Source organism: Procambarus clarkii, unplaced genomic scaffold, assembly GCF_040958095.1.
Source record: "Procambarus clarkii isolate CNS0578487 unplaced genomic scaffold, FALCON_Pclarkii_2.0 HiC_scaffold_400, whole genome shotgun sequence".
Classification (NCBI taxonomy): Eukaryota; Metazoa; Arthropoda; class Malacostraca; order Decapoda; family Cambaridae; genus Procambarus; species Procambarus clarkii.
In genome coordinates this window covers 51176-195354 of record NW_027189433.1, presented here as the reverse complement: position 1 = coordinate 195354, position 144179 = coordinate 51176, and positions in this window count along the sequence as shown.

The window sequence follows — 144179 nt, the reverse complement described above, 5'->3', positions numbered from 1 at the left end:
TGCTGCCACACTCCACCACCATAACCACCACCTGCTTCCACACTCCACCACCATAATTACCACTTGCTGCCACACTCCACCACCGTAACTACCACCTGCTGCTACACTCCACCACCATAACCACCACCTGCTGCCACACTCCCCTAGTATAAACACCACCTGCTGCCACACTCCACCACCAAAACCACCACCTGCTGCCACACTCCACCACTATAACCACCACCTGCTGCCACACTCCACCACCATAACCACCACCTGCTGCAACACTTCACCACCATAACCACCACCTGCTTCCACATTCCACCACCTGCTGCCACACTCCACCACAACAAAAACTACCTGCTTCCACACTCTACCACCTGCTGCCATACTCCACCACAATAACCACCCCCTGCGGCCACACTCCACCACCATAACCACCACCTGCTGCCACACTCCACCACCATAACTACCACCTCCTGCCACACTCCACCACCATAACCACCACCTGCAGCCATACTCCACCACTATAACCACCACCTGCTGCCACACTCCACCACCAAAACAACCACCTGCTGCCTCACTCCACCACCATAACCACCACCTGCTGCCACACTCCACCACCATAACCACCACCTACTGCCACACTCCACCACCATAACAACCACCTGCTGCCACACTCCACCACCATAACCACCACCTGCTGCCACACTCCACCACTATAAACACCACCTGCTGCCACACTCCACCACTAAAACCACCCCCTGCTGCCACACTCCACCACTATAACCATCACCTGCTGCCGCACTCCACCATGATAACCACCACCTGCTGCCACACTCCACCACCATAACCACCACCTGCTGCCACACTCCACCACAATAAACACCACCTGCTGCCACACTCCACCACCAAAACCACCACCTGCTGCCACACTCCACCACCATAACCTCCACCTGCTGCCGCACTCCACTATGATAACCACCACCTGCTGCCACATTCCACCACCAAAACCACCACCTGTTTCACACTCCACCACCATAACCACCACTTGCTGCCACACTCCACCACCATAACCACCACCTGCTGCCGCACTCCACCGTGATAACCACCACCTGCTGCCACATTCCACCACCAAAACCACCACTTGTTACACACTCCACCACCATAACCACCACCTGTTTCACACTCCACCACCATAACCACCACCTGCTGCCACACTCCACCACCACCACCTGCTGCCACACTTCACCACCATAACCACCACCTGCTGCCACACTCCACCACCATGAACACCACCTACTGCCACACTCGACCACCATAGCCACCACTTGCAGCCACACTCCACCACCATAACCACCACCTGCTGCCGCACTCCACCATGATAACCACCAGCTGCTGCCACATTCCACCACCAAAACCACCACCTGTTTCACACTCCACCACCATAACCACCACCTGCTGCCACACTCCACCACCATAACCACCACCTGCTGCCACACTCCCCTAGTATAAACACCACCTGCTGCCACACTCCACCACCAAAACCACCACCTGCTGCCACACTCCACCACTATAACCACCACCTGCTGCCACACTCCACCACCATAACCACCACCTGCTGCAACACTTCACCACCATAACCACCACCTGCTTCCACATTCCACCACCTGCTGCCACACTCCACCACAACAAAAACTACCTGCTTCCACACTCTACCACCTGCTGCCACACTCCACCACAGTAACCACCCCCTGCGGCCACACTCCACCACCATAACCACCACCTGCTGCCACACTCCACCACCATAACTACCACCTCCTGCCACACTGCACCACCATAACAACCACCTGCAGCCATACTCCACCACTATAACCACCACCTGCTGCCACACTCCACCACCAAAACAACCACCTGCTGCCTCACTCCACCACCATAACCACCACCTGCTGCCACACTCCACCACCATAACCACCACCTGCTGCCACACTCCACCACCATAACAACCACCTGCTGCCACACTCCACCACCATAACCACCACCTGCTGCCACACTCCACCACTATAAACACCACCTGCTGCCACACTCCACCACCAAAACCACCCCCTGCTGCCACACTCCACCACCATAACCATCACCTGCTGCCGCACTCCACCATGATAACCACCACCTGCTGCCACACTCCACCACCATAACCACCACCTGCTGCCACACTCCACCACTATAAACACCACCTGCTCCCACACTCCACCACCAAAACCACCACCTGCTGCCACACTCCACCACCATAACCACCACCTGCTGCCGCACTCCACCATGATAACCACCACCTGCTGCCACATTCCACCACCAAAACCACCACCTGTTTCACACTCCACCACCATAACCACCACTTGCTGCCACACTCCACCACCATAACCACCACCTGCTGCCGCACTCCACCGTGATAACCACCACCTGCTGCCACATTCCACCACCAAAACCACCACTTGTTTCACACCCCACCACCATAACCACCACCTGTTTCACACTCCACCACCATAACCACCACCTGCTGCCACACTCCACCACCACCACCTGCTGCCACACTTCACCACCATAACCACCACCTGCTGCCACACTCCACCACCATGAACACCACCTACTGCCACACTCGACCACCATAACCACCACCTGCAGCCATACTCCACCACTATAACCACCACCTGCTGCCACACTCCACCATGAAAACCACCACGTGCAGCCACATTCCACCACCAAAACCACCACCTGTTTCACACTCCACCACCATAACCACCACCTGCTGCCACACTCCACCACCATAGCCCCCACTTGCAGCCACACTCCACCACCATAACCACCACCTGCTGCCACGCTCCACCACCATAACCACCACCTGCTGCCACACTCCACCACCATAACCACCCCCAGTAGCCACACTCCAACACCATAACCACCACCTGCTGCCACACTCCACCACCATAACCACCACCTGCTGCCACACTCCACCACAATAACCACCACCTGCTGCCACACTCCACCACCATAACCACCACCTGCTGCCACACTCCACCACCATAACCACCACCTGCTGCCACACTCCCCTAGTATAAACACCACCTGCTGCCACACTCCACCCCCATAACCACCACCTGCTGCCACACTCCCCTAGTATAAACACCACCTGCTGCAACACTCCACCACCAAAACCACCACCTGCTGCCACACTCCACCACCATAACCACCACCTGCTGCCACACTCCACCACCATAACCACCACCTGCTGCCACACTCCACCACCATAACCACCACCTGTTGCCACACTCCACCACCATAACCATCACCTGCTGCCACACACCACCACCATAACCACCACCTGCTGCTAAACTCCACCACCATAACCACCACATGCTGCCACACTCCACCATCATAACCACCACATGCTGCCAAACTCCACCACCAAAACTACCACCTGCTACCACACTCCACCACCATAACCACCACCTGTTGCCGCACTCCACGACCATAACCACCATCTGCTGCCACACTCAACCACCATAACCACCATCTGCTGCCGCACTCCACCACCATAACCACCATCTGCTGCCACACTCAACCATCATAACCACCACCTGCTGCCACACTCCACCACCATAACCACCACCTGCTGCCACACTCCACCACCATAATCACCACCTGCTGCCACACTCCCCTAGTATAAACACCACCTGCTGCCACACTTCCACCACCAAAACTACCACCTGCTGCCACACTCCACCACCATAACCACCACCTGCTGCAACACTTCACCACCATAACCACTACCTGCTTCCACACTCCACCACCTGCTGCCACACTCCACCACAATAAAAACCACCTGCTTCCACACTCTACCACCTGCTGCCACACTCCACCACAATAACCACCCCCTGCGGCCACACTCCACCACCATAACCACCACCTGCTGCCACACTCCACCACCATAACTACCACCTTCTGCCACACTCCACCACCATAACCACCACCTGCAGCCATACTCCACCACTATAACCACCACCTGCTGCCACACTCCACCACCAAAACCACCACCAGCTGCCTCACTCCACCACCATAACAACCACCTGCTGCCACACTCCACCACCATAACCACCACCTGCTGCCACACTCCACCACCATAACCACCACCTGTTGCCACACTCCACCACCATAACCATCACCTGCTGCAACACACCACCACCATAACCACCACCTGCTGCCACACTCCACCACTATAAACACCACCTGCTGCCACACTCCACCACCAAAACCACCACCTGCTGCCACACTCCACCACCATAACCACCACCTGCTGCCGCACTCCACCATGATAACCACCACGTGCTGCCACATTCCACCACCAAAACCACCACCTGTTTCACACTCCACCACCATAACCACCACCTGCTGCCACACTCCACCACCATAGCCCCCACTTGCAGCCACACTCCACCACCATAACCACCACCTGCTGCCACACTCCACCACCATAACCACCACCAGTAGCCACACTCCAACACCATAACCACCACCTGCTGCCACACTCCACCACCATAACCACCACCTGCTGCCACACTCCACCACCATAACCACCACCTGCTGCCACACTCCCCTAGTATAAACACCACCTGCTGCAACACTCCACCACCAAAACCACCACCTGCTGCCACACTCCACCACCATAACCACCACCTGCTCCCACACTCCACCACCATAACCACCACCTGCTGCCACACTCCACCACCATAACCACCACCTGCTGCCACACTCCCCTAGTATAAACACCACCTGCTGCCACACTCCACCCCCATAACCACCACCTGCTGCCACACTCCCCTAGTATAAACACCACCTGCTGCAACACTCCACCACCAAAACCACCACCTGCTGCCACACTCCACCACCATAACCACCACCTGCTGCCACACTCCACCACCATAACCACCACCTGCTGCCACACTCCACCACCATAACCACCACCTGCTGCCACACTCCACCACCATAACCACCACCTGTTGCCACACTCCACCACCATAACCATCACCTGCTGCCACACACCACCACCATAACCACCACCTGCTGCTAAACTCCACCACCATAACCACCACATGCTGCCACACTCCACCATCATAACCACCACATGCTGCCAAACTCCACCACCAAAACTACCACCTGCTACCACACTCCACCACCATAACCACCACCTGTTGCCGCACTCCACCACCATAACCACCATCTGCTGCCACACTCAACCACCATAACCACCACCTGCTGCCGCACTCCACCACCATAACCACCATCTGCTGCCACACTCAACCATCATAACCACCACCTGCTGCCACACTCCACCACCATAACAACCACCTGCTGCCACACTCCACCACCATAACCACCACCTGCTGCCACACTCCCCTAGTATAAACACCACCTGCTGCCACACTTCCACCACCAAAACCACCACCTGCTGCCACACTCCACCACCATAACCACCACCTGCTGCAACACTTCACCACCATAACCACTACCTGTTTCCACACTCCACCACCTGCTGCCACACTCCACCACAATAAAAACCACCTGCTTCCACACTCTACCACCTGCTGCCACACTCCACCACAATAACCACCCCCTGCGGCCACACTCCACCACCATAACCACCACCTGCTGCCACACTCCACCACCATAACTACCACCTTCTGCCACACTCCATCACCATAACCACCACCTGCAGCCATACTCCACCACTATAACCACCACCTGCTGCCACACTCCACCACCAAAACCACCACCAGCTGCCTCACTCCACCACCATAACAACCACCTGCTGCCACACTCCACCACCATAACCACCACCTGCTGCCACGCTCCACCACCATAACCACCACCTGCTGCCACACTCCACCACCATAACCACCCCCAGTAGCCACACTCCAACACCATAACCACCACCTGCTGCCACACTCCACCACCATAACCACCACCTGCTGCCACACTCCACCACAATAACCACCACCTGCTGCCACACTCCACCACTATAACCACCACCTGCTGCCACACTCCACCACCATAACCACCACCTGCTGCCACACTCCCCTAGTATAAACACCACCTGCTGCCACACTCCACCCCCATAACCACCACCTGCTGCCACACTCCCCTAGTATAAACACCACCTGCTGCAACACTCCACCACCAAAACCACCACCTGCTGCCACACTCCACCACCATAACCACCACCTGCTGCCACACTCCACCACCATAACCACCACCTGCTGCCACACTCCACCACCATAACCACCACCTGTTGCCACACTCCACCACCATAACCATCACCTGCTGCCACACACCACCACCATAACCACCACCTGCTGCTAAACTCCACCACCATAACCACCACATGCTGCCACACTCCACCATCATAACCACCACATGCTGCCAAACTCCACCACCAAAACTACCACCTGCTACCACACTCCACCACCATAACCACCACCTGTTGCCGCACTCCACGACCATAACCACCATCTGCTGCCACACTCAACCACCATAACCACCATCTGCTGCCGCACTCCACCACCATAACCACCATCTGCTGCCACACTCAACCATCATAACCACCACCTGCTGCCACACTCCACCACCATAACCACCACCTGCTGCCACACTCCACCACCATAATCACCACCTGCTGCCACACTCCCCTAGTTAAACACCACCTGCTGCCACACTTCCACCACCAAAACCACCACCTGCTGCCACACTCCACCACCATAACCACCACCTGCTGCAACACTTCACCACCATAACCACTACCTGCTTCCACACTCCACCACCTGCTGCCACACTCCACCACAGTAAAAACCACCTGCTTCCACACTCTACCACCTGCTGCCACACTCCACCACAATAACCACCCCCTGCGGCCACACTCCACCACCATAACCACCACCTGCTGCCACACTCCACCACCATAACTACCACCTTCTGCCACACTCCACCACCATAACCACCACCTGCAGCCATACTCCACCACTATAACCACCACCTGCTGCCACACTCCACCACCAAAACCACCACCAGCTGCCTCACTCCACCACCATAACAACCACCTGCTGCCACACTCCACCACCATAACCACCACCTGCTGCCACACTCCACCACCATAACCACCACCTGTTGCCACACTCCACCACCATAACCATCACCTGCTGCAACACACCACCACCATAACCACCACCTGCTGCCACACTTCACCACTATAAACACCACCTGCTGCCACACTCCACCACCAAAACCACCACCTGCTGCCACACTCCACCACCATAACCACCACCTGCTGCCGCACTCCACCATGATAACCACCACGTGCTGCCACATTCCACCACCAAAACCACCACCTGTTTCACACTCCACCACCATAACCACCACCTGCTGCCACACTCCACCACCATAGCCCCCACTTGCAGCCACACTCCACCACCATAACCACCACCTGCTGCCACGCTCCACCACCATAACCACCACCTGCTGCCACACTCCACCACCATAACCACCACCAGTAGCCACACTCCAACACCATAACCACCACCTGCTGCCACACTCCACCACCATAACCACCACCTGCTGCCACACTCCACCACCATAACCACCACCTGCTGCCTCACTCCACCACCATAACCACCACCTGCTGCCACTCTCCACCACCATAACCACCACCTGCTGCCACACTCCACCACCATAACCACCACCTGCTGCCACACTCCACCACCATAACCACCACCTGCGGCCACACCCCAAAACCACCACCACCACCTGCTGCCCCACTCCACCACCATAACCACCACCTGCTGCCATACTCCATCACAATAACCACCACCTGCTGCCACACTCCACCACTTTAACCACCGCCTGATGCCACACTCCACCACCATAACTACCACCTGCTGCCACACTCCACCACCATAACCACCACCTGCTGCCACACTCCACCACCAAAACCACCACCTGCTGCCTCACTCCACCACCATAACCACCACCTGCTGCTACACTCCACCACCATAACCACCACCTGCTGCTACACTCCACCACCATAACCACCAACTGCTGCCACACTCCACCACCATAATCCCCACCTGCTTCCACACTCCACCACTGTAACCACCACCTGCTGCCACACTCCACCACCAAAACCACCACCTGCTGCTTTACTCCACCACCATAACCACCACCTGCTGCCACACTCCACCACTATAACCACCACCTGCTGCCACACTCCACCACCATAACCACCACCTGCTGCCAAACTCCACCACCAAAACCACCACCTGCGGCCACACCCCACCACCACCACCACCACCTGCTGCCCCACTCCACCACCATAACCACCACCTGCTGCCATACTCCATCACAATAACCACCACCTGCTGCCATACTCCATCACAATAACCACCACATGCTGCCTAACTCCACCACCAAAACCACCACTTGCTGCCACACTCCATCACCACCACCACCACCATTTGCTGCCACACTCCAAAACCATAACCACCACCTGCTGCCACACTCCACCACCACCACCTGCTGCCACACTCCACAACCACCACCTGCTACCACACTCCACCACCATAACCACAACCTGCTGCCACACTCCACCACCATAACCAACAACTGCTGCCACACTCCACCACCACCACCTGCTGCTAAACTTCACCACCATAACCACCACCTGCTACTAAACTCCACCACCACCACCACCTGCTGCCCCACTCCACCACCATAACCACCACCTGCTGCCATACTCCACCACAATAACCACCACCTGCTGCCACACTCCACCACGTTAACCACCACCTGATGCCACACTCCACCACCATAACCACCACCTACTGCCACACTCCATCACCACCACCACGACCACCTGCTGCCTCACTCCACCACCATAACCACCACCTGCTGCCACACTCCACCACCACCACCTGCTGCCACACGCCACCACAACCACCACCACCTGCTACCACACTCCACCACCATAACCACAACCTGTTGCCACACTCCACCACCATAACCACCACCTGCTGCCACACCCCACCACCACCACCACCTGCTGCCCCACTCCACCACCTTAACCACCACCTGCTTCCAAACTCCACCACAATAACCACCACCTGCTGCCACACTCAATTTCCTTAACCACTACCTGCTGCAACACTCCACCACCATAACCTCCACCTGCTGCCACACTCCACCACCATTACCACCACCTGCTGCCACACTCCACCACCAAAACCACCACCAGCTGCCTCACTCCACCACCATAACCACCACCTGCTGCCACACTCCACCACCATAACCACAACCTGCTGCCACACTCCACCACCATAATCACCACTTGCTTCCATACTCCACCACTGTAACCACCACCTGCTGTCACACTCCACCACCATAACCACCACCTGCTGCCACATTCCACCACCATAGCCACCACTAGCAGCCACACTCCACTACCATAACCACCACCTGCTGCCACACTCCACCACCATAACCACCACATGCAGCCACACTCCACCACTGTAACCACCATCTGCTGCCACACTCAACCACCATAACCACCACCTGCCGCCACACTCCACCACCATAACCACCAACGGCTGCCAAACTCCACCACCTGCTGCAAAACCCCACCAATATAACCACCACCTGCTGCTACTCTCCACCACCATACCCACAACCTGCTGCCACACTCCACCACCAAAACCACCACCTGCTGCCACACTCCACCACCATTACCACCACCTGCTGCCACACCCCACCACCACCACTTGCTGCCACACTCCACCACCACCACCTGCTAACACACACCACCACCATCCCCACAACCTGCTGCCACACTCCACCAGCATAACCAACACCTGCTGCCACACTCCACCACCACCACCACCAACTGCTGCCCCACTCCCCCACTATAACCACCACCTGCTCCTAAACTCCACCACCATAACCACCACCTGCTGCTTCACTACACCACCATAACCACCACCTGCTGCCACATTCCACCACCTGCTGCCACAGTCCACCACCATACCCACCACCTGCGGTCACACTCCACCACTATAACACCCACTTGCTGCCACACTCCACCACCAAAACTACCACCTGCTGCCACACTCCACCACCATAAACACCACCTGCTGCCAGACTCGACCACCATAGCCACCACTTGTAGCCACACTCCACCACCATAACCACCACTTGCTGCCACACTCCACCACCATAACCACCACCTGCTGCCACACTCCACCACCATAACCACCACCTGCTGCCACACTCCACCACCATAACCACCACCTGCTGCCACACTTCACCACCATAGCCACCACTTGCAGCCAACCTCCATTACCATAACCACCACCTGCTGCCACACTCCACCACCATAACCATCACCTGCTGCCACACCCCACCACCATAACCACCACCTGCTGCTAAACTCTACCACCATAACCACCACCTGCTGCCACATTCCACCACCATAACCACCACATGCAGCCACACTCCACCACTGAAACCACCATCTGCTGCCACACTCAACCACCATAACCACCACCTGCCGCCACACTCCACCACCATAACCACCAACTGCTGCCACACTCCACCACCATAACCACCACCTGCTGCAAAACCCCACCACCATAACCACCATCTGCTGCTAAACTCCACCACCATACCCACCACCTGCTGCCACACTCCACCACCATACCCACCACCTACTGCCACACTCCACCGCCATAACCGCCACCTGCTGCCACACTCCACCACCACCACCTGCTGCCACACTCCACCACCACCACCTGCTAACACACACCACCACCATAACCACCACCTGCTGCCACACTCCACCATTACCACCTGCTGCCACACTCCACCACCACCACCTGCTGCCACACTCCACCACCACCACCTGCTGCCCCACTCCCCCACCATAACCACCACCTGCTGCTAAAGTCCACCACCATAACCACCACCTGCTGCTTCACTCCACCACCATAACCACCACCTGCTGCCACACTCCACCACCACCACATGCTGCCACACGCCACCACCACCATCACCACATGCTACCACACTACACCACCACAACCACAACCTGCTACCACACTCCACCACCATAACCACCACCTGCTGCCACACTCCACCACCACCACCTGCTGCCCCACTCCACCACCATAACCATCACCTGCTGCCATACTCCACCACAATAACCACCACCTGCTGCCACACTTCACCACCACCACCTGCTGCCACACGCCACCACCACCACCACCACCACCACCTGCTACCACACTCCACCACCATAACCACAACCTGCTGCCACACTCCAACACCATAACCACCACCTGCTGCCACACTCCACCGCCATAACCAACACCTGCTGCCATACTCCACCACAATAACCACCACCTGCTGCCACACTCCACCACGTTAACCACCACCTGATGCCACACTCCACCATTATAACCACCACCTGCTGCCACACTCCACCACCATAATTACCACCTGCTGCCACACTCCACCACCAAAACCACCACCTGCTGCCTCACTCCACCACCATAACCACCACCTGCTGCCACACTCCACCACCATAACCACCACCTGCTGCCACACTCCACCACCATAACCACCACCTGCTGCCACACTCCACCACCACCACCTGCTGCCCCACTCCACCACCATAACCACCACCTGCTGCCATACACCACAATAACCACCACCTGCTGCCACACTCCACCACGTTAACCACCACCTGAGTAGTAGGGATGGCGCCGCACAGACGAATTTTTTTTTCTGGGTGAAAATTCGTTTCTGTGAGCCAGGGTTTTCAGGTAAATTTAGAAATTCGTGTCTGTGAGCCAGGGTTTTCAGGTAAATTTAGAAATTCGTGTTTGTGAGCCAGGGTTTTTCAGGCAAATTTGGGCAGTCACATATTTGGAATTAGGGAATTCTTATGAGAAAGATAGTTTCCGAGAATTTAGAAGTTTGTTAAAAGTTCTTGTGCTGAAAATAAGTTCATACAACTTTGTTAAAGTTCTTATGGGAGAAATTCAAATTCGTGTTTAAGAGCCAGCATTTCAAGGAGAACTCTACGGACATATTTTACCTGTTTTCAACTTACAAAAATCGTCTATGTAAGCCATAGTTTTTCAGGTAAATTTAGAAAATCACCTGTGCGGGCCGGGGTTTTCAGGTCGCGTACCTCACACCCCCTCCCTCCTCCCTTACCTCGCAATCTCTCGCGTCACCTGTATTTACCTTAGGCCCTGCCAGCCAGACGCTTCTTGTAGGTCGCCTCTTATCATATCTTATCTTATCTTCTCCATAATAATATCTGGACCGTCCCTCTCTCTCTCTCTCTCTCTCCTCCTATTTCCTTACAGCTATTTTCAGAGTTTCAAATAATCATAGAAGTTTATTTATATGTTTATGACCGAATTTGTAAAAAGACCATTTACAGAGAATATTGTCTTAGATGTTTTGTTAAGGAAAACAGACAACTTAGCCATAACATTTAGTTTTATATCCATTTACGGCTATTTCACCTGTAAAGACCAAAATTGAACAGAGCCCAGTTTTTAGCTCATATTTCATCAGAGTCCAATTATCAGCAGAAATTCGCCAGAGTCTACTTTGAGAGCAAAATTAGTCAGAGACAGTTTTTAGCTCAAATTTCATCAGAGTCCAATTATCAACAGAAATTCGCCAGAGTCTACTTTGAGAGCAAAATTCGTCAGAGACAGTTTTAAGCTCATTTTTCATCAGAGTCCAATTATCAACATAAATTCGCCAGAGTCTACTTTGCTAGCAAAATTAGTCAGAGACAGTTTTTAGCTCATATTTCATCAGAGTCCAATTATCAACAGAAATTCGCCAGAGTCTACTTTGAGAGCAAAATTAGTCAGAGACAGTTTTAAGCCCAAATTTCATCAGAGTCCAATTATTAACAGAAATTCGCCAGAGTATACTTTGAGAGCAAATTTCATCAGTGTCCTGTAATCTGTGAAAATTTGACAGAGTCCATTTTATACCCAATTTTCGTCAGAGTCTAGTTTATACTCAAATTCGCCAGAGTCTACTTTAATAGCAAAATTCATCAGAGTCCAGTTTTCTAGCAAAATTCATCAGAGTCCAGTTATACCAAAAATTCGCCAGAGTCTACTTTGTGATAAATATTCAGAGTCCAGTTCATGATCGAAATTCATCAGAGTTCCAATTGAAGACCCAAATTTGGCAAAGACCACATTTTCGCTACTAGCAGTCCAATCCCCCTGAAATTTTAAACAGTCATATTTCAGACATAGTAAATAGGATCCAAACAATTATCGAGCTCCAGCTCTCGTCCTCCACCTTAGTTCATTTATATAAGATCGTTAGTAACAGACCAATTTTCCCGAAATTTAAAGCAGACATACTTCAAAGTTAGTAAATAAAATCAAGTAAGTTATCGAGCTCCAGCTCTCGTCCCCACCTTAGTTCTCTTTCGTATCTTTGTAAATAACCCATCAATTTCCCTGAAATTTTTACCCTCTGTATTTCAGACATAGTAAATATGAAGGAACAATTATAAAACTCTAGCTCTTGTCCTCTGTCCAAGCTCACTTTTGTAAATTCATTAATCTCAGTCCAAATCCCCCTGAGATTTAAACACCCAACTACATTTTCAGACATAGTAAATAAAAACCAGTTCAGTTATCAAGTTTCAACTCTTGTCCCTCCCAGCTTAGTTCATTTTGTACAAGTTCTTTATTTTCCAACTAAATCACCCTGAGATTTAAGATCACCTTATTTCTAACGTAGTAAAATTAATCTGGACATTAGCCAAGCTCCATTTCCTCAGCCTTAGATCATCAGACATAAATATATTCGATCAAGTCCGTCTCCAGCCTAACTCTTATCCGAGTACACACATAACCCCAACCTGTGTAATTATCTATCACCCCCTCCCACCTTCCTCCATCTCATCTCACCTTACCCTTTCCCTCCCTTACCTTCTCATCCCCAACTTATCCAAACCTTCAATAATCGTACTGTATTTGCATATTTTCTCTTTATTCACTGTGTTCTTCGTATTCTCATCCGTGTTCACTCCATGTTCTTCAAATGTTCACAGTCCCATTCAGTTCATATTTTCACAAGTATCTCCATTTTTTCTGTAATCTTTCTCTTAGTCTCATTATGTTCTCTACAAATTCTAGTCATATTTTCTATGTTTTCATGTTCATCACATGTTCTCTTTACAACTTTCATACTCAATATTCATGCTAACCTCCAGATTTTTGTGTTCTTTGTCAATATTCATGTTCCTCTACAAGTTCATGTTCCTCACAAGATAACTTCGTTTTTCACCTTCACTTACATGTTTTCTACATTCTTTGTCATATTCTCCATGTTCTTCACAAGTCCATTGTTCATTCTTTGTATTCCCTATTCTCCTTATCATGTCTTCATGTTCTCTGTAAGTTCATATTCCCTGCATGTTCACTCTATTCATCAACTTTTCTTACATGTGTTCTTTGCCATGTTCCCCTTACATGTTATTTAACGTTCCTTAACTAAAAAAATCTTTCGCCAATCAACTAAAAACATAGTCACTTTCGTCATTTCTCAACTAAACTTATTATCCAGTCAACTAAAAATAGTCAGAAATAGCCTCGTTCAACACTGTTCTTAACTAAAACAACCTTTCTCTTAGCTAAAAATTGTCAAAGGAATCTTTCCAACACTGTTCATAACTAGCTTTTATCCATCGTCAATCAACTAAAAATAATAACTTTCATCATTTCTTAACTAAACTTATTCCCCCAGTCATCAGAAAATAACCGTGTTCTTCATGTTTCATTGTCATTTCATAACTAAAATTATCCATCAATCAACAGAAAAAGCCATGTTCATCATGTTTTTGTCTTTTTGCTTAACTAAAATTATGTTTTGTCAAGTAAGAAAAAATAACCAAAGATATCTTTCATCGCTGTTCTTAACTGACATTATACTTTGGGGAGCACAAAAATAGTCTCCCTCGTCATGTTTTATCTTTTTCCTTAACTAAAGTATTCATCAGTCAACTAAAAAATAGTTACTTCATCATGTTTCCTTGTCATTTCTTAACTGAAATATCACTTCTCTCATTTAAAATAGTCATGTGTAGCCTCTTTCCAACACTGTTCTTAACTAAAGTAACCTTTCACTTCGCTAAAATAGTCATATTCATCATTGTTCCTAACTAAATTATATGTCGTTAAGTAAGAAATATAGTCAAAGACACTCTTCGAGACATCAAGAACTTACTGAAAGACATCAAAGTTGCACTCAAAGACATCCTTTGAGACATCAAAGACATCCTTTAAGACTTCAATGGGACTCTTCGAGATATCAAAAGACACTCTCAAACACTCAAAAATTTACTTGCATCCTCAAAGTTATTCTCAGAGGCATAAAAGTTTTCTCAGAGCTATCAAACTTGTTCTCAAAGTCATCAAAGTTATTCACAGAGTCATCAAAGTTAATCTAAGACATCATTTGTCATCAAAGATATTCTCTCTAAACCATCAATGTTCTTCTCTAAGACATAAAAGTTATTCTCAGAGTCACCTTCGTTCTTCAGAGAAAGTTTCCAAAACATCTTTGTTCATCAAGTTATTCTCGGAGTCATCAAAAGGTATTCTCTAACTCACTTTTGGTCATTAAAGTTAATTTCTATGTTATAAAAGTTTGTCTCAGAGACATCTAAAGTTAATCTTAGAGTTATCAAATGTAATCTCTAACTCACTTTTGTTCATCAAAGTTGATCTCAGAGTTAACAAAGGTAATCTCTAACTCACTTTCGTTCATCAAAGTTGTTTCAAAGACATCAAAGTTAATCTCAGAGTTATCCAAAGATATTCTCATGTCCACAAAAGTTAATCCAAGAGACGTCAAAGTTAATCTCAGACATCTTCGTTCATAAAAGTTATTCTCAGAGACATCTAAAGTTATTCTTTAAGACAACAAAGTCTTTCTCAGAGTCATCAAAGTTATTCTCAGAGTCACCTTTGTTATTCAAAGAAGCCTTCTGAGACATCCTCGTTCAACAAAAACTGTCCTCAGAGCCATCAAAAAGTTAAATACAGTCGTCAAAGTTATTCTCTAAATATCTTTTCGTTCATCAGAGAAGCTTTCTAAGACATCTTTGTTCATCAAAGTTGTTCTCTAAGACATCAATCTTGTTCTCTAAGACATCAAAGATGTTCTCTAAATCATAAAAGTTAATCTCTAAGTCACCTTCGTTCGTCAGAGAAACTTTCCAAAACATCTTTGTTCATCAAACTTGTTTTCAAAGTCATCAAAAGTTAATCTAAGACATCTTTTTTCATCAAAGTTATTTTCAGAGACATCTAAAGTTATTATGTAAGACATAAAAGTTATTCTCAGAGTCATCAAATGTTATTCTCGAAGTCATCAAAGATATTTTCAGAGACATCTAAAGTTAATTTCTATGTTATAAAAGTTATTCTCAGAGACATCTAAAGTTAATCTTGGTCATCAAAGTTGTTCTCTAAACATCAATGTTGTTCTCCAAGACATCAAAGATGTTCTCAAAATCATAAAAAGTTATTCCCAGAGCTATCAAAGTTATTCTCAAAGTCATCAAAGTTATTCAAAGAGCTAACAAAAGTTATTCTCTAAGAAACCTTTCGATCATCAGAGAAGCTTTCTAAGACATCTTCGTTCATCAATGTTGATCTCTAAGTCACCTTGGTTCATCAAAGAAACTCTCCTTCTTCCATCAAGTTATACTTTAAGACAACATTGTTGTTCTCTAAGACATCTTCAGGCATAAAATTTCTCTCCAAATACAACTAGTTCAGCTTTTCATATCAAACTTACACTTCTGTTAAAATATATTTTCTTAGACATTTTACCTTTTAAACTGTTCTCTGTACAACACTGCTTAAACCTACGTAACCTATCCTCTCCACCCAATGTTACTTAGTTAACGTAACGTTCCTAAACCTAACTTTACCTATCCTAACATAACTTACCTTACCTTACCTATCTTACCTAACTTTACCTAACTTTACCTATCTTACCTAACTTACCTAACTTAACTTAACCTACCCTAACTTAACTTACCTACATTACCTAACTTAACCTGCATAACTTAGCCTGCTTAACTTAACTTACCTATCTTACCTAACTTACATAATTAACCTAACTTACCTTACCTTACCTAACTTAACCTGCTTAACCTAACTTATTTAACTTATATTACCTATCCTAACCTAACTTGCTTTACCTAACTTAATCTTACATTCCCAAACTGATGTATCCTAACTTATCTAGTCAAACCAGACATGATCTAACTTACATAAGTATTCCTTCTTGTCTTTTGTGTTTCGTCAATCATTGTCTCATATTCATTTACTCATTTCATTAGTTAATTTCTCAAATGGTCACTTATGGATTTCAAGTGCTATTTGTTAGAGATTGGATATTTAAGCATTTCAAAGAATTTTTGTTATATATGGGCATTTACTCATTTCAAGGGATAATTTCTCAAATGGACGTTTTTGCATTTCAAGTGTTATTTGTTTAAGATTTGGTGTTTAACCATTTCAAAGGATTTTTGTTATATATGGGAACTTACTCGTTTCAAGGGCTAATTTCTCAAATGGTCATTTTTGCAGATCAAGGGTTATTTGTTAAAGTTCATCAAGTTGCTCATAAGTTGTATTTATTATGTTTGTTATCATATGTTCTTATTCCCCAACCCCTTAACCTAACCTCTTGTAATCTTAGTGTATTTGGTAGGTTCTATCATATGTTCTTATTCCCCAACCCCTTAACCTAACCTCTTGTAATCTTAGTGTATTTGGTAGGTTCTATCATATGTTCTTATTCCCCAACCCCTTAACCTAACCTCTTGTAATCTTAGTGTATTTTGTAGGTTCTATCATATGTTCTTATTCCCCAACCCTTTAACCTAACCTTTCAGATGTAGTTTATTGTGTTTTTTTGACGTATTTGTTGAATATATTATCCTTTTCCTAACCTTTCAGATGTAGTTTTGTTTCTCCTTTGTATATTTTTACCCAAACCTTCTTTCCTTCTTTTACTTTGATTCTCCTACTCCTTCTAACCCTCCTTTTCTATCTCTCTCCCTTATTCTCTCTCTTCCTCCCCCGCTCTCTCCCTCATTTGCTCAAATGCTCTCTTCTTTCTCAAATTCAAGTCTTAATGCCCCCATTCTCACACCCTCACTCTCATTCACTTAGTTTTTCTTTTTCTCAAATTCAAGTCTTAGAGCTCCCATGCTCTTCCTCCCCCCTCTCTCTTCTTTGGTCCCATTTTCTTCCGCCCCCTCTCTCTTACTCCTTGCTCTTCTTTCACGCTCTCACTCCCTTGAGCTCTTGTTTCTCAATTTCAAGTCTTAGTAGATCTGATTCTTTACTATTGTAATTTTTATTATTACTATGATAAAGAATGAACTTATATGTGAAAACAAAGTAAAAGAAGGAAAGAAGGTTTGGGTAAAAATATACAAAGGAGAAACAAAACTACATCTGAAAGGTTAGGAAAAGGATAATATATTCAACAAATACGTCAAAAAACACAATAAACTACATCTGAAAGGTTAGGAAAAGGATAATATATTCAACAAATACATCAAAAACACCATAAACTACATCTGAAAGGTTAGGTTAAAGGGTTGGGGAATAAGAACATATGATGGAACCTACAAAATACACTAAGATTACAAGAGGTTAGGTTAAGGGGTTGGGGAATAAGAACATATGATAGAACCTACCAAATACACTAAGATTACAAGAGGTTAGGTTAAGGGGTTGGGGAATAAGAACATATGATAGAACCTACCAAATACACTAAGATTATAAGAGGTTAGGTTAAGGGGTTGGGGAATAAGAACATATGATAACGAACATAATAAATACAACTTATGAGCAACTTGATGAACTTTAACAAATAACCCTTGATCTGCAAAAATGACCATTTGAGAAATTAGCCCTTGAAACGAGTAAGTTCCCATATATAACAAAAATCCTTTGAAATGGTTAAACACCAAATCTTAAGCAAATAACACTTGAAATGCAAAAACGTCCATTTGAGAAATTATCCCTTGAAATGAGTAAATGCCCATATATAACAAAAATTCTTTGAAATCCTTAAATATCCAATCTCTAACAAATAGCACTTGAAATCCATAAGTGACCATTTGAGAAATTAACTAAAGAAGTGAGTAAATGAATATGAGACAATGATTGACGAAACACAAAAGACAAGAAGGAATACTTATGTAAGTTAGATCATGTCTGGTTTGACTAGATAAGTTAGGATACATCAGTTTGGGAATGTAAGATTAAGTTAGGTAAAGCAAGTTAGGTTAGGATAGGTAATATAAGTTAAATAAGTTAGGTTAAGCAGGTTAAGTTAGGTAAGGTAAGGTAAGTTAGGTTAATTATGTAAGTTAGGTAAGATAGGTAAGTTAAGTTAAGCAGGCTAAGTTATGCAGGTTAAGTTAGGTAATGTAGGTAAGTTAAGTTAGGGTAGGTTAAGTTAAGTTAGGTAAGTTAGGTAAGATAGGTAAAGTTAGGTAAAGTTAGGTAAGATAGGTAAGGTAAGGTAAGTTATGTTAGGATAGGTAAAGTTAGGTTTAGGAACGTTACGTTAACTAAGTAACATTGGGTGGAGAGGATAGGTTACGTAGGTTTAAGCAGTGTTGTACAGAGAACAGTTTAAAAGGTAAAATGTCTAAGAAAATATATTTTAACAGAAGTGTAAGTTTGATATGAAAAGCTGAACTAGTTGTATTTGGAGAGAAATTTTATGCCTGAAGATGTCTTAGAGAACAACAATGTTGTCTTAAAGTATAACTTGATGGAAGAAGGAGAGTTTCTTTGATGAACCAAGGTGACTTAGAGATCAACATTGATGAACGAAGATGTCTTAGAAAGCTTCTCTGATGAACGAAAGGTTACTTAGAGAATAACTTTTGTTAGCTCTTTGAATAACTTTGATGACTTTGAGAATAACTTTGATAGCTCTGGGAATAACTTTTATGATTTTGAGAACATCTTTGATGTCTTGGAGAACAACATTGATGTTTAGAGAACAACGTTGATGACCAAGATTAACTTTAGATGTCTCTGAGAGTAACTTTTATAACATAGAAATTAACTTTAGATTCTGAAAATATCTTTGATGACTTCGAGAATAACATTTGATGACTCTGAGAATAACTTTTATTTCTTACATAATAACTTTAGATGTCTCTGAAAATAACTTTGATGAAAAAAGATGTCTTAGATTAACTTTTGATGTTAATTAACTTGATTAACCATTGTCTTTGCCAGGCAATGGGCCAATCTTACTCCCACTAGCAATGCAGTCAACTCCATCTGAGGTAAGGATCTCTTCTTGATGGGAGCAACTCTTGCTTTAGATGTGAGTAAAATTGACTGAGCACTGTTAACTAAATAGGCTACTGCGCCATATGCTTTGCCAGAGGCATCGCAAAAAACGTGCAAATTGGTGGGTAAGTTTGGTCCTGAAGCATTACGAGGAAATTTCAAAACGCCTAACTGATTAAAATCCGTTGAGAGTATTTGCCATTTGGCTTGTAACTCACTTGATAACGGATCATCCCATCCCATATGTTTCTGCCAGCACTCCTGCATTAGGAGTTTGCCCCTTATTAATATAGGACTAAGTAGGCCTAAAGGGTCAAATGGTTGACTGACAAATGAGAGCAATGTTCTCATGGTAAGGGTTGAATTATCAGTTTACACTGACTTGACATTCATCTCGTCAGTGCTGGTGTTCCATTCCATGCCTAGAACGTTTAATTTACTGGGTACCTGATAATCTGGAAATTCTTTCTCGATTAACTGGTTAAGCAGTGTATTATTTGAGGCCCATGACTGTAGAGGCATATTGGCTCCTAACAGTTCTCGGTTAGCCTCATGGTAGATTTCTACCAGATCAGTTTGATCATTAGTTGTCCCCTGGAGATTGTCGACATACAAGTTGTCGCTAATGGTTGCCTTATAAGGGCTATTTGATTTCCTCAAATGAGTGTCTAATGTTGCTTGCAAAAGAAACGGTGAGGACGTAGCACCAAATAATACGGAGGCAAACCGATAGGTGATTAATTCACTATTAGGATCCAGTGGATCCTTGAACCAGAGGAATTTTGTGTAGTCACGATCTTCCTCCTGTAATCCTACTCGGAGAAAGGCTTTGCTGATGTCAGCTGTATAGGCAAAAATGCCTGTGCGAAATCGTAACAACACGTCATGTAGCCTTTGTGTTAGGCTAGGTCCCGTTTGGAGACATTCATTTAAAGACACACTGCTCGGCTTTACTTTAGCACTGCAGTTAAAGACAATACGAATAGGTGTTGTCAATGAGTCTTTCACCACAGCATGGTGAGGTAAATAATGACCTGTTTTTCGGTCATCGTGTTCAACAACTTCAATGAACTTATTGTTAATTGTTGTTGGATAAGTTGGTGATACATGGTTAGTTTGTCTGGCTGCTTCTGTAGTCGTGTTAATTGAGACTGCAATTGTGAGGCTGCCATAAAATAATTTACTGGAAGTCGGGGATGATCTAACTTCCATGGGAGTCTTACCCAGTATTGTTTATTTGAGTAGACAACTGTATCCAGATATTGCTGGTAAGTCCACGTATCATCAGGACTTGGTTGCTCAGGGATGATGCCTAACGTATCTAAATCCCACAAACGATGTATTGGTGGGTCAGACTCAATGTCCTCGGCTATTTCCCTGAAGCGTAGGGGTGACTGCTCTAAGCCTAGTCACGCCACAATTACATTATTGGTTTGTTGGTTTGTGGACGCTGGACCTTGTCTGAAAAGCACGGGTCCTGTGAGCAATTTGCCCCCTGCGGACGACAACAAATTCATACCATGTTGTCTAGTGCATCCAGTTATAAACTTGTAATAATGATCCGCGTCTATTAATATTCCAATATCTGTGAGGCAATCGGAATTTATTTTATGATCCGCTAGCCTCATGCGGTTTCGCTTAAGGTGTCTCGCAGTGCGAGCTAATCCTGTGACCTGCAGGTCCGTAGGAATCTTATCCACTACCACCGCATGGATTGGGCTAGTAGAGGATCCTAATCTAACAAGTAATTTGACTACCTTGTAGTCACGAGGTCCACTATTTGATAGGAAACCAGAAATGTTTAACTTCACACTTTTGGTAGGTTTTAAATTTAACTCATCTACCAACTGTTGTGTAATGAAGGTTTTTTGTGAACCTTGGTCAAAAAGACCCCTAGTGTTAATTCTAGATCTTCGGTTTATTAATTTAAGTTGAGCGGTAGGCAAAGTAGTATTATTGCCTGACTCAGTAGCAAGTACATTCACTTCGTGATGTACTTTACAATATTGCACTGTAGTAGAATTAGTAAAATTCTCTCCAGTGGTCATGGTTGGTGTAGAAGATTTTCTACATAAGGCGTAGTGGTGTACACCTTGGTTACAACGGTTGCAGGTACGTAGTGGTACTACACATTTCTTGGGATCATGAGAACCCATGCATTTGGTGCAATTCCTGTAACCTTTTAACTCTAGCATTATACGTAGGATAAGAAGAGCATTGGTAAGTGGTGTGTTCCTGATTGCAGAACAGACACTTTCTCTGGTTAATAGACTTAGTCTCTTTAATAGACAAGTCATTGGTTATCTCTGAAGGAGATACTGAATTTGTACCTACATTTCCACTTCTTTTCTTAGTGGATGGAGTAGGTTTGGATTTATATTTATTAGACTTACTTGGAGTCTGTTTAGGTTTGACTGAAATATCAGTATTAATTGGTTTAGACTCAGGTTTAATTTTGTCATGAGTCTTTAACCTATTAACTGTGATCCTCAACCCCTCGAAAATCTGATCGAGAGTAAGAAACTCAGTATTATAATGTGAGCAGAGCTCTGTCAAGACATTTCGAGGTAATTTCCTCTGTAACAATAGCTTGATAGACCATTCAGAACTAGGTATATTAACCTTGGTACCTAAGGCCTTTACTAGAGACTCTACTTCTAGTCTGAAGCTTTGAAGTGACTCTGGTCTACTGTTTGGTGCATTCAGATCTAGTAATTGATAATAAAGGGTGCTATACTTAACTCTTTGTTGCAATAGTTCAACTTCAGGAGTTTTATAGCTTCCTCATAATTACTCTCATCAAGAGTAAGGTTATGTATGACCTTTTTAGCCTCTCCTGTGAGAAGACTGAGTAGGTATGAAAATTTAGAAACTTTGTCTAGAGAGTGTTTCTTATGGATGTGAACTTCAAAGGAAGTCCAAAAATTGTCCCAATTTTCTGTATCTAATCCTGAAAAGGTGGGCAAGTCTAGAGTAGGTAAACGAACCTCGGGTAAGTGATTATTGAAGTGAGACCTAGTGTTGCTGGTATTGGATCAAGACTGTTTGGCTAATTTAGATAGCCTGAAAATTTTATCATGAGTCTCCTCTTCATATTGGGAGATGTCGTTTACAATTTGGCTTGCTTCATCAGGATCAGTTTCTACAGTATTTAGTAGATCAAAATAAGATTGACCTGCAGATCTGACTTGATCAAATTTCAGATCAGCCAATCTAACTAATGACTCTAAGTGATAAGAGTCAATGGGATTATCTTTAGTTAAGCCCTCAGCCTTATTAATTAATCTGGTCAAGTGACCTTTAAGGCCAATGTAGGTTCTCCTCAATTGTTCAGGAGTAGCCATGTTGGGCTTAGGTTCTAACTTCACAGTGTTAGTATATGTATTACTAATGAAGCTTGGGTACTTGTTCATAAGTGAACAAGTAACATTAATTGTAGCCTAATTTAAGGTGACTACTTTATATTTTACCTCACTTGAGGTTGAATGTACCTACCTACCTAACAACAAATAGCTAGATATTTTGTGCACTGTCTGAACTTCACCATTAGTTCTCGTCCGGTTAGCTCATCCATATCACCATCAGAGTTAATGGAGAGAATCCAGCAATACACAAAATAGATACACAAAATAATGCATACAAGAGAAATATTATGGAGACACTCCAATCAGAGTTATCTCAAAAATTAATCCCACCCTATATAGGGTCAGCACAAATAATATAATACATACAACACTGACTAGTTTAGATCTAGTCGTAATAATTCCTAACTAAGAACTATAAAATTATTTAGTCTGGGCTTGTACCAAATTCAGCACAATCTCAGCCTAAATTCTACCTAATAACATGGGTAAAGATTATTGTGGTGCAATAAGTGAATATAGTTGTGCTGTATTTTTGGGTTTTTTGTTTTATAAGAGTGCTCTTGCACACACAGGTGAACAATTATGTACAGTTAAGTTTGGCTTGCTAGCCACAGCCTTTTGTGATGGTTGATGGTGTTAATTAACTTGTCAACCACATGCAACCTAGATTCCCCTGACAAATGTACCCCCATCTCTGGTCAGGTTCTGTCTGTAAGGTCTGGCTGTAAATTGGATATATGTGGCATCCAATCTCACTCGCTTTTTCAGCCTGAAATTTATGTACTTAGCAGCTCTCAGGTAGTATTCCGGAGTTACTCCCCAACGATTATCTTGACTTGGTTGGCGAGGTTCCACTAATGTGAATACTACTGATTCACTGATGAGCTTGAAAGAAGAAATTATGGCTTTGAGGTGTTTGATCACCTCGGCTGGATGACGAGTGGGGTGGATGTCATTACCACCTAAGTATATAATGGTTAGATGGTGAGGCCACTCTAACGCAGGTGTTAGGGTGGGGTTATTATAAAAGTTATGAGCTGTTGCTCCTGGTGACCTAAAGATTCTCACCTCGGTGTGAAGTATAGGTCTAAGTGTTGTGGGTAATTGGCTATGACCCACTAAAGCTACCTTATAAATGAGGTGAAAGTAGCAATAAGTTTGTGTGATCTAGGCTAACTGATGTGTTACAATGTTAGTTGACACAATTAATTAAATAGTTAGTCTAGCTTCTATCACACAAGGATTAGTTATTAATGGTTAATAATTTAATTATAAATTTAAAGCCTATCCGGTTCGATAAGGACCATAATGTGGGATATTTGGGGCTTGAACATGATTATTTAAATATTAATGTAGTAAATTAAATTACGAAGGACCACCCGCTTTTATAGTAAAGAGGGAAACTGATAATTTCTGATCATTAGATAATTACTAGATGAAACCAGTAACTATGGATAAAAACTAGAAAATATGATCATAGAAATAATTAATGGGCTGTATTATTAAATGAAACAAACCTCAAACACCTACATTGGGGGGGTTATTACTGGAGGTAAGTACGTCCAGGAATTAGTGTGGTTCGTTCACTAATTCAATTAATAATAATCTAATCTTATAAAATAATATTGAAACTGATATCATTACCATAAAGGGGAACATAGATTATGAGCATAGTAATGAATTACAGTAAACCACATATTAATCCCAAAGAATTCTGCACACAAGAAATTGCAATAGAATCATAAAAGGAAATAAATCTTAGCTTAATGAAGATTCCTTTAGAAAGCCATGGAAGTTCCTCTTATTCTCTGGACTCGGTTGACTGATGAGTGGAACGGGTTAACATGGGAGAAGGCAGCATGGAGAATTCTTCTCTCGTGCTGCAAGACAAATATTTTACAGTAGCAACTGATTTACCTACTGAATCTATATATTCAAGAAAATTAAGAGTTACAGGTGACAAATTTTAATCACCTGTTATTAGATGTTATCGTGCGTCATAACGGACAATCACCCTGCTACTATTAAACCTTTTACCCGATGCATCACATAAAAGAATATACTTAGCTGTGGGCACTGTATAAGTATTAAGATTGCCGTGCTTCGCGTCTCAGGCTCTGGTTAACCCTATCCTGGATAGTGACGCGCTTCGCTGGCCGGTCAAGTGTCGTCAAGAACCAAGTCAAAGGGCTCCTTATTCGACACCAGCACCAGCTGAAGATACTATCTGCAAGGTTATTCACGCCTCACAGGGGAGACTTTCATCTGAGGATGGATAACGCCTACCCTAGTTGCTGGGCAATGGCGTCTTCTTATGAGTACAGTAAGCGCAGGTCTGCCTCTGAACGGCTCTCCACGTGTACTGAGCTGGCCTTCCTCTACCCACGCCGAGTCCGCGTTCATAAAACAAATTATGTCTCGAACATTAATATTTCTCGCATTTACGCTTGAAACGTTGAAGACTGGAAGGGTTTATTATTTAGAGGAAGAAAATATTGTTATTTACCAATTTAAGAATAGTAAATATATAAGGGAGAGGAATTAATGTCTCCCCATGGCATTCTCTGGTGACGTTAACTTTATCACGAGATAGACGCTATGATTCCAACGCTCTATTCGGCTTTTAGTTAGAGATCAATTCGTCTGCAATTAGTTATCATACAGAATGCTTTAATTATGGAGAATCGAATTTAATTCTCACATACATTGGATATAATGTGTTTACTGTAAGGAAATCTAACGCAATACTGGCGTCAGGTGACGTGAGAATTCTAGCCTACTGCACAGATGAAATTATTAGTACATGAGAATTCTACGTGTTGTTAATTTTACTTACTACAATAATTAGTATGGTTAGTAATAAGTAATGAGAATACAACAATGTTGTATTCGGTGTTGGAAATATCAAACACCACCACCTGCTGCCACACTCCACCACCACCACCTGCTGCCACACTCCACAACCACCAACACAACCTGCTCCCACACTCCACTACCATAACCACAACCTGCTGCCACACTCCACCACCACCACCACCTGCTGCCCCACTCCACCACCTGCTGCCATACTCCACCACAATAACCACCACCTGCTGCCACACTCCACCACATTAACCACCACCTGCTGCCACACTCCACCACCATAATCACCACGTGCTGCAACACTCCAACACTGTAACCACCACCTGCTGCTACACTCCACCACCATAACCACCACCTGCTGCCACACTCCACCACCTGCTGCCACACTCCACCACCATAACCACCACCTGCGGTCACACTCCACCACCATAATTCCCACCTGCTGCCACACTCCACCACCGTAACCACCACCTGCTGCCATACTCCACCACCATAACCACCACCTGCTGCCACACTCCACCACTATAAACACCACCTGCTGCCACACTCCACCACTATAAACACCACCTGCTGCCACACTCCACCACTATAACCACCACCTGCTGCCACACTCCACCACCATAACCACCACCTGCTGCCACACTCCACCACCATAACCCCCACCTGCGGCCACACTCCACCACCATAACAACCACCTGCTGCCACACTCCACCATTACCACTACCTGCTGCCACATTCCACCACCATAACCACCACCTGCTGCCACACTCCACCACCGTAAACACCACCTGCTGCCACACTCCACCACCACCACTTGCTGCCACACTCCATCACCATAACCACCACCTGCTACCACACTCCACCACGATAAACACCACCTGCTGCCACGCTCGATCACCATAGCCACCACTTGCAGCCACACTCCACCACCTGCTGCCACACTCCACCACCATAACCACCACCTGCTGCCACACTCCACCACCATAACCAACATCTGCTGCCACACTACACCACAATAACCACCACCTACTGCCACACTCCACCACCATAACCACCACCTGCTGCTACACTCCACTACCATAACCACCACCTGCTGCCACACTCCACCACCACCACCTCCACGACCTGCTGCCACACTCCACCACCACAACCACCACCTGCGGCCACACTCCAGCACCATAACCACCACCTACTGCCACACTCCACTACCATAACCACCACCTGCAGCCATACTCCACCACAATAACACCAACTTGCTGCCACACTCCACCACTGTTACCACCACCTGCTGTCACACTCCACCACTATAACCACCACCTGCTGCCACACTCCACCACCATAACCACCACCTGCTGCCACACTCCACCACCACAACCACCACCTGCTGCCACACTCCACCACCATAACCACCACATGATGCCACACTCCATTTCCTTAACCACAACCTGCTGCCACACTTCACCACCATTACCAGCACCTGCTGCCACACTCCACTACCATAACCACCACCTGCTGCCACACTCCACCACCACCACTACCACCACCTGCTGCCACACTCAACCACCATAAACACCACCTGCTGCCACATTCCACAACCACGACAGTAACCAGCCCCTCCTGCCAAACTCTACCACCACCACCTCCACGACCTGCTGCCACACTCCACAACCATAACCACCACCTGCGGCAACACTCCACCACCATAACATCCACCTGCTGACACACTCCACCTCCACCACCTGCTGCCACACTCCATCACCATAACCACCACCTGCTGCCAAACTCCACCACCACCACCTGCTGCCTCACTCCACCATTATAACCACCACCTGCTGCCACACTCCACCATGATAACCACCACCTGCTGCCACACTCCACCACCATAACCACCACCTGCTGCCACACTCCACCACCATAACCACAACCTGCTGCCACACTCCACCACCATAATCACCACCTGCTGCCACACTCCACCACTGTAACCACCACCTGCTGTCACACTCCACCACCATAACCACCACCTGCTGCCAAACTCCAACACCTGCTGCCACACTCCACCACCATAACCACCATCTGCGGCGACACTCTACCACCATAACCAACACCTGCTGCCACACTCCACCACCAAAACTACCACCTGCTGCCACACTCCATCAACATAACCACCACCTGCAGCCATACTCCATTACTATAACACCCACCTGCTGCCACACTCCACCACCAAAACTTCCACCTGCTGCCACACTCCACCACCATAACCACCCCCTGCTGACACACACCATCACCATAACCACCACCTGCTGCCACACTCCACCACCATAACCACCACCTGCGGCCACACTCCACCACAACCACCTGCTGCCACTCCACCACCATAACCACCACCTGCTGCCACACTCCACCACCATAGCCACCACTTGCAGCCACACTCCACCACCATAACCACCACCTGCTGCCACACTCCACCACCATAACCACCACATGCTGCCACACTCCACCACGATAACCACCACCTGGTGCCACACTCCACCACCATAGCCACCACTTGCATCCACACTCCACCAACATAACCACCACCTGCTGCCACACTCCACCACCATAACCACCACCTGCTGCCATACCCCACCACCATAACCACCATCTGCTGCTAAACTCCACCACCATAACCACAACCTGCTGCCACACTCCACCACCATAACCACCACATGCTGCCACACTCCACCACGATAACCACCACCTGGTGCCACACTCCACCACCATAGCCACCACTTGCATCCACACTCCACCACCATAACCACCACCTGCTGCCACACTCCACCACCATAACCACCACCTGCTGCCATACCCCACCACCATAACCACCATCTGCTGCTAAACTCCACCACCATATCCACAACCTGCTGCCACACTCCACCACCATAACCACCACATGCTGCCAAACTCCACCACCAAAACCACCACCTGCTGCCACACTCAATCACCACCACCACCTGCTGCCCCATTCCACCACCTGCTGCTATACTCCACCACATTAACCACCACCTGCTGCCACACTTCACTACCATAATCACCACCTGCTGCCACACTCCACCACTGTAACCACCACCTGCTGCTACACTTTACCACCATAAACACCACCACCTGCCACATTCCACCACCATAACCACCTCCTGCTGCCACACTCCACCACCAAAACCACCACCTGCTGCCTCACTCCTCCACCATAACCACCACCTGCTGCCGCACTCCACCACCATAACCACCATCTGCTGCCTCACTCAACCACCAAAACCACCACCTGCTGCCACACTTTGCCACCATAACCACCACCTGCTGCCACACTCAACCACCATAACCTCCACCTGCTGCCACACTCCATCACCATAACCACCACCTTCTGCCACACTCCACCACCCTAACCACCACCTGCTGCCACATTCCACCACCAAAAAAACCACCAGCTGCCACACTCCACCACCATAACCACCACCTGCTGCCACACTCCACCATAAATAACCACCACCTGCTGCCTCACTCCACCACCATAACCACCATCTGCTGCCACACTCAACCACCATAACCTCCACCTGCTGCCACACTCCATCACCATAACCACCACCTTCTGCCACACTCCACCACCATAACCACCACCTGCTGCCACACTCCACCATAACAACCACCACCTGCTGCCAAACTTCACCACCATAACCACCACATGATGCTACACTCCATTTCCTTAACCACAACCTGCTGCCACACTTCACCACCATAACCACCACCTGCTGCCACACTCCACTACCATAACCACCACCTGATGCCACACTCCACCACCACCACTACCACCACCTGCTGCCACACTCCACCACCATAAACACCACCTGCTGCAACATTCCACAACCACGACAGTAACCAGCCCCTCCTGCCACACTCTACCACCACCACCTCCACGACCTGCTGCCACACTCCTCAACCATAACCACCACCTGCGGCAACACTCCACCACGATAACCACCACCTGGTGCCACACTCCACCACCATAGCCACCACTTGCATCCACACTCCACCACCATAACCACCACCTGCTGCCACACTCCACCACCATAACCACCACCTGCTGCCATACCCCACCACCATAACCACCATCTGCTGCTAAACTCCACCACCATAACCACAACCTGCTGCCACACTCCACCACCATAACCACCACATGCTGCCACACTCCACCACGATAACCACCACCTGGTGCCACACTCCACCACCATAGCCACCACTTGCATCCACACTCCACCACCATAACCACCACCTGCTGCCACACTCCACCACCATAACCACCACCTGCTGCCATACCCCACCACCATAACCACCATCTGCTGCTAAACTCCACCACCATATCCACAACCTGCTGCCACACTCCACCACCATAACCACCACATGCTGCCAAACTCCACCACCAAAACCACCACCTGCTGCCACACTCAATCACCACCTGCTGCCCCATTCCACCACCTGCTGCTATACTCCACCACATTAACCACCACCTGCTGCCACACTCCACTACCATAATCACCACCTGCTGCCACACACCACCACTGTAACCACCACCTGCTGCTACACTTTACCACCATAAACACCACCACCTGCCACATTCCACCACCATAACCACCTCCTGCTGCCACACTCCACCACCAAAACCACCACCTGCTGCCTCACTCCTCCACCATAACCACCACCTGCTGCCGCACTCCACCACCATAACCACCATCTGCTGCCTCACTCAACCACCAAAACCACCACCTGCTGCCACACTTTGCCACCATAACCACCACCTGCTGCCACACTCAACCTCCATAACCTCCACCTGCTGCCACACTCTATCACCATAACCACCACCTTCTGCCACACTCCACCACCCTAACCACCACCTGCTGCCACATTCCACCACCAAAAAAAACACCAGCTGCCACACTCCACCACCATAACCACCACCTGCTGCCACACTCCACCATAAATAACCACCACCTGCTGCCTCACTCCACCACCATAACCACCATCTGCTGCCACACTCAACCACCATAACCTCCACCTGCTGCCACACTCCATCACCATAACCACCACCTTCTGCCACACTCCACCACCATAACCACCACCTGCTGCCACACTCCACCATAACAACCACCACCTGCTGCCACACTCCACCACGATAACCACCACATGATGCTACACTCCATTTCCTTAACCACAACCTGCTGCCACACTTCACCACCATAACCACCACCTGCTGCCACACTCCACTACCATAACCACCACCTGATGCCACACTCCACCACCACCACTACCACCACCTGCTGCCACACTCAACCACCATAAACACCACCTGCTGCAACATTCCACAACCACGGCAGTAACCAGCCCCTCCTGCCACACTCTACCACCACCACCTCCACGACCTGCTGCCACACTCGACCACCATAACCACCACATGATGCCACACTCCATTTCCTTAACCACAACCTGCTGCCACACTTCACCACCATTACCAGCACCTGCTGCCACACTCCACTACCATAACCACCACCTGCTGCCACACTCCACCACCACCACTACCACCACCTGCTGCCACACTCAACCACCATAAACACCACCTGCTGCCACATTCCACAACCACGACGGTAACCAGCCCCTCCTGCCAAACTCTACCACCACCACCTCCACGACCTGCTGCCACACTCCACAACCATAACCACCACCTGCGGCAACACTCCATCACCATAACATCCACCTGCTGACACACTCCACCTCCACCACCTGCTGCCACACTCCATCACCATAACCACCACCTGCTGCCAAACTCCACCACCACCACCTGGTGCCTCACTCCACCATTATAACCACCACCTGCTGCCACACTCCACCATGATAACCACCACCTGCTGCCACACTCCACCACTATAACCACCACCTGCTGCCACACTCCACCACCATAACCACAACCTGCTGCCACACTCCACCACCATAATCACCACCTGCTGCCACACTCCACCACTGTAACCACCACCTGCTGTCACACTCCACCACCATAACCACCACCTGCTGCCAAATTCCAACACCTGCTGCCACACTCCACCACCATAACCACCATCTGCGGCGACACTCTACCACCATAACCAACACCTGCTGCCACACTCCACCACCAAAACTACCACCTGCTGCCACACTCCATCAACATAACCACCACCTGCAGCCATACTCCATTACTATAACACCCACCTGCTGCCACACTCCACCACCAAAACTTCCACCTGCTGCCACACTCCACCACCATAACCACCACCTGCTGACACACACCATCACCATAACCACCACCTGCTGCCACACTCCACCACCATAACCACCACCTGCGGCCACACTCCACCACAACCACCTGCTGCCACTCCACCACCATAACCACCACCTGCTGCCACACTCCACCACCATAGCCACCACTTGCAGCCACGCTCCACCACCATAACCACCACCTGCTGCCACACTCCACCACCATAACCACCACATGCTGCCACACTCCACCACGATAACCACCACCTGGTGCCACACTCCACCACCATAGCCACCACTTGCATCCACACTCCACCACCATAACCACCACCTGCTGCCACACTCCACCACCATAACCACCACCTGCTGCCATACCCCACCACCATAACCACCATCTGCTGCTAAACTCCACCACCATAACCACAACCTGCTGCCACACTCCACCACCATAACCACCACATGCTGCCACACTCCACCACGATAACCACCACCTGGTGCCACACTCCACCACCATAGCCACCACTTGCATCCACACTCCACCACCATAACCACCACCTGCTGCCATACCCCACCACCATAACCACCATCTGCTGCTAAACTCCACCACCATATCCACAACCTGCTGCCACACTCCACCACCATAACCACCACATGCTGCCAAACTCCACCACCAAAACCACCACCTGCTGCCACACTCAATCACCACCACCACCTGCTGCCCCATTCCACCACCTGCTGCTATACTCCACCACATTAACCACCACCTGCTGCCACACTCCACTACCATAATCACCACCTGCTGCCACACTCCACCACTGTAACCACCACCTGCTGCTACACTTTACCACCATAAACACCACCACCTGCCACATTCCACCACCATAACCACCTCCAGCTGCCACACTCCACCACCAAAACCACCACCTGCTGCCTCACTCCTCCACCATAACCACCACCTGCTGCCGCACTCCACCACCATAACCACCATCTGCTGCCTCACTCAACCACCAAAACCACCACCTGCTGCCACACTTTGCCACCATAACCACCACCTGCTGCCACACTCAACCACCATAACCTCCACCTGCTGCCACACTCCATCACCATAACCACCACCTTCTGCCACACTCCACCACCCTAACCACCACCTGCTGCCACATTCCACCACCAAAAAAACCACCAGCTGCCACACTCCACCACCATAACCACCACCTGCTGCCACACTCCACCAGAAATAACCACCACCTGCTGCCTCACTCCACCACCATAACCACCATCTGCTGCCACACTCAACCACCATAACCTCCACCTGCTGCCACACTCCATCACCATAACCACCACCTTCTGCCACACTCCACCACCATAACCACCACCTGCTGCCACACTCCACCATAACAACCACCACCTGCTGCCACACTCCACCACCATAACCACCACATGATGCTACACTCCATTTCCTTAACCACAACCTGCTGCCACACTTCACCACCATAACCACCACCTGCTGCCACACTCCACTACCATAACCACCACCTGATGCCACACTCCACCACCACCACTACCACCACCTGCTGCCACACTCCACCACCATACACACCACCTGCTGCAACATTCCACAACCACGACAGTAACCAGCCCCTCCTGCCACACTCTACCACCACCACCTCCACGACCTGCTGCCACACTCCACAACCATAACCACCACCTGCGGCAACACTCCACCACCATAACAACCACCTGCTGACACACTCCACTTCCACCACCTGCTGCCACACTCTATCACCATAACCACCACCTCCTGCCAAACTCTACCACCACCACCTGCTGCCTCACTCCACCATCATAACCACCACCTGCTGCCACACTCCACCATGATAACCACCACCTGCTGCCACACTCCACCACCATAACCACCACCTGCTGCCACACTCCACCACCATAACCACAACCTGCTGCCACACTCCACCACCATAATCACCACCTGCTGCCACACTCCACCACTGTAACCACCACCTGCTGTCACACTCCACCACCATAACCACCACCTGCTGCCAAACTCCAATACCTGCTGCCACACTCCACCACCATAACCACCATCTGCGGCCACACTCTACCACCATAACCAACACCTGCTGCCACACTCCACCACCAAAACTACCACCTGCTGCCACACTCCATCAACATAACCACCACCTGCAGCCATACTCCATTACTATAACACCCACCTGCTGCCACACTCCACCACCAAAACTTCCACCTGCTGCCACACTCCACCACCATAACCACCACCTGCTGACACACACCATCACCATAACCACCACCTGCTGCCACACTCCACCACCATAACGACCACCTGCGGCCACACTCCACCACAACCACCTGCTGCCACTCCACCACCATAACCACCACCTGCTGCCACACTCCACCACCATAGCCACCACTTGCAGCCACACTCCACCACCATAACCACCACCTGCTGCCACACTCCACCACCATAACCACCACATGCTGCCACACTCCACCACGATAACCACCACCTGGTGCCACACTCCACCACCATAGCCACAACTTGCATCCACACTCCACCACCATAACCACCACCTGCTGCCACACTCCACCACCATAACCACCACCTGCTGCCATACCCCACCACCATAACCACCATCTGCTGCTAAACTCCACCACCATAACCACAACCTGCTGCCACACTCCAGCACCATAACCACCACATGCTGCCACACTCCACCACGATAACCACCACCTGGTGCCACATTCCACCACCATAGCCACCACTTGCATCCACACTCCACCACCATAACCACCACCTGCTGCCACACTCCACCACGATAACCACCACCTGCTGCCATACCCCACCACCATAACCACCATCTGCTGCTAAACTCCACCACCATATCCACAACCTGCTGCCACACTCCACCACCATAACCACCACATGCTACCAAACTCCACCACCAAAACCACCACCTGCTGCCATACTCAATCACCCCCACCACCTGCTGCCCCATTCCACCACCTGCTGCCATACTCCACCACATTAACCACCACCTGCTGCCACACTCCACTACCATAATCACCACCTGCTGCCACACTCCACCACTGTAACCACCACCTGCTGCTACACTCCACCACCATAAACACCACCACCTGCCACATTCCACCACCATAACCACCTCCTGCTGCCACATTCCACCACCAAAACCACCACCTGCTGCCTCACTCCTCCACCATAACCACCACCTGCTGCCGCACTCCCCCACCATAACCACCATCTGCTGCCTCACTCAACCACCAAAACCACCACCTGCTGCCACACTTTACCACCATAATCACCACCTGCTGCCACACTCAACCACCATAACCTCCACCTGCTGCCACACCCCATCACCATAACCACCACCTTCTGCCACACTCCACCACCCTAACCACCACCTGCTGCCACATTCCACCACCAAAAAAACCACCAGCTGCCACACTCCACCACCATAACCACCACCTGCTGCCACACTCCACCATAAATAACCACCACCTGCTGCCTCACTCCACCACCATAACCACCACCTGCTGCCGCACTCCACAACCATAACCACCATCTGCTGCCACACTCAACCACCATAACCTCCACCTGCTGCCACACTCCATTACCATAACCACCACCTTCTGCCACACTCCACCACCATAACCACCACCTGCTGCCACACTCCACCACCACAACCACCACTTGCTGCCACACTCCACCACCATAACCACCACATGATGCTACACTCCATTTCCTTAACCACAACCTGCTGCCACACTTCACCACCATAACCACCACCTGCTGCCACACTCCACTACCATAACCACCACCTGCTGCCACACTCCACCACCACCACTACCACCACCTGCTGCCACACTCCACCACCATAAACACCACCTGCTGCAACATTCCACAACCACGACAGTAACCAGCCCCTCCTGCCACACTCTACCATCCACCACCTCCACGACCTGCTGCCACACTCCACAACCATAACCACCACCTGCGGCAACACTCCACCATCATAACAACCACCTGCTGACACACTCCACTTCCACCACCTGCTGCCACACTCCATCACCATAACCACCACCTGCTGCCAAACTCCACCACCACCACCTGCTGCCTCACTCCACCATCATAACCACCACCTGCTGCCACACTCCTCCATGATAACCACCACCTGCTGCCACACTCCACCACCATAACCACCACCTGCTGCCACACTCCACCACCATAACCACAACCTGCTGCAACACTCCACCACCATAATCACCACCTGCTGCCACACTCCACCACTGTAACCACCACCTGCTGTCACACTCCACCACCATAACCACCACCTGCTGCCAAACTCCAACACCTGCTGCCACACTCCACCACCATAACCACCATCTGCGGCCACACTCTACCACCATAACCAACACCTGCTGCCACACTCCACCACCAAAACTACCACCTGCTGCCACACTCCATCAACATAACCACCACCTGCAGCCATACTCCATTACTATAACACCCACCTGCTGCCACACTCCACCACCAAAACTACCACCTGCTGTCACACTCCACCACCATAACCACCACCTGCGGCCACACTCCACCATAACCACCTGCTGCCACTCCACCACCATAACCACCACCTGCTGCCACACTCCACCACCATAGCCACCACTTGCAGCCACACTCCACCACCATAACCACCACCTGCTGCCACACTCCACCATTATAACCACCACCTGCTGCCACACTCCATTTCCTTAACCACCACCTGCTGCCACACTCCACCACCATAACCACCACCTGCCGCTACACTCCACTACCATAACCACCACCTGCTGCCACACTCCACCACCACCACTACCACCACCTGCTTCCACACTCCACCATTATAAACACCATCTGCTGCCACATTCCACAACCACGACAGTAACCAGCCCCTCCTGCCACACTCCACCACCACCACCTCTACGACCTGCTGCCACACTCCACAACCATAACCACCACCTGCGGCAACACTCCACCACCATAACCACCACCTGCTGACACACTCCACCTCCACCACCTGCTGCTACACTCCATCACCATAACCACCACCTGCTGCCACACTCCACCACCACCACCACCTGCTGCCCCTCTCCACCATCATAACCACCACCTGCTGCAGAACTCCACCATCATAACCACCACTTGCTGCCACACTCCACCACCATAACCACCACCTGCTGCCACACTCCACCACCATAACCACCACCTGCTGCCACACTCCACCACCATAATCACCACCTGCTGCCACACTCCACCACTGTAACCACCACCTGCTGCCACACTCCACCACCATAACCACCACCTGCTGCCACACTCCAACACCTGCTGCCACACTCCACCACCATAACCACCACCTGCGGCCACACTCTACCACCATAACCACCACCTGCTGCCACACTTAAACACCTGTTGCCACACTCAACAACTATAACACCCACTTGCTGCCACACTCCACCACCAAAACTACCACCTGCTGCCACACTCCACCACCATAACCACCACCTGCTGCCACACTCCATCTATATAACCACCACCTGCAACCATACTCCATTACTATAAAACCCACCTACTGCCACACTCCACCACCAAAACAACCACCTGCTGCCACACTTCACCACCATAACCACCACCTGCTACCACCCTCCAACACCTGCTGCCACACTCCACCACCAAAACTACCACATGCTGCCACACTCCACCACCATAACCACCACCTGCTGACACTCTATCACCATAACCACCACCTGCAGCCACACTCCACCACCATAACCACCTCCTGCTGCCACACTCCACCACCATAACCACCACATGCTGCCACACTCCACCACTATAAACACCACCTGCTGCCACACTCCACCACGATAACCACCACCTGCAGCTACACTCCACCACCATAACCACCACCTGCTGCCACACTCCACCACCATAACCACCACCTGCTGCCATACCCCACCACCATAACCACCATCTGCTGCTTAACTCCACCACCATAACCACCACCTGCTACCACACTCCACCACCATAACCACCACATGCTGCCAAACTCCACCACCAAAACCACCACCTGCTGCCACACTCCATCACCACCACCACCACCACCTGCTGCCACACTCCACCACCATAACCACCACCTGCTGCTTCACTCCACCACCACCACCTGCTGCCACACTCCACAACCACCAACACAACCTGCTCCCACACTCCACTACCATAACCACAACCTACTGCCACACTCCACCACCACCACCACCTGCTGCCCCACTCCACCACCTGCTGCCATACTCCACCACAATAACCACCACCTGCTGCCACATTCCACCACATTAACCATTACCTGCTGCCACACTCCACCACCATAATCACCACGTGATGCCACACTCCAACACTGTAACCACCACCTGCTGTTACACTCCACCACCATAACCACCACCTGCTGCCACACTCCACCACCTGCTGCCACACTCCACCACCTGCTGCCACACTCCACCACCATAACCACCACCTGCGGTCACACTCAACCACCAAAATTCCCACCTGCTGCCACACTCCACCACCGTAAACACCACCTGCTGCCACACTCCACCACCACCACTTGCTGCCACACTCCATCACCATAACCACCACCTGCTGCCACACTCCACCACGATAAACACCACCTGCTGCCACACTCGATCACCATAGCCACCACTTGCAGCCACACTCCACCACCTGCTGCCACACTCCACCACCATAACCACCACCTGCTGCCACACTACACCACAATAACCACCACCTACTGCCACACTCCACCACCATAACCACCACCTGCTGCTACACTCCACTACCATAACCACCACCTGCTGCCACACTCCACCACCACCACCTCCACGACCTGCTGCCACACTCCACCACCATAACCACCACCTGCGGCCACACTCCAGCACCATAACCACCACCTACTGCCACACTCCACTACCATAACCACCACCTGCAGCCATACTCCACCACAATAACACCAACTTGCTGCCACACTCCACCACTGTTACCACCACCTGCTGTCACACTCCACCACTATAACCACCACCTGCTGCCACACTCCACCACCATAACCACCACCTGCTTCCACACTCCACCACCATAACCACCATCTGCTGCCACACTCCACCATGATAATCACCACCTGCTGTCACACTCCACCACCAAAACTACCACCAGCTGCCACCCTCCACCACCATAACCACCACCTGCTGCCGCACTCTACCACCGTAACCACCACCTGCTGCCACACTCCACCACCAAAACCACCACCTGCTGCCTCACTCCACCACCATAACCACCACCTGCTGCCGAATTCCACAACCATAACCACCATCTGCTGCCACTCTCAACCACCATAACCTCCATCTGCTGCCACACTCAACCACCATAACCTCCACCTGCTGCCACACTCCATCACCATAACCACCACCTTCTGCCACACTCCACCACAATAACCACCACCTGCTGCCACATTCAACCACCAAAAAAAACACCAGCTGCCACACTCCACCACCATAACCACCACCTTCTGCCACACTCCACCACAATAACCACCACCTGCTGCCACATTCCACCACCAAAAAAAACACCAGCTGCCACACTCCACTACCATTACCACCACCTGCTGCCACACTCCACCACCACCACTACCACCACCTGCTGCCACACTCCACCACCATAAACACCACCTGCTGCCACATTCCACAACCACGACAGTAACCAGCCCCTCCTGCCAAACTCTACCACCACCACCTCCACGACCTGCTGCCACACTCCACAACCATAACCACCACCTGCGGCAACACTCCACCACCATAACAACCACCTGCTGACACACTCCACCTCCACCACCTGCTGCCACACTCCATCACCATAACCACCACCTGCTGCCAAACTCCACCACCACCACCTGCTGCCTCACTCCACCACCATAACCACAACCTGCTGCCACACTCCACCACCATAATCACCACCTGTTGCCACACTCCACCACTGTAACCACCACCTGCTGTCACACTCCACCACCATAACCACCACCTGCTGCCAAACTCCAACACCTGCTGCCACACTTCACCACCATAACCACCATCTGCGGCCACACTCTACCACCATAACCAACACCTGCTGCCACACTCCACCACCAAAACTACCACCTGCTGCCACACTCCATCAACATAACCACCACCTGCAGCCATACTCCATTACTATAACACCCACCTGCTGCCACACTACACCACCAAAACTACCACCTGCTTCCAAACTCCATCACCAAAACCACCACCTGCTGCCACACTCAATCACCACCACCACCTGCTGCCCCATTCCACCACCTGCTGCTATACTCCACCACATTAACCACCACCTGCTGCCTCACTCCACTACCATAATCACCACCTGCTGCCATACTCCACCACTGTAACCACCACCTGCTGCTACACTCCACCACCATAAACACCACCACCTGCCACATTCCACCACCATAACCACCACCTGCTGCCACACTCCACCACCAAAACCATCACCTGCTGCCTCACTCCTCCACCATAACCACCACCTGCTGCCGCACTCCACCACCATAACCACCATCTGCTGCCTCACTCAACCACCAAAACCACCACCTGCTGCCACACTCCACCACCATAACCTCCACCTGCTGCCACACTCCATCACCATAATCACCACCTTCTGCCACACTCCACCACCCTAACCACCACCTGCTGCCACATTCCACCACCAAAAAAACCTCCAGCTGCCACACTCCATCACTATACCCACCACCTTCTGCCACACTCCACCACCATAACCACCACCTGCTGCCACACTCCACCATAAATAACCACCACCTGCTGCCTCACTCCACCACCATAACCACCACCTGCTGCCGCACTCCACAACCATAACCACCATCTGCTGCCACACTCAACCACCATAACCTCCACCTGCTGCCACACTCCATCACCATAACCACCACCTTTTGCCACACTCCACCACCATAACCACCACCTGCTGCCACACTCCACCACCATAACCACCACATGATGCCACACTCCATTTCCTTAACCACAACCTGCTGCCACACTTCACCACCATAACCACCACCTGCTGCCACACTCCACTACCATAACCACCACCTGCTGCCACACTCCACCACCACCACTACCACCACCTGCTGCCACACTCCACCACCATAAACACTACCTGCTGCCACATTCCACAACCACGACAGTAACCAGCCCCTCCTGCCACACTCTACCACCACCACCTCCACGACCTGCTGCCACACTCCAAAACCATAACCACCACCTGCGGCAACACTCCACCACCATAACAACCACCTGCTGACACACTCCACTTCCACCACCTGCTGCCACACTCCATCACCATAACCACCACCTGCTTCCAAACTCCACCACCACCACCTGCTACCTCACTACACCATCATAACCACCACCTGCTGCCACACTCCACCATGATAACCACCACCTGCTGCCACACTCCACCACCATAACCACCACCTGCTGCCACACTCCACCACCATAACCACAACCTGCTGCCACACTCCACCACCATATTCACCACCTGCTGCCACACTCCACCACTGTAACCACCACCTGCTGTCACAGTCCACCACCATAACCACCACCTGCTGCCAAACTCCAACACCTGCTGCCACACTCCACCACCATAACCACCATCTGCGGCCACACTCTACCACAATAACCAACACCTGCTGCCACACTCCACCACCAAAACTACCACCTGCTGCCACACTCCATCAACATAACCACCACCTGCAGCCATACTCCATTACTATAACACCCACCTGCTGCCACACTCCACCACCAAAATTACCACCTGCTGTCACACTCCACCACCATAACCACCACCTGCTGACACACTCCATCACCATAACCACAACCTGCTGCCACACTCCACCACCATAACCACCACCTGCGGCCACACTCCACCACAACCACCTGCTGCCACTCCACCACCATAACCACCACCTGCTGCCACACTCCACCACCATAGCCACCACTTGCAGCCACACTCCACCACCATAACCACCACCTGCTGCCACACTCCACCACCATAACCACCACCTGCTGCCACACTCCATTTCCTTAACCACCACCACTTGCTGCCACACTCCAACACCATATCCACCACCTGCCGCTACACTCCACTACCATAACCACCACCTGCTGCCACACTCCACCACCACCACTACCACCACCTGCTTCCACACTCCACCACTATAAACACCACCTGCTGCCACATTCCACAACCACGACAGTAACCAGCCCCTTCTGCCACACTCCACCTCCACCACCTCCACGACCTGCTGTCACACTCCACAACCATAACCACCACCTGCGGCAACACTCCACCACCATAACCAACTCCTGCTGACACACTCCACCTCCACCACCTCCACCACCTGCTGCTACACTCCATCACCATAACCACCACCTGCTGCCACACTCCACCACCACCACCTGCTGCCCCTCTCCACCATCATAACCACCACCTGCTGCCGAACTCCACCATGATAACCACCACCTGCTGCCACACTCCACCACCATAACCACCACCTGCTGCCACACTCCACCACCATAACCACCACCTGCTGCCACACTCCACCACCATAATCACCACCTGCTGCCACACTCCACCACTGTAACCACCACCTGCTGCCACACTCCACCACCATAATCACCACCTGCTGCCACACTCCACCACCATAACCACCACCTGCGGCCACACTCTACCACCATAACCACCACCTGCTGCCACACTCCAACTCCTGTTGCCACACTCCACAACTATAACACCCACTTGCTGCCACACTCCACCACCAAAACTACCACCTGCTGCCACACTCCACCACCATAACCACCACCTGCTGCCACACTCCAACACCTGCTGCCACACTCCATCAATATAACCACCACCTGCAGCCATACTCCATTACTGTAAAACCCACCTACTGCCACACTCCACCACCAAAACTACCACCTGCTGCCACACTCCACCACCATAACCACCACCTGCTACCACCCTCCAACACCTGCTGCCACACTCCACCACCAAAACTACCACCTGCTGCCACACTCCACCTCCATAACCACCACCTGCTGACACACTCCATCACCATAACCACCACCTGCAGCCACACTCCACCACCATAACCGCCTCCTGCTGCCACACTCCACCATCATAACCACCACCTGCTACCACCCTCCAACACCTGCTGCCACACTCCACCACCAAAACTACCACCTGCTGCCACACTCCACCTCCATAACCACCACCTGCTGCCACACTCCATCAATATAACCACCACCTGCAGCCATACTCCATTACTGTAAAACCCACCTACTGCCACACTCCACCACCAAAACTACCACCTGCTGCCACACTCCACCACCATAACCACCACCTGCTACCACCCTCCACCACATGCTGCCACACTCCACCACTATAAACACCACCTGCTGTCACACTCCACCACGATAACCACCACCTGCAGCCACACTCCACCACCATAACCACCACCTGCTGCCACACTCCACCACCATAACCACCACCTGCTGCCATACCCCACCACCATAACCACCATCTGCTGCTAAACTCCACCACCATAACCACCACCTGCTGCCACACTCCACAACCATAACCACCACATGCTGCCAAACTCCACCACCAAAACCACCACCTGCTGCCACACTCCATCACCACCACCACCACCACCTGCTGCCACACTCCACCACCATAACCACCACCTGCTGCTTCACTCCACCACCACCACCTGCTGCCACACTCCACAACCACCAACATAACCTGCTCCCACACTCCACTACCATAACCACAACCTACTGCCACACTCCACCACCACCACCACCTGCTGCCCCACTCCACCACCTGCTGCCATACTCCACCACAATAACCACCACCTGCTGCCACACTCCACCACATTAACCATTACCTGCTGCCACACTCCACCACCATAATCACCACGTGCTGCCACACTCCAACACTGTAACCACCACCTGCTGTTACACTCCACCACCATAACTACCACCTCCTGCCACACTCCACCACCATAACCACCACCTGCGGTCACACTCCACCACCATAATTCCCACCTGCTGCCACACTCCACCACCGTAACCACCACCTGCTGCCAAACTCCACCACCATAAGCACCACCTGCTGCCACACTCCACCACTATAAACACCACCTGCTGCCACACTCCACCACCATAACCACCACCTGCTGCCACACTCCACCACCATAACCACCACCTGCTGCCACACTCCACCACCATAATTCCCACCTGCTGCCACACTCCACCACCTGCTGCCACACTCCACAACCATAACCATAACCTGCTGCCACACTCCACCACCTGCTGCCACACTCCACGACCATAACCACCACCTGCTGCCACACTCCACCACCATAACCAACATCTTCTGCCACACTACACCACAATAACCACCACCTACTGCCACACTCCACCACCATAACCACCACCTGCTGCTACACTCCATCACTATAACCACCACCTGCTGCCACACTCCACAACCATAACCATAACCTGCTGCCACACTCCACCACCTGCTGCCACACTCCACGACCATAACCACCACCTGCTGCCACACTCCACCACCATAACCAACATCTTCTGCCACACTACACCACAATAACCACCACCTACTGCCACACTCCACCACCATAACCACCACCTGCTGCTACACTCCATCACTATAACCACCACCTGCTGCCACACTCCCCCACCACCACCTGCTGCCCCACTCCACCATTATAACCACCACCTGCGGCCACACTCCAGCACCATAACCACCACCTACTGCCACACTCCACTACTATAACCACCACCTGCAGCCATACTCCACCACAATAACACCAACTTGCTGCCACACTCCACCACTGTTACCACCACCTGCTGTCACACTCCACCACTATAACCACCACCTGCTGCCACACTCCACCACCATAACCACCACTTGCTGCCACACTCCACCACCATAACCACCACCTGCTGCCACACTCCACCACCAAAATCACCACCTGCTGCCTCACTCCACCACCATAACTACCACCTGCTGCCGCACTCCACCACCATAACCACCATCTGCTGCCACACTCCACCATGATAATCACCACCTGCTGTCACACTCCACCACCATAACCACCACCTGCTGCCACACTCCACCACCATAACCACCACCTGCTGCCACACTCCACCACCAAAACCACCACCTGCTGCCCCACTCCACCACCATAACCACCACCTGCTGCCGCACTCCACAACCATAACCACCATCTGCTGCCACACTCAACCACCATAACCTCCATCTGCTGCCACACTCAACCACCATAACCTCCACCTGTGCCACACTCCATCACCATAACCACCACCTTCTGCCACACTCCATCACCATAACCACCACCTGCTGCCACACTCCACCACCATACCCACCACCTGCTGCCACACTCCACCACCATAACCACCACCTGCTTCCACACTTCACCACTATAAACACCACCTGCTGCAACATTCCACAACCACGACAGTAACCAGCCCCTCCTGCTACACTCCACCACCACCTCCACGACCTGCTGCCACACTCCACAACCATAACCACCACCTGCGGCAACACTCCACCACCATAACCACCACCTGCTGACACACTCCACCTCCACCACCTCCACCACCTGCTGCCACACTCCATCACCGTAACCACCACCTGCTGCCCCACTCCACCATCATAACCACCACCTGCTGCCACACTCCACCACCATAACCACCACCTGCGGCCACACTTCAGCACCATAACCACAACCTACTGCCACACTCAACTACCATAACCACCACCTGCAGCCATACTCCACCACAATAACACCAACTTGCTGCCACACTCCACCACTGTTACCACCACCTGCTGTCACACTCCACCACTATAACCACCACCTGCTGCCACACTCCATCACCATAACCACCACCTTCTGCCACACTCCACCACCATAACCACCACCTGCTGCCACACTCCACCACCATAACCACCACCTGCTGCCACACTCCACCACCATAACCACCACCTGCTGCCACACTCCACCACCGTAAACACCACCTGCTGCCACAGTCCACCACTTGCTGCCACACTCCATCACCATAACCACCACCTGCTGCCACACTCCACCACGATAAACACCACCTGCTGCCACACTCGATCACCATAGCCACCACTTGCAGCCAGACTCCACCACCTGCTGCCACACTCCACCACCATAACCAACATCTTCTGCCACACTACACCACAATAACCACCACCTACTGCCACACTCCACCACCATAACCACCACCTGCTGCTACACTCCACTACCATAACCACCACCTGCTGCCCCACTCCACCACCTCCACCTCCACGACCTGCTGCCACACTTCACAACTATAACCACCACCTGCGGCCACACTCCACCACCATAACCACCACCTGCTGCCACACTCCATCACCATAACCACCACCTGGTGCCACACTCCCCCACCACCACCTGCTGCCCCACTCCACCATCATAACCACCACCTGCTGCCACACTCCACCACCATAACCACCACCTGCGGCCACACTCCAGCACCATAACCACCACCTACTGCCACACTCCACTACCATAACCACCACCTGCGGCCACACTCCACCACAATAACACCAACTTGCTGCCACACTCCACCACTGTTACCACCACCTGCTGTCACACTCCACCACTATAACCACCACCTGCTGCCACACTCCACCACCATAACCACCACCTGCTGCCACACTCCATCACTATAACCACCACCTGCTGCCACACTCAACCACCATAACCTCCACCTGCTGCCACACTCCATCACCATAACCACCACCTTTTGCCACACTCCACCACCATAACCACCACCTTTTGCCACACTCCACCACTATAACCACCACCTGCTGCCACACTCCACCACTGTTACCACCACCTGCTGTCACACTCCACCACTATAACCACCACCTGCTGCCACACTCAACCACCATAACCTCCACCTGCTGCCACACTCCATCACCATAACCACCACCTTTTGCCACACTCCACCACTATAACCACCACCTGCTGCCACACTCCACCACTGTTACCACCACCTGCTGTCACACTCCACCACTATAACCACCACCTGCTGCCACACTCAACCACCATAACCTCCACCTGCTGCCACACTCCATCACCATAACCACCACCTTTTGCCACACTCCACCACCATAACCACCACCTGCTGCCACACTCCACCACCATAACCACCACATGATGCCACACTCCATTTCCTTAACCACAACCTGCTGCCACACTTCACCACCATAACCACCACCTGCTGCCACACTCCACTACCATAACCACCACCTGCTGCCACACTCCACCACCACCACTACCACCACCTGCTGCCACACTCCACCACCATAAACACTACCTGCTGCCACATTCCACAACCACGACAGTAACAGCCCCTCCTGCCACACTCTACCACCACCACCTCCACGACCTGCTGCCACACTCCAAAACCATAACCACCACCTGCGGCAACACTCCACCACCATAACAACCACCTGCTGACACACTCCACTTCCACCACCTGCTGCCACACTCCATCACCATAACCACCACCTGCTTCCAAACTCCACCACCACCACCTGCTACCTCACTACACCATCATAACCACCACCTGCTGCCACACTCCACCATGATAACCACCACCTGCTGGAACACTCCACCACCATAACCACCACCTGCTGCCACACTCCACCACCATAACCACAACCTGCTGCCACACTCCATCACCATAACCACCACCTTTTGCCACACTCCACCACCATAACCACCACCTGCTGCCACACTCCACCACCATAACCACCACATGATGCCACACTCCATTTCCTTAACCACAACCTGCTGCCACACTTCACCACCATAACCACCACCTGCTGCCACACTCCACTACCATAACCACCACCTGCTGCCACACTCCACCACCACCACTACCACCACCTGCTGCCACACTCCACCACCATAAACACTACCTGCTGCCACATTCCACAACCACGACAGTAACCAGCCCCTCCTGCCACACTCTACCACCACCACCTCCACGACCTGCTGCCACACTCCAAAACCATAACCACCACCTGCGGCAACACTCCACCACCATAACAACCACCTGCTGACACACTCCACTTCCACCACCTGCTGCCACACTCCATCACCATAACCACCACCTGCTTCCAAACTCCACCACCACCACCTGCTACCTCACTACACCATCATAACCACCACCTGCTGCCACACTCCACCATGATAACCACCACCTGCTGCCACACTCCACCACCATAACCACCACCTGCTGCCACACTCCACCACCATAACCACAACCTGCTGCCACACTCCACCACCATAATCACCACCTGCTGCCACACTCCACCACTGTAACCACCACCTGCTGTCACAGTCCACCACCATAACCACCACCTGCTGCCAAACTCCAACACCTGCTGCCACACTCCACCACCATAACCACCATCTGCGGCCACACTCTACCACAATAACCAACACCTGCTGCCACACTCCACCACCAAAACTACCACCTGCTGCCACACTCCATCAACATAACCACCACCTGCAGCCATACTCCATTACTATAACACCCACCTGCTGCCACACTCCACCACCAAAATTACCACCTGCTGTCACACTCCACCACCATAACCACTACCTGCTGACACACTCCATCACCATAACCACAACCTGCTGCCACACTCCACCACCATAACCACCACCTGCGGCCACACTCCACCACAACCACCTGCTGCCACTCCACCACCATAACCACCACCTGCTGCCACACTCCACCACCATAGCCACCACTTGCAGCCACACTCCACCACCATAACCACCACCTGCTGCCACACTCCACCACCATAACCACCACCTGCTGCCACACTCCATTTCCTTAACCACCACCACTTGCTGCCACACTCCAACACCATATCCACCACCTGCCGCTACACTCCACTACCATAACCACCACCTGCTGCCACACTCCACCACCACCACTACCACCACCTGCTTCCACACTCCACCACTATAAACACCACCTGCTGCCACATTCCACAACCACGACAGTAACCAGCCCCTTCTGCCACACTCCACCTCCACCACCTCCACGACCTGCTGTCACACTCCACAACCATAACCACCACCTGCGGCAACACTCCACCACCATTGCCACCACCTGCTGCCATACCCCACCTCCATAACCACCACATGCTGCCACACTCCACCACGATAACCACCACCTGCTGCCACACTCCACCACCATAACCATCACCTGGTGCCACACTCCACCACCATAACCACCACCTGCTGCCATACCCCACTACCATAACCACCATCTGCTGCTAAACTCCACCACCAAAACTACCACCTGCTGCCACACTCCATCAACATAACCACCACCTGCAGCCATACTCCATTACTATAACACCCACCTGCTGCCACACTCCACCACCAAAATTACCACCTGCTGTCACACTCCACCACCATAACCACCACCTGCTGACACACTCCATCACCATAACCACAACCTGCTGCCACACTCCACCACCATAACCACCACCTGCGGCCACACTCCACCACAACCACCTGCTGCCACTCCACCACCATAACCACCACCTGCTGCCACACTCCACCACCATAGCCACCACTTGCAGCCACACTCCACCACCATAACCACCACCTGCTGCCACACTCCACCACCATAACCACCACCTGCTGCCACACTCCATTTCCTTAACCACCACCACTTGCTGCCACACTCCAACACCATATCCACCACCTGCCGCTACACTCCACTACCATAACCACCACCTGCTGCCACACTCCACCACCACCACTACCACCACCTGCTTCCACACTCCACCACTATAAACACCACCTGCTGCCACATTCCACAACCACGACAGTAACCAGCCCCTTCTGCCACACTCCACCTCCACCACCTCCACGACCTGCTGTCACACTCCACAACCATAACCACCACCTGCGGCAACACTCCACCACCATTGCCACCACCTGCTGCCATACCCCACCTCCATAACCACCACATGCTGCCACACTCCACCACGATAACCACCACCTGCTGCCACACTCCACCACCATAACCATCACCTGGTGCCACACTCCACCACCATAACCACCACCTGCTGCCATACCCCACTACCATAACCACCATCTGCTGCTAAACTCCACCACAATAACCACCACCTGCTGCCACACTCCACCACCATAACCACCACATGCTGCCAAACTCCACCACCAAAACCACCACCTGCTGCCACACTCCATCACCACCACCATTGCCACCACCTGCTGCCATACCCCACCTCCATAACCACCACATGCTGCCACACTCCACCACGATAACCACCACCTGCTGCCACACTCCACCACCATAACCATCACCTGGTGCCACACTCCACCACCATAACCACCACCTGCTGCCATACCCAACTACCATAACCACCATCTGCTGCTAAACTCCACCACAATAACCACCACCTGCTGCCACACTCGACCACCATAGCCACCACTTGCAGCCACACTCCACCACCATAACCACCACCTGCTGCCACACTCCACCACCAGAACCACCACCTGCTGCCACACTCCACCACGATAACCACCACCTGCTGCCACACTCCACCACCATAACCATCACCTGGTGCCACACTCCACCACCATAACCACCACCTGCTGCCATACCCCACCTCCATAACCACCACATGCTGCCACACTCCACCACGATAACCACCACCTGCTGCCACACTCCACCACCATAACCATCACCTGGTGCCACACTCCACCACCATAACCACCACCTGCTGCCATACCCCACTACCATAACCACCATCTGCTGCTAAACTCCACCACAATAACCACCACCTGCTGCCAAACTCCACCACCATAACCACCACATGCTGCCACACTCCACCACCACCACCACCACCTGCTCCCACACTCCACTACCATAACTACAACCTGCTGCCACACCACAACCACCTGCTACCCCACTCCACCACCACCACCACCACCTGCTGCCCCACTCCACCACCTGCTGCTATACTCCACCACAATAACCAGCACCTGCTGACACACTCCACCTCCACCACCTGCTGCCATACTCCATCACCATAACCACCACCTGCTGCCACACTCCACCACCATAACCACCACCTGCTGCCCCACTCCACCATCATAACCACCACCTGCTGCCGCACTCCACCATGATAACCACCACCTGCTGCCATACACCACTACCATAACTACCACCTGCAGCTATACTCCACCACTATAACACCCACTTGCTGCCACACTCCACCACCAAAACTACCACCTGCTGCCACACTTCACCACTATAACCACCACCTGCTGACACACACCACCTCCACCACCTGCTGCCGCACTCCATCACCAAAACCACCACCTGTTTCACACTCCACCACCACAACCACCGCCTGCTGCCACACTCCACCACCATAACCACCACCTGCTGCCACACTCAACCATCATAATCACCACCTGCTTCCACACTCCACCACTGTAACCACCACCTGCTGTCACACTCCACCACCTGCTGCCACATTCCACCATCATAACCACCACCTGCTGCCACACTCCACCACCAAAACCACCACCTGCTGCCTCACTCCACCACCATAACCACCATCTGCTGCCGCACTCCACAACCATAACCACCATCTGCTGCCACACTCAACCACCATAACCACCACCTGCTGCCACACTCTATCACCATAACCATCACCTTCTGCCACACTCCACACCATAACCATCACCTTCTGCCACACTCCACCACCATAACCACCACCTGCTGCCACAGTCCACCACCATAACCGCCACCTGCCGCTACACTGCACTACCATAACCACCACCTGCCGCTTCACTCCACTACCATAACCACCACCTGCTGCCACACTCCACCACCACCACTACTACCACCTGCTGCCACACTCCACCACCATAACCACCACCTGCTGCCATACTCCACCACCATAACCACCACCTGCTGCCACACTCCACCACCATAGCCACCACTTGCAGCCACACTCTACCACCATAACCACCACCTACTGCCACACTCCACCACCATAGCCACCACTTGCAGCCACACTCCACCACCATAACCACCACCTGCTGCCACACTCCACCACCATAGCCACCACTTGCAGCCACACTCCACCACCATAACCACCAACTGCTGCCTCACTCCACCACTATAACCACCACCTGCCGCTACACTCCACTACCATAACCACCATCTGCTGCCACACTCAACCACCATAACCACCACCTGCTGCCGCACTCCACTATGATAACCACCACTTGCTGCCACACTCCACCACCAAAACCACCACCTGCTGCCACACTCCACCACTATAACCACCACTTGCTGCCACACTCCACCACCATAATCACCATCTGCTGCCACACTCCACCACTGTAACCACCACCTGCTGTCACACTCCACCACCATAACCACCACCTGCTGCCACACTCCAACACCTGCTGCCACACTCCACCATCATAACCACCACCTGCGGCCACACTCTACCACCATATCCACCACCTGCTACCACACTCCACTACCATAAGCACCACCTGCTTCCACTCTCCACCACCACCACCTGCTGCCACACTCCACCACCATAACCACCACCTGCGGCCACACTCCACTACCACCACCTGCTGCCACACTCCACCACCATAACGACCACCTGCTTCCACACTCCACCTCCATAAACACCACCTGCTGCCACACTCGACCACCATAGCCACCACTTGCAGCCACACTCCACCACCATAACCACCACCTGCTGCCACACTCCACCACCATAACCACCACCTGCTGCCACACTCCACCACCATAACCACCACCTGCTGCCACACTCCACCACGATAACCACCACCTGGTGCCTCACTCCACCACCATTGCCACCACCTGCTGCCATACCCCACCTCCATAACCACCACATGCTGCCACACTCCACCACGATAACCACCACCTGCTGCCACACTCCACCACCATAACCATCACCTGGTGCCACACTCCACCACCATAACCACCACCTGCTGCCATACCCCACTACCATAACCACCATCTGCTGCTAAACTCCACCACAATAACCACCACCTGCTGCCACACTCCACCACCATAACCACCACATGCTGCCAAACTCCACCACCAAAACCACCACCTGCTGCCACACTCCATCACCACCACCACGACCACCTGCTGCCACACTCCACCACCATAACCACCACCTGCTGCCACACTCCACCACCATAACCACCACCTGCTGCCACACTCCACCACGATAACCACCACCTGGTGCCTCACTCCACCACCATTGCCACCACCTGCTGCCATACCCCACCTCCATAACCACCACATGCTGCCACACTCCACCACGATAACCACCACCTGCTGCCACTTTCCACCACCATAACCATCACCTGGTGCCACACTCCACCACCATAACCACCACCTGCTGCCATACCCCACTACCATAACCACCATCTGCTGCTAAACTCCACCACAATAACCACCACCTGCTGCCACACTCCACCACCATAACCACCACATGCTGCCAAACTCCACCACCAAAACCACCACCTGCTGCCACACTCCATCACCACCACCATTGCCACCACCTGCTGCCATACCCCACCTCCATAACCACCACATGCTGCCACACTCCACCACGATAACCACCACCTGCTGCCACACTCCACCACCATAACCATCACCTGGTGCCACACTCCACCACCATAACCACCACCTGCTGCCATACCCAACTACCATAACCACCATCTGCTGCTAAACTCCACCACAATAACCACCACCTGCTGCCACACTCGACCACCATAGCCACCACTTGCAGCCACACTCCACCACCATAACCACCACCTGCTGCCACACTCCACCACCATAACCACCACCTGCTGCCACACTCCACCACGATAACCACCACCTGCTGCCACACTCCACCACCATAACCATCACCTGGTGCCACACTCCACCACCATAACCACCACCTGCTGCCATACCCCACCTCCATAACCACCACATGCTGCCACACTCCACCACGATAACCACCACCTGCTGCCACACTCCACCACCATAACCATCACCTGGTGCCACACTCCACCACCATAACCACCACCTGCTGCCATACCCCACTACCATAACCACCATCTGCTGCTAAACTCCACCACAATAACCACCACCTGCTGCCAAACTCCACCACCATGACCACCACATGCTGCCACACTCCACCACCACCACCACCACCTGCTCCCACACTCCACTACCATAACTACAACCTGCTGCCACACCACAACCACCTGCTACCCCACTCCACCACCACCACCACCACCTGCTGCCCCACTCCACCACCTGCTGCTATACTCCACCACAATAACCAGCACCTGCTGACACACTCCACCTCCACCACCTGCTGCCATACTCCATCACCATAACCACCACCTGCTGCCACACTCCACCACCATAACCACCACCTGCTGCCCCACTCCACCATCATAACCACCACCTGCTGCCGCACTCCACCATGATACCCACCACCTGCTGCCATACACCACTACCATAACTACCACCTGCAGCTATACTCCACCACTATAACACCCACTTGCTGCCACACTCCACCACCAAAACTACCACCTGCTGCCACACTTCACCACTATAACCACCACCTGCTGACACACACCACCTCCACCACCTGCTGCCGCACTCCATCACCAAAACCACCACCTGTTTCACACTCCACCACCACAACCACCGCCTGCTGCCACACTCCACCACCATAACCACCACCTGCTGCCACACTCAACCATCATAATCACCACCTGCTTCCACACTCCACCACTGTAACCACCACCTGCTGTCACACTCCACCACCTGCTGCCACATTCCACCATCATAACCACCACCTGCTGCCACACTCCACCACCAAAACCACCACCTGCTGCCTCACTCCACCACCATAACCACCATCTGCTGCCGCACTCCACAACCATAACCACCATCTGCTGCCACACTCAACCACCATAACCACCACCTGCTGCCACACTCTATCACCATAACCATCACCTTCTGCCACACTCCACACCATAACCATCACCTTCTGCCACACTCCACACCATAACCACCACCTGCTGCCACACTCCATCACCACCACCACGACCACCTGCTGCCACACTCCACCACCATAACCACCACCTGCTGCCACACTCCACCACCATAACCACCACCTGCTGCCACACTCCACCACGATAACCACCACCTGGTGCCTCACTCCACCACCATTGCCACCACCTGCTGCCATACCCCACCTCCATAACCACCACATGCTGCCACACTCCACCACGATAACCACCACCTGCTGCCACACTCCACCACCATAACCATCACCTGGTGCCACACTCCACCACCATAACCACCACCTGCTGCCATACCCCACTACCATAACCACCATCTGCTGCTAAACTCCACCACAATAACCACCACCTGCTGCCACACTCCACCACCATAACCACCACATGCTGCCAAACTCCACCACCAAAACCACCACCTGCTGCCACACTCCATCACCACCACCATTGCCACCACCTGCTGCCATACCCCACCTCCATAACCACCACATGCTGCCACACTCCACCACGATAACCACCACCTGCTGCCACACTCCACCACCATAACCATCACCTGGTGCCACACTCCACCACCATAACCACCACCTGCTGCCATACCCAACTACCATAACCACCATCTGCTGCTAAACTCCACCACAATAACCACCACCTGCTGCCACACTCGACCACCATAGCCACCACTTGCAGCCACACTCCACCACCATAACCACCACCTGCTGCCACACTCCACCACCATAACCACCACCTGCTGCCACACTCCACCACGATAACCACCACCTGCTGCCACACTCCACCACCATAACCATCACCTGGTGCCACACTCCACCACCATAACCACCACCTGCTGCCATACCCCACCTCCATAACCACCACATGCTGCCACACTCCACCACGATAACCACCACCTGCTGCCACACTCCACCACCATAACCATCACCTGGTGCCACACTCCACCACCATAACCACCACCTGCTGCCATACCCCACTACCATAACCACCATCTGCTGCTAAACTCCACCACAATAACTACCACCTGCTGCCAAACTCCACCACCATAACCACCACATGCTGCCACACTCCACCACCACCACCACCACCTGCTCCCACACTCCACTACCATAACTACAACCTGCTGCCACACCACAACCACCTGCTACCCCACTCCACCACCACCACCACCACCTGCTGCCCCACTCCACCACCTGCTGCTATACTCCACCACAATAACCAGCACCTGCTGACACACTCCACCTCCACCACCTGCTGCCATACTCCATCACCATAACCACCACCTGCTGCCACACTCCACCACCATAACCACCACCTGCTGCCCCACTCCACCATCATAACCACCACCTGCTGCCGCACTCCACCATGATACCCACCACCTGCTGCCATACACCACTACCATAACTACCACCTGCAGCTATACTCCACCACTATAACACCCACTTGCTGCCACACTCCACCACCAAAACTACCACCTGCTGCCACACTTCACCACTATAACCACCACCTGCTGACACACACCACCTCCACCACCTGCTGCCGCACTCCATCACCAAAACCACCACCTGTTTCACACTCCACCACCACAACCACCGCCTGCTGCCACACTCCACCACCATAACCACCACCTGCTGCCACACTCAACCATCATAATCACCACCTGCTTCCACACTCCACCACTGTAACCACCACCTGCTGTCACACTCCACCACCTGCTGCCACATTCCACCATCATAACCACCACCTGCTGCCACACTCCACCACCAAAACCACCACCTGCTGCCTCACTCCACCACCATAACCACCATCTGCTGCCGCACTCCACAACCATAACCACCATCTGCTGCCACACTCAACCACCATAACCACCACCTGCTGCCACACTCTATCACCATAACCATCACCTTCTGCCACACTCCACACCATAACCATCACCTTCTGCCACACTCCACACCATAACCACCACCTGCTGCCACACTCCATCACCACCACCACGACCACCTGCTGCCACACTCCACCACCATAACCACCACCTGCTGCCACACTCCACCACCATAACCACCACCTGCTGCCACACTCCACCACGATAACCACCACCTGGTGCCTCACTCCACCACCATTGCCACCACCTGCTGCCATACCCCACCTCCATAACCACCACATGCTGCCACACTCCACCACGATAACCACCACCTGCTGCCACACTCCACCACCATAACCATCACCTGGTGCCACACTCCACCACCATAACCACCACCTGCTGCCATACCCCACTACCATAACCACCATCTGCTGCTAAACTCCACCACAATAACCACCACCTGCTGCCACACTCCACCACCATAACCACCACATGCTGCCAAACTCCACCACCAAAACCACCACCTGCTGCCACACTCCATCACCACCACCATTGCCACCACCTGCTGCCATACCCCACCTCCATAACCACCACATGCTGCCACACTCCACCACGATAACCACCACCTGCTGCCACACTCCACCACCATAACCATCACCTGGTGCCACACTCCACCACCATAACCACCACCTGCTGCCATACCCAACTACCATAACCACCATCTGCTGCTAAACTCCACCACAATAACCACCACCTGCTGCCACACTCGACCACCATAGCCACCACTTGCAGCCACACTCCACCACCATAACCACCACCTGCTGCCACACTCCACCACCATAACCACCACCTGCTGCCACACTCCACCACGATAACCACCACCTGCTGCCACACTCCACCACCATAACCATCACCTGGTGCCACACTCCACCACCATAACCACCACCTGCTGCCATACCCCACCTCCATAACCACCACATGCTGCCACACTCCACCACGATAACCACCACCTGCTGCCACACTCCACCACCATAACCATCACCTGGTGCCACACTCCACCACCATAACCACCACCTGCTGCCATACCCCACTACCATAACCACCATCTGCTGCTAAACTCCACCACAATAACTACCACCTGCTGCCAAACTCCACCACCATAACCACCACATGCTGCCACACTCCACCACCACCACCACCACCTGCTCCCACACTCCACTACCATAACTACAACCTGCTGCCACACCACAACCACCTGCTACCCCACTCCACCACCACCACCACCACCTGCTGCCCCACTCCACCACCTGCTGCTATACTCCACCACAATAACCAGCACCTGCTGACACACTCCACCTCCACCACCTGCTGCCATACTCCATCACCATAACCACCACCTGCTGCCACACTCCACCACCATAACCACCACCTGCTGCCCCACTCCACCATCATAACCACCACCTGCTGCCGCACTCCACCATGATAACCACCACCTGCTGCCATACACCACTACCATAACTACCACCTGCAGCTATACTCCACCACTATAACACCCACTTGCTGCCACACTCCACCACCAAAACTACCACCTGCTGCCACACTTCACCACTATAACCACCACCTGCTGACACACACCACCTCCACCACCTGCTGCCGCACTGCATCACCAAAACCACCACCTGTTTCACACTCCACCACCACAACCACCGCCTGCTGCCACACTCCACCACCATAACCACCACCTGCTGCCACACTCAACCATCATAATCACCACCTGCTTCCACACTCCACCACTGTAACCACCACCTGCTGTCACACTCCACCACCTGCTGCCACATTCCACCATCATAACCACCACCTGCTGCCACACTCCACCACCAAAACCACCACCTGCTGCCTCACTCCACCACCATAACCACCATCTGCTGCCGCACTCCACAACCATAACCACAATCTGCTGCCACACTCAACCACCATAACCACCACCTGCTGCCACACTCTATCACCATAACCATCACCTTCTGCCACACTCCACACCATAACCATCACCTTCTGCCACACTCCACCACCATAACCACCACCTGCTGCCACAGTCCACCACCATAACCGCCACCTGCCGCTACACTGCACTACCATAACCACCACCTGCCGCTTCACTCCACTACCATAACCACCACCTGCTGCCACACTCCACCACCACCACTACTACCACCTGCTGCCACACTCCACCACCATAACCACCACCTGCTGCCATACTCCACCACCATAACCACCACCTGCTGCCACACTCCACCACCATAGCCACCACTTGCAGCCACACTCTACCACCATAACCACCACCTACTGCCACACTCCACCACCATAGCCACCACTTGCAGCCACACTCCACCACCATAACCACCACCTGCTGCCACACTCCACCACCATAGCCACCACTTGCAGCCACACTCCACCACCATAACCACCAACTGCTGCCTCACTCCACCACTATAACCACCACCTGCTGCCACACTCCACCACCATAACCACCACCTGCTACCACACCCCACCACCATAACCACCCCCTACTGCCACACCCCACCACCATAACCACCACCTGCTGCTAAACTCCACCACCATAACCACCACCTGCTGCCACACTCCACCACCATAACCACCACATGCTGCCAAAATCCATCACCAAAACCGTCACCTGCTGCCACACTCCAGCACCACCACCACCACCACCTGCTGCCACACTCCACCACCATAACCACCACCTGCTGCCACACTCCACCACCATAATCACCACCTGCTGCCACACTCCACCACTGTAACCACCTCCTGCGGCCACACTCCACCACCACCACCTGCTGCCACACTCCATCACCACCACCACCACCACCACCTGCTGCCACACTCCACCACCGCCACCTGCGCCCTTACACCACCACCATAACTACCACCTGCTGCCACACTCCACCACCATAACCAAAACCTGCTGCCACACTCCACCACCATAGCCACCACCTGCTGCCACACTCCACCACCATAACCACCACCTGCTGCCGCACTTCACCACCATAACCACCACCCGCTGCCACACTCTACCACCACCACCTGCTGCCACACTCCATCACCACCTCAACCACCACCTGCTGCCACACTCCACCACCATAACCACCACCTGCTGCCACACTCCACCACCACAACCACCACCTGCTGCCACACACCACCACCATAACCAACACCTGCTGCCACACTCCACCACTATAAACACCACCTGCTGCCACATTCCACCACCAAAACCACCTCCTGCGGCCACACTCCACCACCATAACCACCACCTGCTGCCACACTCCATCAACATAACCACCACATGCTGCCAAACTCCACCACCATAACCACTACCTGCTGCCACACTCCACCACCACCACCTGCTGCTACACTCCACCACCACCACCACCACCTGCTCCCACACTCCTCTACCATAACCACAACCTGCTGCCACCCTCCACCACCACCAACACCTGCTACCCCACTCCACCACCACCTGCTGCCCTACTCCACAACCTGCTGCCATACTCCACCACAATAACCACTACCTGCTGCCACACTCCACCACATTAACCACCACCTGCTGCCACACTCCACCACCATAATCACCACCTGCTGCCCTACTCCACCACTGTAACCACCACATGCTGCTACACTCCACCACCATAACCACCACCTGCTGCCACACTCCACAACCTGCTGCCACACTCCACCACCATAACCACCACCTGCGGTCACACTCCACCACCATAACCACCACCTGCTGCCACACTCCACTACCATAACCACCACCTGCTGCCACATTCCACCACCAAAACCACCACCTGTTTCACACTCCACCACCATAACCACCACCTGCGGCCACACTCCACCACCTGCTTCCCCACTCCACCATCATAACCACCACCTGCTGCCACACTCCACCACCATAGCCACCACTTGCAGCCACACTCCACCACCATATCCACCAACTGCTGCCACACTCCACCACCATAGCCACCACTTGCAGCCACACTCCACCACCATAACCACCACCTGCTGCCACACTCCACCACCATAACCACCAACTGCTGCCTCACTCCACCACTATAACCACCACCTGCTGCCACACTCCACCACCATAACCACCACCTGCTACCACACCCCACCAACATAACCACCCCCTACTGCCACACCCCACCACCATAACCACCACCTGCTGCTAAACTCCACCACCATAACCACCACCTGCTGCCACACTCCACCACCATAACCACCACATGCTGCCAAAATCCATCACCAAAACCGTCACCTGCTGCCACACTCCAGCACCACCACCACCACCACCTGCTGCCACACTCCAGCACCATAACCACCACCTGCTGCCACACTCCACCAACATAATCACCACCTGCTGCCACACTCCACCACTGTAACCACCTCCTGCGGCCACACTCCACCACCACCACCTGCTGCCACACTCCATCACCACCACCATCACCACCACCTGCTGCCACACTCCACCACCGCCACCTGCGCCCTTACACCACCACCATAACTACCACCTGCTGCCACACTCCACCACCATACCCAAAACCTGCTGCCACACTCCACCACCATAGCCACCACCTGCTGCCAAACTCCACCACCATAACCACCACCTGCTGCCGCACTTCACCACCATAACCACCACCCGCTGCCACACTCCACCACCACCACCTGCTGCCACACTCCATCACCACCATAACCACCACCTGCTGCCACACTCCACCACCATAACCACCACCTGCTGCCACACTCCACCACCACAACCACCACCTGCTGCCACACTCCACCACCATACCCAACACCTGCTGCCACACTCCACCACTATAAACACCACCTGCTGCCACATTCCACCACCAAAACCACCTCCTGCGGCCACACTCCACCACCATAACCACCACCTGCTGCTACACTCCACCACCACCACCACCACCTGCTCCCACACTCCTCTACCATAACCACAACCTGCTGCCACACTCCACCACCACCAACACCTGCTACCCCACTCCACCACCACCTGCTGCCCCACTCCACAACCTGCTGCCATACTCCACCACAATAACCAATACCTGCTGCGACACTCCACCACATTAACCACCACCTGCTGCCACACTCCACCACCATAATCACCACCTGCTGCCCTACTCCACCACTGTAACCACCACATGCTGCTACACTCCACCACCATAACCACCACCTGCTGCCACACTCCACAACCTGCTGCCACACTCCACAACCTGCTGCCACACTCCACCACCATAACCACCACCTGCGGTCACACTCCACCACCATAACCACCACCTGCTGCCACACTCCACTACCATAACCACCACCTGCTGCCACATTCCACCACCAAAACCACCACCTGTTTCACACTCCACTACCATAACCACCACCTGCGGCCACACTCCACCACCTGCTGCCCCACTCCACCATCATAACCACCACCTGCTGCCACACTCCACCACCATAGCCACCACTTGCAGCCACACTCCACCACCATATCCACCAACTGCTGCCACACTCCACCACCATAGCCACCACTTGCAGCCACACTCCTCCACCATAACCACCACCTGCTGCCACACTCCACCACCATAGCCACCACTTGCAGCCACACTCCACCACCATAAGCACCATCTGCTGCCACACTTCACCACCACCACCTGCTGCCCCACTCCATTATGATTACCATCACCTGCTGCCACACTCAACCACCATAACCACCACCTGCTGCCACACTCCACCACTTGCTGCCACACTCCACCACCATAATCACCACCTTCTGCCACACTCCACCACTGTAACCACCACCTGCTGTCACACTCCACCACCATAACCACCACCTGCTGCCACACTCCACCACCATAACCACCACCTGCGGCCACAATCTACCACCATAACCACCACCTGCTACCACACTCCACTACCATAATCACCACCTGCTTCCACACTCCACCACCTCCACCTGCTGCCACACTCCACAACCATATCCACCTGCTTCCACACTCCACCTCCATAAACACCACCTGCTGCCACACTCGACCAACATAGCCACCACTTGCAGCCACACTCCACCACCATAACCACCACCTGCTGCCACACTCCACCACCATAACCACCACCTGCTGCCACACTCCACCACCATAACCACCACATGCTGCCACACTCCACCACGATAACCACCACCTGGTGCCACACTCCACCACCACAGCCACCACTTGCATCTACACTCCACCACCATAACCACCAGCTGCTGCCACACTCCACCACCATAACCACCACCTGCTGCCATACCCCACCACCATAACCACCATCTGCTGCTAAACTCCACCACCATGACCACCACCTGCTGCCACACTCTACCACCATAACCACCACATGCTGCAAAACTCCACCACCAAAACCACCACCTGCTGCTACACTCCATCACCACCACCACCACGACTTGCTGCCACATTCCACCACCACCACCACCTGCTGCCACACTCCACCACCATAACAACCACCTGCTGCCACACTCCACCACAATAACCAACATCTGCTGCCACACTACACCACAATATCCACCACCTACTGCCACACTCCACCACCATAACCACCACCTGTTGCTACACTCCACTACCATAACCACCACCTGCTGCTACACTCCACCACCACCACCTCCACGACCTGCTGCCACACTCCACCACCATAACCACCACCTGCGGCCACACTCCACCACCATAACCACCACCTACTGCCACACTCCACTACCATAACCACCACCTGCAGCCATACTCCACAATAACACCAACTTGCTGCCACACTCCACCACTGTTACCACCACCTGCTGTCACACTCCGCCACTATAACCACCACCTGCTGCCACACTCCACCACCATAACCACCACCTGCTGCCACACTCCACCACCATAACCACCACCTGCTGCCACACTCCACCACCAAAACCACCACCTGCTGCCTCACTCTACCACCATAACCACCACCTGCTGCCGCACTCCACAACCATAACCACCATCTGCTGCCACACTCAACCACCATAACCACCACCTGCTGCCACACTCCATCACCATAACCATCACCTTCTGCCACACTCCACCACCATAACCATCACCTTCTGCCACATTCCACCACCATAACCACCACCTGCTGCCACACTCCACCACCATAACCACAACCTGCTGCCACACTCCACTACCATAACCACCACCTGCCGCTACACTCCACTACCATAACCATCACCTTCTGCCACATTCCACCACCATAACCACCACCTCCTGCCACACTCCACCACCACCACCTCCACGACCTGCTGCCACACTCCACAACCATAACCACTCCCTGCTGACACCCTCCACCTCCACCACCTGCTGCCCCACTCCATCACCATAACCACCACCTGCTGCCACACTCCACCACCACCACCATCTGCTGCCCCACTCCACCATCATAACCACCACCTGCTGCCGCACTCCACCATGATAACCACCACCTGCTGCCACACTCCACCACCATAACCACCACCTGCTGCCACACTCCACCACTATAACCACCACTTGCTGCCACACTCCACCACCATAATCACCATCTGCTGCCACACTCCACCACTGTAACCACCACCTGCTGTCACACTCCACCACCATAACTACCACCTGCTGCCACACTCCAACACCTGCTGCCACACTCCACCACCATAACCACCACCTGCGGCCACACTCTACCACCATAACCACCACCTGCTACCACACTCCACAACCATAACCACCACCTGCTTCCACACTCCACCACCACCACCTGCTGCCACACTCCACCACCATAACCACCACCTGCGGCCACACTCCACCACCACCACCTGCTGCCACACTCCACCACCATAACCACCACCTGCTTCCACACTCCACCTCCATAAACACCACCTGCTGCCACACTCGCCCACCATAGCCACCACTTGCAGCCACACTCCACCACCATAACCACCACCTGCTGCCACACTCCACCACCATAACCACCACCTGCTGCCACACTCCACCACCATAACCACCACCTGCTGCCACACTCCACCACGATAACCACCACCTGGTGCCTCACTCCACCACCATTGCCACCACCTGCTGCCATACCCCACCACCATAACCACCACCTGCTGCCACACTCCACCACGATAACCACCACCTGCTGCCACACTCCACCACCATAACCACTACCTGGTGCCACACTCCACCACCATAACCACCACCTGCTGCCATACCCCACCACCATAACCACCATCTGCTGCTAAACTTCACCACCATAACCACCACCTGCTGCCACACTCCACCACTATAACCACCACATGCTGCCAAACTCCACCACCAAAACCACCACCTGCTGCCACACTCCATCACCACCACCACGACCACCTGCTGCCACACTCCACCACCACCACCACCTGCTGCCACACTCCACCACCATAACCACCACATGCTTCCACACTCCACCACCACCACCACCACCTGCTCCCACACTCCACTACCATAACTACAACCTGCTGCCACACCACAACCACCTGCTACCCCACTCCACCACCACCACCACCTGCTGCCCCACTCCACCACCTGCTGCTATACTCCACCACAATAACCAGCACCTGCTGACACACTCCACCTCCCCACCTCCACCACCTGCTGCCATACTCCATCACCATAACCACCACCTGCTGCCACACTCCACCACCATAACCACCACATGCTGCCCCACTCCACCATCATAACCACCACCTGCTGCCGCACTCCACAATGATAACCACCACCTGCTGCCATACACCACTATCATAACCACCACCTGCAGCTACACGCCACCACCATAACCACCACCTGCTGCCACACTCCACTACCATAACTACCACCTGCAGCCATACTCCACAACTATAACACCCACTTGCTGACACACTCCACCACCACACCCACCGCCTGCTGCCACACTCCACCACCATAACCACCACTTGCTGCCACACACAACCACCATAATCACCACCTGCTTCCACACTCCACCACCGTAACCACCACCTGCTGTCACACTCCACCACCTGCTGCCACATTCCACCATCATAACCACCACCTGCTGCCACACTCCAACACCAAAACCACCACCTGCTGCCTCACTCCACCACCATAACCACCATCTGCTGCCGCACTCCACAACCATAACTACCATCTGCTGCCACACTCAACCACCATAACCACCACCTGCTGCCACACTCCATCACCATAACCATCACCTTCTGCCACACTCCACACCATAACCATCACCTTCTGCCACACTCCACCACCATAACCACCACCTGCTGCCACAGTCCACCACCATAACCGCCACCTGCCGCTACTCTCCACTACCATAACCACCACCTGCCGCTACACTCCACTACCATAATTACCATCTGCTGCCACACTCAAACACCATAACCACCACCTGCTGCCTCACTCCATCACCATAACCATCACCTTCTGCCACACTCCACCACCATAACCATCACCTTCTGCCACATTCCACCACCATAACCACCACCTGCTGCCACACTCCACCACCATAACCACCACCTGCTGCCACACTCCACCACCATAACCACCACCTGCTGCCACACTCCACTTCCATAACCACCACCTGCCGCTACACTCCACTACCATAACCATCACCTTCTGCCACATTCCACCACCATAACCACCACCTCCTGCCACACTCCACCACCACCACCTCCACGACCTGCTGCCACACTCCACAACCATAACCACTCCCTGCTGACACACTCCACCTCCACCACCTGCTGCCACACTCCATCACCATAACCACCACCTGCTGCCACACTCCACCACCACCATCTGCTGCCCCACTCCACCATCATAACCACCACCTGCTGCCGCACTCCACCATGATAACCACCACTTGCTGCTACACTCCACCACCATAACCACCACCTGCTGCCACACTCCACCACTTGCTGCCACACTCCACCAACATAATCACCATCTGCTGCCACACTCCACCACTGTAACCACCACCTGCTGTCACACTCCACCACCATAACCACCACCTGCTGCCACACTCCAACACCTGCTTCCACACTCCACCACTGTAACCACCACGTGCTGTCACACTCCACCACCTGCTGCCACATTCCACCAACATAACCACCACCTGCTGCCACACTCCACCACCAAAACCACCACCTGCTGCCTCACTCCACCACCATAACCACCATCTGCTGCCGCACTCCACAACCATAACCACCATCTGGTGCCACACTCAACCACCATAACCACCACCTCCTGCCTCACTCCACCACCATAACCACCATCTGCTGCCACACTCCACTACCATAACCACCACCTGCGGCTACACTCCACTACCATAACCATCACCTTCTGCCACATTCCACCACCATAACCACCACCTCCTGCCACACTCCACCACCACCACCTCCACGACCTGCTGCCACACTCCACAACCATAACCACTCCCTGCTGACACCCTCCACCTCCACCACCTGCTGCCACACTCCATCACCATAACCACCACCTGCTGCCACACTCCACCACCACCACCATCTGCTGCCCCACTCCACCATCATAACCACCACCTGCTGCCGCACTCCACCATGATAACCACCACCTGCTGCCACACTCCACCACCATAACCACCACCTGCTGCCACACTCCACCACTATAACCATCACTTGCTGCCACACTCCACCACCATAATCACCATCTGCTGCCACACTCCACCACTGTAACCACCACCTGCTGTCACACTCCACCATAACTACCACCTGCTGTCACACTCCAACACCTGCTGCCACACTCCACCACCATAACCACCACCTGCGGCCACACTCTACCACCATAACCACCACCTGCTACCACACTCCACAACCATAACCACCACCTGCTTCCACACTCCACCACCACCACCTGCTGCCACACTCCACCACCATAACCACCACCTGCGGCCACACTCCACCACCACCACCTGCTGCCACACTCCACCACCATAACCACCACCTGCTTCCACACTCCACCTCCATAAACACCACCTGCTGCCACACTCGCCCACCATAGCCACCACTTGCAGCCACACTCCACCACCATAACCACCACCTGCTGCCACACTCCACCACCATAATCACCACCTGCTGCCACACTCCACCACCATAACCACCACCTGCTGCCACACTCCACCACGATAACCACCACCTGGTGCCTCACTCCACCACCATTGCCACCACCTGCTGCCATACCCCACCACCATAACCACCACCTGCTGCCACACTCCACCACGATAACCACCACCTGCTGCCACACTCCACCACCATAACCACCACCTGGTGCCACACTCCACCACCATAACCACCACCTGCTGCCATACCCCACCACCATAACCACCATCTGCTGCTAAACTTCACCACCATAACCACCACCTGCTGCCACACTCCACCACCATAACCACCACATGCTGCCAAACTCCACCACCAAAACCACCACCTGCTGCTACACTCCATCACCACCACCACGACCACCTGCTGCCACACTCCACCACCACCACCACCTGCTGCCACACTCCACCACCATAACCACCACATGCTTCCACACTCCACCACCACCACCACCACCTGCTCCCACACTCCACTACCATAACTACAACCTGCTGCCACACCACAACCACCTGCTACCCCACTCCACCACCACCACCACCTGCTGCCCCACTCCACCACCTGCTGCTATACTCCACCACAATAACCAGCACCTGCTGACACACTCCACCTCCACCACCTCCACCACCTGCTGCCATACTCCATCACCATAACCACCACCTGCTGCCACACTCCACCACCATAACCACCACATGCTGCCCCACTCCACCATCATAACCACCACCTGCTGCCGCACTCCACAATGATAACCACCACCTGCTGCCATACACCACTACCATAACCACCACCTGCAGCTACACGCCACCACCATAACCACCACCTGCTGCCACACTCCACTACCATAACTACCACCTGCAGCCATACTCCACCACTATAACACCCACTTGCTGACACACTCGACCACCACACCCACCGCCTGCTGCCACACTCCACCACCATAACCACCACTTGCTGCCACACTCAACCACCATAATCACCACCTGCTTCCACACTCCACCACCGTAACCACCACCTGCTGTCACACTCCACCACCTGCTGCCACATTCCACCATCATAACCACCACCTGCTGCCACACTCCACCACCAAAACCACCACCTGCTGCCTCACTCCATCACCATAACCATCACCTTCTGCCACACTCCACCACTATAACCATCACCTTCTGCCACATTCCACCAACATAACCACCACCTGCTGCCACACTCCACCACCATAACCACCACCTGCTGCCACACTCCACCACCATAACCACCACCTGCTGCCACACTCCACTTCCATAACCACCACCTGCCGCTACACTCCACTACCATAACCATCACCTTCTGCCACATTCCACCACCATAACCACCACCTCCTGCCACACTCCACCACCACCACCTCCACGACCTGCTGCCACACTCCACAACCATAACCACTCCCTGCTGACACACTCCACCTCCACCACCTGCTGCCACACTCCATCACCATAACCACCACCTGCTGCCACACTCCACCACCACCATCTGCTGCCCCACTCCACCATCATAACCACCACCTGCTGCCGCACTCCACCATGATAACCACCACTTGCTGCCACACTCCACCACCATAACCACCACCTGCTGCCACACTCCACCTCTTGCTGCCACACTCCACCAACATAATCACCATCTGCTGCCACACTCCACCACTGTAACCACCACCTGCTGTCACACTCCACCACCATAACCACCACCTGCTGCCACACTCCAACACCTGCTTCCACACTCCACCACTGTAACCACCACGTGCTGTCACACTCCACCACCTGCTGCCACATTCCACCATCATAACCACCACCTGCTGCCACACTCCACCACCAAAACCACCACCTGCTGCCTCACTCCACCACCATAACCACCATCTGCTACCGCACTCCACAACCATAACCACCATCTGCTGCCACACTCAACCACCATAACCACCACCTGCTGCCACACTCCATCACCATAACCATCACCTTCTGCCATACTCCACACCATAACTATCACCTTCTGCCACACTCCACCACCATAACCACCACCTGCTGCCACAGTCCACCACCATAACCGCCACCTGCCGTTACTCTCCACTACCATAACCACCACCTGCCGCTACACTCCACTACCATAACAACCATCTGCTGCCACACTCAACCACCATAACCACCACCTGCTGCCACACTCCATCACCATAACCATCACCTTCTGCCACACTCCACCACCATAACCATCACCTTCTGCCACATTCCACCACCATAACCACCACCTGCTGCCACACTCCACCACCATAACCACCACCTGCTGCCACACTCCACCACCATAACCACCACCTGCTGCCACACTCCACTACCATAACCACCACCTGCCGCTACACTCCACTACCATAACCATCACCTTCTGCCACATTCCACCACCATAACTACCACCTCCTGCCACACTCCACCACCACCACCTCCACGACCTGCTGCCACACTCCACAACCATAACCACTCCCTGCTGACACACTCCACCTCCACCACCTGCTGCCACACTCCATCACCATAACCACCACCTGCTGCCACACTCCACCACCACCATCTGATGCCCCACTCCACCATCATAACCACCACCTGCTGCCGCACTCCACCATGATAACCACCACTTGCTGCCACACTCCACCACCATAACCACCACCTGCTGCCACACTCCACCACTATAACCACCACTTGCTGCCACACTCCACCAACATAATCACCATCTGCTTCCACACTCCACCACCACCACCTGCTGCCACACTCCACCACCATAACCTCCACCTGCGGCCACACTCCACCACCACCACCTGCTGCCACACTCCACCACCATAACCACCACCTGCTTCCACACTCCACCTCCATAAACACCACGTGCTGCCACACTCGACCACCATAGCCACCACTTGCAGCCACACTCCACCACCATAACCACCACCTGCTACCACACTCCACCACCATAACCACCACCTGCTGCCACACTCCACCACCATAACCACCACCTGCTGCCACACTCCATAACGATAACCACCACCTGGTGCCTCACTCCACCACCATTGCCACCACCTGCTGCCTGACCCCACCACCATAACCACCACATGCTGCCACACTCCACCACGATAACCACCACCTGCTGCCACACTCCACCACCATAACCACCACCTGGTGCCACACTCCACCATCATAACCACCACCTACTGCCACACCCCACCACCATAACCACCACCTCCTGCTAAACTCCACCACCATATCCACCACCTGCTGACACACTCCACCACCATAACCACCACATGCTGCCAAAATCCACCACCAAAACCGTCACCTGCTGCCACACTCCATCACCACCACCACCACCACCACCACCACCTGCTGCCACACTCCACCACGATAACCACCACCTGCTGCCACACTCAACCACCATAATCACCACCTGCTGCCACACTCCACCACTGTAACCACCTCCTGCGGCCACACTCCACCACCATAACCACCACCTGCTGCCACACTCCACCACCAAAATCACCACCTGCTGCCACACTCCACCACCACCACCTGCTGCCACACTCCATCACCACCACCACCACCACCACCACCTGCTGCCACACTCCACCACCGCCACCTGCGCCCTCACACCACCACCATAACTACCACCTGCTGCCACACTCCACCACCATAACCAAAACCTGCTGCCACACTCCACCACCATAGCCACCACCTGCTGCCACACTCCACCACCATAACCACCACCTGCTGCCGCACTTCACCACCATAACCACCACCTGCTGCCACACTCCACCACCACCACCTGCTGCCACACTCCATCACCACCTCCACCACCACCTGCTGCCACACTCCACCACCATAACCACCACCTGCTGCCACACTCCACCACCACAACCACCACCTGCTGCCACACTCCACCACCATAACCAACACCTGCTGCCACACTCCACCACTATAAACACCACCTGCTGCCACATTCCACCACCAAAACCACCTCCTGCGGCCACACTCCACCAACATAACCACCACCTGCTGCCACACTCCATCACCATAACCACCACATGCTGCCAAACTCCACCACCAAAACCACCACCTGCTGCCACACTCCATCACCACCACCACCACCACCTGCTGCCACACTCCACCACCATAACCACTACCTGCTGCCACACTCCACCACCACCACCAACACCTGCTACCCCGCTCCACCACCACCTGCTGCCCCACTCCACAACCTGCTGCCGTACTCCACCACAATAATAACTGCCTGCTGCCACACTCCACCACAATAACCACCACCTGCTGCCACACTCCACCACCATAATCACCACCTGCTGCCCTACACCACCACTGTAACCACCACATGCTGCCACACTCCACCACCATAACCACCACCTGCGGTCACACTCCACCACCATAACCACCACCTGCTGCCACACTCCACCACCATAACCTCCACCTGCTGCCACACTCCACAACCTGCTGCCACACTCCACCACCATAACCACCACCTGCGGTCACACTCCACCACCATAACCACCACCTGCAGCCACACTCCACCACCATAACCACCACCTGCTGCCACACTCCACTACCATAACCACCACCTGCTGCCACACTCCACAACCATAACCACCACCTGCTGACACACTCCACCTCCACCACCTCAACCACCTGCTGCCGCACTCCATCACCAAAACCACCACCTATTTCACACTCCACCACCACCACGACCACCTGCTGCCACACTCCACCACCATAACCACCACCTGCTGCCATACTCCACCACCATAACCACCACCTGCTGCCACACTCCACCACCATAGCCACCACTTGCAGCCACACTCTACCACCATAACCACCACCTACTGCCACACTCCACCACCATAGCCACCACTTGCAGCCACACTCAACCACCATAACCACCACCTGCTTCCACACTCCACCACCATAGCCACCACTTGCAGCCACACTCTACCACCATAACCACCAACTGCTGCCTCACTCCACCACTATAACCACCACTAGCTGCCACACTCCACCACCATAACCATCACCTGCTACCACACCCTACCACCATAACCACCACCTACTGCCACACCCCACCACCATAACCACCACCTGCTGCCGCACTTCACCACCATAACCACCACCTGCTGCCACACTCCACCACCACCACCTGCTGCCACACTCCATCACCACCTCCACCACCACCTGCTGCCACACTCCACCACCATAACCACCACCTGCTGCCACACTCCACCACCACAACCACCACCTGCTGCCACACTCCACCACCATAACCAACACCTGCTGCCACACTCCACCACTATAAACACCACCTGCTGCCACATTCCACCACCAAAACCACCTCCTGCGGCCACACTCCACCAACATAACCACCACCTGCTGCCACACTCCATCACCATAACCACCACATGCTGCCAAACTCCACCACCAAAACCACCACCTGCTGCCACACTCCATCACCACCACCACCACCACCTGCTGCCACACTCCACCACCATAACCACTACCTGCTGCCACACTCCACCACCACCACCAACACCTGCTACCCCGCTCCACCACCACCTGCTGCCCCACTCCACAACCTGCTGCCGTACTCCACCACAATAATAACTGCCTGCTGCCACACTCCACCACAATAACCACCACCTGCTGCCACACTCCACCACCATAATCACCACCTGCTGCCCTACACCACCACTGTAACCACCACATGCTGCCACACTCCACCACCATAACCACCACCTGCGGTCACACTCCACCACCATAACCACCACCTGCTGCCACACTCCACCACCATAACCTCCACCTGCTGCCACACTCCACAACCTGCTGCCACACTCCACCACCATAACCACCACCTGCGGTCACACTCCACCACCATAACCACCACCTGCAGCCACACTCCACCACCATAACCACCACCTGCTGCCACACTCCACTACCATAACCACCACCTGCTGCCACACTCCACAACCATAACCACCACCTGCTGACACACTCCACCTCCACCACCTCAACCACCTGCTGCCGCACTCCATCACCAAAACCACCACCTATTTCACACTCCACCACCACCACGACCACCTGCTGCCACACTCCACCACCATAACCACCACCTGCTGCCATACTCCACCACCATAACCACCACCTGCTGCCACACTCCACCACCATAGCCACCACTTGCAGCCACACTCTACCACCATAACCACCACCTACTGCCACACTCCACCACCATAGCCACCACTTGCAGCCACACTCAACCACCATAACCACCACCTGCTTCCACACTCCACCACCATAGCCACCACTTGCAGCCACACTCTACCACCATAACCACCAACTGCTGCCTCACTCCACCACTATAACCACCACTAGCTGCCACACTCCACCACCATAACCATCACCTGCTACCACACCCTACCACCATAACCACCACCTACTGCCACACCCCACCACCATAACCACCACCTGCTGCTAAACTCCACCACCATAACCACCACCTGCTGCCACACTCCACCACCATAACCACCACATGCTGCCAAAATCCACCACCAAAACCGCCACCTGCTGCCACACTCCATCACCACCACCACCACCACCTGCTGCCACACTCCACCACCATAACCACCACCTGCTGCCACACTCCACCACCATAATCACCACCTGCTGCCACACTCCACCACTGTAACCACCTCCTGCGGCCACACTCTACCACCATAACCACCACCTGCTGCCACACTCCACCACCAAAATCACCACCTGCTGCCACACTCCACCACCATAGCCACCACCTGCTGCCACACTCCACCACCATAACCACCACCTGCTGCCGCACTTCACCACCATAACCACCACCTGCTTCCACACTCCACCACCACCACCTGCTGCCACACTCCTTCGCCACCTCCATCACCACCTGCTACCACACTCCACCACCATAACCACCACCTGCTGCCACACTCCACCACCACAACCACCACCTGCTGCCACATTCCACCACCATAACCAACACCTGCTGCCACACTCCACCACTATAAACACCACCTGCTGCCACATTCCACCACCAAAACCACCTCCTGCGGCCACACTCCACCACCATAACCACCACCTGCTGCCACACTCCATCACCATAACCACCACATGCTGCCAAACTCCACCACCAAAACCACCACCTGCTGCCACACTCCATCACCACCACCACCACCACCTGCTGCCACACTCCTCTACCATAACCACAACCTGCTGCCACACTCCACCACCACCAACACCTGCTGCCCCACTCCACCACCACCTGCTGCCCCACTCCACAACCTGCTGCCATACTCCACCACAATAACCACTACCTGCTGCCACACTCCACCACATTAACCACCACCTGCTGCCACACTTCACCACCATAATCACCACCTGCTGCCCTACTCCACCACTGTAACCACCACATGCTGCTACACTCCACCACATGCTGCTACACTCCACCACCATAACCACCACCTGCTGCCACACTCCACAACCTGCTGCCACACTCTACCACCATAACCACCACTTGCGGTCACACTCCACCACCATAACCACCACCTGCCTCCACACTCTACTACCATAACCACCACCTGCTGCCACATTCCACCACCAAAACCACCACCTGTTTCACACTCCACCACCATAACTACCACCTGCGGCCACATTCCACCACCTGCTGCCCCACTCCACCATCATAACCACCACCTGCTGCCACACTCCACCACCATAGCCACCACTTGCAGCCACACTCCACCACCATAACCACCAACTGCTGCCACACTCCACCACCATAGCCACCACTTGCAGCCACACTCCACCACCATAACCACCACCTGCTGCCACACTCCACCACCATAGCCACCACTTGCAGCCACACTCCACCACCATAACCACCAACTGCTGCCACACTCCACCACCATAGCCACCACTTGCAGCCACACTCCACCACCATAACCACCACCTGCTGCCACACTCCACCACCATAGCCACCACTTGCAGCCCCACTCCACTACCATAACCACCACCTGCTGCCACATTCCACCACCAAAACCACCACCTGTTTCACACTCCACCACCATAACCACCACCTGCGGCCACACTCCACCACCTGCTGCCCCACTCCACCATCATAACCACCACCTGCTGCCACACTCCACCACCATAACCAACACCTGCTGCCACACTCCACCACTATAAACACCACCTGCTGCCACATTCCACCACCAAAACCACCTCCTGCGGCCACACTCCACCACCATAACCACCACCTGCTGCCACACTCCATCACCATAACCACCACATGCTGCCAAACTCCTCCACCATAACCACCACCTGCTGCCACACTCCATCACCACCACCACCACCACCTGCTGCCACACTCCACCACCATAACCACTACCTGCTGCCACACTCCACCACCACCACCTGCTGCTACACTCCACCACCACCACCACCACCTGCTCCCACACTCCTATACCATAACCACAACCTGCTGCCACACTCCACCACCACCAACACCTGCTACCCCACTCCACCACCACCTGCTGCCCCACTCCACAACCTGCTGCCATACTCCACCACAATAACCAGTACCTGCTGCCACACTCCACCACATTAACCACCACCTGCTGCCACACTCCACCACCGTAATCACCACCTGCTACCCTACTCAACCACTGTAACCACCACATGCTGCTACACTCCACCACCATAACCACCACCTGCTGCCACACTCCACAACCTGCTGCCACACTCCACCACCATAACCACCACCTGCTGCCACACTCCATCACCATAACCACCACATGCTGCCAAACTCCACCACCATAACCACCACCTGCTGCCACACTCCATCACCACCACCACCACCACCTGCTGCCACACTCCACCACCATAACCACTACCTGCTGCCACACTCCACCACCACCACCTGCTGCTACACTCCACCACCACCACCACCACCTGCTCCCACACTCCTATACCATAACCACAACCTGCTGCCACACTCCACCACCACCAACACCTGCTACCCCACTCCACCACCACCTGCTGCCCCACTCCACAACCTGCTGCCATACTCCACCACAATAACCACTACCTGCTGCCACACTCCACCACATTAACCACCACCTGCTGCCACACTCCACCACCGTAATCACCACCTGCTACCCTACTCAACCACTGTAACCACCACATGCTGCTACACTCCACCACCATAACCACCACCTGCTGCCACACTCCACAACCTGCTGCCACACTCCACCACCATAACCACCACGTGCGGTCACACTCCACCACCATAACCACCACATGCTGCCACACTCCACTACCATAACCACCACCTGCTGCCACATTCCACCACCAAAACCACCACCTGTTTCACACTCCACCACCATAACCACCACCTGCGGCCACACTCCACCACCTGTTGCCCCACTCCACCATCATAACCACCACCTGCTGCCACACTCCACCACCATAGCCACCACTTGCAGCCACACTCCACCACCATAACCACCAACTGCTGCCACACTCCACCACCATAGCCACCACTTGCAGCCACACTCCACCACCATAACCACCACCTGCTGCCACACTCCACCACCATAGCCACCACTTGCAGCCACACTCCACCACCATAACCACCATCTGCTGCCACACTCCACCACCACCACCTGCTGCCCCACTCCACCATCATAACCACCACCAGCTGCCGCACTCCACCATGATAACCATCACCTGCTGCCACACTCAACCACCATAACCACCACCTGCTGCCACACTCCACCACCATAACCACCACTTGCTGCCAAACTCCACCACCATAATCACCACCTTCTGCCACACTCCACCACTGTAACCACCACCTGCTGTCACACTCCACCACCATAACCACCACCTGCTGCCACACTCCAACACCTGCTGCCACACTCCACCACCATAACCACCACCTGCGGCCACAATCTACCACCATAACCACCACCTGCTACCACACTCCACTACCATAACCACCACCTGCTTCCACACTCCACCACCTCCACCTGCTGCCACACTCCACCACCATAACCACCTGCTTCCACACTCCACCTCCATAAACACCACCTGCTGCCACACTCGACCACCATAGCCACCACTTGCAGCCACACTCCACCACCATAACCACCACCTGCTGCCATATCCCACCACCATAACCACCATCTGCTGCTAAACTCCACCACCATGACCACCACCTGCTGCCACACTCTACCACCATAACCACCACATGCTGCCAAACTCCACCACCAAAACCAACACCTGCTGCCACACTCCATCACCACCACCACCACGACTTGCTGCCACATTCCACCACCACCACCACCTGCTGCCACACTCCACCACCATAACAACCACCTGCTGCCACACTCCACCACCATAACCAACATCTGCTGCCACACTCCACCACCATAACAACCACCTGCTGCCACACTCCACCACCATAACCAACATCTGCTGCCACACTACACCACAATAACCACCACCTACTGCCACGCTCCACCACCATAACCACCTCCTGCTGCTACACTCCACTACCATAACCACCACCTGCTGCTACACTCCACCACCACCACCTCCACGACCTGCTGCCACACTCCACCACCACCTGCGGCCACACTCCGCCACTATAACCACCACCTGCTGCCACACTCCACCACCATAACCACCACCTGCTGCCACACTCCACCACCATAACCACCACCTGCTGCCACACTCCACCACCAAAACCACCACCTGCTGCCTCACTCCACCACCATAACCACCACCTGCTGCCGCACTCCACAACCATAACCACCATCTGCTGCCACACTCAACAACCATAACCACCACCTGCTGCCACACTCCATCACCATAACCATCACCTTCTGCCACACTCCACCACCATAACCATCACCTTCTGCCACATTCCACCACCATAACCACCACCTGCTGCCACACTCCATCATCATAACCACCACCTGCTGCCACACTCCTCCACCACCATCTGCTGCCACACTCCGCCACCATAACAACCACCTGGTGCCACACTCCACCACCATAACCACCACCTGCTGCCATACCCCACCACCATAACCACCATCTGCTGCTAAACTCCACCACCATAACCACCACCTGCTGCCACACTCCACCACGATAACCACCACCTGGTGTCTCACTCCACCACCATTGCCACCACCTGCTGCCATACCCCACCACCATAACCACCACATGCTGCCACACTCCACCACGATAACCACCACCTGCTGCCACACTCCACCACCATAACCACCACCTGGTGCCACAGTCCACCACCATAATCACCATTTGCTGCCACACTCCACCACTATAACCACCACATGCTGTCACACTCCACCACCATAACCACCACATGCTGCCACACTCCACCACGATAACCACCACCTGCTTCCACACTCCACCACCACCACCTGCTGCCACACTCCACCACCATAACTACCACCTGCGGCCACACTCCTCCACCACCACCTGCTGCCACACTCCACCACCATAACCACCACCTGCGGCCACACTCCACCACCACCACCTGCTTCCACACTCCACCTCCATAAACACCACCTGCTGCCACACTCGACCACCATAGCCACCACTTGCAGCCACACTCCACCACCATAACCACCACCTGCTGCCACACTCCACCACCATAACCACCACCTGCTGCCACACTCCACCACCATAACCACCACCTGCTGCCACACTTCACCACGATAACCACCACCTGGTGTCTCACTCCACCACCATTGCCACCACCTGCTGCCATACCCCACCACCATAACCACCACATGCTGCCACACTCCACCACGAAAACCACCACCTGCTGCCACACTCCACCACCATAACCACCACCTGGTGCCACACTCCACCACCATAACCACCACCTGCTGCCACACTCCACCACCATAACCACCACCTGCTGCCACACTCCACCACCATAACCACCACCTGCTGCAACACTTCACCACGATAACCACCACCTGGTGTCTCACTCCACCACCATTGCCACCACCTGCTGCCATACCCCACCACCATAACCACCACATGCTGCCACACTCCACCACGATAACCACCACCTGCTGCCACACTCCACCACCATAACCACCACCTGGTGCCACACTCCACCACCATAACCACCACCTGCTGCCATACCCCACCACCATAACCACCATCTGCTGCTAAACTCCACCACCATAACCACCACCTGCTGCCACACTCCACCACTATAACCACCACATGCTGCCAAACTCCACCACCAAAACCACCACCAGCTGCCACACTCCATCACCACCACCACGACCACCTGCTGCCACACTCCACCACCACCACCACCTGCTGCCACACTCCACCACCATAACCACCACATGCTGCCACACTCCACCACCACCACCACCACCTGCTCCCACACTCCACCACCATAACTACAACCTGCTGCTACACCACAACCACTTGCTACCCCACTTCACCACTACCACCACCTGCTGCCCCACTCCACCACCTGCTTCTATACTCCACCACAATAACCAGCACCTGCTGACACACTCCACCTCCACCATCTCCACCTCCTGCTGCCATACTCCATCACCATAACCACCACCTGCTGCCACACTCCACTACCATAACCACCACTGCAGCTACACGCCACCACCATAACCACCACCTGCTGCCACACTCCACTACCATAACTACCACCTGCAGCCATACTCCACCACTATAACACCCACTTGCTGCCACACTCCACCACCAAAACTACCACCTGCTGCCACACTTAACCACTATAACCACCACCTGCTGACACACTCCACCTCCACCACCTGCTGCCGCACTCCATCACCAAAACCACCACCTGTTTCACACTCCACCACCACAACCACCACCTGCTGCCACACTCCACCACCATAACCACCACCTGCTGCCACACTCCACCACTATAACCACCACTTGCTGCCACAGTCCACCACCATAATCACCATTTGCTGCCACACTCCACCACTATAACCACCACATGCTGTCACACTCCACCACCATAATCACCACCTGCTGCCACACTCCAACACCTGCTGCCACACTCCACCACGATAACCACCACCTGCGGCCACACTCTACCACCATAACCACCACCTGCTACCACACTCCACTACCATAAGCACCACCTGCTTCCACACTCCACCACCACCACCTGCTGCCACACTCCACCACCATAACTACCACCTGCGGCCACACTCCACCACCACCACCTGCTGCCACACTCCACCACCATAACCACCACCTGCGGCCACACTCCACCACCACCACCTGCTTCCACACTCCACCTCCATAAACACCACCTGCTGCCACACTCGACCACCATAGCCACCACTTGCAGCCACACTCCACCACCATAACCACCACCTGCTGCCACACTCCACCACCATAACCACCACCTGCTGCCACACTCCACCACCATAACCACCACCTGCTGCCACACTTCACCACGATAACCACCACCTGGTGTCTCACTCCACCACCATTGCCACCACCTGCTGCCATACCCCACCACCATAACCACCACATGCTGCCACACTCCACCACGATAACCACCACCTGCTGCCACACTCCACCACCATAACCACCACCTGGTGCCACACTCCACCACCATAACCACCACCTGCTGCCATACCCCACCACCATAACCACCATCTGCTGCTAAACTCCACCACCATAACCACCACCTGCTGCCACACTCCACCACTATAACCACCACATGCTGCCAAACTCCACCACCAAAACCACCACCAGCTGCCACACTCCATCACCACCACCACGACCACCTGCTGCCACACTCCACCACCACCACCACCACCTGCTGCCACACTCCACCACCATAACCACCACATGCTGCCACACTCCACCACCACCACCACCACCTGCTCCCACACTCCACCACCATAACTACAACCTGCTGCTACACCACAACCACCTGCTACCCCACTTCACCACTACCACCACCTGCTGCCCCACTCCACCACCTGCTTCTATACTCCACCACAATAACCAGCACCTGCTGACACACTCCACCTCCACCATCTCCACCTCCTGCTGCCATACTCCATCACCATAACCACCACCTGCTGCCACACTCCACTACCATAACCACCACTGCAGCTACACGCCACCACCATAACCACCACCTGCTGCCACACTCCACTACCATAACTACCACCTGCAGCCATACTCCACCACTATAACACCCACTTGCTGCCACACTCCACCACCAAAACTACCACCTGCTGCCACACTTAACCACTATAACCACCACCTGCTGACACACTCCACCTCCACCACCTGCTGCCGCACTCCATCACCAAAACCACCACCTGTTTCACACTCCACCACCACAACCACCACCTGCTGCCACACTCCACCACCATAACCACCACCTGCTGCCACACTCAACCACCATAATCACCACCTGCTTCCACACTCCACCACTGTAACCACCACCTGCTGTCACACTCCACCACCTGCTGCCAAATTCCACTATCATAACCACCACCTGCTGCCACACTCCACCACCAAAACCACCACCTGCTGCCTCACTCCACCACCATAACCACCATCTGCTGCCGCACTCCACAACCATAACCACCATCTGCTGCCACACTCAACCACCATAACCACCACATGCTGCCACACTCCATCACCATAACCATCACCTTATGCCACACTCCACACTATAACCATCACCTTCTGCCACACTCCACCACCATAACCACCACCTGCTGCCAGAGTCCACCACCATAACCGCCACCTGCCGCTACTCTCCACTACCATAACCACCACCTGCCGCTACACTCAACTACCATAACCACCATCTGCTGCCACACTCAACCACCATAACCACCACCTGCTGCCACACTCCATCACCATAACCATCACCTTCTGCCAAACTCCACCACCATAACCATCACCTTCTGCCACATTCCACCACCATAACCACCACCTGCTGCCACACTCCACCACCATAACCACCACCTGCTGCCACACTCCACTACCATAACCATCACCTTCTGCCACATTCCACCACCATAACCACCACCTCCTGCCACACTCCACCACCACCACCTCCACGACCTGCTGCCACACTCCACAACCATAACCACTCCCTGCTGACACACTCCACCTCCACCACCTGCTGCCACACTCCATCACCATAACCACCACCTGCTGCCACACTCCACCACCACCATCTGCTGCCCCACTCCACCATCATAACCACCACCTGCTGCCGCACTCCACCATGATAACCACCACTTGCTGCCACACTCCACCACCAAAACCACCTCCTGCTGCCACACTCCACCACTATAACCACCACTTGCTGCCACACTCCACCACCATAATCACCATCTGCTGCCACACTCCACCACTGTAACCACCACCTGCTGTCACACTCCACCACCATAACCACCACCTGCTGCCACACTCCAACACCTGCTGCCACACTCCACCACCATAACCACCACCTGCGGCCACACTCTACCACCATAACCACCACCTGCTGCCACACTTCACCACGATAACCACCACCTGGTGTCTCACTCCACCACCATTGCCACCACCTGCTGCCATACCCCACCACCATAACCACCACATGCTGCCACACTCCACCACGATAACCACCACCTGCTGCCACACTCCACCACCATAACCACCACCTGCTGCCACACTTCACCACGATAACCACCACCTGGTGTCTCACTCCACCACCATTGCCACCACCTGCTGCCATACCCCACCACCATAACCACCACATGCTGCCACACTCCACCACGATAACCACCACCTGCTGCCACACTCCACCACCATAACCACCACCTGGTGCCACACTCCACCACCATAACCACCACCTGCTGCCACACTCCACCACCATAACCACCACCTGCTGCCACACTCCACCACCATAACCACCACCTGCTGCAACACTTCACCACGATAACCACCACCTGGTGTCTCACTCCACCACCATTGCCACCACCTGCTGCCATACCCCACCACCATAACCAAAACATGCTGCCACACTCCACCACGATAACCACCACCTGCTGCCACACTCCACCACCATAACCACCACCTGGTGCCACACTCCACCACCATAACCACCACCTGCTGCCATACCCCACCACCATAACCACCATCTGCTGCTAAACTCCACCACCATAACCACCACCTGCTGCCACACTCCACCACTATAACCACCACATGCTGCCAAACTCCACCACCAAAACCACCACCAGCTGCCACACTCCATCACCACCACCACGACCACCTGCTGCCACACTCCACCACCACCACCACCTGCTGCCACACTCCACCACCATAACCACCACATGCTGCCACACTCCACCACCACCACCACCACCTGCTCCCACACTCCACCACCATAACTACAACCTGCTGCTACACCACAACCACCTGCTACCCCACTTTCCACTACCACCACCTGCTGCCCCACTCCACCACCTGCTTCTATACTCCACCACAATAACCAGCACCTGCTGACACACTCCACCTCCACCATCTCCACCTCCTGCTGCCATACTCCATCACCATAACCACCACCTGCTGCCACACTCCACTACCATAACCACCACTGCAGCTACACGCCACCACCATAACCACCACCTGCTGCCACACTCCACTACCATAACTACCACCTGCAGCCATACTCCACCACTATAACACCCACTTGCTGCCACACTCCACCACCAAAACTACCACCTGCTGCCACACTTAACCACTATAACCACCACCTGCTGACACACTCCACCTCCACCACCTGCTGCCGCACTCCATCACCAAAACCACCACCTGTTTCACACTCCACCACCACAACCACCACCTGCTGCCACACTCCACCACCATAACCACCACCTGCTGCCACACTCCACCACTATAACCACCACTTGCTGCCACAGTCCACCGTCATAATCACCATTTGCTGCCACACTCCACCACTATAACCACCACATGCTGTCACACTCCACCACCATAATCACCACCTGCTGCCACACTCCAACACCTGCTGCCACACTCCACCACGATAACCACCACCTGCGGCCACACTCTACCACCATAACCACCACCTGCTACCACACTCCACTACCATAAGCACCACCTGCTTCCACACTCCACCACCACCACCTGCTGCCACACTCCACCACCATAACTACCACCTGCGGCCACACTCCACCACCACCACCTGCTGCCACACTCCACCACCATAACCACCACCTGCGGCCACACTCCACCACCACCACCTGCTTCCACACTCCACCTCCATAAACACCACCTGCTGCCACACTCGACCACCATAGCCACCACTTGCAGCCACACTCCACCACCATAACCACCACCTGCTGCCACACTCCACCACCATAACCACCACCTGCTGCCACACTCCACCACCATAACCACCACCTGCTGCCACACTTCACCACGATAACCACCACCTGGTGTCTCACTCCACCACCATTGCCACCACCTGCTGCCATACCCCACCACCATAACCACCACATGCTGCCACACTCCACCACGATAACCACCACCTGCTGCCACACTCCACCACCATAACCACCACCTGGTGCCACACTCCACCACCATAACCACCACCTGCTGCCATACCCCACCACCATAACCACCATCTGCTGCTAAACTCCACCACCATAACCACCACCTGCTGCCACACTCCACCACTATAACCACCACATGCTGCCAAACTCCACCACCAAAACCACCACCAGCTGCCACACTCCATCACCACCACCACGACCACCTGCTGCCACACTCCACCACCACCACCACCACCTGCTGCCACACTCCACCACCATAACCACCACATGCTGCCACACTCCACCACCACCACCACCACCTGCTCCCACACTCCACCACCATAACTACAACCTGCTGCTACACCACAACCACCTGCTACCCCACTTCACCACTACCACCACCTGCTGCCCCACTCCACCACCTGCTTCTATACTCCACCACAATAACCAGCACCTGCTGACACACTCCACCTCCACCATCTCCACCTCCTGCTGCCATACTCCATCACCATAACCACCACCTGCTGCCACACTCCACTACCATAACCACCACTGCAGCTACACGCCACCACCATAACCACCACCTGCTGCCACACTCCACTACCATAACTACCACCTGCAGCCATACTCCACCACTATAACACCCACTTGCTGCCACACTCCACCACCAAAACTACCACCTGCTGCCACACTTAACCACTATAACCACCACCTGCTGACACACTCCACCTCCACCACCTGCTGCCGCACTCCATCACCAAAACCACCACCTGTTTCACACTCCACCACCACAACCACCACCTGCTGCCACACTCCACCACCATAACCACCACCTGCTGCCACACTCAACCACCATAATCACCACCTGCTTCCACACTCCACCACTGTAACCACCACCTGCTGTCACACTCCACCACCTGCTGCCAAATTCCACTATCATAACCACCACCTGCTGCCACACTCCACCACCAAAACCACCACCTGCTGCCTCACTCCACCACCATAACCACCATCTGCTGCCGCACTCCACAACCATAACCACCATCTGCTGCCACACTCAACCACCATAACCACCACCTGCTGCCACACTCCATCACCATAACCATCACCTTATGCCACACTCCACACTATAACCATCACCTTCTGCCACACTCCACCACCATAACCACCACCTGCTGCCAGAGTCCACCACCATAACCGCCACCTGCCGCTACTCTCCACTACCATAACCACCACCTGCCGCTACACTCAACTACCATAACCACCATCTGCTGCCACACTCAACCACCATAACCACCACCTGCTGCCACACTCCATCACCATAACCATCACCTTCTGCCAAACTCCACCACCATAACCATCACCTTCTGCCACATTCCACCACCATAACCACCACCTGCTGCCACACTCCACCACCATAACCACCACCTGCTGCCACACTCCACTACCATAACCATCACCTTCTGCCACATTCCACCACCATAACCACCACCTCCTGCCACACTCCACCACCACCACCTCCACGACCTGCTGCCACACTCCACAACCATAACCACTCCCTGCTGACACACTCCACCTCCACCACCTGCTGCCACACTCCATCACCATAACCACCACCTGCTGCCACACTCCACCACCACCATCTGCTGCCCCACTCCACCATCATAACCACCACCTGCTGCCGCACTCCACCATGATAACCACCACTTGCTGCCACACTCCACCACCAAAACCACCTCCTGCTGCCACACTCCACCACTATAACCACCACTTGCTGCCACACTCCACCACCATAATCACCATCTGCTGCCACACTCCACCACTGTAACCACCACCTGCTGTCACACTCCACCACCATAACCACCACCTGCTGCCACACTCCAACACCTGCTGCCACACTCCACCACCATAACCACCACCTGCGGCCACACTCTACCACCATATCCACCACCTGCTACCACACTCCACTACCATAAGCACCACCTGCTTCCACTCTCCACCACCACCACCTGCTGCCACACTCCACCACCATAACCACCACCTGCGGCCACACTCCACCACCACCACCTGCTGCCACACTCCACCACCATAACGACCACCTGCTTCCACACTCCACCTCCATAAACACCACCTGCTGCCACACTCGACCACCATAGCCACCACTTGCAGCCACACTCCACCACCATAACCACCACCTGCTGCCACACTCCACCACCATAACCACCACCTGCTGCCACACTCCACCACCATAACCACCACCTGCTGCCACACTCCACTACGATAACCACCACCTGGTGCCTCACTCCACCACCATTGCCACCACCTGCTGCCATACCCCACCTCCATAACCACCACATGCTGCCACACTCCACCACGATAACCACCACCTGCTGCCACACTCCACCACCATAACCACCACCTGGTGCCAGACTCCACCACCATAACCACCACCTGCTGCCATACCCCACTACCATAACCACCATCTGCTGCTAAACTCCACCACCATAACCTCCACCTGCTGCCACACTCCACCACCATAACCACCACATGCTGCCAAACTCCACCACCAAAACCACCACCTGCTGCCACACTCCATCACCACCACCACGACCACCTGCTGCCACACTCCACCACCACCACCACCTGCTGCCACACTCCACCACCATAACCACCACATGCTGCCACACTCCACCACCACCACCACCACCTGCTCCCACACTCCACTACCATAACTACAACCTGCTGCCACACCACAACCACCTGCTACCCCACTCCCCCACCACCACCACCTGCTGCCCCACTCCACCACCTGCTGCTATACTCCACCACAATAACCAGCACCTGCTGACACACTCCACCTCCACCACCTCCAACACCTGCTGCCATACTCCATCACCATAACCACCACCTGCTGCCACACTCCACCACCATAACCACCACCTGCTGCCCCACTCCACCATCATAACCACCACCTGCTGCCGCACTCCACCATGATAACCACCAACTGCTGCCATACACCACTACCATAACCACCACCTGCAGCTACACGCCACCACCATAACCACCACCTGCTGCCACACTCCACTACCATAACTACCACCTGCAGCCATACTCCACCACTATAACACCCACTTGCTGCCACACTCCACCACCAAAACTACCACCTGCTGCCACACTTCACCACTATAACCACCACCTGCTGACACACTCCACCTCCACCACCTGCTGCCGCACTCCATCACCAAAACCACCACCTGTTTCACACTCCACCACCACAACCACCGCCTGCTGCCACACTCCACCACCATAACCACCACCTGCTGCCACACTCAACCACCATAATCACCACCTGCTTCCACACTCCACCACTGTAACCACCACCTGCTGTCACACTCCACCACCTGCTGCCACATTCCACCATCATTACCACCACCTGCTGCCACACTCCACCACCAAAACCACCACCTGCTGCCTCACTCCACCACCATAACCATCACCTTCTGTCACACTCCACACCATAACCATCACCTTCTGCCACACTCCACCACCATAACCACCACCTGCTGCCACAGTCCACCACCATAACCGCCACCTGCCGCTACACTGCACTACCATAACCACCACCTGCCGCTACACTCCACTACCATAACCACCACCTGCTGCCACACTCCACCACCACCACTACCACCACCTGCTGCCACACTTCACCACTATAACCACCACCTGCTGCCATACTCCACCACCATAACCACCACCTGCTGCCACACTCCACCACCATAGCCACCACTTGCAGCCACACTCCACCACCATAACCACCACCTGCTGCCACACTCCACCACCATAGCCACCACTTGCAGCCAGACTCCACCACCATAACCACCAACTGCTGCCTCACTCCACCACCATAACCACCACCTGCTGCCACACTCCACCACCATAACCACCACCTGCTACCACACCCCACCACCATAACCACCACCTACTGCCACACCCCACCACCATAACCACCACCTGCTGCTAAACTCCACCACCATAACCACCACCTGCTGCCACACTCCACCACCATAACCACCACATGCTTCCAAAATCCATCACCAAAACCGTCACCTGCTGCCACACTCCAGCACCACCACCTGCTGCCACACTCCACCACCATAACCACCACCTGCTGCCACACTCCACCACCATAATCACCACCTGCTGCCACACTCCACCACTGTATCCACCTCCTGCGGCCACACTCCACCACCATAACCACCACCTGCTGCCACACTCCACCACCAAAATCACCACCTGTTGCCACACTCTACCACCACCACCTGCTGCCACACTCCATCACCACCACCACCACGACCACCTGCTGCCACACTCCATCACCACCACCACCACGACCACCTGCTGCCACACTCCACCACCGCCACCTGCGCCCTCACTCCACCACCATAACTACCACCTGCTGCCACACTCCACCACCATAACCAAAACCTGCTGCCACACTCCACCACCATAGCCACCACCTGCTGCCACACTCCACCACCATAACCACCACCTGCTGCCGCACTTCACCACCATAACCACCACCTGCTGCCACACTCCACCACCACCACCTGCTGCCACACTCCGTCACCACCTCCACCACCACCTGCTGCCACACTCCACCACCATAACCACCACCTTCTGCCACACTCCACCACCACAACCACCACCTGCTGCCACACTCCACCACCATAACCAACACCTGCTGCCACACTCCACCACTATAAACACCACCTGCTGCCACATTCCACCACCAAAACCACCACCTGCGGCCACACTCCACCACCTGCTGCCCCACTCCTCCATCATAACCACCACCTGCTGCCACACTCCACCACCATAACCACCACATGCTTCCACACTCCACCACCACCACCACCACCTGCTCCCACACTCCACTACCATAACTACAACCTGCTGCCACACCACAACCACCTGCTACCCCACTCCACCACCACCACCACCTGCTGCCCCACTCCACCACCTGCTGCTATACTCCACCACAATAACCAGCACCTGCTGACACACTCCACCTCCACCACCTCCACCACCTGCTGCCATACTCCATCACCATATCCACCACCTGCTGCCACACTCCACCACCATAACCACCACATGCTGCCCCACTCCACCATCATAACCACCACCTGCTGCCGCACTCCACAATGATAACCACCACCTGCTGCCATACACCACTACCATAACCACCACCTGCAGCTACACGCCACCACCATAACCACCACCTGCTGCCACACTCCACTACCATAACTACCACCTGCAGCCATACTCCACCACTATAACACCCACTTGCTGACACACTCCACCACCACAACCACCGCCTGCTGCTACACTCCACCACCATAACCACCACTTGCTGCCACACTCTACCACCATAATCACCATCTGCTGCCACACTCCACCACTGTAACCACCACCTGCTGTCACACTCCACCACCATAACCTCCACCTGCTGCCACACTCCAACACCTGCTTCCACACTCCACCACTGTAACCACCACGTGCTGTCACACTCCACCACCTGCTGCCACATTCCACCATCATAACCACCACCTGCTGCCACACTCCACCACCAAAACCACCACCTGCTGCCTCACTCCACCACCATAACCACCATCTGCTGCCGCACTCCACAACCATAACCACCATCTGCTGCCTCACTCAACCACCATAACCACCACCTGCTGCCACACTCCATCACCATAACCATTACCTTCAGCCACACTCCACACCATAGCCATCACCTTCTGCCACACTCCACCACCATAACCACCACCTGCTGCCACAGTCCACCACCATTACCGCCACCTGCCGCTACTCTCCACTACCATAACCACCACCTGCCGCTACACTCCACTACCATAACCACCATCTGCTGCCACACTCAACCACCATAACCACCACCTGCTGCCACACTCCATCACCATAACCATCACCTTCTGCCACACTCCCCCACCATAACCATCACCTTCTGCCACATTCCACCACCATAACCACCACCTGCTGCCACACTCCACCACCATAACCACCACCTGCTGCCACACTCCACCACCATAACCACCACCTGCTGCCACACTCCACTACCATAACCACCACCTGCCGCTGCACTCCACTACCATAACCATCACCTTCTGCCACATTCCACCACCATAACCACCACCTCCTGCCACACTCCACCACCACCACCTCCATGACCTGCTGCCACACTCCACAACCATACCACTCCCTGCTGACACACTCCACCTCCACCACCTGCTGCCACACTCCATCACCATAACCACCACCTGCTGCCACACTCCACCACCACCATCTGCTGCCCCACTCCACCATGATAACCACCACCTGCTGCCGCACTCCACCATGATAACTACCACTTGCTGCCACACTCCACCACCATAACCACCACCTGCTGCCACACTCCACCACTATAACCACCACTTGCTGCCACACTCCACCACCATAATCACCATCTGCTGCCACACTCCACCACTGTAACCACCACCTGCTGTCACACTCCACCACCATAACCACCACCTGCTGCCACACTCCACCACTATAACCACCACTTGCTGCCACACTCCACCACCATAATCACCATCTGCTGCCACACTCCACCACTGTAACCACCACCTGCTGTCACACTCCACCACCATAACCACCACCTGCGGCCACACTCTACCACCATAACCACCACCTGCTACCACACTCCACTACCATAAGCACCACCTGCTTCCACACTCCACCACCACCACCTGCTGCCACACTCCACCACCATAACCACCACCTGCGGCCACACTCCACCACCACCACCTGCTGCCACACTCCACCACCATAACCACCACCTGCTTCCACACTCCACCTCCATAAACACCACGTGCTGCCACACTCGACCACCATAGCCACCACTTTCAGCCACACTCCACCACCATAACCACCACCTGCTGCCACACTCCACCACCATAACCACCACCTGCTGCCACACTCCACCACCATAACCACCACCTGCTGCCACACTCCACCACGATAACCACCACCTGGTGCCTCACTCCACCACCATTGCCACCACCTGCTGCCATACCCCACCACCATAACCACCACATGCTGCCACACTCCACCACGATAACCACCACCTGCTGCCACACTCCACCACCATAACCACCACCTGGTGCCACACTCCACCACCATAACCACCACCTACTGCCACACCCCACCACCATAACCACCACCTGCTGCTAAACTCCACCACCATATCCACCACCTTCTGCCACACTCCACCACCATAACCACCACATGCTGCCAAAATCCACCACCAAAACCGTCACCTGCTGCCACACTCCATCACCACCACCACCTGCTGCCACACTCCACCACCATAACCACCACCTGCTGCCACACTCCACCACCATAACCACCACCTGCTGCCACACTCCACCACCAAAATCACCACCTTTTGCCACACTCCACCACCACCACCTGCTGCCACACTCCACCACCAAAATCACCACCTGCTGCCACACTCCCCCACCAAAATCACCACCTGCTGCCACACTCCACCACCACCACCTGCTGCCACACTCCACCACCATAACCAAAACCTGCTGTTACACTCCACCACCATAGCCACCACCTGCTGCCACACTCCACCACCATAACCACCACCTGCTGCCGCACTTCACCACCATAACCACCACCTGCTGCCACACTCCACCACCACCACCTGCTGCCACACTCCATCACCACCTCCACCACCACCTGCTGCCACACTCCACCACCATAACCACCACCTGCTGCCACACTCCACCACCACAACCATCACCTGCTGACACACTCCACCACTATAAACACCACCTGCTGCCACATTCCACCACCAAAACCACCTCCTGCGGCCACACTCCACCACCATAACCACCACCTGCTGCCACACTCCATCACCATAACCACCACATGCTGCCAAACTCCACCACCAAAACCACCACCTGCTGCCACACTCCATCACCACCACCACCACCACCTGCTGCCACACTCCACCACCATAACCACTACCTGCTGCCACACTCCACCACCACCACCTGCTGCTACACTCCACCACCACCACCACCACCTGCTCCCACACTCCTCTACCATAACCACAACCTGCTGCCACACTCCACCACCACTAACACCTGCTACCCCACTCCACCACCACCTGCTGCCCCACTCCACAACCTGCTGCCATACTCCACCACAATAACCCCTACCTGCTGCCACACTCCACCACAATAACCACCACCTGCTGCCACACTCCACCACCATAATCACCACCTGCTGCCCTACTCCACCACTGTAACCACCACATGCTGCTACACTCCACCACCATAACCACCACCTGCTGCCACACTCCACAACCTGCTGCCACACTCCACCACCATAACCACCACCTGCGGTCACACTCCACCACCATAACCACCACCTGCTGCCACACTCCACTACCATAACCACCACCTGCTGCCACACTCCACAACCATAACCACCACCTGCTGACACACTCCACCTCCACCACCTCAACCACCTGCTGCCGCACTCCATCACCAAAACCACCACCTGTTTCACACTCCACCACCACCACGACCACCTGCTGCCACACTCCACCACCATAACCACCACCTGCTGCCATACTCCACCACCATAACCACCACCTGCTGCCACACTCCACCACCATAGCCACCACTTGCAGCCACACTCAACCACCATAACCACCACCTACTGCTACACTCCACCACCATAGCCACCACTTGCAGCCACACTCCACCACCATAACCACCACCTGCTTCCACACTCCACCACCATAGCCACCACTTGCAGCCACACTCCACCACCATAACCACCAACTGCTGCCTCACTCCACCACCATAACCACCACCTGCTGCCACACTCCACCACCATAACCATCACCTGCTACCACACCCTACCACCATAACCACCACCTACTGCCACACCCCACCACCATAACCACCACCTGCTGCTAAACTCCACCACCATAACCACCACCTGCTGCCACACTCCACCACCATAACCACCACATGCTGCCAAAATCCACCACCAAAACCGCCACCTGCTGCCACACTCCATCACCACCACCACCACCACCTGCTGCCACACTCCACCACCATAACCACCACCTGCTGCTAAACTCCACCACCATAACCACCACCTGCTGCCACACTCCACCACCATAACCACCACATGCTGCCAAAATCCACCACCAAAACCGCCACCTGCTGCCACACTCCATCACCACCACCACCACCTCCTGCTGCCACACTCCACCACCGCCACCTGCGCCTTCACACCACCACCATAACTACCACCTGCTGCCACACTCCACCACAATAACCAAAACCTGCTGCCACACTCCACCACCATAGCCACCACCTGCTGCCACACTCCACCACCATAACCACCACCTGCTGCCGCACTTCACCACCATAACCACCACCTGCTTCCACACTCCACCACCACCACCTGCTGCCACACTCCATCACCACCTCCACCACCACCTGCTGCCACACTCCACCACCATAACCACCACCTGCTGCCACACTAAAACCACCACAACCACCACCTGCTGCCACACTCCACCACCATAACCAACACCTGCTGCCACACTCCACCACTATAAACACCACCTGCTGCCACATTCCACCACCAAAACCACCTCCTGCGGCCACACTCCACCACCATAACCACCACCTGCTGCCACACTCCATCACCATAACCACCACATGCTGCCAAACTCCACCACCAAAACCACCACCTGCTGCCACACTCCATCACCACCACCACCACCACCTGCTGCCACACTCCACCACCACAACCACTACCTGCTGCCACACTCCACCACCACCACCTGCTGCTACACTCCACCACCACCACCTGCTCCCACACTCCTCTACCATAACCACAACCTGCTGCCACACTCCACCACCACTAACACCTGCTACCCCACTCCACCACCACCTGCTGCCCCACTCCACAACCTGCTGCCATACTCCACCACAATAACCACTACCTGCTGCCACACTCCACCACATTAACCACCACCTGCTGCCACACTCCACCACCATAATCACCACCTGCTGCCCTACTCCACCACTGTAACCACCACATGCTGCTACACTCCACCACCATAACCACCACCTGCTGCCACACTCCACAACCTGCTGCCACACTCCACCACCATAACCACCACCTGCGGTCACACTCCACCACCATAACCACCACCTGCTGCCACACTCCACTACCATAACCACCACCTGCTGCCACATTCCACCACCAAAACCACCACCTGTTTCACACTCCACCACCATAACCACCACCTGCGGCCACACTCCACCACCTGCTGCCCCACTCCACCATCATAACCACCACCTGCTGCCACACTCCACCACCATAGCCACCACTTGCAGCCACACTCCACCACCATAACCACCAACTGCTGCTACACTCAACCACCATAGCCACCACTTGCAGCCACACTCCACCACCATAACCACCACCTGCTGCCACACTCCACTACCATAGCCACCACTTGCAGCCACACTCCACCACCATAACCACCAACTGCTGCCACACTCCACCACCATAGCCACCACTTGCAGCCACACTCCACCACCATAACCACCACCTGCTGCCACACTCCTCCACCATAGCCACCACTTGCAGCCACACTCCACTACCATAACCACCACCTGCTGCCACATTCCACCACCAAAACCACCACCTGTTTCACACCCCACCACCATAACCACCACCTGCGGCCACACTCCACTACCTGCTGCCCCACTCCACCATCATAACCACCACCTGCTGCCACACTCCACCACCATAACCACCACCTGCTGCCACACTCCACCACTATAAACACCACCTGCTGCCACATTCCACCACCAAAACCAACTCCTGCGGCCACACTCCACCACCATAACCACCACCTGCTGCCACACTCCATCACCATAACCACCACATGCTGCCAAACTCCACCACCAAAACCACCACCTGCTGCCACACTCCATCACCACCACCACCACCACCTGGTGCCACACTCCACCACCATAACCACTACCTGCTGCCACACTCCACCACCACCACCTGCTGCTACACTCCACCACCACCACCACCACCTGCTCCCACACTCCTATACCATAACCACAACCTGCTGCCACACTCCACCACCACCAACACCTGCTACCCCACTCCACCACCACCTGCTGCCCCACTCCACAACCTGCTGCCATACTCCACCACAATAACCACTACCTGCTGCCACACTCCACCACATTAACCACCACCTGCTGCCACACTCCACCACCATAATCACCACCTGCTGCCCTACTCCACCACTGTAACCACCACATGCTGCTACACTCCACCACCTGCTGCCACACTCCACAACCTGCTGCCACACTCCACCACCATAACCACCACCTGCGGTCACACTCCACCACCATAACCACCACATGCTACCACACTCCACTACCATAACCACCACCTGCTGCCACATTCCACCACCAAAACCACCACCTGTTTCACACTCCACCACCATAACCACCACCTGCGGCCACACTCCACCACCTGTTGCCCCACTCCACCATCATAACAACCACCTGCTGCCACACTCCACCACCATAGCCACCACTTGCAGCCACACTCCACCACCATAACCACCAACTGCTGCCACACTCCACCACCATAGCCACCACTTGCAGCCACACTCCACCACCATAACCACCACCTGCTGCCACACTCCACCACAATAGCCACCACTTGCAGCCACACTCCACAACCATAACCACCATCTGCTGCCACACTCCACCACCACCACCTGCTGCCCCACTCCACCATCATAACCACCACCAGCTGCCGCACTCCACCATGATAACCATCACCTGCTGCCACACTCAACCACCATAACCACCACCTGCTGCCACACTCCACCACCATAACCACCACTTGCTGCCACACTCCACCACCATAATCACCACCTTCTGCCACACTCCACCACTGTAACCACCACCTGCTGTCACACTCCACCACCATAACCACCACCTGCTGCCACACTCCAACACCTGCTGCCACACTCCACCACCATAACCACCACCTGCGGCCACAATCTACCACCATAACCACCACCTGCTACCACACTCCACTACCATAACCACCACCTGCTTCCACACTCCACCACCTCCACCTGCTGCCACACTCCACCACCATAACCACCTGCTTCCACACTCAACCTCCATTAACACCACTTGCTGCCACACTCGACCACCATAGCCACCACTTGCAGCCAAACTCCACCACCATAACCACCACCTGCTTCCACACTCCACCACCATAACCACCACCTGCTGCCACACTCCACCACCATAACCACCACATGCTGCCACACTCCACCACGATAACCACCACCTGGTGCCACACTCCACCACCATAGCCACCACTTGCATCCACACTCCACCACCATAACCACCAGCTGCTGCCACACTCCACCACCATAACCACCACCTGCTGCCACACTCCACCACCACCACCTGCTGCCACACTCCACCACCATAACCACCACCTGCTGCCACACTCCACCACCATAACTACCACCTGCTGCCATACCCCACCACCATAACCACTATCTGCTGCTAAACTCCACCACCATGACCACCACCTGCAGCCACACTCTACCACCATAACCACCACATGCTGCCAAACTCCACCACCAAAACCACCACCTGCTGCCACACTCCATCACCACCACCACCACGACTTGCTGCCACATTCCACCACCACCACCACCTGCTGCCACACTCCACCACCATAACAACCACCTGCTGCCAAACTCCACCACCATAACCACCACCTGCTGCCACACTCCACCACCACAACCATCACCTGCTGACACACTCCACCACCATAACCACCACCTACTGCCACACTCCACAACCATAACCACCACCTACTGCCACACTCCACTACCATAACCACCACCTGCAGCCATACTCCACAATAACACCAACTTGCTGCCACACTCCACCACTGTTACCACCACCTGCTGTCACACTCCGCCACTATAAGCACCACCTGCTGCCACACTCCACCACCATAACCACCACCTGCTGCCACACTCCACCACCATAACCACCACCTGCTGCCACACTCCACCACCAAAACCACCACCTGCTGCCTCACTCCACCACCATAACCATCACCTGCTGCCGCACTCCACAACCATAACCACCATCTGCTGCAACACTCAACCACCATAACCACCACCTGCTGCCACACTCCATCACCATAACCATCACCTTCTGCCACACTCAACCACCATAACCATCACCTTCTGCCACATTCCACAACCATATCCACCACCTGCTGCCACACTCCATCACCATAACCACCACCTGCTGCCACACTCCACCACCACCATCTGCTGCCCCACTCCACCATCATAACCACCACCTGCTGCCGCACTCCACCATGATAACCACCATCTGCTGCCACACTCCACCACCATAACCACCACCTGCTGCCACACTCCACCACTATAACCACCACTTGCTGCCACACTCCACCACCTTAATCACCATTTGCTGCCACACTCCACCACTATAACCACCACCTGCTGTCACACTCCACCACCATAATCACCACCTGCTGCTACACTCCAACACCTGCTGCCACACTCCACCACGATAACCACCACCTGCGGCCACACTCTACCACCATAACCACAACCTGCTACCACACTCCACTACCATAAGCACCACCTGCTTCCACACTCCACCACCACCACCTGCTGCCACACTCCACCACCATAACTACCACCTGCGGCCACACTCCACCACCACCACCTGCTGCCACACTCCACCACCATAACCACCACCTGCGGCCACACTCCACCACCATAACCACCACCTACTGCCACACTCCACTACCATAACCACCACCTGCAGCCATACTCCACAATAACACCAACTTGCTGCCACACTCCACCACTGTTACCACCACCTGCTGTCACACTCCGCCACTATAACCACCACCTGCTGCCACACTCCACCACCATAACCACCACCTGCTGCCACACTCCACCACTATAACCACCACTTGCTGCCACACTCCACCACCTTAATCACCATTTGCTGCCACACTCCACCACTATAACCACCACCTGCTGTCACACTCCACCACCATAATCACCACCTGCTGCTACACTCCAACACCTGCTGCCACACTCCACCACGATAACCACCACCTGCGGCCACACTCTACCACCATAACCACCACCTGCTACCACACTCCACTACCATAAGCACCACCTGCTTCCACACTCCACCACCACCACCTGCTGCCACACTCCACCACCATAACTACCACCTGCGGCCACACTCCACCACCACCACCTGCTGCCACACTCCACCACCATAAACACCACCTGCTGCCACACTCGACCACCATAGCCACCACTTGCAGCCACACTCCACCACCATAACCACCACCTGCTGCCACACTCCACCACCATAACCACCACCTGCTGCCACACTCCACCACGATAACCACCACCTGGTGCCTCACTCCACCACCATTGCCACCACCTGCTGCCATACCCCACCACCATAACCACCACATGCTGCCACACTCCACCACGATAACCACCACCTGCTGCCACACTCCACCACCATAACCACCACCTGGTGCCACACTCCACCACCATAACCACCACCTGCTGCCATACCCCACCACCATAACCACCACATGCTGCCACACTCCACCACGATAACCACCACCTGCTGCCACACTCCACCACCACCACGACCACCTGCTGCCACACTCCACCACCATAACCACCACCTGCTGCCACACTCCACCACCATAGCCACCACTTGCAGCCACACTCTACCACCATAACCACCACCTATTGCCACACTCCACCACAATAGCCACCACTTGCAGCCACACTCCACCACCATAACCACCACCTGCTTCCACACTCCACCACCATAGCCACCACTTGCAGCCACACTCCACCACCATAACCACCAACTGCTGCCTCACTCCACCACCATAACCACCACCTGCTGCCACACTCCACCACCATAACCATCACCTGCTACCACACCCTACCACCATAACCACCACCTACTGCCACACCCAACCACCATAACCACCACCTGCTGCTAATCTCCACCACCATAACCACCACCTGCTGCCACACTCCACCACCATAACCACCACATGCTGCCAAAATCCACCACCAAAACCGCCACCTGCTGCCACACTCCATCACCACCACCACCACCACCTGCTGCCACACTCCACCACCATAACCACCACCTCTGCCACACTCCACCACCATAATCACCACCTGCTGCCACACTCCACCACTGTAACCACCTCCTGCGGCCACACTCTACCACCATAACCACCACCTGCTGCCACACTCCACCACCAAAATCACCACCTGCTGCCACACTCCACCACCACCACCTGCTGCCACACTCCATCAACACCACCACCACCACCTCCTGCTGCCACACTCCACCACCGCCACCTGCGCCTTCACACCACCACCATAACTACCACCTGCTGCCACACTCCACCACCATAACCAAAACCTGCTGCCACACTCCACCACCATAGCCACCACCTGCTGCCACACTCCACCACCATAACCACCACCTGCTGCCACACTTCACCACCATAATCACCACCTGCTGCCACACTCCACCACCACCACCTGCAGCCACACTCCATCACCACCTCCACCACCACCTGCTGCCACACTCCACCACCATAACCACCACCTGCTGCCACACTCCACCACCACAACCACCACCTGCTGCCACACTCCACCACCATAACCACCACCTGCTGCCACACTCCACCACCATAGCCACCACTTGCAGCCACACTCCACTACCATAACCACCACCTGCTGCCACATTCCACCACCAAAACCACCACCTGTTTCACACTCCACCACCATAACCACCACCTGCGGCCACACTCCACTACCTGCTGCCCCACTCCACCATCATAACCACCACCTGCTGCCACACTCCACCACCATAACCACCACCTGCTGCCACACTCCACCACCAAAACCACCTCCTGCGGCCACACTCCACCACCATAACCACCACATGCTGCCAAACTCCACCACCAAAACCACCACCTGCTGCCACACTCCACCACCACCACCTGCTGCTACACTCCACCACCACCACCACCACCTGCTCCCACACTCCTATACCATAACCACAACCTGCTGCCACACTCCACCACCACCAACACCTGCTACCCCACTCCACCACCACCTGCTGCCCCACTCCACAACCTGCTGCCATACTCAACCACAATAACCACTACCTGCTGCCACACTCCACCACCATAATCACCACCTGCTGCCCTACTCCACCACTGTAACCACCACATGCTGCTACACTCCACCACCATAACCACCACCTGCTGCCACACTCCACCATCATAACCACCACCTGCGGTCACATTCCACCACCATAACCACCACATGCTGCCACAATCCACTACCATAACCACCACCTGCTGCCACATTCCACCACCAAAACCACCACCTGTTTCACACTCCACCACCATAACCACCACCTGCGGCCACACTCCACCACCTGTTGCCCCACTCCACCATCATAACAACCACCTGCTGCAACACTCCACCACCATAGCCACCACTTGCAGCCACACTCCACCACCATAACCACCAACTGCTGCCACACTCCACCACCATAGCCACCACTTGCAGCCACACTCCACCACCATAACCACCACCTGCTGCCACACTCCACCACCATAGCCACCACTTGCAGCCACACTCCACCACCATAACCACCATCTGCTGCCACACTCCACCACCACCACCTGCTGCCCCACTCCACCATCATAACCACCACCAGCTGCCGCACTCCACCATGATAACCATCACCTGCTGCCACACTCAACCACCATAACCACCACCTGCTGCCACACTCCACCACCATAATCACCACCTTCTGCCACACTCCACCACTGTAACCACCACCTGCTGTCACACTCCACCACCATAACCACCACCTGCTGCCACTCTGCAACACCTGCTGCCACACTCCACCACCATAACCACCACCTGCGGCCACAATCTACCACCATAACCACCACCTGCTACCACACTCCACTACCATAACCACCACCTGCTTCCACACTCCTCCACCTCCACCTGCTGCCACACTCCACCACCATAACCACCTTCTTCCACACTCCACCTCCATAAACACCACCTGCTGCCACACTCGACCACCATAGCCACCACTTGCAGCCACACTCCACCACCATAACCACCACCTGCTTCCACACTCCACCACCATAACCACCACCTGCTGCCAGACTCCACCACCATAACCACCACATGCTGCCACACTCCACCACGATAACCACCACCTGGTGCCACACTCCACCACCATAGTTACCACTTGCATCCACACTCCACCACCATAACCACCAGCTGCTGCCACACTCCACCACCATAACCACCACCTGCTGCCACACTCCACCACCACCACCTGCTGCCACACTCCACCACCATAACCACCACCTGCTGCCACACTCCACCACCATAACCACCACCTGCTGCCATACCCCACCACCATAACCACCATCTGCTGCTAAACTCCACCACCATGACCACCACCTGTTGCCACACTCTACCACCATAACCACCACATGCTGCCAAACTCCACCACCAAAACCACCACCTGCTGCCACACTCCATCACCACCACCACTACGACTTGCTGCCACATTCCACCACCACCACCACCTGCTGCCACACTCCACCACCATAACAACCACCTGCTGCCACACTCCACCACCATAACCAACATCTGCTGCCACACTACACCACAATAACCACCACCTACTGCAACGCTCCACCACCATAACCACCACCTGCTGCTACACTCCACTACCATAACCACCAACTGCTGCTACACTCCACCACCACCACCTCCACGACCTGCTGCCACACTCCACCACCATAACCACCACCTGCGGCCACACTCCACCACCATAACCACCACCTACTGCCACACTCCACTACCATAACCACCACCTGCAGCCATACTCCACAATAACACCAACTTGCTGCCACACTCCACCACTGTTACCACCACCTGCTGTCACACTCCGCCACTATAACCACCACCTGCTGCCACACTCCACCACCATAACCACCACCTGCTGCCACACTCCACCACCATAACCACCACCTGCTGCCACACTCCACCACCAAAACCACCACCTGCTGCCTCACTCCACCACCATAACTACCACCTGCTGCCGCACTCCACAACCAGAACCACCATCTGCTGCCACACTCAACCACCATAACCACCACCTGCTGCCACACTCCATCACCATAACCATCACCTTCTGCCACACTCCACCACCATAACCATCACCTTCTGTCACATTCCACCACCATAACCACCACCTGCTGCCACACTCCATCACCATAACCACCACCTGCTGCCACACTCCACCACCACCATCTGCTGCTCCACTCCACCATCATAACCACCACCTGCTGCCGCACTCCACCATGATAACCACCATCTGCTGCCACATTCCACCACCATAACACTCCACCTGCTGCCACACTCCACCACTATAACCACCACTTGCTGCCACACTCCACCACCTTAATCACCATTTGCTGCCACACTCCACCACTATAACCACCACCTGCTGTCACACTCCACCACCATAATCACCACCTGCTGCCACACTCCAACACCTGCTGCCACACTCCACCACGATAACCACCACTTGCTGCCACACTCCACCACCTTAATCACCATTTGCGGCCACACTCTACCACCATAACCACCACCTGCTACCACACTCCACTACCATAAGCACCAGCTGCTTCCACACTCCACCACCACCACCTGCTGCCACACTCCACCACCATAACTACCACCTGCGGCCACACTCCACCACCACCACCTGCTGCCACACTCCACCACCATAACCACCACCTGCGGCCACACTCCACCACCACCACCTGCTTCCACACTCCACCACCACCACCTGCTTCCACACTCCACCTCCATAAACACCACCTGCTGCCACACTCGACCACCATAGCCACCACTTGCAGCCACACTCCACCACCATAACCACCACCTGCTGCCACACTCCACCACCATAACCACCACCTGCTGCCACACTCCACCACCATAACCACCACCTGCTGCCACACTCCACCACGATAACCACCACCTGGTGCCTCACTCCACCACCATTGCCACCACCTGCTGCCATACCCCACCACCATAACCACCACATGCTGCCACACTCCACCACGATAACCACCACCTGCTGCCACATTCCACCACCATAACCACCACCTGGTGCCACACTCCACCACCATAACCACCACCTGCTGCCATACCCCACCACCAAAACCACCATCTGCTGCTAAACTCCACCACCATAACCACCACCTGCTGCCACACTCCACCACTATAACCACCACATGCTGCCAAACTCCACCACCAAAACCACCACCAGCTGCCACACTCCATCACCACCACCACGACCACCTGCTGCCACACTCCACCACCACCACCACCTGCTGCCACACTCCACCACCATAACCACCACATGCTGCCACACTCCACCACCACCACCACCACCTGCTCCCACACTCCACTACCATAACTACAACCTGCTGCTACACCACAACCACCTGCTACCCCACTTCACCACCACCACCACCTGCTGCCCCACTCCACCACCTGCTGCTATACTCCACCACAATAACCAGCACCTGCTGACACTCTCCACCTCCACCATCTCCACCACCTGCTGCCATACTCCATCACCATAACCACCACCTGCTGCCACACTCCACTACCATAACCACCACTGCAGCTACACGCCACCACCATAACCACCACCTGCTGCCACACTCCACTACCATAACTACCACCTGCAGCCATACTCCACCACTATAACACCCACTTGCTGCCACACTCCACCACCAAAACTACCACCTGCTGCCACACTTCACCACTATAACCACCACCTGCTGACACGCTCCACCTCCACCACCTGCTGTCGCACTCCATCACCAAAACCACCACCTGTTTCACACTCCACCACCACAACCACCGCCTGCTGCCACACTCCACCACCATAACCACCACTTGCTGCCACACTCAACCACCATATTCACCACCTGCTTCCACACTCCACCACTGTAACCACCACCTGCTGTCACACTCCACCACCTGCTGCCACATTCCACCATCATAACCACCACCTGCTGCCACACTCAACCACCAAAACCACCACCTGCTGCCTCACTCCACCACCATAACCACCATCTGCTGCCGCACTCCACAACCATAACCACCATCTGCTGCCACACTCACCCACCATAACCACCACCTGCTGCCACACTCCATCACCATAACCATCACCTTCTGCCACACTCCACACCATAACCATCACCTTCTGCCTAACTCCACCACCATAACCACCACCTGCTGCCACAGTCCACCACCATAACCGCCACCTGCCGCTACTCTCCACTACCATAACCACCACCTGCCGCTACACTTAACTACCATAACCACCATCTGCTGCCACACTCAACCACCATAACCACCACCTGCTGCCACACTCCATCACCATAACCATCACCTTCTGCCACACTCCACCACCATAACCATCACCTTCTGCCACATTCCACCACCATAACCACCACCTGCTGCCACACTCCACCACCATAACCACCACCTTCTGCCACACTCCACCACCATAACCACCACCTCCTGCCACACTCCACCACCACCACCTCCACGACCTGCTGCCACACTCCACAACCATAACGACTCCCTGCTGACACTCCACCTCCACCACCTGCTGCCACACTCCATCACCATAACCACCACCTGCTGCCACACTCCATCACCATAACCACCACCTGCTGCCACACTCCACCACCACCATCTGCTGCCCCACTCCACCATCATAACCACCACCTGCTGCCGCACTCCACCATGATAACCACCACTTGCTGCCACACTCCACCACCATAACCACCACCTGCTGCCACACTCCACCACTATAACCACCACTTGCCGCCACACTCCACCACCACAATCACCATCTGCTGCCACACTCCACCACTGTAACCACCACCTGCTGTCACACTCCACCACCATAACCACCACCTGCTGCCACACTCCAACACCTGCTGCCACACTCCACCACCATAACCACCACCTGCGGCCACACTCTACCACCATAACCACCACCTGCTACCATACTCCACTACCATAAGCACCACCTGCTTCCACACTCCACCACCACCACCTGCTGCCACACTCCACCACCATAACCACCACCTGCGGCCACACTCCACCACCACCACCTGCTGCCACATTTCACCACCATAACCACCAACTACTTCCACACTCCACCTCCATAAACACCACCTGCTGCCACACTCGACCACCATAGCTACCACTTGCAGCCACACTCCACCACCATAACTACCACCTGCTGCCACACTCCACCACCATAACCACCACCTGCTGCCACACTCCACCACCATAACCACCACCTGCTGCCACACTCCACCACGATAACCACCACTTGGTGCCTCACTCCACCACCATTGCCACCACCTGCTGCCATACCCCACCACCATAACCACCACATGCTGCCACACTCCACCACATGCTGCCACACTCCACCACCATAACCACCACCTGCTGCCACACTCCACCACCATAACCACCACCTGGTGCCACACTCCACCACCATAACCACCACCTGCTGCCATACCCCACCACCATAACCACGATCTGCTGCTAAACTCCACCACCATAACCACCACCTGCTGCCACACTCCACCACCATAACCACCACATGCTGCCAAACTCCACCACCAAAACCACCACCTGCTGCCACACTCCATCACCACCACCACGACCACCTGCTGCCACACTCCACCACCACCACCACCTGCTGCCACACTCCACCACCATAACCACCACATGCTGCCACACTCCACCACCACCACCACCACCTGCTCCCACACTCCACTACCATAACTTCAACCTGCTGCCACACCACAACCACCTGCTACCCCACTCCTCCACCACCACCACCTGCTGCCCCACTCCACCACCTGCTGCTATACTCCACCACAATAACCAGCACCTGCTGACACACTCCACCTCCACCACCTCCACCACCTGCTGCCATAATCCATCACCATAACCACCACCTGCTGCCACACTCCACCACCATAACCACCACCTGCTGCCCCACTCCACCATCATAACCACCACCTGCTGCCATACACCACTACCATAACCACCACCTGCAGCTACACGCCACCACCATAACCACCACCTGCTGCCACACTCCACTACCATAACTACCACCTGCAGCCATACTCCACCACTATAACACCCACTTGATGCCACACTCCACCACCAAAACTACCACCTGCTGCCACTCTTCACCAATATAACCACCACCTGCTGACACACTCCACCTCCACCACCTGCTGCCGCACTCCATCACCAAAACCACCACCTGTTTCACACTCCACCACCACAACCACCGCCTGCTGCCACACTCCACCACCATAACCACCACCTGCTGCCACACTCAACCACCATAATCACCACCTGCTTCCACACTCCACCACTGTAACCACCACCTGCTGTCACACTCCACCACCAAAACCACCACCTGCTGTCTCACTCCACCACCATAACCACCATCTGCTGCCGCACTCCACAACCATAACCACCATCTGCTGCCACACTCAACCACCATAACCACCACCTGCTGTCACACTCCATCACCATAACCATCACCTTCTGCCACACTCCACACCATAACCATCCCCTTCTGCCACACTCCACCACCATAACCACCACCTGCTGCCACAGTCCACCACCATAACCGTCACCTGCCGCTACACTCCACTACCATAACCACCACCTGCCGCTACACTCCACTACCATAACCACCACCTGCTGCCACACACCACCACCACCACTACCACCACCTGCTGCCAAACTCCAAAACCATAAACACCCCCTGCTGCCCCATTCCACAACCACGACAGTAACCAGCCCCTCCTGCCACACTCCACCACCACCACCTCCACGACCTGCTGACACACTCTCCACCTCCACCACCTCAACCACCTGCTGCCGCACTCCATCACCAAAACCACCACCTGTTTCACACTCCACCACCACCACGAACACCTGCTGCCACACTCCACCACCATAACCATCACCTGCTGCCATACTCCACCACCATAACCACCACCTGCTGCCACACTCCACCACCATAGCCACCACTTGCAGCCACACTCTACCACCATAACCACCACCTACTGCCACACTCCACCACCATAGCCACCACTTGCAGCCACACTCCACCACCATAACCACCAACTGCTGCCTCACTCCACCACCATAACCACCACCTGCTGTCACACTCCACCACCATAACCACCACCTGCTACCACACCCCACCACCATAACCACCACCTACTGCCACACCCCACCACCATAACCACCACATGCTGCTAAACTCCACCACCATAACCACCACCTGCTGCCACACTCCACCACCATAACCACCACATGCTGCCAAAATCCACCACCAAAACTGCCACCTGCTGCCACTCTCCATCACCACCACCACCACCACCTGCTGCTACACTCCACCACCATAACCACCACCTGCTGCCACACTCCACCACCATAATCACCACCTGCTGCCACACTCCACCACTGTAACCACCTCCTGCGGCCACACTCTACCACCATAACCACCACCTGCTGCCACACTCCACCACCAAAATCACCACCTGCTGCCACACTCCACCACCACCACCTGCTGCCACACTCCATCACCACCACCACCACCACCTGCTGCCACACTCCACCACCGCCACCTGCGCCCTCACACCACCACCATAACTACCACCTGCTGCCACACTCCACCACCATAACCAAAACCTGCTGCCACACTCCACCACCATAGCCACCACCTGCTGCCACACTCCACCACGATAACCACCACCTGCTGCCGCACTTCACCACCATAACCACCACATGCTGCCACACTCCACCACCACCACCTGCTGCCACACTCCATCACCACCTCCACCACCACCTGCTGCCACACTCCACCACCATAACCACCACCTGCTGCCACACTCCACCACCACAACCACCACCTGCTGCCACACTCCACCACCATAACCAACACCTGCTGCCACACTCCACCACTATAAACACCACCTGCTGCCACATATCACCACAAAAACCACCTCCTGCGGCCACACTCCACCCCCATAACCACCACCTGCTGCCACACTCCATCATCATAACCACCACATGCTGCCAAACTCCACCACCAAAACCACCACCTGCTGCCACACTCCATCACCACCACCACCACCACCTGCTGCCACACTCCACCACCATAATCACTGCCTGCTGCCACACTCCACCACCACCACCTGCTGCTACACTCCACCACCACCACCACCACCACCACCTGCTCCCACACTCCTCTACCATAACCACAATCTGCTTCCACACTCCACTACCACCAACACCTGCTACCCCACTCCACCACCACCTGCTGCCCCACTCCACCACCTGCTGCCATACTCCACCACAATAACCACTACCTGCTGCCACACTCCACCACATTAACCACCACCTGCTGCCACACTCCACCACCATAACCACCACCTGCTGCCCTACTCCACCACTGTAACCACCACATGCTGCTACACTCCACCACCATAACCACCACCTGCTGCCACACTCCACAACCTGCTGCCACACTCCACCACCATAACCACCACCTGCGGTCACACTCCACCACCATAACCACCACCTGCTGCCACACTCCACTACCATAACCACCACCTGCTGCCACATTCCACCACCAAAACCACCACCTGTTTCACACTCCACCACTATAACCACCACCTGCGGCCACACTCCACTACCTGCTGCCCCACTCCACCATCATAACCACCACCTGCTGCCACACTCCACCACCATAGCCACCACTTGCAGCCACACTCCACCACCATAACCACCAACTGCTGCCACACTCCACCACCATAGCCACCACTTGCAGCCACACTCCACCACCATAACCACCACCTGCTGCCACACTCCACCACCATAGCCACCACTTGCAGCCACACTCCACCACCATAACCACCACCTGCTGCAACACTCCACCACCATAGCCACCACTTGCAGCCACACTCCACCACCATAACCACCACCTGCTGCCACACTCCATTACCATAACCACCACCTGCTGCCACACTCCACCACCATAACCACCACCAGCTGCCACACTCCACCACAATAAACACCACCTGCTGCCACACCCCACCCCCATAACCACCACATGCTGCCACACCCCACCACCATAACCACCACCTGCTGCTAAACTCCACCACCATAACGACCACCTGCTGCCACACTCCACCACCATAACCAACATCTGCTGCCACACTACACCACAATAACCACCACCTACTGCCACACTCCACCACCATAACTACCACCTGCTGTAACACTCCACTACCATAACCACCACCTGCTTCCAAACTCCACCAACAACACCTCCACGACCTGCTGCCACACTCCAACACCATAACCACCACCTGCGGCCACACTCCACCACCATAACCACCACCTGCTGCCACACTCCACCACCATAACCACCACCTGCAGCCATACTCTACCACAATAACACCAACTTGCTGCCACACTCCACCACTGTTACCACCACCTGCTGTCACACTCCACTACCATAACCACCACATGCAGCCATACTCTACCACAATAACACCAACTTGCTGCCACACTCCACCACTGTTACCACCACCTGCTGTCACACTCCACTACTATAACCACCACCTGCTGCCACACTCCACCACCATAACCACCACCTGCTGCCACACTCCACCACCATAACCACCACCTGCTGCCATACTCCACCACCAAAACCATCACCTGCTGCCTCACTCCACTACCTTAACCACCACCTGCTTCCGCACTCCATAACCATAACCACCATCTGCTGCCACACTCAACCACCATAACCACCACCTGCTGCCACACTCCATCACCATAACCATCACCTTCTGCCACACTCCACCACCATAACCATCACCTTCTGTCACATTCCACCACCATAACCACCACCTGCTGCCACACTCCATCACCATAACCACCACCTGCTGCCACACTCCATCATCATAACCACCACATGCTGCCAAACTCCACCACCAAAACCACCACCTGCTGCCACACTCCATCACCACCACCACCACCACCTGCTGCCACACTCCACCACCATAATCACTGCCTGCTGCCACACTCCACCACCACCACCTGCTGCTACACTCCACCACCACCACCACCACCACCACCTGCTCCCTCACTCCTCTACCATAACCACAATCTGCTGCCACACTCCACCACCACCAACACCTGCTACCCCACTCCACCACCACCTGCTGCCCCACTCCACCACCTGCTGCCATACTCCACCACAATAACCACTACCTGCTGCCACACTCCACCACATTAACCACCACCTGCTGCCACACTCCACCACCATAACCACCACCTGCTGCCCTACTCCACCACTGTAACCACCACATGCTGCTACACTCCACCACCATAACCACCACCTGCTGCCACACTCCACAACCTGCTGCCACACTCCACCACCATAACCACCACCTGCGGTCACACTCCACCACCATAACCACCACCTGCTGCCACACTCCACTACCATAACCACCACCTGCTGCCACATTCCACCACCAAAACCACCACCTGTTTCACACTCCACCACTATAACCACCACCTGCGGCCACACTCCACCACCTGCTGCCCCACTCCACCATCATAACCACCACCTGCTGCCACACTCCACCACCATAGCCACTACTTGCAGCCACACTCCACCACCATAACCACCAACTGCTGCCACACTCCACCACCATAGCCACCACTTGCAGCCACACTCCACCACCATAACCACCACCTGCTGCCACACTCCACCACCATAGCCACCACTTGCAGCCACACTCCACCACCATAACCACCACCTGCTGCAACACTCCACCACCATAGCCACCACTTGCAGCTACACTCCACCACCATAACCACCACCTGCTGCCACACTCCACCACCATAACCACCACCTGCTGCCACACTCCACCACCATAACCACCACCAGCTGCCACACTCCACCACTGTAACCACCACCTGCGCCCTCACTCCACCACCATAGCCACCACCTGCAGCCACTCTCCACCACCTGCTGCCTCACTCCACCATCATAACCACCACCAGCTGCCGCACTTCACCACCATAACCACCATCTGCTGCCACACTCAACCACCATAACCACCACCTGCTGCCACACTCCACTGCCATTACCACCACCTGCTGCCACACTCCACCTCCACCACTCCACCATCATAACCACAACCTGCTGCCGCACTCCACCATGATAACCACCACCTGCTGCCACATTCCACCACCAAAACCACCACCTGTTTCACACTCCACCACCATAACCACCACCTGCGGCCACACTCTACCACTATAACCAGCACCTGCTGACACACTCCACCTTTACCACCTCCACCACCTGCTGCCACACTCCATCACCATAACCACCACTTGCTGCCACACTCCACCACCTGCTTCCACACTCCACCATCATAACCACCACCTGCTGCCGCACTCCACCATGATAACCACCACCTGCTGCCTCAATCCACCACCTGCTGCCATACACCACTACCATAACCACCACCTGCGGCAACACTCCACCACCATAACCACCACCTGCTGCCACACTCCACCACCATAACCACCACCTGCTGCCACACTCAACCACCATAATCACCACCTGCTTTCACACTCCACCATTGTAACCACCACCTGCTGTCACACTGCACCACCTGCTGCCACATTCCACCACCTGCTGCCACACTTCACCACCATAACCACCACCTGCTGCCACACTCCACCACTGTAACCACCACCTGCTGCCACACTCCACCACCATATCCAACACCTGCTGCCACACTCCACCATCATATTCACCACCTGCTGCCACACTCCACCACCACCACATGCTGCCACACTCCACCACCACCACCATCCGCTACCACACTCCACCAGCATAACCACCACCTGCTGCCCACTCCACCACCATAACCACCACCTGCTGTCATTCTCCACCACAATAACCACCACCTGCTGCCACACTCCAACACCATAACCACCACCTGCTGCCACACTCCACCACCATAGCCACCACTTGCAGCCACACTCCTCCACCATAACCACCACCTGCTGCCACACTCCACCACCATAGCCACCACCTGCTGCCACACTCCACCACCATAACCACCACCTGCTGCCACACTCCACCACCATAAACACCACCAGCTGCCACACTCCACCACCATAACCACCACCTGCTGCCACACCACACCACCATAACCACCACCTGCTGCCACACCCCACCACCTGCTGCCACACTCCACCACCATAACCACCTCCTGCTGCCACACCCCACCACCATAACCACCACCTGCTGCCACACCCCACCACCATAACCACCACCTGCTGCTACACTCCACCATCATAACCACCACCAGCTGCCACACTCCACCACCATAACCACCACCTGCTGCCACACCCCACCACCATAACCACCACCTGCTGCCACACTCCACCACCATAACCACCACCTGCTGCCACACCCCACCACCATAACCATCACCTGCGGCCACACCCCACCACTATAACCACCACCTGCTGCTAAACTCCACCACCATAACCACCACCTGCAGCCACACTCCACAACCATAACCATCACCTGCTGCCACACCCCACCACCATAACCACCACCTGCTGCTAAACTCCACAACCATAACCACCACATGCTGCCACACTCCACCACCATAACCACCACCTGCTGGCACACTCCACCACTGTAACCACCACCTGCTGCCACACTCCACCCAACATATTCACCACCTGCTGCCACACTCCAAGACCACCACATACTGCCACACTCCACCACCACCACCATCCGCTACCAAACTCCACCACCATAACCACCACCTGCTGCCCACTCCACCACCATAACCACCACCTGCTGTCATACTCCTCCATAATAACCACCACCTGCTGCCACACTCCACCACCATAACCACTACCTGCGCCCTCACTCCACCACCATAGCCACCACCTGCAGCCACTCTCCACCACCTGCTGCCTCACTCCACCATCATAACCACCACCAGCTGCCGCACTTCACCACCATAACCACCATCTGCTGCCACACTCAACCACCATAACCACCACCTGCTGCCACACTCCACTGCCATTACCACCACCTGCTGCCACACTCCACCTCCACCACTCCACCATCATAACCACAACCTGCTGCCGCACTCCACCATGATAACCACCACCTGCTGCCACATTCCACCACCAAAACCACCACCGGTTTCACACTCCACCACCATAACCACCACCTGCGGCCACACTCTACCACTATAACCAGCACCTGCTGACACACTCCACCTTTACCACCTCCACCACCTGCTGCCACACTCCATCACCATAACCACCACTTGCTGCCACACTCCACCACCTGCTTCCACACTCCACCATCAAAACCACCACCTGCTGCCGCACTCCACCATGATAACCACCACCTGCTGCCTCAATCCACCACCTGCTGCCATACACCACTACCATAACCACCACCTGCGGCAACACTCCACCACCATAACCACCACCTGCTGCCACACTCCACCACCATAACCACCACCTGCTGCCACACTCAACCACCATAATCACCACCTGCTTTCACACTCCACCATTGTAACCACCACCTGCTGTCACACTGCACCACCTGCTGCCACATTCCACCACCTGCTGCCACACTTCACCACCATAACCACCACCTGCTGCCACACTCCACTGTAACGGGGGGTGGGGGAAATAGCTCTATCTTGTCCATTATTCCACCCCCCAGTTATTGTAACGGGGGGTGGGGGAAATGGCTCTATCTTGTCCATTATTCCACCCCCCAGTTAACTAACGAGGCCGGGGGAAACAGCTCTCTCTAGTCCGTTATCCCGTCCCCAGTTAGCTAACTATTCTAGAGCACCCTCCAGAGTTCCTAAGGCAACCTCTCTCGTTCAACACCTTGTAACCTAGGTATTTGACTACCTAGGTGCTAAGACTACAAGGCGCCGTAACTTGATCAGTTACCCGAAACTCTAGAGAGAACTCTAGAATACAGAATCATTGCCACAAACGTTTAAGAGGAAACGAAAGGAAAGAAATGAATAGTGAAGTAATTAGTGAGGGTTTGGGGTAAGAGGTAGGGAGGTGGGAGGAGCGAGGAGGGTCATTAGTTGAAAGTGAGAGTTTAGAGATGGGTGGAGGGAGAGGTGTAGATAGGTAGAAGTAGAAGAGTAGATAGAAGTAGAAGAGTAGATAGTAGAAGACGAAATGCTGCCACCATCCATTCATGATCATTACATACCAGACAAGGAATGGAACTTGCCTGTATCACAAAATATTCTCAAAAGATGTTATCAAGAGATCATTATTAGTATGGTCCCATCTTTATCATGTACTCATTCTAAACCATGAAACCAGTAACTACAGAGGCTTTCTCACCTCAACTCAAAATCTCTAGGGAACAAAGTTAAACACAATTTAAATAATAAATTCATAATTATATTTCACATGAAGTATCATAATTTAGCAATTCAATTAAAATGTTCCAGTTTAATATGCAAAGTGAGTCATCATCCAAGAATTCGAGAACCCTACAACTTGACTGCCCCTGATCATCACACAACATATGTAAACACGACCAAGTCACCTAAATGTTCACTCACCGAGGACTGAGTCTAAGTTGAATAGAGAGGGGGGGGGGGTCTGCAATTTTCAGGCAGCGTCACCCCCCGTCTGGTGACGGCCTATCTCGACGGCTGGCCTCTGCTCTGCTCCGCTGGCCGGTCTCCTATTGCTTTTCTGCTCGATAGCTCTCCGAGTTTATATTGGGGAACCTAGTAGCTAACTCCGCCCACAAGTAGATAGCCTCCGGCACTACCAAGCCACTCCTTAAACGTCGGCATGTTTGAAGGCTACCCGGCTCCAATTATACGCTTAGCGGAAGCAAGGTGAAATTCTCATGATCTGACCTCAGGTCACTTGGGGTCATTAACGCTTTGAGGTGTGAGATCTCAGGCAGACAACTGGCGCCTCTCCGATCCTTGTCTGTGACTCATGTACTCTATGTATGTATTAACCTAAACCAAACACTTTTACAGTGTTACATCTCCCATTCTCCCCGAAAATAAAGTTTTTGCAACACTGCTAAAGCAAGCTAGCTGTGTGCGACAACTTTATTAACGAAAAGAATACATCCTAGCTAAACAAATATACATCATCCTACTCTAAAAAATGAAATATGTAGACAGACGTCCATTGTCTCTGGCTGGGCGACGTCACTGCTTGGTCTTGTAGATAATCCTGTACCACATTTCTTCAACACAACTGCCTCCGTCGCTTCTCCGTCGTTAACGCACAACAACCCTTGGTCAACCCGAAAGCCGTTACTACTTGAACTGCGCACAGGACCGTGGAATTCGGTTGTCCCAGCTGATCTGTAATTGGCCCTACGTCAGTCACCATGAGAGACGTATATTGGGGTTCTTCACAGCTATAGGGACTACAAGTTTCGAGACCTTCATATAGTTGCCAACAGTAGAAATCCCATCCTACTCTTCTTCCTCCCTGTTGCTCCAGCACGCCTCCTTCAGAGAGCTACTTCTGACAGCCACATCAAGTCCGCACGACACAGGATGAATCACTCAACAGAGCTACCTGCTTGCAGGAGGGGCGGCCAGTTAAGGCAAACGATCCTGTCTTGCAATTACGCCCCATGCAATGATGCTGACACCAGCAAGGGACACTAGGTATCATGTCTCACTCAGCTTGTCTTATCTTCTCTTCTTTCTTCTCTCTTCTTTCTTCTTTCTTCTTCCTTCTTTCTTCTTTCTTCTTCCTTCTTTCTTCTTTCTTCTTCCTTCTCTCTTCTTTCTTCTCTCTTCCTCCTCCCATGGGTCTTAGACAAGCGACCAGGGTCCATTGGGGTCCGTCCGTCCTGGGGTCCATCCTGGGTAGACCGATGTTGGTGGGACAGACTGGAGTCGTTGTTGCTCCTCTTCCATCTTTACTGGGTCGTCTGGGGTCGTCTGCAGAACGACCTGGGGTCCACTGGGTAGACCAATGTTGACCGACCGAGAGGGCTGCATCTTGGGGTCCCCTGGGGTGGTGATGGTGGTGGAGCCGTGACCTCCAGGTAGTGGGCTGGTCGTGGTGGTGGTGATTAACGCCCGTGAGTGTGGTACACAGCAGCCGTCTCCCTCTTTTGTATGTGCGTCTCTCCTCTCTTCTGGCTCCCACCTGTGGGTGAACAGAAAGGCGACAATATCGTGCTCCCAAGATATGTTATGTGACCCTGTAGTTTGTATAGGGTTACACAGTCCAGTCATACCGCTCTCCTCCTGGCAACAACTACACTTAAATTTTTAAAATAATCCAATTAACACTGAATGATATTGACTTGGTGGAACATAAGACAGTAACAGAGGAAAGTTAGAGAAGAGAGAATAAGGTCATCACTACCTTTAACTTGTCACAAAAAAAATCAACACTAATAGACAAAACACTAGCCTAAACTTAACTGTACCGTTCCTAATCTTAAGTACATAATTAACCATTACTCCCACCCTTAACCTACAGCCACCTACGTGACCCAGAGTGTCTCCCTAGCATCTCCGCCGGTCAACAACTCAAAACTGTTGCCACCCCTGTGACCAGACTATCTAACGTCGAGCGTCCCCAACGTGAAGTCTACTGACATACTAAGCCTCCCCCTAGCATGCTGTACAATACCAGTACACCTCGGGTTATTGCGTTCAAATGGAGTAAAACAGTCGATCGCAATAATCTGAGCAGAAACCACCACTAAATCCTACTTAAGAACTACACCTGCCACTCCCTAACTGACCTGGCAACCAGCGGTGGCTGGGTGTCCCCGTGGGACATGCGAGGTGACCTGTCACACTCAGGTGAGCCCCACTACCAACACCGCTAAGTTCCCAAATCACCAAATCTTATCACTAACATAAATCACTACACACGCAAGTTCTGGTGAACATTCCCTGAACTACACAAAACTCACAAAATCACTAAACACAACACCAGAGAATCACTATCTCCTAACCTGAAAAAAAGTTCGCTAACTCGCGAATAATAAACACCTGTCAAGATCTCCCTGATAGCGCCTGAGCGGCAAAAGACACGTGGGACTGAACAATGTTAAAAGAACACCAACTACCTACAACATTGTTCAACACCGCTGCCAACATTGTAACGGGGGGTGGGGGAAATAGCTCTATCTTGTCCATTATTCCACCCCCCAGTTAACTAACGAGGCCGGGGGAAACAGCTCTCTCTAGTCCGTTATCCCGTCTCCAGTTAGCTAACTATTCTAGAGCACCTCCGGAGTTCCTAAGGCAACCTCTCTCGTTCAACACCTTGTAACCTAGGTATTTGACTACCTAGGTGCTAAGACTACAAGGCGCCGTCACTTGATCAGTTACCCGAAACTCTAGAGAGAACTCTAGAATACAGAATCATTGCCACAAACGTATAAGAGAAAACGAAAGGAAAGAAATGAATAGTGAAGTAATTAGTGAGGGCTTGGGGGTGAGAGGGAGAGAGGTGGGAGGAGCGAGGAGGGTCATTAGTTGAAAGTGAGAGTTTAGAGATGGGTGGAGGGAGAGGTGTAGATAGGTAGAAGTAGAAGAGTAGATAGAAGTAGAAGAGTAGATAGTAGAAGACGAAATGCTGCCACCATCCATTCATGATCATTACATACCAGACAAGGAATGGAACTTGCCTGTATCACAAAATATTCTCAAAAGATGTTATCAAGAGATCATTATTAGTATGGTCCCATCTTTATCATGTACTCATTCTAAACCATGAAACCAGTAACTACAGAGGCTTTCTCACCTCAACTCAAAATCTCTAGGGAACAAAGTTAAACACAATTTAAATAATAAATTCATAATTATATTTCACATGAAGTATCATAATTTAGCAATTCAATTAAAATGTTCCAGTTTAATATGCAAAGTGAGTCATCATCCAAGAATTCGAGAACCCTACAACTTGACTGCCCCTGATCATCACACAACATATGTAAACACGACCAAGTCACCTAAATGTTCACTCACCGAGGACTGAGTCTAAGTTGAATAGAGAGGGGGGGGGGTCTGCAATTTTCAGGCAGCGTCACCCCCCGTCTGGTGACGGCCTATCTCGACGGCTGGCCTCTGCTCTGCTCCGCTGGCCGGTCTCCTATTGCTTTTCTGCTCGATAGCTCTCCGAGTTTATATTGGGGAACCTAGTAGCTAACTCCGCCCACAAGTAGATAGCCTCCGGCACTACCAAGCCACTCCTTAAACGTCGGCATGTTTGAAGGCTACCCGGCTCCAATTATACGCTTAGCGGAAGCAAGGTGAAATTCTCATGATCTGACCTCAGGTCACTTGGGGTCATTAACGCTTTGAGGTGTGAGATCTCAGGCAGACAACTGGCGCCTCTCCGATCCTTGTCTGTGACTCATGTACTCTATGTATGTATTAACCTAAACCAAACACTTTTACAGTGTTACACCACCACCATAGCCACCACTTGCAGCCACACTCCTCCACCATAACCACCACCTGCTGACACACTCCTCCACCATAGCCACCATTTGCAGCCACACTCCACCACCATAACCACCACCTGCTGCCACACTCCACCACCAAAACCACCACCTGCTGCCACAAACCACCACAATAACCACCACCAGCTGCCACACTCCACCACAATAACCACCACCAGCTGCCACACTCCACCACCATAACCACCACCTGCTGCCACACCCCACCACCATAACCACCACCTGCTGCCACACCCCACTACCATAACCACCACCTGCTGCTAATCTCCACCACCATAACCACCACCTGCTGCCACACTCCACCACCATAACCACCACATGCTGCCAAACTCCACCACCAAAACCACCACCTGCTGCCACACTCCATCACCACCACCACCACCACCTGCTGCCACACTCCACCACCATAACCACCACCTGCTGCCACACTCTACCACCATAATCACCACCTGCTGCCACACTCCACCACTTTAACCACCACCTGCTGCCACACTCCACCACTGTAACCACCACCTGCTGCCACACTCCACCACCATAACCACCACCTGCTGCCACACTCCACCACCATGTTCACCACCTGCTGCCACACTCCACCACCACCACATGCTGCCACACTCCACCACCACTACCATCCGCTACCACACTCCACCACCATGTTCACCACCTGCTGCCACACTCCACCACCACCACATGCTGCCACATTCCACCACCACCACCATCCGCTACCACACTCCACCACCATAACCACCACCTACTCCCACACTCCACTACCATAACCATAACCTGCTGCCACTCTCCACCACCACCACCACCTGCTACCCCACTCCACCACCACCATCACCTGCTGCCCCACTCCACCACCTGCTGCCACACTCCACTACATTAACCACCACCTGCTGCCACACTCCACCACCATAATCACCACCTGCTGCCCACTCCACCACCATAACCATCACCTGCTGCCATACTCCACCACAATAACCACCACCTGCTGCCACACTCCACCACCATAACCACCACCTGCGGTCACACTCCACCACCATAACCACCACCTGCTGCCACACTCCACTACCATAACCACCACCTGCTGCCACACTCCACCTCCACCACTCCACCATCATAACCACAACCTGCTGCCGCACTCCACCATGATAACCACCACGTGCTGCCACATTCCACCACCAACAACACCACCTGTTTCACACTCCACCACCATAACCACCACCTGCAACCACACTCCACCACTATAACCAGCACCTGCTGACACAATCCACCTCCACCACTTCCACCACCTCCTGCCACACTCCATCACCATAACCACCACCTGCTGCCCCACTCCACCATCATAACCACCACCTGCTGCCGCACTCCACCATGATAACCACCACCTGCTGCCACACTCCACCACCTGCTGCCATACACCACTACCATAACCACCACCTGCGGCAACACTCCACCACCTGCTGCCACACTCAACCACCATAATCACCACCTGCTTCCACACTCCACCATTGTAACCACCACCTGCTGTCACACTCCACCACCTGCTGCCACATTCCATCACCTGCTGCTACACTCCACCACCATAACCACCACCTGCTGCCATACTCCAACACCATAACCACCACCTGCTGCCACACTCCACCACCATAGCCACCACTTGCAGCCACACTCCTCCACCAAAACCACCACCTGCTGCCACACTTCACCACCATAGCCACCACTTGCAGCCACACTCCACCACCATAACCACCACCTGCTGCCACACTCCACCACCATAACCACCACCTGCTGCCACACTCCACCACCATAACCACCACCAGCTTCCACACTCCACGACCATAACCACCACCTGCTGCCACACCCCACCACCATAACCACCACCTGCTGCCACACCCCACCACCATAACCACCACCTGCTGCCACACTCCACCACCATAACCACCACCTGCTGCCACACCCCACCACCATAACCACCACCTGCTGCCACACCCCACCACCATAATCACCACCTGCTGCCACACTCCACCACCATACCACCACCAGCTGCCACACTCCACCTCCATAATTACCACCTGCTGCCACACTCCACCACCATAACCACCACCTGCTGCCACACTGCACCACCATAACCACCACCTGCTGCCACACCCCACCACCATAACCATCACCTGCTGCCACACCCCACCACCATAACCACCACCTGCTGCCTCACTCCACTACCATAACCACCACCTGCTGCCACACTCCACCACCATAACCACCACCAGCTGCCACACTCCACCACCATAACCACCACCTGCTGCCACACCCCACCACCATAACCACCACCTGCTGCCACACCCCACCACCATAACCACCACCTGCTGCCACACTGCACCACCATAACCACCACCTGCTGCCACACCCCACCACCATAACCACCTCCTGCTGCCATACCCCACCACCATAACCACCACCTGCTGCTACACTCCACCATCATAACCACCACCAGCTGCCACACTCCACCACCATAACCACCACCTGCTGCCACACCCCACCACCATAACCACCACCTGCTGCAACACTCCACCACCATAACCACCACCTGCTGCCACACCCCACCACCATAACCATCATCTGCGGCCACACCCCACCACTATAACCACCACCTGCTGCTAAACTCCACCACCATAACCACCACCTGCAGCCACACTCCACAACCATAACCATCACCTGCTGCCACACACCACCACCATAACCACCACCTGCTGCTAAACTCCACAACCATAACCACCACATGCTGCCACACTCCACCACCATAACCACCACCTGCTGGCACACTCCACCACTGTAACCACCACCTGCTGCCACACTCCACCAACATATTCACCACCTGCTGCCACACTCCACCACAACCACATACTGCCACACTCCACCACCACCACCATCCGCTACCACACTCCACCACCATAACCACCACCTGCTGCCCACTCCACCACCATAACCACCACCTGCTGTCATACTTCACCATAATAACCACCACCTGCTGCCACACTCCACCACCATAACCACTACCTGCGCCCTCACTCCACCACCATAGCCACCACCTGCAGCCACTCTCCACCACCTGCTGCCTCACTCCACCATCATAACCACCACCAGCTGCCGCACTTCACCACCATAACCACCATCTGCTGCCACACTCCACCACAATAACCACCACCAGCTGCCACACTCCACCACCATAACCACCACCTGCTGCTACACTCCACCTCCACCACCTCCACCACCTGCTGCCACACTCCACCACCACCACCACTTGTTGCCCCACTCCACCACTATAAACACCACCTGCTGCCACACACCACCACCACCACCACCTGTTGCCCCACTCCACCACCATAACCACCACCTGCTGCCACACTCCACCACCATAACCACCACCTGCTGCCACACTTCACCACCGTAACCGCCACCTGCTGCCACACTCCATCACCATAACCACCATTTGCTGACACACTCCACCACCTGCTGCCACACTCCACCACCGTAACCACCACCTGCTGCCACACTCCACCACCATAACCACCACCTGCTGCCACACTCCATCACCATAACCACCACCTGCTGCCACACTCCACCACCATAACCACCACCTGCTGCCACACTCCACCATAACCACCACCTGCTGCTACACTCCATCACCATAACCATCACCTGCTGCCACACTACACCACCACCACCTGCTGCCCCACTCCACAACTATAACCACCACCTGCTGCCACACTCCACCACCTGCTGCCACATTCCACCATAACCACCACCTGCTGCCACACTCCACCACTATAACCACCACCTGCTGCCACACTTCACCACCATAATCACCACCTGCTGCCACACTCCACCACCGTAACCACCACCTGCTTCCACACTCCATCACCATAACCACCACCTGCTGCCACACTCCACCACTATAACCACCACCTGCTGCCACACTCCACCACCATAACCACCACCTGCTGCCACACTCCATCACCATAACCACCACCTGCTGCCACACTCCACCACCATAACCACCACCTGCTGCCACACTCCACCATAACCACCACCTGCTGCTACACTCCTCTACCATAACCACCACCTGCTGCCACACTCCACCACCATACCCACCATCTGCTGCCACATTCCACCATAACCACCACCTGCTGCCACACTCCACCACTATAACCACCACCTGCTGCCACACTTCACCACCATAATCATCACCTGCTGCCACACTCCACCACCGTAACCACCACCTGCTTCCACACTCCACCACCATAACCACCACCTGCTGCTACACTCCACCACCGTAACCACCACCTGCTGCCACACTCCACCACCACCACCACCACCTGCTGCCACACTCCACCACCATAACCACCACCTGCTGCCACACTCCACAACCATAACCACCACCTGCTGCTACACTCCACCACCGTAACCACCACCTGCTGCCACACTCCACCACCACCACCACCACCTGCTGCCACACTCCACCACCATAAGCACCACCTGCTATCACACTCCACCACCATTATCACCACCTGCTGCCACACTCCACCATCATAACCACCACCTGCTGCCATACTCCACCACCATAACTACCACCTGCTGCCACACTCCACCATCATAACCACCACCTGCTACCACACTCCACCACCATAACCACCACCTGCTGCCACACTCCACCATCAAAACCACCACCTGCTGCAACACTCCACCACCATAGCCACCACTTGCAGCCACACTCCACCACCTGCTGTTAAACTCCACCACCATAACCACCACCTGCTGCCACACTCCATCACCACCACCACCTGCTGCCACACTCCACCATAACCACCACCTGCTGCTACACTCCATCACCATAACCATCACCTGCTGCCACACTACACCACCACCACCTGCTGCCCCACTCCACAACTATAACCACCACCTGCTGCCACACTCCACCACCTGCTGCCACATTCCACCATAACCACCACCTGCTGCCACACTCCACCACTATAACCACCACCTGCTGCCACACTTCACCACCATAATCACCACCTGCTGCCACACTCCACCACCGTAACCACCACCTGCTTCCACACTCCATCACCATAACCACCACCTGCTGCCACACTCCACCACTATAACCACCACCTGCTGCCACACTCCACCACCATAACCACCACCTGCTGCCACACTCCATCACCATAACCACCACCTGCTGCCACACTCCACCACCATAACCACCACCTGCTGCCACACTCCACCATAACCACCACCTGCTGCTACACTCCTCTACCATAACCACCACCTGCTGCCACACTCCACCACCATACCCACCATCTGCTGCCACATTCCACCATAACCACCACCTGCTGCCACACTCCACCACTATAACCACCACCTGCTGCCACACTTCACCACCATAATCATCACCTGCTGCCACACTCCACCACCGTAACCACCACCTGCTTCCACACTCCACCACCATAACCACCACCTGCTGCTACACTCCACCACCGTAACCACCACCTGCTGCCACACTCCACCACCACCACCACCACCTGCTGCCACACTCCACCACCATAACCACCACCTGCTGCCACACTCCACAACCATAACCACCACCTGCTGCTACACTCCACCACCGTAACCACCACCTGCTGCCACACTCCACCACCACCACCTGCTGCCACACTCCACCACCATAAGCACCACCTGCTATCACACTCCACCACCATTATCACCACCTGCTGCCACACTCCACCATCATAACCACCACCTGCTGCCATACTCCACCACCATAACTACCACCTGCTGCCACACTCCACCATCATAACCACCACCTGCTACCACACTCCACCACCATAACCACCACCTGCTGCCACACTCCACCATCAAAACCACCACCTGCTGCAACACTCCACCACCATAGCCACCACTTGCAGCCACACTCCACCACCTGCTGTTAAACTCCACCACCATAACCACCACCTGCTGCCACACTCCATCACCACCACCACCTGCTGCCACACTCCACCACCAACCCCACCACCTGCTGCCACACTCCACCACCACCTCCTGCTGTCACACTCCAACACCACCACCTGCTACCACACTCCACCACCATAACCACAACCTGCTGCCACACTCCACCACCATAACCAACACCTGCTGCCACACTCCACCACCACCTGCTGCCCCACTCCACCACCATAACCACCACCTGCTGCTAAAATCCACCACCTGCTGCCACACTCCACCACCATAACCACCACATGCTGCCAAAGTCCTCCACCAAAACCACCACCTGCTGCCAAACTTCATCACCCCCACCACCACCACCTGCTGCCACACTCCACCACCATAACCACCACCTGCTGCCACACTCCACCACCACCACCTGCTGCCACACTCCACCACCACCACCTGCTACCACACTCCACCACCATAACCACAACCTGATGCCACACTCCACCACCATAACCACAACCTGATGCCACACTCCACCACCATAACCACCACCTGCTGCCACACTCCACCACCACCACCACATGCTGCCCCACTCCACCACCATAACCACCACCTGCTGCCATACTCCACCACAAAAACCACCACCTGCTGCACACTCCACCACCATAACTACCACCTGCTGCCACACTCCACCACCATAACCACCACCTGCTGCAACACTCCACCACAATAACCACCACCTGCTGCCACACTCTACCACCATAACCACCACCTGCTTCCACACTCCACCACAATAAATACAACCTGCTGCCACACTCCACCACCATAACCACCACCTGCAGTCTCACTCAACCACCATAACCACCACCTGCTGCCATACTCCACCACCATAACCACCATCTGCTGCCACACTCCACCACCTGCTCACACTCCACCACCATAACCACCACCTGCTGCCACACTCCACCACCTGCTCACACTCCACCACCATAACCACCACCTGCTGCCACACTCCACCACCAAAACTACCACCTGCTGCCACACTCCACCACCATAACCACCACCTGCTGACACACTCCACCTCCACCACCTGCTGCCACACTCCATCACCATACCCACCACCTGCTGCCACACTCCACTTCCTGTTACGGCCCTCTCGGGTCGCAACTGGGTTCTTACTCTGATGTCGTTAGAGGAAGGGTATCCGGCCCCAAACCAGTAGTGGCTTTCAAGGGATGTGATCAGTAACGCAAGTAAACAAAAAAGGGGAAGGGAAAGAAAGGCAAAAACTTAATATTATAATTAACACCACCACCAATAATTAATATATAAAAGGTTACTCAGGGGGAGGGGTATTAACACTGCACAGGGGAATTATTTACACGGTCGTCTTCTCCTGAAGACTCTGGATCCTCTCGGTGCCAAGCTCTCGGTGCTCTCGTGGTCTCTCGACGAATCCTTCGACAAGCTGAGTCTACCCCGGACACAGGCCAGCCAAAACACAGTTCCATTGGGGCACCGCCGTGGAGGCCGTCAACCACAAGTCCAGCAAACTGCTGGCAGGTTCCGGATCAGCAACGCTGTTCAGGCCACTCCACGAGCGATACTAGGGTAGCGCCCTAGTCAGGAGCCTCGTGTGATACCACAGATCACTCTCCTGTCCACAATACCCCAGTGGTCAATCGTCTCCACCAGTCGGTCCCGGGTACGATAATCCTTCAACTGCCACTTCACTGGCAGGGTAACACCACAATGTTCCTCCGGGAGGCGACTCACAGCTGCTGCAGCAAAGCACTTGGTATGGGGACGGCTGCCTTGGGTAGACTTACTCAACTTCCCTTACAGCAGTCCCAGGTCGACTCTGTAAGCAGACACGTCATCAATAACAGGGACACACTAAAGCACCTCACTTACAGGCTCAGACCCAAACGCCCACCTATCCACTCCATACATGGCGTCGTTGTCTGAGCACCACCTCACCAGAGGTCAGCAGCGGCTGTGTTGTGAGCTGAACAGGACTGGAAACTGGCCCTTGTGGCCAGTACACTTCGTCCTCACCAGGTGTCGTCGTCCGTTTGGAGGGGGTTTCGGGAGCTGACCCACAGATGGCGCGGTCGTCACTGCTCCGTGCTCGGACGCTGGATTCGGGTCCGTAACACCTCCCCACCAAAAAGAATTTGGTTTGGGGTTCTATAAAGAGAAACACAAACCAAATTAGTACGGGGACACAACTCTAAATGGACTCACATGCTGTAAAAACTGGAGCGGCGAGGCTGCCTTGTCCACAGAACTGTCCTACTGGGCAATTCCGGCACAACGGGAATTTGCAGATAGAAGGCAATGACCTGTCTGACGTAATCTTCCACCTCTCCACTGCGAGGGGGAGCATCATCTCACATCTCTCGAGTAAGGATCGATATCGACCCGATCTAGGGCGACTCGACACTTCCCTATGTCGTGGCACCGATGATGGCTGGTCACAGACGGTATTTCTAGTACCGGTCCGGCGGTCCTTCAGGGAGACGGGCACCTGGAATACAGGGGTCTGATAATTTAGAGTGACAGCGACAGCGGGTAAAACAGTACTTACAGCATACTCCTCTACTAGGTCCACTCCTAGTCCCAACAGGGCTGTTCGTACATTGAAGATGGCATTCGCTCTGCCACCGTCAGGTCGACCAACGTTCCGTATAACGCTGCATTGAGGCTCAGCAATCACGTGGGGGGTGTCAACCTGTCGGAAACAGTCACTCATAATATCACCTCTCGTACCTCCTGTATCAACCATCACCTTCCAGGTCCTTCCTTTGACTGCAACACTCACTGTGCACGTCTCCAATCCCTGGGACCTCTTCATGGCGTTCACGGGAGCCATCATCTGCCGGGTCGTCCACTGGTCCTCACTGAGAGCACATACAAGAATAAAACAAAATACCGCTACGAAACATTTGGTTAACATAGGGATAAGCTTCCTGAGCCTGTCATGTCCATAGCCGGCAATATCCACTAGCCTGGTTTGGACCAAAGAGGGCACTAGACCTTTCGAACACACCTCACATACCTCTGACGTCTGGGGAATCTCTGGCCGGTTCAATGAACGTGGTATCTTGCCATACCGCAAATACTCATCTGCCTTCGCTCCAGACTCTGGGGTATTCGTGGGTGCTTGCACACGAGACCTCTCTTCTCGCTCAGTTGCTTCTGACTTCGTAACCGCATGTTCCTCGTCGGGAGAAAAATCAGGAGACTCTGCTAGAATACTGTCGATCTGCAGGTGAGAGGACAAATTAAACATGTTTAAATCCGGGTCTGTTTTTACCTGGATATTACCACTGCCTGCAATTACCTCTGACCTTGCTGTTCCGGCCGACTCGTCCACGACCTTGGGAAGATCGATGCTCCAATCTGTCACCAAGTCGTTGGCTAGTACCACGTCAATCCCTGCTATTGGGAGGGTATCGACTACTGCCAACGCACATGTGCCGCTGAAGTAAGGCGAGTCGAGATGTACTGGCACTAAGAGGGCGATGTACTGCGTCCTAGGAAACCCAACCAGGACAACCTGTTGTCTCCCGTCCACACTTACTCCCTCGGGTAACGAGCTTCTCACGATCAGGGACTGGGCTGCTTCACTATCTCTGAGCACTACAACTGATCTACCAGTATGATCACTCGTTACATACCCGCTTGAAGTGTGAGGGGAAAACAATCTTGGTCCTTCCTGCGTCGCCGTCGACTGGCTTCCTGCTGGTGGTGTAACACAGCTCATCATCATCACCTCCCTACGTGCGCCGCCACCTCTTCTGCCTCGGCACATAGCAGCTACATGCCCTTTCTGCCCACAAGTCCAGCACACCATATTCCTCCTCGGACTCCGGTGTTTCGGACTGCTAGGACTTGTCCTTCGAGGGCTACTTGGGGGCGTCTTCTTAGCGCTTCGTGGGATGGGGGTCTCTTCTTCGTCATGAGGTTTGTCAAACCGGCGTTGGTAATTCCTCGGGACGTACTTAGCAGACGGCCTATGAATCAGGATGTATTCCTCAGCCATTGTGGCTGCTGCACTCAAGGTCTCTACCTGCTGCTCTTCTAAGTACGTCTTCAGGTCTCCAGACAAACAATCCTTGAAGTCCTCTAACAGTATGAGCTGCTCGAGGTCTTCTTTGGTCTCCACCTTCCGAGAAGCACACCATTCCTGGAAAAGTCGCTCCTTAATAGTGGCGAATTCGGTGAAAGTGTGCTCTGAGGTCTTTTTCAGGTTTCTAAACTTCTGCCTGTACGCCTCAGGTACCAACTGGTAAGCCATGAGCACCACTTTCTTCACCCTGTCGTAATCGCCGGAGTCGTCAAGGGATAACGTGGAGTAGGCGATTTGGGCCTTCCCAGTCAAGACTGACTGAATCATGATGGCCCAATTCTCCCTTGGCCACTCCAAAGAGGCAGCGACTTTCTCGAAGGCTGCGAAGAATTTCGAAACTTCCCTCTCGTTGAATTTTGGGACCATTTTGATGTTCCTTACCGGATCGAAACTACTGGTGTCCGATGTTTGCCTCCGACCACCACCTAACCGCAATACTTCTAGTTCATGTTGTCTCTCTCTTTCTTTTTCTTCTCTCTCTCTCGCTGTTTCTCTTCCCTTTCTCGCTCTTCTCTCTCTCTTTCTCGTTCTTCTCTCTCTCGCCTCTCTTCTCTTTCTCGTTCTTCTCTTTCTTTTTCTCGTTCTAATTCTAAACGTCGTATCTCTAGTTCTTTTCCTAATCGCTCTCTTTCCATTTCTAAATTCTTATCTTCTCTCTTTCTCGCTTCCTCTTCTCTCTCTTTAGCGATTTCTAGCTTTTTCCATTCTATTTCTCGATGGATCTCTAGTTCACGCATTTTCACAGTAAGCACACTTATATTTAGTTCACTCTCATCACTTTCGACATCACTGCTCTTACCTTCCTGTTCAGTGGAAGCTATTTCCTCACCTTCCTTTATACTAGGAGTCTCGCCTTCCTGTTTCTCTTCTGCCTTCAAATGCCGGTGAACCTTGGACAAGATCTCCACACGGGAATCACTGGCACGGATCTTGATCTCCAGGTAGGCGCTCACTAGTACAAGTTCCGGTTTGCTCAGATATTTTAATCTGGCAAGACAGTCCTCTCTGTTCAGAAAAGCCTGAACGTCGTCCAGATCATCGATGGTAGCTTTTTCTGCCATTGTCACAGATGGAACACTTAACTAGCACTTAACACACCGCTTTCACGTTAGCACTTAACGCACCGAGCACTGTTCTACGCCAATATTGCACTTTATCGCACCAAACACTGCACTTGCCAATATTGCACGTAATTACTTCGGGCACCGCACTACACAATATTGCACTGAATCACAGCGAACACTTCGCCCTACAATATTGCACTGAATCACGTCGAGCACCGCATTACGCAATATTGCACTTAATCGCTTAATCACAGCGAGCACCGCACTGCACAATATCGCACTTAGTCACTCTGAGCACCGCACAGGACGTATAACGTCCCAATCGTCACACACAGGGGGAATTATTTACAGGGATTACGCCACTTCACCACCCCTGTCAAACATACTTAACAAGGGGACGGATCCCGCTGGGGATGCCAATTATGTTACGGCCCTCTCGGGTCGCAACTGGGTTCTTACTCTGATGTCGTTAGAGGAAGGGTATCCGGCCCCAAGCCAGTAGTGGCTTTCAAGGGATGTGATCAGTAACGCAAGTAAACAAAAAAGGGGAAGGGAAAGAAAGGCAAAAACTTAATATTATAATTAACACCACCACCAATAAATAATATATAAAAGGTTACTCAGGGGGAGGGGTATTAACACTGCACAGGGGAATTATTTACACGGTCGTCTTCTCCTGAAGACTCTGGATCCTCTCGGTGCCAAGCTCTCGGTGCTCTCGTGGTCTCTCTACGAATCCTTCGACAAGCTGAGTCTACCCCGGACACAGGCCAGCCAAAACACAGTTCCACTGGGGCACCGCCGTGGAGGCCGTCAACCACAAGTCCAGCAAACTGCTGGCAGGTTCCGGATCAGCAACGCTGTTCAGGCAACTCCACGAGCGATACTAGGGTAGCGCCCTCGTCAGGAGCCTCGTGTGATACCACAGATCACTCTCCTGTCCACAATACCCCAGTGGTCAATCGTCTCCACCAGTCGGTCCCGGGTACGATAATCCTTCAACTGCCACTTCACTGGCAGGGTAACACCACAGTGATCCTCCGGGAGGCGACTCACAGCTGCTGCAGCAAAGCACTTGGTATGGGGACGGCTGCCTTGGGTAGACTGACTCAACTTCCCTTACAGCAGTCCCAGCTCGACTCTGTAAGCAGACACGTCATCAATAACAGGGACACACTAAAGCACCTCACTTACAGGCTCAGACCCAAACGCCCACCTATCCACTCCATACATGGCGTCGTTGTCTGAGCACCCCCTCACCAGAGGTCAGCAGCGGCTGTGTTGTGAGCGGAACAGAACTGGAAACTGGCCCTTGTGGCCAGTACACTTCGTCCTCACCAGGTGTCGTCGTCCGTTTGGAGGGGGTTTCGGGAGCTGACCCACAGATGGCGCGGTCGTCACTGCTCCGTGCTCGGACGCTAGATTCGGGACCGTAACACTTCCATAACCACCACCTGCAGCCATACCCCACTACTATAACACCCACCTGCTGCCACACTCCACCACCAAAACTACAACCTGCTGCCACACTCCACCACAATAACCACAACCTGCTGCCACACTAAACCACCATAACCACCACCTGCTGCCACACTCCACCACCAAAACCACCACCTGCTGCCTCACTCCACCACCATAACCACCACCTGCTGCCGCACTCCACCATCATAACCACCATCTGCTGCCTCACTCAACCACCATACCACCACCTGCTGCCACACACCACCACCAAAACTACCACCTGCTGCCACACTCCACCACCATAACCACCACCTGCTGACACACTCCACCTCCACCACCTGCTGTCACACTCCATCACCATAACCACCACCTGCTGCCACACTCCACTACCATAACCACGACCTGCAGCCATACTCCACTACTATAACACCCACCTGCTGCCACACTCAACCACCATAACCACCACCTGCTGCCACACTCCACCACCATAACCACCACCTGCTGCCACACTCCACCACCAAAATCACCACCTGCTGCCACACTCCACCACCATAACCACCACCTGCTGCCACACTCCACCACCATAACCACCACCTGCTGCCACACTCCACCACCATAACCACCATCTGCTGCCACACTCCATCACCATAACCACCACCTTCTGCCACACTCCACCACCATAACCACTACCTGCTGCCACACTCCACCACCTGCTGCCACACTCCACCACCATAACCACCACCTGCTGCCACACTCCACCACCATAACCACCACCTGCTGCCACACTCCATTTCCTTAACCACAACCTGCTGCCACACTTCACCACCATAACCACCACCTGCTGCCACACTCCACTACCATAACCACCACCTGCTGCCACACTCCACCACCACCACTACCACCACCTGCTGCCACACTCCACCACCATAAACACCACCTGCTGCCACATTCCAAAACCACGACAGTAACCGGCCCCTCCTGCCACACTCCACCACCACCACCTCCACGACCTGCTGCCACACTCCACAACCATAACCACCTCCTGCGGCAACACTCCACCACCATAACCACCACCTGCTGACACACTCCACCTCCACCACCTCCACCACCTGCTGCCACACTCCATCACCATAACCACCACCTGCTGCCAAACTCCACCACCCCCACCTGCTGCCCCACTCCACCATCATAACCACCACCTGCTGCCACACTCCACCATGATAACCACCACCTGCTGCCACACTCCACCATCATAACCACCACCTGCTGCCACACTCCACCACCATAACCACCACCTGCTGCCACACTCCATCACCATAATCACCACCTGCTGCCAAACTCCACCACTGTAACCACCACCTGCTGTCACACTCCACCACCATTACCACCACCTGCTGCCACACTCCAACACCTGCATCCACACTTTACCACCATAACCAACACCTGCTGCCACACTCCACCACCAAAAGTACCACCTGCTGCCACACTCCATCAACATAACCACCACCTGCAGCCATACTCCATTACTATAACACCCACCTGCTGCCACACTCCACCACCAAAACTACCACCTGCTGCCACACTCCACCTCCATAACCACCACCTGCTGCCACACTCCACCACCAAAACTACCACCTGCTGCCACACTCCACCTCCATAACCACCACCTGCTGACACACTCCATCACCTTAACCACCACCTGCTGCCACACTCCACCACCATAACCACCACCTTCGGCCAAACTCCACCACCATAACCACCACCTGCTGCAACACTCCACCACCATAACCACCACCTTCTGCCACACCCCACCACTATAACCACCACCTGCTGCCACACCCCACCACCATAACCACCACCTGCTGACACACTCCACCTCCACCACCTGCTGTCACACTCCATCACCATAACCACCACCTGCTGCCACACTCCACTACCATAACCACGACCTGCAGCCATACTCCACTACTTTAACACCCACCTGCTGCCACACTCCACCACCGAAACTATCACCTGCTGCCACACTCAACCACCATAACCACCACCTGCTGCCACACTCCACCACCATAACCACCACCTGCTGCCACACTCCACCACCAAAATCACCACCTGCTGCCACACTCCACCAGTATAACCACCACCTGCTGCCACACTCCACCACCATAACCACCACCTGCTGCCACACTCCACCACCATAACCACCACCTGCTGCCACACTCCATCACCATAACCACCACCTTCTGCCACACTCCACCACCATAACCACTAGCTGCTGCCACACTCCACCACCTGCTGCCACACTCCACCACCATAACCACCACCTGCTGCCACACTCCATTTCCTTAACCACAACCTGCTGCCACACTTCACCACTATAACCACCACCTGCTGCCACACTCCACTACCATAACCACCACCTGCTGCCACACTCCACCACCACCACTACCACCACCTGCTGCCACACTCCACCACCATAAACACCACCTGCTGCCACATTCCAAAACCACCACAGTAACCAGCCCCTCCAGGCCACACTCCACCACCACCACCTCCACGACCTGCTGCCACACTCCACAACCATAACCACCTCCTGCGGCAACACTCCACCACCATAACCACCACCTGCTGACACACTCCACCTCCACCACCTCCACCACCTACTGCCACACTCCATCACCATAACCAACACCTGCTGCCAAACTCCACCACCACCACCTGCTGCCCCACTCCACCATCATAACCACCACCTGCTGCCACACTCCACCATGATAACCACCACCTGCTGCCACACTCCACCACCATAACCACCACCTGCTGCCACACTCCACCACCATAACCACCACCTGCTGCCACACTCCATCACCATAATCACCACCTGCTGCCAAACTCCACCACTGTAACCACCACCTGCTGTCACACTCCACCACCATTACCACCACCTGCTGCCACACTCCAACACCTGCGGCCACACTCTACCACCATAACCAACACCTTCTGCCATACTCCACCACCAAAAGTACCACCTGCTGCCACACCCTATCAACATAACCACCACCTGCAGCCAAACTCCATTACTATAACACCCACCTGCTGCCACACTCCACCACCAAAACTACCACCTGCTGCCACACTCCACCTCCATAACCACCACCTGCTGCCACACTCCACCACCAAAACTACCACCTGCTGCCACACTCCACCTCCATAACCACCACCTGCTGACACACTCCATCACCTTAACCACCACCTGCTGCCACACTCCACCACCATAACCACCACCTGCGGCCAAACTCCACCACAACCACCTGCTGCCACTCCACCACCATAACCACCACCTGCTGCCACACTCCACCACCATGGCCACCACTTGCAGCAACACTCCACCACCATAACTACCACCTGCTGCCACACTCCACCACCATAACCACCACATGCTGCTACACTCCACTACGATAACCACCACCTGGTGCCACACTCCACCACCATAACCACCACATGCTGCTACACTCCACTACGATAACCACCACCTGCTGCCACACTCTACCACTGGAACCACCACCTGCTGCTACACTCCACCACCTGCCACACTCCACCACCATAACCACCACCTGCTGCTACACTCCACCACCAAAACAACCACCTGCTGCCTCACTCCTCCACCATAACCACCACCTGCTGCCGCACTCCACCACCATAACCACCATCTGCTGCCTCACTCAACCACCATAACCACCACCTGCTGCCACACTCCACCACCATCACCACCACCTGCTGCCACACTCCACCACTATAAACACCACCTGCTGCCACATTCCACCACCATAACCACCATCTGCTGCCACACTCAACCACCATAACCATCACCTGCTGCCACACTCCACCACCATAACCACCACCTTCTGCCACACCCCACCACCATTACCACCACCTGCTGCGACACCCCACCACCATAACCACCACGTGCTGCCACACTCCACCACCAAAACTACCACCTGCTGCCACACTCCACCACCATAACCACCACCTGCTGACACACTCCACCTCCACCACCTGCTGCCACACTCCATCACCATAACCACCACCTGCTACCACACTCCACCACCAAAACTATCACCTGCTGCCACACTCCACCACCATAACCACCACCTGCTGCCACACTCCACCATCAAAATCACCACCTGCTGCCTCACTCCACCACCATAACTACCACCTGCTGCCGCACTCCACCACCAAAACCACCATCTGCTGCCTCACTCCACCATGATAATCACCACCTGCTGCCACACTCCACCACCAAAACCACCACGAGCTGCCACACTCCACCACCATAACCACCACCTGCTGCCACACTCCACCACCATAACCAACACCTGCTGCCACACTCCACCACCAAAACCACCACCCGCTGCCTCACTCCACCACCATAACCACCACCTGGTGCCGCACTCCACAACTATAACCACCATCTGCTGCCACACTCAACCACCATAACCTCCATCTGCTGCCACACTCAACCACCATAACCTCCACCTGCTGCCACACTCCATCACCATAACCACCACCTTCTGCCACACTCCACCACCATAACCACCACCTGCTACCACACTCCACCACCATAACCACCACCTGCTGCCACACTCCACCACCATAACCACCACCTGCTGCCATACTCCATTTCCTTAACCACCACCTGCTGACACACTCCACCACCATAACCACCACCTGCCGCTACACTGCACTACCATAACCACCACCTGCTGCCACACTCCACCACCACCACTACCACCACCTGCTGCCACACTCCACCACTATAAACACCACCTGCTGCAACATTCCACAACCACGACAGTAACCAGCCCCTCCTGCCACACTCCACCACCACCACCTCCACGACCTACTGCCACACTCCACCACCATTACCACCACCTGCTGACACACTCCACCTCCACCACCTCCACCACCTGCTGCCACACTCCATCACCATAACCACCACCTGCTGCCGCACTCCACCACCATCACCTGCTGCCCCACTCCACCATCATAACCACCACCTGCTGCAGAAGTCCACCATGATAACCACCACCTGCTGCCACACTCTACCACCATAACCCACCACCTGCTGCCACACTCCACCACCATAACCACCACCTGCTGCCACACTCCAACACCTGCTGCCACACTTCACCAATAAAACCATCACCTGCTGCCATACTCTACCACCATAACCACCACCTGCTGCCACACTCAACCACCATAACCCACCACCTGCTGCCACACTCCACCACCATAACCACCACCTGCTGCCACACTCCACCGCCATAATCACCACCTGCTGCCACACTCCACCACTGTAACCACCACCTGCTGCCACACTCCACCACCATAACCACCACCTGCTGCCACACTCCAACACCTGCTGCCACACTTCACCACCATAACCATCACCTGCGGCCATACTCTACCACCATAACCACCACCTGCTGCCACACTCCAACACCTGCTGCCAAACTCCACAACTATAACACCCACTTGCTGCCACACTCCACCACCAAAACTACCACCTGCTGCCACACTCTACCACCATAACCACCACCTGCTGCCACACTCCACCACCACCACCTGCTGCCCCACTCCAATATCATAACCACCACCTGCTGCCACACTCCACCACCATACCCACCACATGCTGCCAAACTCCACCACCAAAACCACCACCTGCTGCCACACTCAATCACCACCACCACCACCACCTGCTGCCACACTCCACCACCATAACCACCACCTGCTTCCACACTCCACCACCACCACCTGCTGCTACACTCCACCACCACCACCACCACCTGCTCCCACACTCCACTACCATAACCACAACCTGCTGCCACACTCCACCACCACCACCACCTGCTACCCCACTCCACCACCACCAACACCTGCTGCCCCACTCCACCTCCTGCTGCCATACTCCACCACATTAACCACAACCTGCTGCCACACTCCACTACCATTATCACCACCTGCTGCCACACTCCACCACTGTAACCACCACCTGCCGCTACACTCCACCACCATAACCACCACCACCTGCCACACTCCACCACCATAACCACCACCACCTGCCACACTCCTCCACCATAACCACCACCTGCTGCCGCACTCCACCACCATAACCACTATCTGCTGCCTCACTAAACCACCATAACCACCACCTGCTGCCACACTCCACTACCATAACCACCACCTGCTGCCACACTCCACCACCATCAACACCACCTGCTGCCACACCCCACCACAATAAACACCACCTGCTCCCACATTCCACCACCATAACCACCATCTGCTGCCACTCTCAACCACCATAACCACCACCTGCTGCCAGACTCCACCACCATAACCACCACCTGCTGCCACACTCCACCACCATAACCACCACCTGCTGCCACACTCCACCACCATACCCACCACCTGCTGCAACACCCCACCACCATAACCACCACCTGCTGCCACACTCCACCACCATAACCACCACCTGCTGCCACACTCCACCACCAAAACTACCACCTGCTGCCACACTCCACCACCATAACCACCACCTGCTGACACACTCCACCTCCATCACCTGCTGGAACACTCCACTACCATAACCACGACCTGCAGCCATACTCCACTACTATAACACCCACCTGCTACCACACTCCACCACCAAAACTATCACCTGCTGCCACACTCCACCACCATAACCACCACGTGCTGCCACACTCCACCACTATAACCACCACCTGCTGCCACACTCCACCACCAAAATCACCACCTGCTGCCACACTCCACCACCATAACTACCACCTGCTGCCGCACTCCACCACCAAAACCACCATCTGCTGCCACACTCCACCATGATAATCACCACCTGCTGCCACACTCCACCACCAAAACCACCACGAGCTGCCACACTCCACCACCATAACCGCCATCTGCTGCCACACTCAACCACCATAACCTCCATCTGCTGCCACACTCAACCACCATAACCTCCACCTGCTGCCACACTCCATCACCATAACCACCCCCTTCTGCCACACTTCACCACCATAACCACCACCTGCTGCCACACTCCACCACCATAACCACCACCAGCTGCCACACTACACCACCAAAATCACCACCTGCTGCCTCACTCCACCACCATAACTCCACCTGCTGCCGCACTCCACCACCATAACCACCATCTGCTGCCACACTCCACCATGATAATCACCACCTGCTGCCACACTCCACCACCAAAACCACCACCAGCTGCCACACTCCACTACCATAACCACCACCTGCTGCCACACTCCACCACCATAACCACCACCTGCTGCCACACTTCACCACCAAAACCACCATCCGCTGCCTCACTCCACCACCATAACCACCACCTGCTGCCGCACTCCACAACTATAACCACCATCTGCTGCCACACTCAACCACCATAACCTCCACCTGCTGCCACACTCCATCACCATAACCTCCACCTTCTGCCACACTCCACCACCATAACCACCACCTGCTGCCACACTATACCACCATAACCACCACCTGCTGCCACACTCCACCACTATAACCACCACCTGCTGCCACACTCCATTTCCTTAACCACCACCTGCTGCCACTCTCCACCACCATAACCACCACCTGCCGCTACACTCCACTACCATAATCACCACCTGCTGCTACACTCCATTTCCTTAACCACCACCTGCTGCCACACTCCACCACCATAACCACCACCTGCCGCTACACTCTACTACCATAACCACCACCTGCTGCCAAACTCCACCACCACCACTACCACCACCTGCTGCCATACTCCACCACTATAAACACCACCTGCTGCCACATTCCACAACCACGACAGTAACCAGCCCCTCCTGCCACACTCCACCACCACCACCTCCACGACCTGCTGCCACACTCCACAACCATAACCACCACCTGCGGCAACACTCCACCACCATAACCACTACCTGCTGACACACTCCACCTCCACCACCTCCACCACCTGCTGCCACACTCCATCACCATAACCACTACCTGCTGCCACACTCCACCACCACCACCTGCTGCCGAACTCCACCATCATAACCACCACCTGCTGCCGAACTCCACCATGATAACCACCACCTGCTGCCACACTCCACCACCATAACCACCACCTGCTGCCACACTCCACCGCCATAATCACCACCTGCTGCCACACTCCACCACTGTAACCACCACCTGCTGCCTCACTCAACCACCATAACCACCACCTGCTGCCACACTCCAACACCAAAATCACCACCTGCTGCCTCACTCCACCACCATAACTCCACCTGCTTCCGCACTCCACCACCATAACCACCATCTGCTGCCACACTCCACCGCCATAATCACCACCTGCTGCCACACTCCACCACTGTAACCACCACCTGCTGCCACACTCCACCACCATAACCACCACCTGCTGCCACACTCCAACACCAAAATCACCACCTGCTGCCTCACTCCACCACCATAACTCCACCTGCTTCCGCACTCCACCACCATAACCACCACCTGCTGACACACTCCACATCCACCACCTGCTGCCACACTCCATCACCATAACCACCACCCGCTGCCACACTCCACCACCACCACCTGCTGCCCCACTCCACCATCATAACCACCACCTGCTGCCGAACTCCACCATGATAACCACTACGATCTGCCACACTCCACCACCATAACCACCATCTGCTGCCACACTCAACCACCATAACCTCCATCTGCTGCCACACTCAACCACCATAACCTCCACCTGCTGCCACACTCCATCACCATAACCACCACCTTATGCCACACTCCACCACCATAACCACCACCTGCTGCCACACTCCACCACCATAACCACCACCTGCTGCCACACTCCACCACCATAACCACCACCTGCTGCCACACTCCATTTCCTTAACCACCACCTGCTGCCACACTCCACCACCATAACCATCACCTGCCGCTACACTCCACTACCATAACCACCACCAGCTGCCACACTACACCACCAAAATCACCACCTGCTGCCTCACTCCACCACCATAACTCCACCTGCTGCCGCACTCCACCACCATAACCACCATCTGCTGCCACACTCCACCATGATAATCACCACCTGCTGCCACACTCCACCACCAAAACCAACACCAGCTGCCACACTCCACCACCATAACC